General features: G+C 37.8%; 1 long non-coding RNA gene across 1 annotated transcript; it reads left to right on the top strand.

Moving 5' to 3' along the window:
- Positions 1–23,249: 23,249 nt before the first annotated feature.
- Positions 23,250–121,041, top strand: LOC103883191. Its single transcript, XR_002521157.2, has 3 exons — positions 23,250–24,929; positions 25,511–28,532; positions 120,412–121,041. It is a non-coding gene; the product is annotated as an uncharacterized LOC103883191 (long non-coding RNA).
- The last annotated feature ends 855 nt before the right edge of the window (positions 121,042–121,896 follow it).

Below are 121,896 nucleotides of genomic sequence, written 5' to 3' on the forward strand. Positions count from 1 at the left end.
GTGAGAAGTGAAGCCAGAATTAATTGTGGAAGAGTAAGGGTAGTGGAAGAATATGTATTTTTGATACTCCCTATGGGAAGTTTTCCAAATACTAAAACTTGGAAAAGCCATTGTTTTACTTTCATGAACAGAAATGCACCACAAAAAATTACACAGGAATTAGTCACACCTATTTAGATTTCAGTTATGTATCATGTCTTAGTCACACAAATTCCTGATCTAGGAGTGTTTGTGGAAAAATGTTTATGCCCCCCTCCCTCCTTCACCTCTCTTAGATGCCAAACTTCCTTTCAAATTCCCAGCTTCTCAATAACAGAGTGTCTTCCTAACTCTGGCTCAGCATCACTTTCCACACCTAGGACCCCATCACACATTCTTTACTCTTTTAACAGTATAATAAAAAACGGTTTATTTAAAGATAATTTACATGTTAATATCTCACACTAAATATGCACATCCATGTTTTAAATTTGTTTATTCTAAATGGAAGATTTTCTTGGGCAAATGTATATATATTCTTTCCTTCCGAAGGTTTCACATTTTTTATTGGCATGTATTGATTTTACTTTTTGCATTGACTGTTCCTCTACCATTACACTGTCTTTTACTCCTTAGCATTTTATAAAAAGTATTTCAATGGTTTCTGAGCTCTTACATTTAACAGTGGAGTAGAGGTTTTCTTTCCTAAAGGAGTGACCCATCCGGGCTGGGTGCGGTGGCTCACGCCTGTAATCCCAGCACTCTCGGAGGCCGAGGCGGGTGGATCACAAGGTCAGGAGATCGAGATCATCCTGGCTAACACGGTGAAACCTCGTCACTGCTATAAAATAGCTGGGCGTGGTGGCGGGCGCCTGTAGTCCCAGCTACTCGGGAGGCTGAGGCAGGAGAATGGCGTGAACCCGGGAGGCGGAGCTTGCGGTGAGCCGAGATGGCGCCACTGCACTCCAGCCTGGGCGACATAGCGAGACTCCGCCTCAAAAACAAAACAAACAAAAAAAGAGAAGTGACCCAATCCGTGAGGAAACATGGTGGTCAGAGTCCTGAAGCACAGCGCTCAGAACCACTTTCTTGCTGTTTTCTACCCTTCAAATACTGCACTCTCTCCCTATCATTAAATCTGCCTTTGTGGCATCACCAGCTCAGGCTTCATCAGCCCTATTTGGAAACAGAGTAGAATGAACTGACTGCCAAAAGCTCCTTCAGATCTATATTTGTAATACAGATTAACATCTGAAAAACATTTTGCCCAGCAAAGGCAAGCATCACAATATTATTGTGACATACTTTTTCTTAGGTGTTGAAGAAAAAAAGTTTTAAGATATCCAGAAAGATATTTATAAAAAGAATTTAATAAAATTTCAGAGAATACTAAAAAAAATTAGGTATAGTTAGAAATAAAAGTAAAAGAACAAAGATTTTACTGTGGCCTTTGGCCTCAACTAAAAAAAAATGAACTTGTCCTCTTTAAAATGCTCTTCACTTATGATATAGTCGTCATATAAAAGAAGAAAAAGTCTACAGGGAGATTCTGTAGGTTCAAATCACCGAACTCTATATTTAGAGACAAAAATAGAAGAACTCCAATGATTCCAACATGAACCAGAAGTACAATAGTTTTAGAATCACCCAAATTTCCTTTGATATTCAGCTACAAGGAGATCTGAAAGAATTTTCCAATCTTACTTATTTTGGAGCTGCAGCTGGATAATTATCCACATGTGGCAGGAACAGGAAGGCCTCATTTCCTCAACATTTTCCCACTCTGCTCTTTAAAGGGAGTGTGAAAAAATTTTTATAAAAGGATGGGGTTCCCTGGGTTTCCTAGTAGTTGAAATGAGTTAGTCTACACTAAAGTGTTACGCTTCTCCCCTCTGGGTAGAGTACCTGTTTCTGTTAACTCAGTTTTCTTTTTTTAATTTAAAGAAATTCTTGGCAATTACTTATCAAGTAAGCATATTAATAGGTAAAATGTAGTAGATTATTGCGAGACTCACCGTAGGTCCATTATTAGCTATTGAAAGACTCGAGGGAAAAAGCAACCTTAAATGGAAAAATTAATCGACAATGACCCTCTGTTTAGAAGTGGATTTCTACTTCAAAGTAGCATCACCTAACTTAGGATCATTTATGACTTGTTTTTCATTTTACTTCTTTGTGTTTTCAACTTTGCTAATGATGAATTTTTGATACTTGTGTGATAAAAAAGGAGGAAGAACAATAAAATAAAGCATTTGCCCAATCCATTTTCCTCATGAGTCAAGGAGGTCAGGAGCTAACCCAAGGGTCCTCAGTCCGTTCTTCAATACATCATTCTCTCTCATAGATATGTTTTTGCCATTTTCATCACCATCTAGATCAGTGTTTTCCAACAGAACTTTCTGTGATGATGGAGACATTCGGTATTTGTGCTGCCCAATAGTCTAACCACTAGTCACACGTGGTTATTGGCTATTGCGCATTCTACAATGTAGCTAATTTGACAGAGGAACTGAATTTTAAATGTATTAATTTTTAATTAATTAAGATTTGTATAGTCATGTATAGCTAGTGGCTTCCATACTGGGCAATGCAGACCTAGATTTATCCAAAACAAAAATCAGTCTCGAGTATCTAAAAAGTGTCGTACCACAATTTGTGATTACACAGAACAGCATTTGTTATTTACATATTTATTTAGACACTATAAGATACTAAGATTCTTACAGGATTTCATGGCTTTACTCTTAACTCCTCCTTAACCAATAGTGTCGCAGCACAATTCTAGTTTACCTTTGACAAGTAAGGGCTTTGATTTTACATGCCTCAGTATATTCATTTGCAAAATAAAGACTAAAATGAGTGCCTACTTCACAATGGTTTTATGAAAATTCAATGAGTGAACACATCAAATGCTGCAGAAAGTGTCTGGTTCATGGTAAGTACTATGTAAGTGTAACTAGTAAGTTCTATGTAAGTGTAATTAGTAAGTTCTATGTAAGTGTAACTAGTATTATTAAAACAAATAGGCATTTGAATTTATGAGTAGAGGCCCTTTAATCATTAGTATTATTTCTGGTAGATGCAGTGAGTTTTAAAAAATCATAACAGAGTCAGGGAGAGATAAGGGCTGAACATTGAGAAGTGGCTGAGGTCATGGGGAATGGACTAGGCTATGAATAGAATTCATGCTACTCCCAGAGGGCCAGTGGACATTGTTCCAGGACATATTTTGACATATTTGGCTAGTAGGATGGTTTGCATTTTTTGATGTTAAGGGAAGGGGGTCGGTGGTGATAGGAGAGAAACAGCAGTCTAAATTGCTAGTTGCCAATCAATTTTTTTAAAGTAAGTTTCATGAAGAAAGAGAACATACCGTGTATCATGTATCTCCAGCACCCTGTACATTGCTGATAATCTGCAAATATTCACTGGATGAATAAATAGAAAGGCTTTTAAAAGAAGCGGGACATTGTGGAGAGGGTGGCCTCGTGCATTGGTCTGAACATTGTACCAGATGACCTTTAAGGTCTTCCAACTCTAAGATTACATGATTTCATGTATAAACAACACTTGATGTTTTAGTTCCAGCCAAAATGTCTAGATATGAAACTAATGTAGTTTCCTAGGACTGAAAGCATTATTTGCTATAGCCACAGAAGAAGTAGTGTTTGATTTAAACAAAATTAACATAAACATGCTAGCTGACTTTAATATGGAATCATGTTTCAGGATCAAAATGCACCAACAGATTCTGGTGTTAGGCAGTTCAGTGTTTTGCTTTTCCTTATCTTTTGGAACTGTCTAAAAAAATACATTAGATGTTTCCAGTGATCTGAATCAGTTAACAGAAAATTGGTAATGGAAATTTACTTTGGGATACATTTCACGCTCTTTAATACATGCTTCCTTTATCCATTGCTCTCTGTGAGGAGACACCCAAGCCTCTCGCTTCCTCCGCTACCCTGTGGGACCAACACTTATTTGACAAAAATCTCTTCCACAGTATCTATCATGGCAGGTCTGAATTTAACATGGCTTATGTGGCCTTCCAGGGGCTGAGCTCTGCCAGTCCCTGTGACTTTGTGCATAGGCAGGGCTGTGCTGGGGCACCTTGTGTTTTCTGAATCAGAGTTCCATTCTGGTCCCACCTCTGCCACTACACCTGTCACAGTCCCTGTTCTCTTCATTGAGAGCCATGTATTCCCCTCTGCCTTATACCAACATGCCTGACAAATTCCATATCTTCCTGGAACACATCTTTAACCTCCCTTTGTTTTATTGCTCCCATCTACCAGATGTTTCATGGTATGACAACATTTATGACAGTGTCTGGTAGTTGTACATTTTTTTCCTGTATGGGACTGCAATTGTACTGCCAGGCTGTGAATAACTTAATCGGAGGGGACGTGACTTAGTTATGGAACTCAGATGGCCACTCCAGTGAGGATGTCATGAGGGTAGAGATTGGGTCTCTTCTGTTTACTGCTGTAAACCAAGAGCTTTAGAATAATATCTGACTCACTGCAGTTGTTATTAAATGAATCTATACATCCAATATCTCTCTAAGAGGGATTTACTGTTTGGTAAATTGACCAAGTGGTTCAGAAGTTCTAGGTTCAGTCCTAGATCTACTGGCAGTCAATTCTTGATCTTAAGAGTTAATCTGGCTATGAGTTTGTACTGAAATTCGCAAGTGGAAACATTGTATCATAGGCTTTACATAACATAATTATAAATAATTGATTGACAGACTCTTCAGAACTAGAAGGACTTTAGTAAAGGCTGCCTCTTATTGGGGGATTGACAATGTGCTGGACACTGTTCTAGGCACTTTACACTATTAATCCATTTTTAAAAATTCATTGTTACTAAGTCATAGTATTGTGATATAAACATTATTATCCCTATTTTACAGATGATGAAACCAAGGCACAAATCTAAATGACTCCCTAAGATCACACAGGTAGGGGGTATGGAACTGGAAGTTGGCCCAGGCTGTGTGATTCCAAAGTCCTTTCTCTTAATCTCCATCTTAGCTGTTCTTTTGTGTTATCTTTAGCCATTTTCTATGTCAACCACTTTACCTAGTGGAGATGCTTTCAGTTGTAAGTTACAGAAAACCCACTTCAAAACGGCTTCAACTGTATAGAAAATTTTTTGGCTCATGTAACCAAAATGTCCAAAAATGGATCAGACTCTAGGTAGAGGTTGAGCTGGGCTCTGGCTTGATTCCCTGTAATTCTCACAGCCCCCTCTTTCTCCAGATGTCAGCCTAATAGACATCTACAGAACTATATACCCAGTAGTGGGATTGCTGGGTTGAATGGTAATCCTGTTTTAAGTTCTCTGAGAAATCTCCAAATGCTTTCCACAGCGGCTAAACATATTTACATTCCCACCAGCAGTGTATAAGCATTCTCTTTTCTCCACAACCTTGGCAGCATCTGTTATTTTTTGACCTTTTAGTAATAGCCATTCTGACTGGTGTGAGATAGTATCTCATTGTGGTTTTGATTTGCATTTCCCTAATGATTGGTATATTGAGCATTTTTTAATATGCTTGTTGGCCATGTGTATGTCTTTTGAGAAGTGTCTGTTCTTCATTGCCTACTTGTTAATGGGGTTGTTAGGTTTTTGGTTGTTGACTTGAGTTCCTTATAGATTCTGGATATTAGACCTTTGTCAGATGCAATATTTTCTCCCATTTTCTAGGGTATCTGTTTACTCTGTTGATAATTTCTTTTGCTGTGCAGAAACTGTTTAGTTTAATTAGGGCCTAGTAGTCAATTTTTGTTTTCATTGCAATTACTTTTGAAGTCTTCGTCATGAAATCTTTGCCTGGGCCAATATGCAGAATGGTATTTCTAGGGTTTTTATAGTTTTAGGTTTTACATTTAAGGAGCCCTTTCCACATTGCTTGTTTTTGTCGCTTTTTTGAAGATCAGATGGTTGTATGTGTGAGGCTTTATTTCTGGGTTATCTAACCTGTTCCATTGGTCTATGTGTTTTTGAACCAGTACCATGCTGTTTTAGTTACTATATCCCTGTAGTATAGTTCGAAGTTTGGTAGTGTGATGCCTCCAGTTTTTTTCTTTTTGCTTAGGATTGCTTTGGCTATTCAGGCTCTTTTTTTGGTTCCAAATGAATATTAGAATGTTTCCTTCTAATTCCGTAAAGAATGTCATTGGTAGTTTAATAGGAATAGCATCGAATCTATAAATTGCTTTGGACATTTTAATGATTTTGATTCTTCCTATTCACAATAGCCACAAAAAGAATAAAATATCTAGAAATACAGCTAACAGGGAGGTTAAAGATCTCCACAACAAGATTAGAAAACATTACTGGCCAGGCACGATGGCTTGCGTCTGTAATCCCAACACTTTGGGAGGCCAAGGTGGGCAGATTGCCTGAGGTCAGGAGTTCGAAACCAGCCTGGCCAACATGGTGAAACCCCATCTCTACTGAAAAATACAAAAATTAGCAGGATGTAGTGGCACACGCCTGTAATCCCATCTACTCGGGAGGCTGAGACAGGAGAATTGCTTGAACCTGGGAGGTGGAGGTTGCAGTGAGCTGAGATCATGCCACTGCACTACAGCCTGGGCAACAGAGTGAGACTCCAAGTTAAAAAAAAATACCTTATTAAAAAAATCAGAGATGACAAAATTAATGGAAAACATTCCATGCTCATGAATAGAATTTCTTTCCTCAGAGTTTTTCTCCTAATTCTGCCCCTCTCTCCCTAACTGAGACTTCTTACTTCCTGCCAGCAGAGCAAATTTTATAAAACTCAAATTCAATTATATGCTATTTCTGCTTACATAACTTTAATAACTTCCTGATACCTATAGGAAAATATTCAAGATTCTCAGAATGTCTTAAAAATGCTTTCACAAGATGGTCTTGTCTTAACTTCCCAGCCACATCTTGGGACACTTCACACATACACTCCTGAATTTGCCATACTGAACTTCTTTCTCTGTGTGTTAAACAGGAGTTTTTGTTTTAATGCCATGCCTTTGTACATTCTGGCCCTCATTTCTGGGATATCCTCTTCTACTCTTCTCCAGCTACCTAAATCATATTCATGCCTTAAGAACCAGCTCACACATTACTCACTCTGTGGCTACTTCTGTAAAACTGTTAGGCAAAGTTATTAATACTTATCTTTACTATATTCCCATAAAATTTTATGTGACTCTATTTCTCTACTTAACACATTGACTTGTAATTTTTTACATGCCTCTCTCATGAAGAAAGAGATGCAATTTGTCTTTGTAATACCTCAGCCTAGGTACATGGTACCCAACGAATACTTTCTGAGTTATCATTTGTCAATGCACCAATCTGAAACAATATATTGACTACTGAGCATTTTCTTTTATTGTTTAAAAAAAAAGTTACTGAGTGATTTCTCTGGGCCAGGTACTGAGTTAGTATTTAGCCCCAAAATATGGCGTAGAGGCTTCACTGTATTTGAAATAATTCGGGTGATTTTTGGAAAGTCTGATGCTTATTTTGGCTTTGGTGACCTTCTATGGCCTATCAAAGTGAGAACTGTCATTGCCAGAAGTTGATTGTGTGCTATTATTTTTCTTCCTGTACATAGCAATTTCTTGATAAGGCAAATGTGATTTGATACCCTTCCAATATCACAACTAAGATGATGGCAGTCCAGTACTGAAATATTTGATATTGCCCTCTTTTCTCTCAGGTAATTTCATGCCTCTCATGCGGTTAAATATAACAAACAAACAAAACAAAGTGATGTTTTAAAAGTTCATTGAAGCACAAGCTTTGGGATCCTAACTTCTACTTCTAAATCCATTAAGGCATGCTGCCTTTGTTCATGAATATTCTTATTTTAAATATGCACAAAGCATGAACAACTTATGTCATTTCTCCATCATGAGAAGAATTCATTATTAACACCACAGTGAAAAATTGTCAGGTGGTATTTCAGAATTGATTCAATTATTTCTGGATGCTATGGAAGGTATTCATCTTCTCTCTAATTAATAATTTTAGAAGCAGAATTGGACCCTCTTTTTAAATTTCCAAGCAATACTTTGTTGCAAGTGGCTTTCTCACAAAGAAGCATTTTGATTTTTCCTTCTTTATAGTTACTTGTTCTTTGCCTCAAGGATGAATATATTTCATCAAAGCATAGAGAAATGCTATTCTTACCAAATGATTATTCCATCAAATAAAATTAGGACAACACATACTATGCATTTGGAGAAATTGTGTTTTTGAAACAACCCAAAGCTAGGTTAATGCTGGATAGTCATTTCACAAATAATGTAATATTGCTGTAAGCATTAGCAGGTCTAAGCAGGGTGGTCTGAATTTTGATGTTAAGAAGAGAGAATTTATTTTCAACATCGTCAGTGAATAATTTGAAGTCCAGTACATGTTGAGTTTTATGTTTCTTAGTTTTGAACATTAGAGAACTAGGGTGTGACATTTTGTGGTCTCTCTTTCAAGTCCCGAGGAATGTAGTTTTGCAGTACAAAGTGGAGAATGAGGCAATGAAAAACAGAATGCAACAGACATTATTGTTTTAATATGTCACTGCCAGCTGTCATTGGCCCTAGTGGGAGGCCTCAGATGGCAACTCTGTCTCTAAGGATTGGCTGGGGATCTTCATATTTCATCCATCATTTCATCACAGATCATCTCAGCCTCTCCTGGACTGTGACCAACTGGCTTACTCAAGGGACTGGCTTTGCTGTCCTGACATGATGGCAAGCTGTGGCACATCATGCAGACTGAAGTTCAGCCTGCCTCAGACTCACGATAAAGGCACATTTGGGACAGTCTCTCTCAGCCTCATTGCAGAGAGAAGAAATGTATGGCAAGATGGCATATGGAGTATTAATTTGTGCAAAATGCTAACTGATGTGAACTTACTGTTTTCCTGTTGAATTGCCACCCTCTCCCTCATGTGTACTGGGGAAGGGAGCCCCTGCTGCTGAGGAAGAGTCCACTGGTCAGAACAAGGAGCCGTATTCTTAGCTTCCTCAGTCAAAAGACATCTTGGTACGAGACGATAAAGATTTGATGTAGGCCCACTGCCAAAGAGAATAGGTGTGTCTTTCTACACTTGCTCTTTAGCAAAAGGCCAAGAAGCAGTAAGTTTCTCTTTTTGACTTTCATACTAGATAAAATGATTTCATAGGAATGAGGAGCTCAGAAAATAAGTAAGTTAGAAGCATTGTAGGGACCACGTGTTCTACCACTCCCTCACATTGGGAGTCTGGAGTGTGTGTGGATGTGTGTGTGTGTATGTAGGACATGATACAACTAACTTTAAGTGGCAATATGTGTCAGTCATCTCATGTCCTGCTACTCATCTAGAATCTTGGAAGTTAGGAGCCTCATATGACAGAGGGACAGTGGAATGGGAGAATCCACATCTGAGAGAAGTGGCAGTTTGGCCAAGAGGTCTTGGAACTGAGAAAGTAGTAAGCATAGAAGTGAGTGCACTGTGTCAGCTGTCGGTTAGGACTGGCACTGCTGCAATCCAGGTGGGTGGCAAAAGAGAACCCAGCCACTTCCAATTGCCCTGTGAGGGTATCATATGCTTCACACATGCCATCTAGCTCCACACGAGTCAAGTCACACCATTACAAAGGATGTTCGCATAGGACGGAGAGAGAGGGAGACTGAAAGACTACCTGCTCTACGACCACTGCAGAGTGGTGGTTCCTTAACAACCTCCCATTCTCTGCATCCCACGAGTGTGGGTTAGGGCTAAAACATGAGTGCATGTACCTTAAATGTGAATAAATGCAAAATTAGCCTTAACTAAAAGGAATCAGTGAATTGAATGGAGGAAAATGGAAATGGACTAAATTCAGAATTTTAAGATAGTGTGCAAAATGGGAGCTTGTGATAGATAATGCATTTGTTAGAAGAAGAAATAGTTTTACTTCAGCGTCTCTGAGAATTTTGTGGAGGATTGTGACTAAAACATGCACAATGCAGATGTGGAACAATAATCAGGAGAGAGCAAGATGGTAATTATGAGTGTGGATACAGTCATGCATTGCTTCACAGCGGGGGTACGTTCTGAGAAATGCATCATTAGGCGACTTTGTCATGCAAACATCATAGAGTGTACTTACACAAACCTAGATGTTATAGCCTACTACACATCTAGGCTATGTGGTATAGCCTAGTGCTGCTAGGCTACAAACCTGCACAGCATGTTACTGTGCTGAATAGTTTAGGCAACTATAACACAATAGTAAGTATTTGTGTCCTTAAACGTATCTAAATATAGACAAGGTAAAATAAAAACATGGTATAAAAGATAAAAAAGATACAATTATATGGAGCTATACTACTGTAGACTTTATAAACTATAGAATTAGGCTACACTAAAATTAATTTTTAAAATTTTCAATAATAAATTAACCTTAGCTTCATGTAACTTTTTTACTTCATAAATTTCTAAATTTTTAAAATTTGATTTTACTCTTTTGTAATAAGAGCCTAAAAAACACATCGTAAAGCCGTACAAAAATATTTTTTCTCTGTAAATCCTTATTCTATAAGCTTTTTACTATTTCTAAAAGTTTTAATTTTATTTTTACTTTTGAAACTTTTTGTTAAAGACACAAGCATACACATTAAGCTAGGCCCAGACACAGTCAGGATCATCAATCTGATTGTCTTCCTCCTCCACATCTTGTCCTATTGGAAGGTCTTCAGGGCCATAACATGCATGGAGTTGTCATTTTTTGTGATAACAATGCCTTCTGGAATATCTCCTAAAGGACCTGCCTGAGGCTATTTTACAGTTAACTTTTTTATATAAATAAGTAGAAGGAGTACATTCCAAAACAATGATTAAAAACCATAGTAAATACATAAGCCAGTAACATAGTAGTTTATTATCATTGTCAAGTATCGGTACCTATATAATTGCATGTGCTAGACTTTTATATGAATGGCAGCACAGTAGGTTTGTTTATACCAGCAGCACCACATCCATGTGAGTAATGGTTTGCACGATGACGTTACCACAGCTATGATGTTACTAGGCAATAGTAATTGTCTAGCTCTATTATGATCTTATGGCACCATCATCTTCTATGCTGTCTGTCATTGCCTGGAATGTTATTATGTGGAACATGATTGTAAATGTATATATACATATACATATATGTGCATACAAACATATACATGTATGGGAACACATGTATATATATTCAGAATAATCTGCTTTCGAATGCAAGAAGTTTTTGAAATTCATGAATTCATGTCAGAAATGTAGTCGTGATCTCATTATATTGAGGACATTTTTAAGGTGCATATTTGTAAAACTGTATTTAATATAGTTGAGCCAGTTATAAGCCACTAAAGCCCCTTTCCTTTCCCATGCTTTTGCTGAAATATGAGGTTTTTTTGTTTGTTTGTTTTTGCAGTGTTTTCTTCTCCATGATGCAGGTTGGTGAGCATATGTGTTGGGACCTGGTGAGACAGAGAGAGAGAGAGAAAGAAAGAGAGAGAGAGAGACAGACAGACAGAGAGAGAGAGAAAGAGACAGAGAGAAAAACAGAGAGAGAGAGAGAGAGAGAAAGACAGAGCGAGAGACACAGGGAGAGAGAGACACACACACACACACAGAGAAAAACAAAGAGAGAGAGAGAGAGAGAGAACCAGAGAGTCAGAGAGACATAGAGATAGAGAGGTCCCAGGAGCAGCAGAAGCCCTAAACCCCTAAAAGGAAGCCACTAACGGTCTCTGCTCTGCAGTTGCCCTGGTAGCATAGGCCACCCTTCCTCCATTATAACTGATCACAAACTCCTATAATAAAAGCCTGTAACCACAGCATTGCAAAATAGAGATTCTCAAACATACCAGGAATCACCAAACAACTGAGAAAAAACAAATTCAAGAAATAGAACTGATAGAGAACAGGATACTTAAAAAATACATGTCATTAATATCCCTGAAAACACTCAAGAGATACCCTATTAATAAAGTAAGACCAAGAAATTCTAAGAAAGAAAATATGTCAAAAAGTAAACATGTATAAGAGTCAAAGTACTTTTCAATCAAGAGTAACAAAATAAGCTGGGCACGGTGGCTCACGCCTGTAATCCCAGCACTTTGGGAGGCTGAGGCGGGCGAATCACCTGAGGTCAGGAGTTCGAGAGCAGCCTGGCCAATATGGCGAAACCCTGCCTCTACTAAAAATACAAAAATTAGCCAGGTATGGTGGCAAGCACCTGTAATCCCAGCTATCCAGGAGGCTGAGGCTGGAGAATTGCTTGAACCCGGGAAGTGGAGGTTGCAGTGAGCTGAGATCAAGCCACTGCACTCTAGCCTGGTGACAGAGCTAGACTCCATCTCAAAAAAAAAAAAAAAAAGAGTAACAAAATAAAGTGTAGCAATATTATCAGTTAAAATACAATCTAAGGAATATTTTAACTTAATGTAGAGTAATTATTGATAATAAAGCATAATCCACCAAAATAATGACGGTCATTAAACTTAAGTTTTAAATATGTAATGCAAAGATTGATAGAATACAAGAAACAGGTAACGACTACAATCAAATGTAAAGTATTACTATGCTTTTCAAAATTCAATTGTTTGAGTAAACAAAAATAAGAATTGCCATAAATTTTTTTAAATGAACAAGTTTGATTATGTATCTCTAAGAAAAAGAAAATATATATATTTTTCAAACTTTCCAAATTAAATTAACCATGTAGGAAATTTGAATTTGTAGCAAATTCTAAAGAATATGTCATATACGTTACACATATTTTTCTTTTTAAAATTTTTTTATCTGTCTTTGCAATCTGTTCTCATGGTTGTTTTTCTTTTTAAAAATACTTTTAACATAATACAATACATCTGAAAATTAACAATTAAAATATGACTAAAATATCTTTTTATGAAAACTTAAAAACACTTATTTAGAAAACTGTTGGCTAAAGAGTAAATAAAAATGAATAATAAATATCATAAGTGAACAATGAAAAAACAGCACATTGCAATGTGTGAAATGTGGTTAAAACTATAGGCAGAGGTAAAATTTTAGCCTTAAGTGCATTTGTTAGTAAAGAGAATATATTAGAGAATATATTAGTTAGTAAAGAGAATACATTCATACCAAATGCACAGGAGGAAGAGAAAAAAATTGAACTGTTAAGAATAAAAAGTAGGAGAAAGTGGAAACTTAGTAAATGTATAAACTGTTTTTGGTAAAATACAAAATCTTTGCGGATTGGTCAAGATAAAAAAGACAGTGCAAGTACATAGTATAATAATAGAAATAAGAGAATGAACACAACTCAAGGTAGAGGGAAGGTTTTAGAAAGAGAAAATAATAGCAAATACAACTTTGTACTGTTCTATCTGTAACTTATATGAACTGTGTAGGCAAAAATAAATAATTGAATTGAGTACATCTTATTGTTCAAATAATGTTTGCCTAGGGCTACTTGTGACCATCTTTCTGGACACCCGGAGGAATCTTCTTATTTGCAGTAGAAGAGAATAATCCTGCACCCAAAGAGAAGCAAAGCTAAGAGATATTGTTGAAATAGAGATGGCAGGAGAGAGAAATAGAGGAAGAGTGAGCCCTGGCCACAGCCACTCTGTTTGGTACTCCGGTATGGCTCACTTCTTGGAGTTGTATTAGAGAACACAAACTAAAGAACATAGCAAAAAATGGCTTCTGGAAACTCTCTCATGTTTGATGTCTAAAAGAATACCTTCATATAATAATACAATACAATGAAAGGTGTTAGGCTGCCATGTGACAAATGGCCAATATGTTCTTTCAAGGAAATAAGTGCATGTTGCCCATATCTGGTTTCCTACATTTATCTGTTTCTGAAACATCTCAGATTAGCCAAACACTCTGCAAATGTTCAAGAGAGTACTTATTTCTAGAACTGTACTTTTTTTCTTCAACTATTAAATTCCTTAAAGTAGGGAATTAATGCCTAGACACTGAAATAGAAAAGTGATTAACTTTAATGCAACCACACGTTGCTAAGGATGGAAATAGATTTAATTTGCATTGGGCTTTAACAAAGGAATTTTAGTCATAGTCTTCAACATTCTCTTTTTTTAAAACCATGACCCAGGAAAAATCTTCCCAAGGACTATATTTCATCATACAGAACAGAGAATGGTTAATGCTGGTGCCCGATAGTAATTTTCAAATCTATTTATAAATGAAACATGAATATGTGTATTGCTTTGCGGAGGGAGAAGAACAAGAACTTTTAAAAAACCTACATATAGTCTCTGTCTTAAATAGGTACCTTTTAGGCAGTAGTTTCTCATCACTGCTTGACTTAGAAATTTTATGAGAAATGTTGTATCCAGTTTCAACATAACACTGGAAAAAGATTTATTTGAAGTCCGATCCTTTGGTTTAGGTGCTGCCAGGAAAACAATTTAATATGAAAAGACTCTCCTTCATATGTCTGAAAAACAAGCACAAGAAAGAAGACCTAAAAAAATCAGATTGCATTAAAAATCATAAGGAAGTAACTCTAATTTGGGGGCAGGGGGCAGTTCCAACCAGGTTTCTTCTACATAGAATTTACACAGGAAAAAAAAATCACCATCATACTGATCTTATATGTAAAACTAAGGCTTCTATTCTCCCCCGTCATTTCACTAGTGACATGAGTTTGACTAATGGATTAAATATGAAAATCTCAAAAGGGAAAAAGTATCTAAAACTGAGTTTAAATCAAAATTAAACATCAAGTCCAACAGGTCCAGCTGGCCCTAGGGAGATGAGGCAGCAAGTGTAGGGGATTCAGCCATGAAGAGGGAACAGCATTGGAGATAGTCATGAGGATGGTTCATCCTAAATGAACCGTCTTTTTTACCTTTCTTTTTCTTTTATTCCTTTGGATGATTCTTTCTTTTTCTGAGGGCTCCACTCTTAAATATTTGTTCTTTGGGTCCCAAATATTTTTTTCTTATCTATGCCTTGGCTTCATTTACCGGGTCCAAATGTTGACACCTGCCATGTATGGCAACTTCATGCCACATTTTCAGTGTAATGTCCCATCTGTATTTATTTACTTTATAATAGAGTGTTGGCAATCTCCTGGAATGCTATTTTGAACTTATCTTTATGATTATACTCCTGAGATAACACACCTCACAGCTACACTGAGTCCATTAAAGTTCTGGTGACATTGGCTCTAAGCCCAGCTAGAAAAAAAAATATGCCTCGACTTCCAGTGAGTGGAATTTCTGAGTCACACATCCTCGCCCTAGTGTCATGTGCAGATGCATCCTCAGAAGATCTGAGCAATTCTGAATAGGTATTTCCATGTCTTAGTCAAGGATCTCCAAAATAATTAGCTAATTATTTAATTTATTCAAAACGTATTTTTTATCTTCATGTGGTGTCATAAAATTTTCATTCCAGGAGACCATGCTTGATATATTTATTACATAGTTTTCTAATGAAGACAAAAGGTCCAAAAGGGACTATGATCCAGGATTTTCATTTCTATTCCCTGAGGAGCCAGGTACTAACTCTTGATCATAATTTGAGAAAAGCAAGGTTATTCTTCTACCTACTTCTCACACACTGTTAGTGGAAATGTACAATGATATAACAACTTTGGAAAATAACTTGGCAGCTTGTAAATAGTTGAACATAGACTTGCTATATGATCTAGTCATTCTATTCCTAGATATAGCACGTGTTCAGACCAAAACTTATAGCTGCTTTGCTTGTAAAAGTCAAAAACTGGAAACAACCCAAATATCATCAACTGGTGGATGGTTAAAACACACTGTGACATCGTCCCACAATGAAATACTATACAACAATAAAAGTGAACCATTGATACATACTGCAACATGGATGAATCTTAAATGTTTAAGCTGAGTGAAAGAAGCCAGAGGGAAAAGAGTATATACTACATGATGTCATTTATATAAACATCTATGACATGAAAACTAATATGCAGTCTCAGAAAGCAGATTCGTAGATCCTTGGGAAGGGGTGGGGAGAGTGGGACAGAAAGATAACAAGGATAAAGGAAAACTTTTGGAAGTATAGAAATATTTATTATTTTGAGTAGGTAATGCTTTCACAGAGTAAACATGCCAAAAAATTCCAAACTTTGTACTTTAAATATGCATAATTTATTGTATATCAATAATATCTTAATAAAACTATAAAAAAACTTACTTGGTTCCCAATGAATGGTTACCTCAAAAATGCCATATTAAATTCCATAAATGAGAGTACAGACTTATTTTCTCTAGATGCAAACTTGCAATCCCTCAATTGATGTGGAAAGACAATATTTTTTGAGAATTTAGTCTTTGCTCACAATTTTTTTTTAAAAAGTGAAAGATTCTCTTAAAGTGCACTGACATTGGTACATTAGTCACTTTCACACAAAATTATAAGTAAAGGTGTTTTCCACATGGGTTTTGTGGGGAGGGAGGCAGGATGCGAGAATGTGTTCTCTGCTCTTTTTGTTTGTTTGTTTTTTCTCATTTTTCAAAAGCCAATTTGGACTGATTTGATATTTTCTTAAAGGACATCAGATTTTTGAAGTGGCTACGAATGTGGGTTTTAGGCCAGGCATGGTGGCTCATGCCCGTAATCCCAGCACTTTGGGAGGCCAAGGTGGATGGATCACCTGAGGTCAGGAATTCGAGACCAGCCTTGCTAACATGGCAAAACCCCGTCTCTACTAAAAATACAAAAATTAGCCAGGCATGGTGGCATGTATGACTGTAGTGCCAGTTACTTGGGAGACTGAGGCGGGAGAATCACTTGAGCCCAGGAGGTGGAGGTTGCAATGAGCCGAGATCTCACTGTTGCATTCCAGCCTGGGCGACAGAGCGAGACTCTGTCTCAAAAAAAAAAAGTGTTTGAGTTTTAGAGTTAGCCTCTTCTAGCTCAGATCCAGCTCTGCTCACTTTTGGTCAGTGAATTAATCTCTCTAAGCTTTAATTTCCCCATCTTAGAGATGGGGATAATAGAACAACATATCTCATAAAGTTGTCTTACTGACCAAATAAGAATGCAAATAATGCATAAGAAACCTTTAGCATAGTGCCAGGCATAACACACAAAATGTCAGCTATTATGCAAAAGCCTTGACAAGTTCCCACTGACTGTGGGGAAACCTAGAACTGAGCAGCCTGAAATGGTAGGGGGCAAAGAAGGAGGCTAGTGGAGACCACTATAAAATTATACTTTGGCACGTTTCCTTTGTTTGGAGAAATAATACTACACTGCTGATGTAAACCAGAGAAATAAACATGGAGGGAAGCGGCGATGCAAGAAATAATAAAGGGACTTAGCTAACACTCTGTGCAAATACATAAACAATCTGAGACAAAGACATTGGAAATACCATTCTCTGTGCCACCAGAGTACTACTTTCAGCTGAAATGCACTTTTTTGGGGGTGGTGGGAAGTGGTTTGTATTTTGATAATAGATGCAGTCGGTGGAGAGAAAAGGGGATGGATAAGGTAGTTAACTCCTGTCTAGTCCCCGGTTCTACTAACTGCCCACTCAGCAGCAGCCTGAGTAGGATCTTACAGAAAACAGAGCAGCCAGTTTCACGGGCCAGCGTGTAGCCAATGCCTGAACTATTTCTGCATTTATGTTGTTTCTTTCTACATCCTGTGCTTAGCTACCTTTGATTGCTTGATATGCTACCCACACACTCTTGAGTTAAACTTCTTGTATTAATACACAAGTGTTTTCTTCATGAAGCTGTTTCTCATGAAAACTTTAAAAGGTGAGGCTGAATTCCTTGCATTTCTTTTGTCTACGCCCTGATTTCTTTGGCACAGCAGCAGTTCTTAGGTTTTGGACATTAAAACATATGCTAATAATCATTGATTGAACGAATCTAGCACATATACCAAAAGGTGGCTGATTTCTCTGTGATGGAATGATGAACAAATATGGGAAATGTCTGCCACCTGTAATCCTCTTATGAAATATGTTCTGATGGTTATACTTACTGTCATCGTCATTGTCATCGATTGACAGTTATTCTCATTGTCATTGGGAAAGCTCAGTTGATAGCTTTTTTGGTTTGATTTTACAATTCTTCTTCACCCTACCCCCATTTCAAATTTACATTGTTTAATCATTAAGTTGATTTAGTTTGAGATTTTATTTTGGAAAATTTCATGACACCTCTCTAGATCCTTTGCTCTTTGGGTGTCATTTTGGGTAACATTATTTATTCCCTGCTGATGGTTCCTTTCTTATCTGCCTATGCCACAGTTGAATGTGAACAGTTTAGCTTTCTTGTTTGAACATGGAGATTATATTCTTTCCATGAGTACCTATAATGTGCCAGGCACTGGGGGAGTTATGTTAGCTTTTGAATTCTTTTTTCTTTGCAAATGTCTTTTTTATTTGCCCATATTCTTTCTGTGAGCTTGTCAGCTGCATCTGCTGTGGAGAACATTTTTTTTTTTTAACATGGTTATTTGTTGCCAGGGATAATAGGCATCCTAGTTGCACTCTGCCCAAATCTCTGGGAATGATCCATCAGGCAATCCTACTGATAAGCTGTAGAAATGGTTCGTGGAAAGAAACAGAAATGAATTGGGCAGTTAGAATCAGCTGGGGAATGTATTTTTAAAAATAGTTTTATTTGCCCTCACATGGCTTGTGGCTTGAGGCATATTAGCAGTTTTTGCTGAAAGCACACTGGAAGACAAAACAAGAACCAGAGTTTTTACTAGATATATTTGTAATTGCATATAGAATTTAATTTGTTCAGTTAATTTGTATGTAAACTAATTATGAACGTTGACTGTAGTAAAATATACTATTCCCATGCCCCATCATTTGGTAGACTAGAATGTAAACTTATTAGTAACATATAACAATAATCCTAAATTACACTACAGGGCAGCAATGTTTACAAGAGAAAGATGCGTTTTACACGTCCCCCTAAGGTCCCCTACAGGTATATGCAGGACCTGCAGAATATAATTCTACTCCTCAAAGAGAGATCCAAAAACCTAGGAGGAGAGCAGGGGGAGTAATCCAGGCATTGGTGCTACTCAGAGAATGACTATTACATGAGTAGATACATGTTTAACGTGATTAACACCTTCATTTGTATGTATATTATACTAACAGAGTCTCTTTCTCTTCAATCTATTTTACTGAAGATTAGGAGTGGGATTAGCATCAGGCAGATGAAAAACACAACCAAGTCCTGCCACATAATTAAGATACACAAAATATCTTTATTCAAGATGATGCAGAACAGCTCTCAAGTTTACAAAAAGTATTAGTTAAGTCACCATTTTAACTCTGCCATTTATTTAAGTACTCTATTTGTGAATAGATTTTACATAAAATGATGCATCCCATTTTTTAATGGCCAATTCTTTTTTTTTTTTTTTTTTTTTTTGAGACTGAGTCTCACTCTGTTGCCCAGGGTGGAGTGCAGTGGTGTGATCTCAGCTCACTGCAACCTCTGACTCCCAGGTTCAAGCAATTCTCCTACCTCAGCCTCCTGAGTAGCTGGGATTACAGGTGTGCACCACCACACCTGGATAATTCTTTTGTATTTTTAGTAGAGACAGGGTTTCACTATGTTGGCCAGGAGGTCTCGAACTCCTGACCTCAGGTGATCAGCCCGTCTCAGCCTCCCAAAGTACTGGGATTACAGGAATGAGCCACTGCACCTTGCCCAGCCAATTCTTTTAAGAGTGTTTTGTTGTTGTTGATTTAAAATTCAATAAAGATTAGATTAATTTGTTTCCTAAAATGAGCCATTGGAATTGTTTGCTCTGAACACAAACACATTACTTATTTCAAGTTAGCAGAACAAATATTTACAAATATTTTAAAGAAGGATTTCATGTTTTCCAAGCCTCTACCACATGAAAAAAAAAGCATCTCATTATTGTAAATATTGACAGTGTTTAAGTTGTTGGGTATATAGTAGGTAGTTCCTAAATCTGATGACTATATGGATGAATGAATAAAAAAGTAGAAAAACTAAGGACAGGACTAAATTGAAAAAGGATTTTCTTTCAGAGAAAGTATACTTCTACGGTGGATGTTAGCTATGCTGTTTGCACAAATGCTCTGAAAATGTTTTTCAGCTCAGGTGCTGTAGAAATAATGTTTTTCTTTCCATGACTGTGCCCCACCACATTTTTTAACTAAAATTATCTGAAGATCAATTGATCAACGTGTTAATTATGAGTAAAACAATGTGATAACTACAACTAACCTGCCTCCCCCAGGCCATATGCAATATCTGTCTACTTTTTCGATACCGTGGGAGATCTGTCTTTGGAAGTGGTCATTTCTACCTTTTTTTTTTTGAGACGGAATCTCTGTCGCCCAGGCTGGAGTGCAGTGGTGCGATCTCGGCTCACTGCAAGCTCCGCCTCCCGTGTTCACGCCGTTCTCCTGCCTCAGCCTCCTGAGTAGCTGGGACTACAGGTGCCCGCCACCTCGCCCGGCTAATTTTTTGTATTTTTTGGTAGAGACGAGGTTTCACCGTGTTAGCTAGGATAGTCTCAATCTCCTGACCTCGTGATCCACCCACTTGGGCCTCCCAAAATGCTGGCATTACAGGCGTGAACCACCGCGCCCGGCCTCTACCTTCTTTTAAACCTGCAAATTTTGCCCTGCCACCCTCATCCCGATCTGGCTCAGAGAATATGGAGAATATATGTGCTAGTGTCCCACTGTTCCAAGTGTAGCAGGTCCACACTTCTGCTCTCATTTCTACTCCCTCTTTGTGTTCTTAGCCCACCGCCCAACACTTAGTTCCTGATACAGCCCTGCAAAGCCCCAACTTCTGCCTCTTATCACATGAACCACCAGATCTGGGTATGGTATCTGTAGCTGGTTATTATAGGGGTGAGCCCTTCAGATGGAGGCGATGGTAAAAACAGTCCTGAATTGGAAATCAGAAGACTGGTTTGCCACTCACAAATTGTGAACCCTTGGATGGGTTATTCAGCTTCTGTGGCTTCTCTATCGTCTTCTGCAAAAATGAGATTTAATTAGAGATAGGTCTTAAACTCCATTCTGGATCTAACAGTCTCTGTTACATAAAATGATCCATTTCAAGATAGAGAGATATAACTGGAAACTTTTGATGCATGGACTGTGGAACGTTTACTTGTGTTCCTTTTGCATAAATATTATAAAAATTGTTCTTTGAAAAAACAATCTATTGTTAAATAGTACTGCATCCTTGCTTTTAGAAACATTTTTAAAAGACAAATTTGGAATTTTTAACCTTCCCTGGTATATTCCATGGTTTTCGATAAAGGGGTTTTAAGAACTTTGTATAATTAGCAAATCACTTCAAATGAATGAAAACTCACCTCAGTGTAAATGAGAAGCAATGAACGTTCTAACTTATTTTGTTTCAGACTGAAGTCTGAGCAATACATAAATAAGCAAGCAAAATAAAACCCATTGGAAAAATCACATCTGTCCACTATCATCACACATAAAGGCACATTGTGTGGTCCTGAGAAAGATTACACAGTATCCAGAGGAGGAAGTGCTTTCTCTCAAAGACAGGGAGAAATGAATAACTAGGGAAGCAAAGAGTTCTGTGAGAAAAATCAAAGACTGGGTGGGTAGAGTCGGAACTAGAGGAAGAATTTGGGCAAGAGGAAAACTCAAGGACAAATAGAGGGTTTAACTGTTCGGGCTTGTAGGCGCCATCTGAAATTGCAAAAGAAAGGAAAAATTGAGTCTGGGATATGATTAGGACAGTCATATTGTGCATATTTAACAAAATATAATGGAAGAATGAACATGATGACTTATTTTTTCATTCAGTTTCCCTATCTACAATTTAGCATTTAAATTCTAAATACACATATGTAACCTCTATGATAGCTGAGTTATACACAGCAGGATGGTTGCGCCATCTAAAGACAACAAACCATCTAAAGATAAAACTGCAGGCCCCAAAACACAGCATGCTCAAATTCTTTTTGTTTCTTCTACTTTTGTTTTAGCTTCTGGAGACACACGTGCAGGTTTGTTACACGGGTAAATTTCGTGTTGCTGAGGCTTGGTATACGAATGATCCTGTCACTCAAGTAGTGAGCATAGTACCTGAGAGGGAGCGTTACCAACCTCCAGCCCCCTCCCATCCTCCTTTCTCAAGCAGTCTCAAGTGTCTATTGTTCTCATCTTTGCGTCCATGTGTCTTTAATGTTTAGGTCTCACTTTTCAGTGAGAACATGTGGCATTTGGTTTTCTGTTCTTGTGTTCATTCACTTAGGATAAAATGGCCTCTGGCTCCATCCATGTTGCCACAAAGGACACGATTTCTTTCTTTCTGTGGCTGTCTAGTAGTCCATCGTGTATATGTACCACACTTTCTTTATCCAGTCCACCATTGATGGGCATCTTTGTTGATTCCTTGCCTTTGCTATTGTGAATAGTGCTGCAATGAACGTACGAGCATGCATCTTTTTGGTAGAATAATTTATTTTCCTTTGTGTATATACCCAGTAGTGGAATTGCTGGCTCTCAGTATCTCCCAGTAGTAGAATTGCTGGCTCTCAGTATCTCCCAGTAGTGGAATTGCTGGTTCTTGTTAAGTTTTTTAAGAACCCTTCACACTGCTTTTCCCAGTGGTTGAACTAATTTACATTCTTATCAGCAGTGTGTAAGTGTTGCCTTTTCTCTGCAACCTCACCAGCATCTGTTGTTTTTTGACTTTTTAGTAATACCCATTGTGACTGTCATGAGATGGTCTCTCATTGTGGTTTGGATTTGCACTTCTCTAATGATTAGTGATGATAAGCATCTTCTTCTCACATATTTGTTGGCTGCATGTATATCTTCTTTTGAGAAGTGACTGTTCATGTCATTTGCCCATTTTTTAATGTGGTTTTTTGTTTGTTGAATTGTTTGCATTCCTATAAAGCAAGAAAGATCTCCCTAACTTGAAAGTAAATAGTGGCCGGGCGCGGTGGCTCAAGCCTGTAATCCCAGCACTTTGGGAGGCCGAGGTGGGCGGATCACGAGGTCAGGAGATCGAGACCATCCTGGCTAACACAGTGAAACCCCGTCTCTACTAAAAATACAAAAACTTAGCCGGGCGAGGTGGCAGGCGCCTGTAGTCCCAGCTACTCGGGAGGCTGAGGCAGGAGAATGGCGTGAACCCGGGAGGTGGAGCTTGCAGTGAGCTGAGATCCGGCCACTGCACTCCAGCCTGGGTGACAGAGCGAAACCCCGGTCTAAAAAAAAAAAAAAAAAAAAAAGAAAGTAAATAGTGATACTAAAATTTGTAAGCCTAGTCAAATGTGGGCTATTCAACAGGTGTGCTGTCCTTCATAGGTAATTCTAAGAAAAAGGAAAGGAAATGGATAAATCTGGGTATGGGATTGCTTTTGTGGCAGACAGTGTTTATTGGCTTACCCAGTACTTAACCTCAACCTTTTCTTCCTTTTCAACCTCAGTTATAGAGGTTGAAAATGTAAAGTGCTTGCATTCCCGAGCCTCCTTTAGAACTAAAAAAGGCTGTGTGGCTAATGACAAGTAAGCGGACATCTGCTGGGATCTTTCCTCATCCTCTTCTATCTGCTCTAAGGAGGACATGGGCTCTACAGCTGTGTCAGCTGCCTTGTGACCTCGAGAAGAAGGACAAATGAATTAAACAACAGTCATCACATCACTGAGCTACTGAACCAATGTTACGAGCCACTTCAGATTTTTACTATGTAATAAAAAGAATTCTCCATTTTCTTAAACCTTTGTTAATGAGTTTTACTCTTATGGATGAAAACATCCTAATATACCTTCCAGAGAAGACAATTCTATTCTGCGCTTCCACATCGTGCCTAGTAGCACTCTGATTCCAAGCGAGATAAGACTTGTTTTGCTTCGGGCATCTTATCCTGCTTTTCATGAGCAAATACAGTCTCTTCCCAGGGCATCTTGGCAAATGGACACATGTGCTTGCCAAAGTGACTCTGCTATCCTGTGTGATGGGAGGAGGAGGGGTAAAGTTCGTTTTCAGAAATCTAAGTTCTCTGCCCTGAGAAGAGACAGACAGGGTCATAGAACTTGGCCTGTTCCGTCCTCTGTATCTCCCTTCTTCCTCTCCCTTTTCTGTAGGACAAGCAGAAAGACAAAGAGCTCAGTGTTTCTCTCTGCCTAAGGAAGCATGCTCTGTGTATGTGTGTGTGTGTGTGTGTGTGTGTGTGTGTCTGTGTGCATGCACACGTGTGTTTGGGGGTGGTGGAGGTGGTAGTCTCTATGCCTTCTCCACCTTCAGTAGAGATAAGACAGGCAGGGAGGGTGGAAGGGAGTCCAGCAACACAATCAAAAGGAAGGAAACTCTCACTTTAAGGTCAGCGGTAAAAAGCAGACTCCAAGCTTGCTACAAACAGCAGTAGTAAAGGAAAAGGCTTGGTGTAGAAATAAATACAGAGTGACTTAAATGCCATGAGGAGGGGGGCATAAAAAAATTCAAGAAAATGTCTACCGAGTAATAATTTTGGGTGGAAAAACAAGTAATGGTTACAGAAAAGGGAGAAGAAAGTGTGGAAAGATTATTCTGATGTGCTTACTTTCTCTTCTAGCCCTTAGATTATATATTATATTAGCCATGAAAGTAACAAGTCCTGGAAAAGAAACGTGTACATGATGGGTGTGTTAATTTCCTTCACTATAGTAACCTGTTTACTATCTATATTTAATTCACAACATCATGTTGTATGCCTTAAATATACATAATAACATTTATTTTTAAGAAAAGAAAGTACAGAGAGAAAAAAAGAATGGAATACACATGAATGCCGAACCACATTGGATATGTAGCTGTTCATGAAGATATTCCATGCAAGGCCTATCTAGTAGAGCCTCAAATCTATTTGAATAAAAATGGCACTCATTGAAGACATCTGCTTTCTGTAACATCTACACAAAGTCTTACTAGGGGTAAGAAAATCTTTGCCATAGTCTTTTGAAGTCTTAATAAAAATCATGAAAGTTGTGACAGAGACCATTGTTGCTATAGAACAAGCAGAGACATTTAGGTATCAAGACATTAATGATAAACAATATTAATATTATTATTCATTATAGTGTGACCTGGCACCTTATTCGTACTGAAACATGATGACATCAAATAATGCTAATATAGAACAATTAGTTTACTTCATTTAGCTCTCAAACACATTTAAGGTTAACTTTCTTAATCATGAAAGAAATCTCACTTCAATTGTAAATATCTAAGAGTCCCTAAGATCTGAATGGGAGATGAGAATTCCTCTGTTAATCATGAAAGTTTGAAACTAACTCATATCCTATAGAATGAAAACAATTCCTTATATGAATTTTGAGTTTCTTTCATAAAATTTATAGCGTGCTATTGGTATTTTGGAAAGTATTTACAAATTATTTGTGGACCATCAATTTTCTTTTTTGAGAAAATTAAGTGCATTAATATAACTGCTTATATCGGGAGTTAGAGTTGGGTACTCCTCATTTACATTTTGGTTCTCTGTCATCTTCACTAGGTCTTCTTGGCTCTTATTGACTGCTGATGAAGGAGAAGTTTACAAAGAAAACAAGTCAAAACCTGAAGAACTCTGCTACTGAGAGCAACACACATATTTTCCCAGAGTGCAAAGTTGAGAAGAAGAAGTACAAAGCTTTGTTAATATTCTGAACAGTACTGCTTAGTATGATCTAATTGATGGATTTTCCATGGACTCCCTAGAGACTGAAAAAGGTTTGACTGTCAGGAAACTTTTCTTGTGTTTATTCTTCAATATTCCTTTTCATACTTTCCAATCATCATTCCCTGTTAACATCCCTTGATGGGTCACCTTAAGTGATTCTTCGTTTGAATGGCATTTATAACGTTTTATATTTCCCTGTTAGTTTCTATCCTGACAAAGTACATATGTTCTTAATCTTCACTCATAACATTAATTAACTTTTCCAACATTTTAAAGCTCAGTTAACATTTCTTTACATATGCCTCTATCTTTAAAATATGAGATCTGAATGTACTGGTATCACTAAAATTATCTACAGAGTTCTAATATGATGGAAATTGTGCTACAAAAATTTGTTCTTACATAATTTGCTTCGACGGAATTCCTCCTGAACTAAATACTTAGTCTTTACATTCTTTAAAATAACTGAAATTTCCCAGAGGAAAGTCTGAATTGTTCATTTAACCTTGTGTGATGTGTGTTGTCTGTATCTAAAACAGCAAAGTGGACACACCCTGCACGCTTAACATTTTTGCCTTTTTTTTTCTGAGATCAAGTTTCGTTTTTGTCACCCAAAATGGAGTGCAGGGGTACAATCTCCAGTCACTGCAACCTCCGCCTCCTGGGTTCAAGTGATTCTCCCACCTTAACCTCCCAAGTGGCTGGGATTACAGGTGTGCACCACCACACCTAGCTAATTTTTTTTTTTTTTTTTTTTTTCAGTAGAGACGTGGTTTCACCATGTTGGTCAGGCTGGTTTTGAACTCCTGAACTCAGGTGATCCGCCCCGTCTAGGCCTCCCAAAGGAATTACAGGTGTGAGCCACAGCACCTGGCCAACTGTGACTCATTTTTAAAGTGGTTTGGCAATAATGCTATATATGTATAATGATTTTGAATAAAATATACAACTATACATGGCCTGTTATCTTATTTTAGACAGAATAATCTTAGTCTTGTACTTTCGTGTATTAGGTTGATAGCTATAAGATTTGGCAAGGAAAAAATAGGGTAAAATAGGACTCACTCATTTCAAGAAATAAAGAGTCAGTTTTCTTTGCAAGCATTTGCCCCCCTTCTCCTTAGCCCACCAATGTGGTAAATGAGTCTTCCAGCTATGAGGCTGTTTGTACCTCTGTCTGAGAGGAGACTTCTGGGGCTTGGGTTGCTGCTATTGACTTGGAGGGGCTTTGAAGGCCCCCTTGAAGATGTCACGCATGACCTCTGGACTGTTGGCATCTTTCAAGAATCCTTATGAGATACTAACTCATTTGGTTTATAATTGGTGAAAACAGATCATGTATTTTTAAACCAGATAATGCCTAAGTTATATTACTCTAGAATTCATAGAAAAAAACAAAGAAGCAGAGATCTTTAAAAAGACTGTAAAGTGGTATTAGTGAACTGTCTTGCTTCGTCTGGTAGTTCTACAGAATTAAGCTTTATTATCCTAAAAAAGAAATTATCACATCTCCAGGAAAAGCTTCTTTGGGGTCTAGGCATTTTGCGAAGCTAGGGAGTCCCTGTGTGAAATATCACTTGCCTATTTATTGAGTGTTTCCCTAAATGACTAGTGTCATCTCCCAGTGGTCATTAATATTCTTTTCCAAAGGTTCCATCTGTCAAAAATGGGGAAATGTGACCCAGTATAAAAAAGATGAGGTATTTTCATTGGTTCTTGTGGTCTACCCTGGCTTGCTGCTGCTCCCAAGGGGAGACAGAAGTTCTGTTCAACACAGTTGGAAAGTTTTCTGGACTCCAAGTGTCAAACCAGGAGTGGAGACGCAGCAGTTTTCAAAAGAAAACAAAACAAACAGCCGACACATCTATCTCCTTTTCTCTTCTAGTGCATATTCTATCATCTCCTCATTTAAGTTGCACTCTCTCACTTTTGTTTGAACTAAAGCTTGTGTTCATCTTGAGCCAATAAAAACTACAAAAAGGAAACATCTGTACTGTTAAGTAACTCATGTTACTATGATAGCCCAGCGAAGTAACAATCTAATTAAAGATCATATGGCCAACGTTTTAGCAGATAATCTTTTCAAGGCAGAATAAAATTTGTTACTATGTATAACTATTACATTTACATACATGAAATTAGATTTGTATCTAATTTATTTTTGTATTGCCTTATATTTTTTAGTATTTTAAATATGTGCTGTTAATATTCCATGACATTTGATCTTTGAAACAAATTGAAAGATAGGTATGTTACCTAGATGTAAAGACATATAAATAATTAGTAAAATAGCTGACACAAGAACCTCGCAAATTCCTTACAAAAGTTATCCATGTTAGAAAATGTGGTTAAATTCTAATGAAGCGAGTTATTTTGGAAATTTTCATTGACTTGCTGGTATGGGTTTTAAATAATGCAGAAGCTTTCTGGAAGGCAATTTCAAAAACTTTAAGTATTCTTACCCTTTGACCAGAAATTCTACTTCTAAAAATATATTCTAAGTAAATAATTTGATATTTGCAGAAAGACTTAGCTACAAAGAGGACCTCTGAAGCATTGCTCATGTATTATTTAGAGTAAATAACAATAGTACTAGCCTTTATATATAAAAAAAGTAATCCAGAAATTTTATGACTCAACATTCAGAAACATATGTTTTTTGCTCACACAAGTTCCAAAATGGATGTTCCTGATGAATGTGCATTCATGTAATTATTCAGAGACTCAAACTCCTTCCATTTAATGACTCCTCCATTTCTGCAGTCCCAGGAATCCTCTTCAAGAGAGCCTCTGTCTTTGGCTGACCTGCATGAGAAAGTATATGGAGGTCATATGGATGATGTTTCACGCTGAGCCTGTAAGTTACATAGATCCTTCTGCTCACATTTCACTGGCCAGATAATGCATGGCCACCCCACGGTATGGGAAGCTAGGACCTGTACTCCAGTTCTGTGCTTAGACAATAGAAGAGGGAGATTTTGAACATGTAATAGTCTTTCTTCAACTTATAATTGGAAATACATTTTAAAATAAATTGTCATATATTCATATAGTAGAATAAAAAACTTGATGGTAGTTATCAAAAATTTTTTACCATTTAATACAATGAAAAGATGTTATTGATGTATCGAGTGGAAAGTGTTACAAACAATGTTTTTGCACAAGTTTTATGGTTATTCACACAGCCATGTTATCATCTCAGCAATGTCATACTTCCTGCTTTCCCGAGTTTTCCTTCTTTTTCTTCTATGTGCTTAGCAAAGAAAGCATGATGGCCAGGCGCAGTGGCTCACGTCTGTAATCCCAGTATTTTGGGAGACTGAGGAGGGGAGGATCACGAGGTCAGGAGATTGAGACCATCCTGGCTACGGTGAAACTTCGTCCCTGCTAAAAATACAAAAAATTAGCCAGGCGTGGTGGCAGTCGCCTGTATTCCCAGCTACTCAGGAGGCTGAGTCAGGAGAATGGAATGAGGCGGAGCTTGCAGTGAGCCGAGATCGTGCCACTGCACTCCAGCCTGGGCGACAGAGCGAGACTCTGCCTCAAAAAAAAAAAAAAAAAAAAAAAAGAGAAAGCATGATATGTAGAAAGATTTCACACTAGGGAACCTGATAGATGTAGGTTTGAATATGGATATTTGTCATTTATTTGTCATTTATTAACTGAGTTAGCTGAGCCCAATTAATCTAACTTATATGAGGTTTATTTCTTTTATAAAAGATAAAAAAAAACTACTTCATAAGGTCATGTAACATACTTAACACATGTAATATACTTAACAAAGTGGCATATATAATGTATATTATATATATGTAATATGTGTATATGTGTAATACACTTAACAAAGTGTCTGGCATATATAATGTATTTTTAAAATCCTATAAATAATATAGTGATATCAATTGTTACTTTTATGATATTATGGTCAGGCTATTCCAAGTACATAGATAGCAATTTGTTAACAACGTATTCAAATGGACTACAGCCTTCACGGCTCTTTTCCTTAGCCTCCGATAGTTTAATGTATTTCTTCTGAATTTTTTTCTTAATATCCAGCATCTACTCACAAACCTTCCAAAATATATATCATGAGCTAGGAATATTTATTCCCATTTTTGAATAAATATTTAATTATAGTTTTAATAAATTAATTATAAATACGTTATAAATAAAGTAATTATAAATAAATAATAAATAATTTTAATAAATAAAATTAATTTTAATTTTAATAAATAAAAATTAAGTAAATAAATAACTATTTAATTTTAATTGTATTTGACAATAGGCAGTATTTTGTTCTTGTCTAAATACTGTCGAACTGCCCTCTCAAATTGAGGTGAAAGATTGAACATTTTGGCAGACACTATGGGTTGCCTACCACAGAGCCACTTTCTCCCTAGTTCTCAACACTGGCAAAATCTGCTTCTCACTTTGGAACCTGAAAATGTCAGACTCCGCCTATCCGAGTCCTTCTTGCTGCTGAAGCATAGGCATGTAATCCAATCCTGCCTGGTAGACCAGAGGAGAAATCTACTGAGGAAGTCTCGGAAACGTATTCACCTGCTAGTGAATTGACTATGTTCTCAGTTATCTAAGTTTCCCTGCATCTCAGCCCTTGGCAGTGTGACTTTATGATTCTTCCAATCTGGAGGTGGAGTCTATTTTCCTACTTCTTAAATTTAGGCCGATGTTGTAAAAATATAGCAGAAGTGATGGCACACCATTTCGAAGCGTAGGCCCAAGAAATCTTGACAGGTAGGCCTTCCAGAATGACAGAGTGAGGCGCATGGTAGACTCTTTTCCTAGCACAAAAGCACGTAACTGGGGGAAAATAAAAAACCAAACAGTTATTTAGAGTCTCTTGAAATTGTCCTAAGAGCCTACACCAAATGGAGAAACATTCATTCAAAAAATCTCCTAAATAAGGCTGGGCATGGTGGCTCATGCCTGTAATCCCAGCACTTTGGGAGGCTGAGGCAGGTGGATTACCCGAGGGCAGGAGTTCGAGACCAGCCTGGCCCACATGGCAAAACCCTGTCTCTACTAAAAATACAAAAAAAATTAGTTGGATGTGGTGGTGGGCGCCTGTAATTTCAGCTACTCAGGAGGCTGAAGCAGGAGAATTGATTGAACCTGGGAGGCTGAGGTTGCAGTGAGCCGAGATCGTGCCATTGCACTCCAGCCTGGGTGACAAGAGTGAAATTCCATCTCAAACAAACAAAACGTCTCCTAAATCAGTAAAATCAGGAAGAGTTAGTGGAATTGCTGCAGCCATTTTAAGACTGTGAGGGGAAATATTCGCAACACCCTGAAGAGGGAAGAATGGAAATATAGGGAAGAGATCCTTCATGGCATCACTGAATCATGGAATTTGCTAACTCTTGAACTGACTACTTACTGCTTTCTAGTTCTCGAAGAAAATATATTTCCTATTGTTTAGGTAATTTTAGTTTGGAATTTTATTGTCGCAAACTAATTGACATTCTGTGTCAATTGATTGATGATTCTGTGAATAGAACTGATCCATGGCAAAGTCATGTAGCACGTAAAGTTTGTATTTGGGTGTGTTCTTTCTGAAGTGCTGTCCTTTATTCATCAACGTAATTCCACCTATGTACACAGTGCTTTCCCCATCCAAATCCTGCTTTCCTGGTCTAGTAGTCCTTTGTGCACTCATCAATAATATTTATGACACATTCAGATTCAAGGTGTTGAATAACTAGTCTTTGCTAATTCAAACAGGAGTACTTGTCCTTAGCATGTTCATTTTAACTCTTGCCTCCTGGGCTCTACTAAAATGTGTAGTCAGGTATTTAAGCCAAACCTGGGGCTTATTAGGGTTGTTAGATAAGCCCTAAGGACACTAGAGTTCTTAGATAAAACACCAAATGCTGGTTTGTTTGCGGAGTTTGTTTTTAATTGACCTACGGTGTGTGCATGATAATTCTCTCTGCAGAAGACTCTTGAAGACATCACATAGCATATACCAAAGTGGACAATCTAAAAGAATCATCCAGTTGTCTGACTCCAAGATGAGTATGGCTTTCATTAGATGCAGATGTAGCTTGTATGTCAGCCACCTAGAGCCCACTTGGACTCTATCCTGGAGGAGAAGCCACTTCTAGGGAGCATTTTTAAATTATTGCCTTCAAATTTTATTACTTCAAAATGTATTATGTTTTACTGTGTTCTCTTTTTGGCAGGTGCAATTACCATCAAAAGAATATAGATGGCAATGGATGAATACATATTGGATAATTGTGTTTTTACCTTTAGTATTGGGAATTTATCAGTCTATTTTTGATATTTGAAATATAGATGAAAAGAAACTACATACACAAGATAAAACAGCTTGAAACAATGACATACTGGCTTTTCCTTTCTGGTAAATTTAGCTTTCCAAGGTGCTATTTTAGTTTGCTCCTTAATTAATAATCAAAAATAACAAATAAAGCTCATGATTACATGTAGTACCAAACCAGGCACTTGAAAGAAAATAGAGCCTCCTACAAATGCAATCAGGTAAGTTTGGAAATCCATTTCCACTTGTGTTCTTTTTGCGAGTTCTCACAGTTGGTCACTTTCCCTGATTTGAGCCCTTTGCAGTATTTAGTTGTGAATCTGCCTCTTGAAGACCTTGTTCTTGGCTGTTGGCCTTTCATTTAATAGCAGTGCGGCAGCTCTTTGTGGCTGGCCTCAGATTCAGGCGATGCTAAATCATATTTGCTCTTGTTTCCTGCTGCGGGAATTTGCTCTTCATGGGCTGTATTTCACTAATAAGAGTATGATGACAGCAAAGGCTTTGTGGGGCAATAGGAGCCAGAAATGTCACAAGCACCTCATGAAACAGAGTTAGGGGTGTGACACTTCACATACATCTATTTATAGGAAAAGAGATCATTTGCAAATTGAAAATGACTGGTGTTTGCCTGTGCACTACCATTCCTCTAGCCGTGTCTAGATGCCTGGCACACAGTCTAGAAAATATCCAAAAAATCAACGTGAAACTTCAGTCAGAAAAACTCAGGTTCAAGTCTTTTCTGCATAGAGATTGATAAGAAAAGGCAGGCTAAGGGATTGAGAAATCACTTTTGAGGGGAATGGAAGAGCTTTATTCAATAAAGAATTGTCTTTTATAGTTTTTCTCTGAGTCTTTGGAGAAATAACCCATGTATAGTGACAGCCTACTAATAAGGAGAACTCATGAACTGGTGCACAAAGAAGTTGCTTCATGTTAGCAGCTATTTTTACCTTTTGGATATTAGGCTTCTAACTCTGGAACATAAACTTGTATTTTTTCACCATAAAAAAAAAAAAAAGACTGAGGTTATTCTTTCACTTAACCAAAGTGAATCTGTGTGGCACAGAGAGGCTGGCCCTGGCCTGAACAAGCCACGGTTGTTTGGAACTTAGTCTTACCGTAAGAGTGTCAGTTTGCAAGGATGAAAGCCATTTATGTATGGCTAAGAAAGCATTTAGTGTCCCAGTATCTGGTCTTGCCATGGGAACATAGGAACAAATTGGAAGAAAGGAGCAAGTTCCTGGCTATTCTTTGCATGGGGAGGAGCAGGCTTCATTAAAGCCAAAGCATAAAGTCTTGCTTCACATAATTTCATCTGTAGATGTATTCCTTATACCTTTATACAAACTGAAAATTTTGACCTCAATAATTATTAATATATTTAGAGAACAATGCTAAACTGAAGGCATTTTTAGACTAAACACAGCAGGCAAATATGAGGTAATAAACCTTGGATAAAATGAAGGTTTTTAAGTCAACAGTAACAAAAACGAGGTTGCCAGTGAGTGCTAGATGGCTAGATGTATAAAAATGCAAACAAAATAACAGGATATAGGGAAATGGAAGTTTGCTTTCAAACCAAGCAGAGTGCACACAGGATTTTGAAATGTCTCCTCTGGAACTATATTGAGTAGCCAAATGGTACAGGTTTGTATCATGAGAGGAGCTCTGTCCTCTTCAATGTAGGCACCTTTGTTCACATCTTCCCAAATGTGAGGTAAACCTTGAAGATGACTGGCAAAAGTTTGCTGAAAGAATGGTTTCATTGGAAAATTGTTGCACCATTCTTTAATAAGAAAAAAGAACCACTGGTTATGGCGCTAAACCAATGATCTTTTTTGTTTGTTTGTTTCTTTTTTCTTATCTATGAGAAACCATCAGCTCTTTTTAGAGAAGCAGTCTACAGTATTATAATCTTTAATCAGGTGCTTTGATCTGCTATTGAGAGGACTGTCCATGAGGTTTTTGTGAAAATTATATTACTTAGGAGAGATCAACATTTGTGGCAATTTGGAGGACATCCTCCTATTCTTTAGGGCTGATCTCACAGCAAACTATAGAACCATCAGACATTTTGAAGGAATTAAAGCCATTTGAAAGCAATACAATGTGAATTTGGGGAACACAGTGTATTTAGCAACATTGGGAATTTTATAGCTCCAGGAAAAAAAAAAAAGGAAAATATAATTAGAGAGTTTCATTTTGTTTAACATAAAGAAAAAAAATGTTTCTGCTTGTAGTTAATTATTTATTTCCTTCACAGCATATGGCTTCAGGCAATCAAAGAGATTATTTGTAACAATGTCCATGGCTTACTAGTTTATCTCATTAAAGTGTCATGTTAATGAGCCCGAGTTTCAGATTCATCTCTAAGTGAGCCAATAAATTTACTCTTGGAACCAAAAACTCTATCTCATTCAGCCAGCCACCTTGTAACAATGTTCCTTCAGACTAGTTGAGTACGGGTGAATGGATCAGTGCAAATTCATTCTCATGATTCCCTGGAAAATTCAGTGATATCCAAGGATGTGTCAAGAGTGGTTCCTTCATAAAGGAAGGACAGCTTTCTTGGAATAAATGTTGCAAAGCCCTTTAGTTGAGCACATGAACTCTTTAGACAAGCTATCTGAGTTTATAGCCTGTCTCCAGTCCTGTCATGTGACTCTTGGCAAACCCTTCTACCTTGACTTTGCCATTGAAACCGGCACTGCAATATTGTAACTGACACAGTGAAAGAGATATTACCTAACTAACTCCATCTTGCTCTTAACTTACAGGCTGTCTGTACTCATTCCTGGGCACAGGCTGAACTAACTTTGGGAGGAACTTAGTTTATAGTTTATAATTTTAAGAAAAGATGATAACAGGCCTTTCCCAAGGCAAATCCCCTTCTGGCCTGGGGACTAGACTGCCTATGTAGGACTAACGAATTAGCCACAAGATTAGAAATTATGGTTTAGGAGTCATGCAGCTGGAGGCTACAAGATTCTCACCCTCCCTGAACCGTTTCTGAGATCAGTGCTTGAGATATTTGGCAGAACTTGCACTTGATGGATCAGCTGGCACCACCCAGATCGATAAATTGGCTCATCTGATCTTGTGGCCCCCACTCAGGAACTGTCTCAGCACAAGAAGACAGCTTCCACTCCCTATGATTTCATTTCTGACCTGACCAATCAGCACTCCCGTCTCACTGGCTTCCCCCCACCCACCAAGTTGTCCCTAAAAACTCTGATGTTGGAATGCTCGGGAGACTGATTTGAGTAATAATAAAACTCTGGCCTCCCACACAGCTGGCTCTGCATGATTTACTCTTTCTCTATCACAATTCCCCTGTCTTGATAAATCGGCTCTGTCTAGGCAGTGGGAAAGGTGAACCCACTGAGCGGTTACACCATTTGAAAAGTAGGCCGGATAATAGGATGTAATTCATAGAGCAGTCGTGTGGGTTAACTAAGAAAACATATTTAAAGTTCTTAGTGTAGTGTCTGGCACTTTAATTACTACTCAATGTTACTACAGAAGGTCTCTTGCTTTAGAAAGCAACTTCTCAACCATCATGAAGGTTGTAGAACTCACAGAATCGTACACCATTTTCTCGTGACCCTGTTTGTTTGGGTTCAACACCAAGGGTGATTACTATGGATTCAACATGGGCAGTGTTCTCTGGCAGACCTGGAAATCCATTCTTTATGGAATGTACTAAGTTGGATATGACCTGCCACCAGCTAATTGCAATTTAAGTGAATGGAAATGGAAGCCCAGACTTCTATCCCACAGCTGGATGAGTCAGGGATTCCAACACAGCAAACTGCCTGTTTATAGAATAAATCATTGAAAGCTCTCTCTGTGTGGCATTTTTCAGTTTTACCTGAAGTCTGTTACTGATGCTTTGTAGTGCTTTGAGAGAGAGGGTGTGTATGTGAGGAATTTAACCATGAAAAATCTTATCTGAATCTTTTTCACAAGTATCCTGTGTCTTGACAATCTCAGGAATTTTATTGGCGGGTTGTCACAAGCCTTCTGTTGCAGAGATTGGAATGCACTACTGGATGAGGCAAACAGATGGTGTGGATCAGAGATTTTCCACTTTCCACTGAGAAATTTTAAAAGTTGGCGGAGGGGCAGAGGATTAGAATCACCAATGAAGGAGGGTAAACTTCCAGATTCCTTGTCAGTTAAAATTATTACCTGAAGCAAAGGTTGCTCTCCAAATGCTCGATTATGTTTTATTTAAATATTCAAATAGTTCTGCTCAGAATAAAAGTGCAAAATTGTATGGGATATAGAACAGGTGCAATTTTGTGATGTAGACTGTAGCATCCTTCTTAGAATACTCATTTTTCATCATTAGATACATTTCTAAATAGCTTGTCTCTGAGACATTATCATGTGTGAAAAATACAGAACTGAGATGTGGTATATTTAAGTATACTTGCAAACCCCTCTGAATAGTACTGTTAAAATGAAAAGGCTTGAAGCCCTAATACAGCTTCTGTCAAACCACTTGAGTACCACAAGTTAGAGGGCCTTTTCTTTTTCATTCTGTACCATAGAAACGGTCCATTTAGGGAAAAAGGAAAGTATACAAATTACACTTATTATTTTATTTAAAGTTCATTTTCTAGAAGTCCAGCATCACTATTCTTCAGAATAGTATTTTTCAGGGAACTTCTCTTTTGGCGAGTGGATGGCCATTGCTCAGGGCTAGGTTCAATGCTTTAAAAGATGAATACTTGATCAAGTAGGGGCTGATAAGGGTTGTATAGTGTGGTAGGGAAAATAATGGCCCTTTAAAGATGCCCATGTCCTAATTTCTGAAATCTGCTAGTATGTTACCTTCACAGCAAAAGGAACTTTGTTGATGTGATTTAGTTAAAGATTTTGAGATGGTGCAATTGCCCTGTGAATTAGGGTTCTCCAAGAAGTGGAACAAACTGTGTGTGTGTGTGTGTGTGTGTTGTGTGTGTGTGTATACATAGAGAGATACAGAGGAGAAGAGAGAGAGAGAGAGAGATTTATTTTAACAGTCTAGTTCAGGTGGTTGTGGAGGCTTGATAAATCCAAAATCTGATGGGGTAGGCCAGTGGGCTGGAGACTCAGGGAAGAGTTGCCATTCAAATCCAAAAGCATTCCTCTGGCAAAATTCCTTCTTCCTTGGGAGAGGTCAGCCTTTATTCTATTAAGGCTTTCAACTAATTTGATGGGGCTTACCCACATTATGGAGGCCAATCTGCCTTATTCAAAGTGCACCAGTTTAATTGTCAGTCTCTTTCAAGACACAGCTTCACAGAAACAGACAGAATAACGTTTGATTAAATATCTGGGCACTGGGGCCCAGTCGAGTTGATGGATAAAAGTAACTATCCTGGATCATCCAGACAAATCCAGTGTAATCACAATGATCCTTATAAATAAAAGAGGGAGGTGGGGGTGACAGAGTCAGTCAGAGAAGGAGAAGTGATGACCTACAGAAGCAGAGGTTGTAGTGATGCATTTTTGAAGACAGAAGGGGGATACTAGCCAAGGAATGTGGGCAGCCTCTATAGGCTGCAAAAAGCAAGAAAATGATTTCCCTTAGAACCTCCAAAAGAAACACAACCCAGCTGGCACCTTAAATTTAGCCCTATAAGACCTATTCTGGACATCTGTATTAGTCTGTTCTCATATTGCTATAAATAAATACTTGAGACTGGATAATTTACAAAGAAGGAGGTTTAATTGGCTCATGGTTCTGCAGGCTGACAGGAAGTGTGGTACTGACACCTGCTCAGCTTCTGGGAAAGCCTCAGGAAACGTACAATCATGGCGGAAGGCAAAGTAGGGGGCAGCACGTCACCTGGCAGGAACAGGAGCGAGTGAGAGACAGAGAGAGCAGGGAGGTGCGACACACCTTTAGACAACCAGATCTCCTGTGAACTCACGATATGAGAACAGCACCAAGGGGATGGTGCTAAATCACTCATGAGAAAACCACTCCCATGATCCAGTCAACTTCCAGCAGGCCCCGTCTCCAACACTGGGGATGAGAATTCCACCTGAGATTTGGCCAGGGACACAGATCCAAACCATATCAATATCTGACCTCTAGAACTGTAAGATCATAAATCTGTGTTGTTTTAAGGTGTTAAATTTGTAGTAATAGGAATCTAATACACGTAGAAACCAGTTCACAAACCACACTACTGAGAGTTCAGAGTTTTAGAACTCACTTGTTCTGGTGACTATAGAAGCATCCTGCATCCTGTATTTGCTGCCACTCCAACGGATATCAATGTTCCCGGACAACTGGGTCTATTCCCTCATCTCCAAGTGCATCCTCCAAGCCTTCCTGCCTCTCTGCACAAATGCTTTTACTGTTCCCTCCTTGTGAAATGACCTCTTGTTATTCTGTTCAGATTCCCTTCCAACCAGCAGGCTCACTTGTTTCTATAGGTGCACGATTGTCTCTTTGTTCTGTATTACAGTCACCTGGCTGAGAGAAGTCACCTATCTTGGTTTAGTTGTAGAAAACTACATACTACTGTAAGCAAATATTTTCAATGTAAATGAGTCCCAAATCTAGGTATGGCCCAGAGTTGAGACAAGAAAGTTCAATTTCAACGCAATAAACACTTGGTGAATAGCAACTATCTTCATGGCAGGGGGATTATTGAAAGAAGAATGAGGCTTGCTCCCAGGGAGCTCATAGCCTTGTGGGTATGACAGGTGAGGACATAATACAAGGCAGTATGATAAGGGCTACAAGTGACATAAGAATAGAGCTTTGGCATCAGAGGGATCTAATTATTGATGTCACATATGTACCGATATATGTTAATTTTATGTTATTATTTATTTCCTCATATTGATGAAAAACAATTTTTTTTTTTTTTTTTTGAGATGGAGTCTCACTCTGTCACCCAGGTCAGAGTGTAGTGGCGCGATCTCGGCTCACTGCAAGCTCCGCCTCCCGGGTTCATGCCATTCTCCTGCCTCAGCCTCCCGAGTAGCTGGGACTACAGGCGCCTGCCACCACGCTCGGCTAATTTTTTGTATTTTTAGTAGAGACGGAGTTTCACCATGTTAGCCAGGAAGGTCTCGATCCCTTGACCTTGTGATCCACCCACCCTGGCCTCCCAAAGTACTGTAATTACAGGCATGAGCCTCCATGCCCTGCTGATGAAAAATTATTTTTATCTGAAACAATGTGAAAATTAATATCTACTTCACAAATTGCTGTGAGGATTAAATGAAAAGACTGATGGGTGGATATCCTGATTAATTCAACAAATATATGCTGAGTGCCTACTACATGTTGAGCACTATTCAAAGTTCTGGGAAGAGGCCGGGCACGGTGGCTCACGCCTGTAATCCCAGCACTATGGGAGGCTGAGGCGGGCAGATCACCTGAGGTCAGGAGTTCGAGACCAGCCTGGCCAATATGGGGAAACCCCATCTCTACTAAAAATACAAAAAAAAAAAAAAAAAATTAGCTGGGTGTGGTGGTGGGCACCTGTAATCCCCACTACTTGGGAAACTGAGGTGGAAGAATTGCTTGAACCTGGGAGGTGAAGGTTGCATTGAACTGAGATCTCGCCACTGTACCCCAGCCCAGGTGCCTCAGAGTGAGGCTCGGTCTCAAAACAACAACAGCAGCAACAACAAAACAAAGTTCTGGGAATATATTTATGAATGAAACAAAGTCACAGTGTTTCTGCATCTTATATGGTAGCAGGAAGAGACATATGATATGCAAATAAATGAATAAATATAATATCAATCAATGAAAAATGCTATAAAGTAAAAAAAAAAGCAAGGTATAGGGTCACAAAACGACTGGGGGAGAGAGGAGAGAGGCAGAGAACAAGTTCCAACATCAGTGCAAAATTCCTGAAACCAAGGGCTCACTATAGAGATGTTAAATTCCCATCATTTTAGAAAAGAATTCCACTTTGTGGATTTCGCAAAATGGAATGGAGGAGGTAGTGGTTGGGTTTGAAGGTTGAGGAAGATTTCAGTAGGAAAGGAAAAAGGAATGGCAAGGAAAGGTCTTAAAACTAGAGAAGAAAAGGCACATAGACATGAAGATCCCCATGTATGTGTGTGTGTTATTTCTGAGAAAGTGCCTGATTGTTCACATTTGTCGGACCATATTTGGATTCTATTTTTGAGTAAGGGGTTGTTAATATCACTTAGAGTTTTGGCCTAAAGCTAGGAAGCATTCTCTCCAGTGAATGAGCAGATTTGCTCTGTATCTTTTTATACTTCAGCCAGCCTTGAATGTTTGGGCCAAACTGTTGACCCGGGAAACTGGACCACCAGGCAGGCTCTCAATAATCAAGTTTTATCTGTATTTCCTCTGTAACTTTCCTTCTCTCTCTTTCTTTTCTTCTTTTTTTTTTAATTGGCTGCTCTTCCAGTAGAACGAAGCTCTCCTTGATTGCCAGAGATATTTGCCTAGCTTGTTTTAATAAAATTAATTTGCTAGGTTAGAATTTCCAAGACAAACTCAGCTTGAGACAAAAAAAGGGGCGGGGAGGAAGGCGAGCAAGGAGGGAGGAGAGGGCAGGAGAGGGCAGGGATGCCTCTGGCTTGCCACAGGATGTGCAGACTCTCTCACCAAAGGAAAAGCAAACAAACAGGCCCACTGCCTGAATCGTGGGTGTAAACCACTGCTGTTTCAGACGGCAGGGAATTCCTAAACGCTGACTGGGGTGGCTAACCTACATGAGTGGGCTAAATAGCTAATCTGAATTTTCAGTTCTTTTACATTTTATTTTTTCTTTCAGATTTTTTTTGTTTGCTTCCTTAAGCACAAAGAGCAGATTTGTTGTCTTATCCCTGTCCTTCCCCTTCTCTGTGTAAATGTCACATTTCCACCGTTTAAACTTTCCCCTTTCAGGAGCAAGAAGCTGTCTTCCAGCTTTCTCCCTGATCAAACTTCTGTCTCCTTCTGCCCCCATTACATTTTTGAAAGAATTATCTATTCATATTTCCTCCATCACCTTATCGCTTATCATTTGCAATCCAGTTCTTCTAGCAATCTGGTTTCTGCTTTCATTAGTCAACTGAAATTGTTTTCTCCAAATGTCAAAGCTTTGCCAACTTGCTAATTTGGATTCCTTGCTCAGAGTTCCTTTCCTTTTTGACCTTTACATCATCTGAGACACCATCCATCTCTCTACCTCTAGGTGTATTATATTCCTTTGATTTTTAAAAATTTAGGTATGCATTTAGTAAAATTACTTGGTTTTTTTTTTCTCTTCCTCCAAAAGTAAACTTTTCTGGGAGATTTCGTTTTTGACCTTCTTATATATTCTCTCCTTTGGCCTTTTTTTTTTTTTCCTTAGTAGCTCAACTTTCTATAGAACTGTAGGTACAAATCTCCAACTACCTAGTGGATATTTCTGTCTGTGCTGTCTCATCAGTTCCTCATTTTAGCACATCAAGGGTGCAGTCCATCGTCTTCCTCTGATACTGTCAATCAGAGTATCTAAACAAAATCCCCACAATTAATGTATTTCTTTCAAGCAATATAGATGAAAAATGATAAATGAAAACAAGATATTCAGGGTGCTTCAATTGCTAGTGGTTTTCATTTTAACTGTTTCTCTGCTAATAGTTTAAAGAGAGTTTGGTCCACTGTTTTTTGTTTTTTGTTTTTTCCGAGACAGTCTCTCACTGTCTCCTGGGCTGGAGTGCAGTGGCACTATCTCGGCTCGCTGCAACCTCCACCTCCTGGGTTCAAGTGATTCTCCTGTCTCAGCCTCCCAAGTGTCTGGGATTACAGGAGCCCGCCACCATGCCTTGGTATTTTTTTTTTTTTTTTGTACTTTTTGTGGAGACGGGGTTTCACTATGCTGGCTAGGCTAGTTTTGAACTCCTGACCTCATGATCTGCGTGCCTTAGCCTCCCAAAGTGCTGGGATTACAGGCGTGAGCTACTGCATCCGGTCCAAATCCACTGTGCCCGGCCTGGTACACTTTTAAGAGTGAATTGGCACATTTTATAATTGAACATAAGAATTCAAGAGAGTTTGAAACATACCTCTAGCAGATCCTTTAGAAGAGCTAGTTTATTTTAACAGAGTTATCATTCTCTTATGAAACCTTACCATACTTCTTTACATGCTACATTTCCAAGTTCCAAGTTTTCTTAACCTGAAAAGTATTTTATTTTTTCTTTCACGTTCTTTTGTGAGTATCACAATTCTCTATCTGTCCTGGGACAATGATGTATTTCAATAATAAATATTAAAAGAAAATTCCCATTAGCTTTCCCATCTTACCATCCACCTGATACTCTATTGTACAAACACCAGGATTAGAAATTATTTTTCCTCCCAGGTCTCCAGCTGCTGCCCCGCCAGGCACTGAGTAAGGCTTGTGCAGCTCGTCACATTCAGAGTTTCCTGTCAATAGCAAAAAGGAAGCGGTGCTTTTGGATGAACCTTCATTGTCCGGGGCTGGAACAGTGATCACCATGCAGTGATAAGGGCCCTTTTTAATCTACAGGATCTGCATGAATCTAACTAACCTTGTTAGGGAGAAGAGGAAAGAAACGGCGGTCACAAATTGTGTTGGGAACACTCTTTCCTCAGCCTGTCATATCCCAGCAACCAAAAGAATCTAAAACACACTAAGAGTATTTTTTAAATAGTCAGAATGTTTATCTTGCCAGGGCTTTAGATCTTGCTGCTTTGCAAAATGAATATAAAATTACATCATGTCATCAATTACCAAAAAAAGAGTAAGGCATATACTCTTAATTTTTAATTAAAACTAGGGTTGTAACGTATCTTAGGCTGTGTTTGATTTATTCTTATTCTTTTATTTTGGAGTAACATATATTTGGCATCTTCCAAATATGAAGTCCATGCCATAGAGTTTCCTTCCATTTCACCTTTAGGTTGCCCTCACTCTTTCCATCTCATTTTTGTTTTCTTCCGGAGCTAACATCCAGAATATGCTCCTTGAATATTTGTTGAATAAATACTTGATACAATGAAAGACATATCATCAGCTTGTCTTTCCTTCACCACAAACTTGGTATAATTTTGATGCGTATTTTCTCCGTTGTTTTAAAATTTACTTTAAGTATATTAAACAAAAAGCATTATTCCCATTCTTCAGATGACAGAAGCCAAGTGAGTGTGTGTGTGTGTGTGTGTGTGTGTGTGTGTGTGTGTGTGTGTGTGTGTTGTGTCAGGGATCTGAGGAGGGACCTGGCTTGTTGATAACAAGCACATTAAGAAAGCCTCTGACTTTGGCTGTTGTTTCCACTGGCCTATGATCCTGCAATAGAATGAAAAGATCCCCATAGTTTAAACAACTTTCTTTGAAAGGAATATTAACTCAGTGATAAAGCTGAGAGAAAAATTGAAGGGAAGCTAAAAGATGATTCGAGTGTGTCTGCCTTGCCCAGAGGTTGATAGTAGCATAGCTTCAACATGCAATGGCATTCACATTGAATATGACATCTTGAGAAGTTACATCTAAAATGCTCCCTATCACAAAATTCTATTTAAAATAATAAAGGCTAAGATGGGTTCCAAAATTCAGGTGAAATAGAATTGAGAAATATTTTCTAGACAAATGTAGTAGGAAAGCAAACCAAACCAAAGCAAAACCCAAGCAAAAAAGTTTTATTTATTTCTTACAATCACATTTTTTTTGTTGTTTTTTTTTTAAGTCACTAAGTATTGGGATGGTTTATTAAACAGCAATAAACATTTGGTATGAGCTGCTTCCCATTCAAGGCCAATCCTTCCACTTGTGATCTGAATTAATTTCCTTTTCTCCTCTTGTAAGATTTTATGCCATTAATTGTTCTCTCTTATTTTATTTTATTTTACTTTAAGTTCTGGGATACATGTGCAGAATGTGCAGGTTTGTTTCATAGGCATACATGTGCCATGGTGGTTTACTTCACCTGTCCACCTGTCATCTAGGTTTTAAGCCTGGCATGCATTAGGTATTTATCCCAATACTCTCCCTGCCCTTGCCCCCCATCCCCATCAGGACCTGGCATGTGATGTTCCCCTCCCTGTGTCCCTATTGTTCAACTCCTACTTATGAGTGAGAACATGGGGCGTTTGGTTTTCTGTTCCTGTGTTAGTTTGCTGAGAATGATGGCTTACAACTTCATCCATGTCCCTGCAAAGGACATGAACTCATTCTTTTTTATGACTGCATAGTATTCCATGGTGTATATGTGCCACATTTTCTTTATTCAGTCTATAATTGATGGGCATTTGAGTTGGTTCCAAGTCTTTGCTATTGCGAATAGTGCTGTGATAAACATACGAGTGCATGTGTCTTTATAGTAAAATGATTTAGAAACCTTTGGGTATATATCCAGTAATGGGATTGTTGGACCAAGTGGTATTTCTGGTTCTAGATCCTTGAGGAATTGCCACACTGTCTTCCACAATGATTAAACTAATTTACACTCCCACCAACAGTGTAAAAGTGTTCCTATTTCTCACAGCCTTGCCCCAGCATCTGTTGTTTCCTGACTTTTTAATAATCGCCATTCTAACTGGTGATAATCACTATTTTTTAAAGTGAGAGAGAGAGGGTATTATTCTGTTGCCAGGCTGGAGTGCAATGGTGTGATCATGGCTCACTGACCTCCCGGGCTTAAGTGATCCTACCACCTCAGCCTCCCGAGTAGCTGGAAACATGGTGCAAGCCACCATGCCTGGCTTAATTTTTGTATTTTTGTAGGGAGGGGTTTCACCATGTTGCCTAGGCCTGCCTCAAACTCCTGAACTCAAGCAGTCTGCCCATCTCAGCCTTCCCAAGTGTTAGGATTACAGGTGTGAACCAATGTGCCTGGCTATGAAACATTTTTAACACTTTCCAGAGACAGTAGCGTGCAGATTTAAAAGATTTGGATTTAGGTAATCTGGGTTTGAGTCCCAGGTACAGTATCTTGAAATTTTATTTAATCTTTCTGAGCTAACATGGCGTCATTTTTACAATGTCAAAATGCAAATGAGCATTAATGCTCCATAATAAAGTCTCAAGTACTATGGAAGTAATGTCTAAAAGTAATACCTACAATTATTTATAATCAAATAATTTTTGCTATAATTATTAACGCAAATATATATATTCTTAGTTTCAGTCACTAAGTGCTAAACTTTTTTTGATTGATGAATGTCATGCCTTGTAAATTAATATACCATCAGCCATTCCTATTGACTATGTGTGGGAATAGTGCCTAGTTTCAAAAGAACACTTCTGTTATAGAAAAACCATAGAGATGTAGAATAGATATGGGGTATTATTTACTTCTGTCATTGGCTGAGCATTCTTCACTTGAATTTACACCATAAAATAGCGTATCACTTTATAGAATTTAATATGTGTGTGTGTGTGTGTGTGTGTGTGTGTATTTTACAGGTAAACTAAACAGACATATGTCCTTGTCAATGATGGAAATGACAATGTTTTACTTGTTTAAGCAAGATATATTTGATTCAACTCTCAGAATTTTCAGAAATACACATATGTAATCAATGTGGTGTTATAGCAGCATGACAGATTTCTTTAAAGCCAAAAACTTTCTTAAAATTGTTACAAATTATAAGTAGAACAGCATGTAAATCAGAATTTGCAGTATGCATTTGGAGAACATTCTGAATATGTTCTATAGCTGTGTCACGCTTCAGCGGCATGTATTTTCAGATTCATTTGAGCCTAAGAAATTCAAATGTTAAGATCGAATCCTTTAGTTGTACATGATTTTTTAAATGATGCTAACACAGTGCTATGCAAAATGACATAAAGTGGTAAGTATGACATCTGGGAGTGTATGTTTAAAAACTCTACCAGGTGCCTACGTATATTTCCAAATCCCTACTGGGGCTGTAGACACCTGGTTTAGTTTCAGATTATGTGCTCAGATCAGGAATGCTGGGTTATGTGTGTCTATTGGCCTCCCTCACCTCACAAGCCATCCTAGCCTTCCTAATAATCTCTCCCCATCTCTCCCCTTCCCCACTCCCTCACACATAGCATAGGACTATTATGTTATGCAACTCCGAAGAGTGACAATTACATTGCAGTCTATGTGAGTAAATGGTGCCCCCATGGAGTTACACAGCACTTAGCCTGTTGGCTATAGGCAGTGCCACTGTTCAACTGGCCAAAATACACATCTAAAAAAAATAGCAACTTAAAAGTCCAAACTGATGATGCAAATACTGTCTTTCTAACAAGTTCATGTTCATGTTTGGTAGAATATACCATTATTAACCCTTATCCACTACTCCCAGGTTGTTCAACCTACCTGCACCTCCAAGTGTAATTCTAGACAATTCCACTACTGACCACTTAATGTCTTAAACAACCACCTTATTATTTTGTGGTATAGCTGTGGAGGTCTATTTAATATAGACAGGTTTTTTTTTTAATTTTTTTAATTTTTTTTTAATTTCCTACTTCTCTTTGATTTTGGAATGGTGAGAAACATCCTACCTAAACTTCTAAATACAATCAAAAGAATTACCATTCTCTTTTTGGTTCAGCCAAGACCATGTTCTGTACTGACAATAGACCTGGGACTCATGGAAGGGTCTGAATAAACTCCGTGGCATCAATCTCAAAAGCTAAATGATATATGCTAACGTGTTTTAGTCTCTGTTAGTAGCCCAATTATCACTTATTATTTATGAGTTGCCTAAAATCTTCTTATATTGATGTTTATTTTTTAAAATGTACAACCAACATAAAAATAAATTCCATAACTTTGGATTCATTACAGAAAGCAGACTAATAATACAATCGTCTTGTAGGGTAAAAACTATAAAACTGATTCTCTGATTTTCCTTTTTGTTGTCCAGGCTAGAGTACAGTGGTGTAATCATGGCTCACTGCAGCCTCAAATTTCTGGGCTCAAGCAATCCTTTCTGCCTCAGCCTCCTGAGTAGCTGGGACTACAGGCTTGCATGCCACCACACCCCCCTATTTTTTCATTTTTATTTTAATTTTTGTAGAGACAGTTGTCTGGCTATGTTGCCATGGCTGATCTTGAACTTCTGGCCTCAAGTGATCCTCCTGCCTTGGCCTCCCAAAGTGCTGGGATTACAGGCAGGATTTATTGTACCTGGCCTGATTTTCATATTCTTACCATATAGTGAGACGTATCAGCAGAGTATTATTCTTCCAGTGGAAGCTGCCTATTTTTAGTGATGAACTATTTGAGGTCAGGGATTCTGCCTTACTTACCTGTTTCCTTAATGCCTAGCACTGTGTTTCGCATATAATAGCACTCGATTTCTGTTTATTGAAGTTCAGTATCTTTTTTTGAATCTATCCTAGCTCCGCTATGTCTTTGAGATAGAACAAGGAGAAGCACAAAAAGGTTTCAATTGTATTTGCTTATTTTTTTTCCGGGAGCATGTCAATTCTTTTTATTTTGTAGCCTATTAGATAATGATAAGCTGGCACTATTTTTATTTTTTGAGCTATAGAAGTAAATTTGGCTAAAGCATTAATTCAAGTACATATTAAAATTTAAATAGGATAATGTTGTGTTGCTACTGAGATTTTTTTTTTTTTTGAGACAGAGTTTTGCTCTTGCTGCCCAGGCTGGAGTGAGTGCAGTGGCGTGATCTTGGCTCACTGAAACTTCCGCCTTCCGATTTCAAGTGATTCTCTTGCCTCAGCCTCCCGAGTAGCTGGGATTACAGGCACCTGCCACCACGCCCAGCTAATTTTTTTATTTTTAGTAGAGATAATTTCACCATGTTGGCCAGGTTGTCTCAAACTCTTGACCTCGTGATCCACTCGCCTTGGCCTCCCAAAGTGCTCGGATTACAGTTGTGAGCCACTGTGCCAGGCCTACTGAGATATTTTTAATATTGTTATTTGAAATAGTTCACATTGTACATAGGCTTAAAAAATCTAATAGTTTCCACAGCAAGGAGCTAAGAAAAAAAAATCTAATAGTATAGTTATGTAAAAGTTACAACACAACAATGCTTATATTTGGATGGTACTTTAAAATTTCATGTCTATTTGGGAGACCAAGGTGGGGGGGATCACGAGGTCAGAAGTTCGAGACCAGCCTGGCCAACACAGTGAAACCCCATTGCAACTAAAAATATAAAAATTAGCTGGGCGTGGTGGCCGGCACCTGTAATCCCAGCTACTTGGGAAGCTGAGGCAGAAGAATCACTTGAACTCTGGAGGTGGAGTTTGCAGTGAGCCAAGATCACGCCACTGCACTCCAGCCTGGGTGACAGAGCAAGGCTCCATCTCAATTAAAAAAAAAAATCATGCCTGGTATCTCACTTTATCCAGACAGCAATCCAGTGGGATATGTTCTTTTATATCCCTTTAACATCAAAAGAAATTGAGATGTGGAGAAAGTAAGCCACTTGCTCCCGGTTACATAGCTGACAAGGTTACAAATCAGATTGTCTGCTTTCAAATTCAGTTCTCCTTCCTAGACTTGGGGAAGCCACTTATCTCCCTGCATCTCTATTTTGCATTTATTAAATAGAAATAATAATACCTACATTCTAGAGTTGTTATAGGAAATTAATATAATGAATGTTGAATTCTTGGCACTTGATAAATGATGGCTATGCTCTTAATTTGCCTATAAAGGGCATATCTAGTTCTGTTGATGTAATAATGCCAGCCAGTCAGTTGTACCCTTGTCAGCACTGAATTCTGATGACAGGTACCACACCATTGTCACCTGAAGAGTAAGAGCACTGGGATTGCCTTGGACACCTTTAAAGCTCCTCGGAGTGGGACAGCATGACACAGTGGACATGCAATAGATACGCATGGAATGAACAAAATAATACACTGCGCTGTGGTCCCTTTCATCATGCTGTCTTGTGTTCGGTTGATGACACAGTTTTGTCTTTATGAAACTTTTTCTATGTTTATGTTTTGTCTTCCCATGTACTTCGTAGGTGCTTACATCCATAAGATGTTAAACCTATTCCCTCAAGCACAAAAGATGCTCAACAAGTATTATCTGCTTGAGTGATTGTTAAGAGAATGTGGCAGTTGTGCATTTGCCTCTCTCACTTTGGACCATCCTTTAACAAGTTATGTTACCACTGTCACCTGAAGAGTAAGAGCACTGGGATTGCCTTGGATGCCTTTAAAGACCCTCAGAGAGTGAGACAGCATGACACAGTGGACATGCAATAGATATCCATGGAATGAACAAATAATACAATGCACCACCCTTTAGCAAGTTAGGTTACCTGGCATGTGGAAGTAGCTTTCAGCAGCCCACATTGCATTCATTCTACATTCATTCAGTGTGAGTGCTTTCATCACGGAATGTAGAAATGTTGGTCCGCGCCTCCACTGCATAGACACATCTTCCACTGGTCTGATTCTTGGGAAAGTACTTAATTAGCCCATTATTTTACTAATGGCCCATTATATTTCTAGCCTGCTGTGGACATGGCACTGACCAACATAAGGTCTGAGGATAATTCTAGATGGGAAAATGGAGATGTGAGTGGTGGCCTGAATGGCTGGACATTTAACTCTATTTTTTTCTGTAGAAACAGATAAGAGGAGTTTCTATACTCTATTTTTTGCCATAATTATGATTAATTACAAAACAGTCAATTTAAAAATTACTTGAATTAAAAAATTGTCTTTTCCATTAGAAAGACTAAGATCTTTTTAAAAAATAATTTCAGTCATTTATTCATAACTGCTGTCTAAAACTGGAAGAGATTGGCTGATATGGGAGCAGTGAGTCTCTTGTCAACAGAAGCACTCAGACACTTCAAGCATGGAATTCATAAATGAGATAAGGGCTATTTCTAGAGTCAAGCATCTGTGATTCTGTCCCCATGAGTCTAAGCATGGTCTCCTACTTTATGTTTCTGTGAAAAAATTGACCCCAAATCTTTCTTTAGGGTGTTATGGGAAATTGACCCCAAGAGAAAATCTTATGAGAATTAGAACACTGCTACTTACATTTTTAAAAAGCCTTGTCAAGATCAAGATGCTGGAGAATGAACAACTGCAATCTAGCTTAAGCCATACATGACTTTTCTTTTCTCTTTTTTTTTTTTCTCTTGGAGATGGAGTCTTGCTCTGTCGCCAGGCTGGAGTGCAGTGGCACGATCTTGGCTCACTGCAACCTTCGTTTCCCAGGTTCAAAGGATTCTCCTGCCTCAGTCTCCTGAGTGACTGGAACTACAGGTGTGTCCCACCATGCCCAGCTAATTTTTGCATTTTTAGTAGAGACGGGGTTTCACCATGTTAGCCAGGATGGTCTCGATCTCTTGACCTCGTGATCCGCCCGCCTCGGCCTCCCAAAGTGCTGGGACTATAGGCGTGAGCCACCATGCCTGGCCACATGGCTTTTCTTATTGGTGAAATGGGTGGTGCTAATTCTCAGAGATTTAATTTTAATTCATTGTGGCTGGGAGAGACAATTTTGTTTTTCAAAGCAAGGCCTTTGGAGTGTCTCACTTGTGTCTCTATTTGGCAAAATAATAGGATTAACGTTTACGTTTTTAAAGATGACAATTTGATGGATCTTGTGAATTAGAATCTCTGACTTTCACAACTATGACCCCTGCTATGAGTTTCAAAAACGTATCTGGAGCTAAAGCCAAGAACTTGCCTTGGATTCTGCATGTAGTTGTGTTAGTCATGCCTCAGGGCAACGTGTGTCACCCATTTAATACAGTGATGATCACAAGGAATAGTGTACGTTAAGGGGTGGGGAGTTGGGGGAGAGTCAGGGTTGCAGTGGTATTGGTGAAGTAGGGTAGTGATGTGAAGGAGTGGAGAACGTAGGTTAATTTACCAAATTCTTGTCCTTTAACACATTTATGAAATATATGAAACTGAAATGTCTGCTAATCTTTAAGAAAGCTTTCATGTGACTCCTCTTATGAAGAATTTTTAAAGGATCTGGGGCCTTTTAGCCTAACATTAGTCTCTGGGAGTGGCTGGCTGGTGTTTCTTAATGTCTGCTGAGCTGTCATTGGGCAGGGGAGTCACCAAAAAGAAGGTGAAAGGGAAATTTCATATTGAGTCCCTGTTTTGTGCCAGTACTTTTAGGCATTTTATTTCTGTTATTGGATTTTTTTTTTTTTTTTTTTTTTTTTTTTGTTTTGTTTTTTTTTTTTTTTTAGGGTGGAGTTCAGCGGCGCCATCTTGGCTTATTGCAACCTCTGCCTCCGGTGTTCAAGCCATTCTCGTGCCTCAGCCGCCTGAGTAGCTGGGACTACAGGCGCCCGCCACCACGCACAGCTAATGTTTTGTATTTTTAGTAGGGACGGGGTTTCACCATGTTAGCCATGATGGTCTTGATCTCCTGACCTTGTGGTTCACCCACCTCAGCCTCCCAAAGTGCTTGAATTAGAGCCCTGAGCCACCGCGACCGGCGGGTTTATTCTTTAAACCACCACATGACGGTATTATCACCCTATTTCTGCAGAAGAGAAACAGAGGCTCAGAAAAGTTAAGCAACATCTCTTTAAAGAAGCAGGAAAGCAAAGTGCTCGTAAGCACAGACTCTGGAGCTGAACTGCCTGGTGTTAAACTCTAGATCTGCCATGTATTAATTGACTTTGGGCAATTACTTAACCTCACTGTGCCTTGGTTTTCCTGACCGTAAAATAGAGAAAATGATAGGACACACTCTTAGGGTTGTTGTGAGGATTCATATCCTAAAATGTGTAATTAGAAGGGCAGCTAACACATATATTATAATGCAATTAATTTATACAGATGCAGTTGCTATATGCATATGGTATATGGTATAATATGGTATTTCATATATAGTGCAATACTATATATTCCTATGTATTAAATTTTGTAATTTATTCAAGAATTTAGAGAAAAGGAAATAAGGAGAAATAGAATTGCCTACAATTTTTGTGGATTTAGTAGGACATGAGATGGGACTTGGAGATGGGTAGAATTTTTATATAATAAGCATGCTTAATTTTTGTAAATAGAAAAATAAAAAAATAAAAAGATAAGTGAGCAGATTCAGAAAAAGACTTTCCATACTCAAGGAGCAATTTAAGCAAAGGCACTAAAAAATAATTAGTATGATGTATGTAGGAGATAGTGTGACAAACACTGACTGGCCAACCTAACACCCATTCCCACCCCTGTATTCCTTTCACTATAGAGGTTGGCAGGTTAGATACCCACATTCACAGCCCGTCTTGCAGACAGGGTGGTCGGTCGACTCAATTCTGACCACTGAGATAGGAGGAAGTATGAGGATTTTCTAAGGAAGCTTTTGTTTTCCTAATTGAAAGACATGACTGAAGTCACCTTTTCCTCTTTCTTACTTGAACCCAGAAATGATGCCTGGGACTGTGATAACCCTCTTGAAGACAAAAATATAAAAATCTAAAGTGGCCAAAGCAGAAAGACAGAAAGAGCCTGAGTTCTTGAGAGCATCACTGATGCTCTTAATGAACCACAGCCAGCTGGTTTTTACCTCTCACCTTACTGTGATGTGAAAAATATACCTCTCTGTTTGTTTCACTTATGTTACTAGGGTTTTCTGGTCCTTTAAGCTACCACATTCTACCTACTACAGACAGCTCCTTATACCTATGATTCCTATATTCTTTAGAGCTTTCTTTACTTCTTACTAGTCAATGAATACTCTAATCTCCTCTTACAGTTAATAATTATTCATGCGAAATGTTACCTGCTCAAATTACTATGTGATTTCTTTCTCCCGACTGGACTCAGAGTGATACCACCTAACTGGAGCAAGTCACTCAAATTGGCGAGTATATGTGAAAGAAAAAGAGTAAGGTGAAAGTTGTGATGATGGTCATGGTGGGAACATGAAGTTGAAAGCCAGGATGGATTTTTCGTTTTTAAGTTTTGTTTTTTTGGCTGACCTTCTCTCCTCTTCTTTTTCCTTTTCTCCTCCTCCTCTATCCCCTTCTCCTCTCCTCCTCATTCCCCGTCTCTCTTTCTCATTTCCTTCTTTCTTTCCCTAAATATTTATTAAGCTTTTCCTATGTGCTAGACACTGCTACATAGCATCGAGGAAATGGTCTGTATACATAAAATTACTTACTGAGTGCTACCACATCAAGAGAACTAACTGGATGGATTGTCTTAAATTTGGATGTTATGCTTTAGATGGGCTGACTTAATACATGGGCTACATCAGTGATTCTAGGAGAAGATCTTGGAGCTGTTCATTTCTCCTCCCAAGAAGCTACAACTGCCACTTAGGAAAAATACCCGAAACATATTTTTAACCTTGCAGAATAATCCTAAATCAAAAGTCACATGAGGATAGCCTCTAGAATGCAAGGGTTGATGATTCACCTCTTACATGGGTGATGCCATATAATAGTATAGATTCATTTATTTAATGATGGTGCTACAGGGTCAAATACACATGCTAAAAGTCAGATATACAAAAAAGAATTGTAATTTCTAATCTTCTGTAATTGTGGTAATATTACCCTCAAGCCCTGTTAGTGGTGGGTTGAGTGGGGAGTGGAGAAAGTGAGACAGGTAGACTTATTAATGTGTATTGTTTTTGTTTCTTCTATTTTAAAATAATCTTACTTGGGGTTAACACAGTCTCTTTTTGGTAAATGCTTACTCTTTTATGGTTTACCCATTTCTCTTTCACATAGTAGCATCCTATTTCAGGGGACCTATGTGTGTTTATGCCATGAAGGTTGGATCCCTGGTCCATGTGCTGTCCCTTGGGATAACAAATCTAGTTTTCAAGTTATCAAAATAGTAAAAATAATGCTGGGTAAAATTAATATTTAAAGTCGCTTGTTCACAAGAGCTCTGGAAAAGTACTAGTACATTATTCTGACAGTCTTGAGATTCTACATTGTGGCTGCTTCTTCATTTATAAGGCCCTGAATTATAACAAAAAAACTCCTGGTCTATGTTAATAACATTGGCAGAGACATCAAGATCACTGTATATATACATATTCGGGTTCACATGTCTCATTATCTTAAATACATTATTAAACCTAATTACTTTTACTTGCTAATCACCTTTGGAATAACAAAGAAAATGTTTAAATATTTTGTGACCTATAAGAAAATGTCAAGGCAACGCTCATAGCAGCATTTTGCTGATTTTTGGCATTGCTTAAGGCAATTAAGTGCAAAACACAATAGAAAACTAGAGTTTTTCAGTCTCTGTTTTTAAATTTGAGTCTATGGATGCCTCCAAAAATGAGACATTCCATTTATAAACTACCCAGTCTTATGGTGAGTGATGGGGAATGACCTCAACTTAAAGCATTGTAGAAGAAAATTTAGAAAATGTTGCCTAATTTCTTCAGTTATCTGCAAAAGCAAATAATTTTCTCAAAGGATCTTTTTCAATTAGAGAAAAGTCCCTCTGTGGTAGAATTTCCTCTTTTACTTTATATTTGAAAGTGAAATGTATATCATCCAGATTATCGTCAAATGTTTTAACTGTTTAAATATCAATCTAGACAAAAACCTATTTAGAAATATTTTTTTCTTACTCTCTAAATTTAAATGATGCCTTTTATAAACTAGAAGAAACTGCAAATGTCCTTTTGGAAAGAAAGGTGTTAAGTTAGCAGGTCTGAGACTTCAATTCTTCAAAAAGCCTACTTGCAAGATGGCTGATGTCTGAGAATTTGAATTTGGGAATGTTCTCACCAGTTCCCTTAGTGATAAAGTTGGTTTGCTGTGCCTAGACTGAAACACAGCGTGTTGTATGCCAAACACCTGCTTTCCTCCTGGGGGTCTGGAAGTTTGGTACATGGTAAGCAGGAGCTGTCTACATGACAAGCTCCGAATAAAAACCTTGGGTACTGATATGGTTAAACTTTGTGTCCCCACCCAAAGCTCATCTTCAATTGTAATCCCCATAATCCCCACGCGTCAAAGGAGAGACCAGGTGGACTTACTTGAATCATGGGGGAAGTTTCCCTCATGCTGCTCTCGCGATATTGAGTGAGTTCTCACGAGACCTGATGGTTTTATAAGGGGCTCTTCCCCACTTATCTGGGCGCTTCTCTGTCTTGCAACCTTGTGAAGAAGATGCGTGCCTCCCCTTGCCTTCCACCATGATTGTAAGTTTCCTGAGGCCTCACCAGCCATGTGGAACTGTGAGTTAATTAAACCTCTTTCCTTTATAAATTACCTAGTTTTGGGTATTTTCTTCACAGCAGTGCGAGAAAGAACAGATACAGGTACGGAGTCTCTAGTGGGACAGAAACATCACACAGGTGCTGCGTTTTTTTTGCTGTGGAAGAGGATGCTCAGTGTGACCTCTCATGGGAAGGGCTGAGCGTAGGGAGCCCGCATGTGGATTCCTCTGGACTTGCCTGTGCTATTTCCCTTATGCTGTGCCGTATATCTTCACTACATCGCCCTTATAAGTCTTAGCTGTGAGTACAACTACATGCTGGCTCCCATGGATCATTTTACGGACTCTCCAAGCAAGGGATGGTCTCAGGGACCCCAGTACACCCCTACAATATTTTACATTTTTTAAAAATGAAGCTTGACATAAAAATAGAAAAGTGCGAATGTGCCATTAGCTGTTGATTCATAGGATTTTTTTTTTTTTTTTTTTGCCACAAAGATAAAATTTTATCTCATTCTGATAATCAAATAGGTCAAAGTGTCTTTCTGCAGGGTTACATGGTAGCATTTTATAGTTACAAAAATATGACAGGACATCAAAACTACCTAGTTTCAACATAAATACTGAATAAAGAAAATGAACAGGCAAACTTTTAAAAGAAACTGTGTTGTGTGAATGGTACGAATTTTAATCCAAATAAGGTTCATACTGGCCCTTTATAACTATGCAGCCGAGAGGGAGGAAAAATGTAACTGGGCTGGTAAATGTGCAACAGCTGGCAAGCTTTTGTTGCCAGCTCTTATTTTAGATTACTCAGAGTCCTGGCTCTATGAAATGTAGTTCAGAATCTCAAAGAAATGTCAGAGGGGATTTTTGAAACTTCATTTCTTGTTCATTTTCTTGAGCTCATTAACTTAGTAAATGTGGAAGGAAGTGTGACTGAAAAGAACCTATGGTAGGTAGGATGATAAATAACAATTTGGAAAAGCAGATAGCTGTAACTTGTAATGAGTTTAAGCTGATGCCTTCATGTTGCCAGTTAAGCTATTGTGAAAATTTGCCATTGACTAATTGAATGCTGACTTATTTAGAAGGAAAACCTGAAAGCCAATTAAAAAAATCCAAAATGGTTATAGTCCCTGAGCTCTCTCAAAGTACCTATTTATAAGGATTTTGGGGCTTGGGATACATTTTAAAAATGTTAGTAACATTTCAAAATCCTATGGATTTTATTGTTATCTCATTGAAGGGAATAAGATGCAGTATAGATTTGGCTGTAATAGAAAATAGAAAAAATAAGATTCAGTTTGTATAATGTAAAGAGTTGTCCCAGACTGCTCTCCTAGGCCTCATGCCCGGTATCTCTATTCCATTCTGCATTGATATTATTGTGGCATCCTTTAATGGATTATGGATTAACAGTGCTCACCTAATATAACATAATTGAGTGTAAATGAGAAAGTTATTGTCATGTTTAGTTAAAGCATTTATATGGTTTTTTTGTGTGTTTTGAAGTGCTATGTCTAAGAACCTACTTTATTGCCCTTAGTGCACAAATAATCAATGAAAATGTCCCCACTGATTATTATGGACAGGAGGAGAGGCCTCATGGCTCTTTCATATTGCACCAGAGAAGGTACACTTTTATTTATGCAAAGTGAAGTTTCATGTTCAATAAATAGAGCAATAGAATATTTTTTCTGAATGTAAAAAGTTGCGTAATATAATTTCTACATGTTCCATTCCACTCATGCTATTTTTCCCTATTCACTTTTTAGTTCATGTAGCTAATTAAGATTTTCCATAAGTTGAAACCTCTGTTTTTCTGCTATTTTTTTCTTCCCTCATCTTCCAGTTAAAGTGTTTATGTAATTCAAGCTTTAATCACATGACTGGTTTCTAGACACTCATGAGAATATTAGTGTTCATATATATGTGTGTATGTATATAGGTGTGTGTCGATACATATATACACTTGTATATGTGTGTGTGTGTGTGTATATATATATACACACATTACTTGGAAGATGAAGACCACCAGATATAATCACTCTTCTGCTTTCTCTCATTCTTTCAGATATAATCACTCTTCTGCTTTCTCCCATTCTCTCATTCTCTTCAGAAGGCTCAGAAGAGGAAGTTGATCTAACCATTTATGATCAATGATTTTCCCACTGGTGCAGAAGATTCCACACATTTCCCCCTAACTAATGAGAGATCTCACTTTTGTTTTTGTGCTGTGTGGTTAATTTTATGTGTCAATTTGACTGGGCTAAGGAATGCTCAGATAGCTGGTAAAACACTGTTTCTGAGTGTGTCTGTAAGCGTGTTTTGGGACGAGATGAGCATTTGAACTGGTAGACTGAGTGAGGAAAATTGTCCTCCCTAATGTTGGTGAGTACAATCTCATCCTTTCAGGGCCTGAACAGAACAAAAGGCAGAGGAAGGAGAAATTCGCCTGTTTTTCTTTTGCCTCACTGCTGTGCTGAAACATGTCATCTCATCTTATCCTACCCTCAGATTGAGATCTACACCATTGGCTCCTCTGGTTCTCAGGCCTTTGAACTTAGACTGGATTATACCTCTGGCTTTCTTTGTTCTCCAGTTTACAGATGGCAGACTGTGAACTTTTCAGCCTCCATAATTATATGAGAGTAAATCTATATATAAATCATAAATCTTTCTCTTCATCTATATCTATACTTCCCCTCCCCTCCCTCCCCTCCCCTTCCCTCCCCTTCCCTCCCTTCCCCTCCTTACCTCTTTCCTTCCTTTCTCTGGATAATCCTGACTAATATACATGCCTTCCCAACATTAAAATTCTTTTCTTCTTCCCTGAATACTTCACCTTTAAGCTTTTATCTCCCTGATCTCTACCTAAATCTGATAGTATGCTTTTCTCCAGTGGTTGACAGCGGAATTTTGTGATTACATTTGATTAAAGATTGTATTGTATTGAAACAATAGAATGTCAACTTCCTGGCTACTTTGAGAAGCACCACAATGTGGAACTCTTAGCCACTACTCTTATTTGTGAGTGTTTAGTAATTTACCCACTGTCATGCTAAACCCCTGTTAACTCCAGGAGGGATGGCACCATGTCTGAGAGGTCAAATAAAAGACCTAGACGCAGCAATTGAGACATAGCGTTTACTGAGGACTTACATACAGGGTTAACCTGTATGTAAGTCCCCTTAATCCCCCTTAATATGGGGGATTAAGGTCCTTGTTTTGGGTTAAATGGAGGTTGCTAGGTGGAGGGTGCTTAGTGGAAATGCTATATAACCTGCATGTTTTTTACAAATGGTAGCAATTCTCCTGTCCAGTCTGCCACCACTGAAACACCCCTGTATGTAAGATAGAGGAGTCTAGGAAACCGTATGAGAAAGATAGAGGAGTCTAGGTTCCTGGCTTTGGCAATGGGTAGGCTGTTGTATCATTCACCAAGCAGGGAACACAGGAAGAACTGCAGCCTTGGAGAGGGAAGTAATGAGTTCAATATTGGATATGTAAAAGTTGACTTGCCAGTATTACATACAGAGTGAGCTATGCATCAGTGGTTTAATGTATGAGTTTGCAGCTCAGAAGAGAGATCTAGGCTTGAGATAAATATTCAGAAATTGTCAACATGGAGAGTTATTCAAAGCTGAGGTGCAGGAATAACTTTTCTTGGGTGAGTTTGTAGGAGACATGTGGAGAGGGCCTCTGCTGGGCATGGAGGATCCCCACATTGAAGGACAGGCAGAGAAGGAGGATGCAACAACAGCAGAGCGACAGAACCAGAGGATCAAGGGTATGAGGGGAGCATGGTAAGCGTGGAATCAGAACCAAGGGTTTAGATGAAATTATCAACAGTGACAAGCACAGCAGAAAGCTCAAGTAAGAAAGGGACTCAGAAGAGACTCTTGGACTTGGCCCCATTGCCATTGTTAGTAACTGTGGCAAGAACAGCTTCTGTGGGCATTAGGCCCATAGCCTGGGGAAAGACTCTATCCCAGCATAATGGCCTGTGAGGATGGCTTCCTTGCTTTTATGATGGCCCCACTGTAGTGAGCACTTAGGGGAACATTGGAAATAGCTAGGCAGCTTAAGTCCACTCTATTAGCTTCCTAGGACTGCCATAACAAACCACCTCAAACACAGTGGCTTAAAACAACACAAATTTATTCTCACAGTTCTGGAAGCTGGAAGTCTAAACTCAAGGTGTTGGCAGGACCATGCTCCCTCTCAATGCTCTAGGGAAAAAAATGCTTCCTTGACTCTTCTGGCTTCTGTTGATTAGTGGCAATCCTTGGCATTCTTTGGCTGGTAGCTGCATCACTCCAATCTCTGCCTCTATTTTTCATGGCCTTCCTCCCTGTATGTCTCTCTGTGCCCTCTCTTCTTCTCATAAAGACATCAGTCATTGAATTTGAGCCTGTCCTAGTTCAATATAACCTTAACTAATTATATTTGCAAAGACCCTATTTACAAATAAGGATACATTCTGAGGTTCTGGGTGGATGTGAATTTTGAGGTCAGAACACTATTGTATACACTACAGCCACCAAACAAGCATCTCTAATAAATATTGCAGTGGATTATGAGGTAGGTGGTTCATAGATCACACTTCAGGAAACACTGAACCCACACAGACTGCTTTTAATGTAAAGATGGGAGTAGAGTTCAGTTAGGTGGGCAGAGGGGTCACCTGAAAGCTTCAATCCAAGCACAACTGATCCTAACATCCAGGCATCAGTAAAGGCATACTTTAATTGGATTTTAAACAGCATTAGCTCTTTAATCTCAAGAAAACTTAAATGAAGACAGATTCCAACCTGATTTAGAGTTCAACATTGTTGCCAGAATTGAAAGCTGATAGCAACAAAACAGACCTTCATTGTCCTGAGCCCTGAGAAGGCATCTAGGCTATCGTGCAAAGGATCCAACATATACAACTCCTTTAATAAGAAACTGAATGGAGAGGTCATTAGAAAATTAAACTAAAAACACTGAGGTTGCTCCTTCCATCTCAGTTTTGGCAGGAATCTCTGGTAATCAGGGAAATACATTTTTATTGAAAAATTTGTCATATTTGTAAGATACATTATTATATGCCAAAATATCTCAGATAAGGCACTAATATTACAGAAAAAGAAAAAATCTGTTTTTATTAAATTTTACTGTTAATGTGCAAAAAGTCATTTAATAGAAAACATGATATCAAAGAACGAAGTGCTATGGGTGTCTATTCAGAAACTGAGTTATTAAGAAAACAGAAAGGTTATCTACAAAAGAAGAATGAAAATAGATTGGTTAAAAGATAGCTCCTAATGTAACTGAGATAATGTTTTATAGTATTATGACAATTTTATTTGGAAAGCATTTATGGCGAGTTTATGGAGATTCTCATGATAAATTGATAATTCATAGAGAACAAACATTTTTATTATTGCAAACACCTTATCACAGAAATCACTTTTTTGAACCACATACAGCTGTGTAAAATTTTTATTAATCATAAACATAAAAAGATAGGTTAGATACCCTTTTGAGCTCTCTCCTAGATGTAGGATCTTATGATATTTATAAAAACAATTATTTTTTGCCACTCTAGAACAGAGATAGCATGGTATTAGCACATAATACTAAAGAAGAAAAGAAAGGCAAAGCAGGAGGAAGGATGGAGAAGGGAGGCACTAGAGGCTGTGCTGTTATTTGTGTCTCATCCTTGGCCACGTGCTATTACACTAGTGAGAATGTGAAGGCTGAAGTCAAGGACCAGGAAGCCTTCCTTTGCCAGTAGGCACAAGGCTGAAGATAGTTGTGACCTTGGTAACCACAGAATCAAAAAGGTGTCCCTGTTTTGGGCCTGAAGAGCAGCTATTTGTTAACCCTGCATTCATAGCAGCAAAGGATTCACATTGTTTTGCTCGTAGTCTTGTATTATCTAACCCAGTATGAGGTTTAAAATTAGCACATCCAGAAAAAAAATACAATCAAAAGTACTAATTAATGTTTTTATTAAATGAAAACTTAAAAAAAGAACAAACTACCCAGGAAAATACAAAATCATCAAGCTACTCTCATACTTGCTGGTTTTTGTACCTAATAAATATAGGAGGCAATTCCCAATAAATAATACGACAGAATGGAACAGTCTTAAGGGCATAATGAAAACTCATAATTTAGATATCTACTTTATGTCTTATTGATACATTTCTTCATGTAATACATATATACATATATATTTGTTTTTCCAAACAGGGTCTCACTGTTGCCCAGGCTGGAGTCCAGTGACAAAATCACAGCTCACTGCAGCCTCAACTTCCTAGGCTCAAGTGATCCTCCCACCTCAGCCTCCTGAGTAGCTGGAACCACAGGCACAAGCCACTGTGCCTAGCTAATTTTTCAGTTTTTTGTAGAGACAGGGTCTCACTATGTTGCCCAGGCTGGTCTTGAACTCCTGGCCTCAAGCAATCCTCCTGCCTCGGCCTCCCAAAGTGCTAGGATTACACGTGTGAGCCACCGCACCTGGCCCCATATATTTTTACTATGTTACATAAGACTTTTAAAAGAAAATTTCTACTTCTTGCCACCTTCAGAAGATTTCACGTTTAAATTTTGCAAAATGCATGAAAGTAAATAACTCAACTGTCTTAAATTATATTAAAAATTATTTACATGACGTGCTTGAATTCAGACTAATGAGGGCATGATACCTCTTTACAGCACTTTCTCCTGGCATCCTAGGGTGCCAAATAATTAATTCTGTGTGTAGTTATTTATTGAATATCTGTATTCCCTGTTCACTCCATGATGACTAAGAGATGCATCCCTGGTACGTAGCATTGTACATAGTGAGTTCTCAGTAAATATTCAATAAATGAATGAAAACAAGGAAAAGGAAGAGGAAGTGTGGTGAGGGAGTAAGTTTAACATTCCTTGAGCATGCACTATGTCATACATCATCACACCTTGAGCACAATTCAGCTTTTAAACTAAATAAAAATAGGTAAAATGTAGTAATTGAATATATTTGCTCTTAAAATAGGAAAGAACTACAATAAAGCTAATAAGGAAATAATTTATTTGATTGGTTTAAATTTGTATGACTTTGTGCATTTATAGATGGTAATAACCACCGTTTCCAGTTTCTGTATTTGATACTTTGACATCTCACTGACACTGGAGAGACTGCCCTTCCCAGGGCTAGGTAAATCCTAGAGACAGCAAATGACTAGCCTGCGAGTGAGAATGTCTTTCATATGCAAACCAACTAATCCAGAGTCAGTCCCCACTACCTCCTTTAGTAGTCTCTCATACTCTGAGCCACTAATCTACCCACCCTATCACCCAAAGCCAGGTACCAGACAATGAAGGACACCCCAGACCTCACTGAAATTTTTCAAACGAACCAATGCTAAGCCTATTATCCTGCCCTCCTATTCCTTCTCGTAAAACCCCCAAAAGCTCTTGCCCACATCTCCCCCTCATTCCTTCTGCCTCCTGACTGACCCTGGTGCTTCCTTGTTTGGCCACCTGTGGCTTGGCAGCTGCCTCCATTTGGGAACTGTGAGTAACAGATGATATTTTTAATGGCAATTATTTCCTGATTTGTGGTTCTCACATATCTGAATTAAAACCTACACTGCAAAACGTAGATTCACTGTAAAAATTATCTTAAGTATTAAAAACAGAAACAATAAGCAGGTCAAAATATAATCTCTGTTAATTGATACATTTGTCTTATTTCTAAATAATTGCAATGAAAAGTACCTTTTTAATCTGTTTCACTTAAGATTTTTATATACAATCATTTTAAATAATTTTTTGCCAAGTTTTATCCTTCTAGCTAATATAATTTACTGACAAGATAAAGCAGATTAATTTACACTGTTATAGCAATGGAGATTTCAGAAATAGACTAATATTTAAATGATAGACACAAAGCATACTTGATTCTGTAACTGCATTTTTGTATACAAGATCAAATAATATTCTAAATCCAGCTTCAATGGTATTCAAAACAGGCAGAATGAATGAAGCTCCAAATGGATTTTGTTACATAAGCCCACCATCCCTCATTTACAATTCCAGAATTCAAACAAGTTATGAAAACCAACTTTTCATAGGTTTGTGACAAACTCATTTGGTGGCAAAACCTACTCTGAATTGATGAGGTCTTTGTGTTGTTATTTATTTTTCTTGAGAGTGAATTCATATTTCTGCCATAAGGATATTAATGTGTTTTACTTTCAGATGCTGACCCAGGCCATGACAGAAACATTAAATAATGTATAATTTACAGACTGTTACATTTTAAAATTCATCAAAAATTTTGAATTTTGAAAGATAGCTGTCCCCGAGTTTCAGAAGAGGAATTATGGACCTAATTCTCTGTGTGTGTGTGTGTGTGTGTGTGTGTGTGTGTGTTGCTTATTTAAATGTTTTAGTGGTAGGGGCACAGAATGTTACCCTTTCTTTATTAATATTTAATTTTATTTACTAAATTAAATTTACCAAATTAATTAAATTTTAATTTTAAAGGTATTCAATTTTAAATTGACTCCTATATTTAATTTTTTTAAAAATTAATTTGAAGGAGTACAATAAAGACACTGGACCAACAAGGCAGTTCTTGATGATTTTCGACAAAAAGGGGTACAATGAGGGATATATTCATGTGATTACAGAAATAACTTGACATATTCTGACTCTTGCCAGTGCTCAAGTCCTTCTCATTAGTATCGCTGTCAGTGGTGAAAGACATTTTTAGCTTTTTAACATCAATAGAAGCTCCTGAAAAAAAGTAGCTCAGCTTTTGGTATGCCATTGTGTTGTAGCAGAGTATAGTGCTATTTGCAGGATTTAATAAAATGCCACTGCAGCGTAGATGCCATCCTCCGTCAAGCACCAGATATCTCTGTCTGAACATGACAGATCCTTGAATAGAATGGCTGCAAGCACTGAATACATTGTACTCATCCATAAAATCACATTAGTAAGATAAATAAAGTGCTTTCTTTCCCATAAATGTATACCATTTGCCTGCGGTGATGTGGTATTTAAAGCTTAGGTTAGAATTGACAGTGGTGAAGTTCTAGCTGGTATTTTCAAATGCTCATCTCCAGGAAGTGCCAACAGCAAAGATAGGATCTATTGGGTCTTTTCAAGGAAGGAAGATGACAATGTGGTTTTAAGCAACGATGCAAGAGGAAAAGGTTACAGGCAAAACAAAACTAAAACAACTTCACTTCCATTTTCATTCTGTTAAGCTATATTATAAGAGAAGTTTTCATGTTGTTACTGATGGTTTCCCTAATTTTGCAGCTGAGCCCTGTTTTCCTTTGCAGCCTGGCTGACACAAATCATTGAGAATCTCTGTATAATAAATCATTTGAAAAATATATAGACGCAATGAGCCAAGAAAGATATCTAGCAGTTAATCAAAGATGACCTAATGTTTTCTACCTATTGTCTATAAAATGAAACATATTTCTCAATTTAATCACCAAACAATGTCAATATAGAGGGAGAAGTTTTGAACTTTGCAACAAGGAGGTATTTAGGATTAGTTTAAAAGAAAAACTAGTAGACAGAGTTTAGGGGCCTAATTTCTTGTTTGGATTCTTTAACATCACAGCTGGCATTCTAGTTGATTTATGCTCATTACTATTAATCCTAGATTACTCAAATATAAAATCTAGAAGGTTAGGCCATATGGATTCTAAGATCTCTTTTATTTTTAAAATTCTGTGATACCATTTTGTACTGTATGCTATGGCCACGTTATGTACCTAATAGTGTTAATACTTGGCCTTTAAACTGGATGATCTTGCCTCATAGCTTCATTCTTTATGCAATAATTATAAAGTTACTTGCTAATAGCTAATGTTTCATAAATAATGCTATTTAATACAGATGGCATACATGATCATCCCAATTCTTTACAACTTCTGAGAATGTGTGCCTAGCTTTCTGCCAGACTGAGTTAATTACCTAAAGAAAACCCAGAGAATACATTGCGAATAAAAAGAAACCATTATGATTTAAAAATGTAAAGTCCATAAATTTTATACATTATTTCATAAACGATTACGGTGGTCTAAAAAAGTCTTTGGTAGTTGTCCATTTGTCATCCAGCCCATGTGTCTTAGGAAATTCTCTGAAATCAATCCTGTGAAACATGAATAGGCATTGCAATCTGTGTTAGAGTCTAATGCATCGTGCAAGACATTACTATACAAAGACTAGGTGAAGCAAAGGCTGAAAACTGTCAACACTACACACCTGGTTATATCTTTCCCAGTTTTAGATAATAGATTTCATTGTTTTATTGTTAATTCATGCTCCTAAATGACAACTGCTTATTCACCAAACCCTCCGCATCCTATTTTCTTCCCAGTTCTTAAATGACACTTGTTAATGTGCTTGAAGCTGTTTTAAGTGTTGTTTCATGTCTATTTATTCATTTAATTTTCATACCACCTTTTGAGGTAGGACTATAATTACCCCCATTTTATATCTAAGAAAACTCAAAACAGAAATGTCTGAAGTCACTTGTACTGGAACACACAGCTAGAAAGTTTTTGAACTGTGATTCCTGTCTAGGGTGCCTGGAGGACAATGTAAACTTAACCTACATGCTGCACTGCTGTGATAAAGAAGAGCTGCTTAGATCGATTTCTATCTGGTTTGCAGAGTGTCATGTATGAGTGTAGAGCTGTCCTAGTTTTCCTACACATACCATATCTTCTGAGGTAGATTATCTTAGACTTCTGATAGTTTTAAAAATAAAAATTGTGGTAAAATGGAATCATGGAATTTAAGTTTAAAGTCTTTAAGTCCTACAATATGATTTTGTTAGATGTGTTAGTAAGCAAATGCAACATAAATTAAAAGAAGCATTGGCTTCCTAGTCACACCAAAGACATTGTCTCCAATAAATAAATAGTGAAACTAAACATTCCTGCTATTGTATCCCAATATGAACTTCAACTCATTTTAAAATATTATTCAGTGTTATTGCATTTCAGGGCCGTTGTAAAGCAATAGGTATGACAAAGCATATAAACATCATAGTGAAACACAGCAAGACTTTCAGCCTTTTCTACATGTTACTTGACAAGATTATGGAAAAAGTATTTCTCAGAGTTTTCTGAATCCATTTGTTGCTCTAAGCAGAAATCTCTCTTTCGAGTCCGTGTGTTAGTTCTAAGAAGTGTGAACCTCCACAAGATACTGGCCAATGGTAAGCAAGTCAGACAATCTAGAATTCCTTTTTTACTCGAGTTCATTTACAAAGGCCATGTCAAGTACTTAGTGGAAAACAATGATAGGTATATTACCACTGGAAAGAAGTACCATTACATTTCATGTAAATGTGTTTTCAGATGGCTAGTTGACATGCTTTTAAAAACCGGGAAAGTCACAAAGGCGTGTTATCAATATGAATATTTGTTTTGTTGCCCAAATTTGAGTGGGAACTCCCGCGAGGAGCATCTTCCCATGTGTCACATGGTGGTTTGTGGAAATCAATTAAGATGACTGTTAGCTAATTTTCCAAGTGAATTCCCTCTTCTTTCTCTATGTATGACATAATTTTAATGTAATATACATGTTGAGGCATAGTAGGGGGTAGTTTGAAAGAATAAATTTTTGCCCATAAAGAAGTAAAATATTGTACATATGTGGATATGGAAAATAGAGATTTGAGTTTTTATTATTTAATACTCTAAGCCACAGCTCAACACTTCTTACAAAGAAAAACAAACTGTCATCTCTACCAGGTTTCCCAGATAATCCCATTCTGAAGAGCAGACTTGGAAACCTCTAATGCTTAGAATAGTACATTGTTATTTTCTTGACTATTTCTCAAAAAGTATGCAAATTCTAACTTTTGGGTTGTGTTACTCCCTCAGTTACACAAAACATATAACTGATCTTTGGTAAAAACCAGAAACATTCACGGTGTTTCTTTAGCCCTTAGCCACCTAGCATGTGTGAACTGTAAAAATAAAGTTCTCTATTTTTGTGAGTGTTATGTGAAAATACTTTACTGATGATGTTATATGCCACCCAAAATTATACCAAGTTGGGTTTTGAGAGAGTTATAATTACTAGTAATACTACAATTACTACTACTATTGATGATAGTAGGAAAAATTGTAACTACCATAGTATTTTTGCAAGTATAGAATATAGTATTCTGGCCAAAGTTTTATTTAGGGTATAAATTTATATACTCAGTGCTTAGCATTAAGGCTTCCCAGATTTAAGAGCATGGAACTGTTTAAACTTCTTTGTTGATCCAAGTAAAAAAAGCACAGTATTTTTTCTTTGATATGTATGTGTATAATATCTATAAATGAACAAAACTTACAAGGTTATAGAAATAAGCTCAGAAACAAAAGTCTGTTATAATCAAAGATAGCCAATGCTTCTTGGGCATCCTGCTACCTTCCCTCCCATGCTCATGGCAGACATTATTTGTTGACTATAGCCAGAGGCAGCTTCAGATCTCTCTCCAAACAGTGCTCTAGGAAGCCACAGTCAGCTAGCAATGGCAAAGGGACCAAACCAGTTTATTATGAATGGATCAATATAGATAGAACATGACATCTTCTCATCTAGACATCTCTCATTGTATCTGCATCTATAACCAAAAAGGTTCTACTCTGTACAAATTAAGTTGAAGGAAATGAACCCTTAGCTTATAAGAAAGAAAATGGAGAACAAGATCATCTCAGAGCTGTTCATCTGAATGTTTCTATATCCTTTCGGACCTATGGAAGCAGAGAGAACATGTCCCTATATGAAGCAATTAGTTTTGGAAAAGGAAGTTAGCAAGGATTCCACCATCAGGAATTCCCTCCCACAGGAAATGTGGCCTTGGAGGCTGATGGATGACCTGCTCAAAGGAAGTTGGCTGCAGTGTTTCCATGTCAGGGAAGCAAACCCTGACCTAGAGGGTGCTCTTCTGTGGAAGACTCAGGCTGGCTAAGAATAGAAATGGGCTGTGTGACAGTGAAGCTGAAAATGATTTCCTCTTGTCTTTATTTTTTCAGTTTTAAAAATACTTTTTTTGTGTGTAATTTATATATTTATGTACTTCACTGGTGGTCTTTTGGCAAGCAATGAAAATGGCTATTAAATTTGAGAATTCTTTTTTCGTATGTATGTGAGAGGAGTAGGAAAACCTACTAGAAAAGGAATATAGTACTTGACCTATACAAAAAAAAAAAAAAAAATCCAAACGAAACAAGCATCTGTATTAGTCTGTTCTCACAATGGTATAAAGAAATGCCTGAGACTGGGTAATTTATAAAGAAGAGGGGTTTAATTGGCTCACGGTTCTGCAGTCTGTACAGGAAACATGGCTAGAGCGGCTTCAGGAAACTTACAATCATGGTGAAAGGTGAAGAGGAAGGAGGCACGTCTTATGTGGCCAGAGCAGGAGGGAGAGAGTGAAAGGGGAGATGCTCTACACTTTTAAACAACCAGATCTCATGAGAACTCACTAGTATGCTAACAGCCAGGAGGGAAACTGCCCCCATGATCCAATCACCTCCCACCAAGCCCCTCTTACATTGGAGATTACAGTTTGACATGAGATTTGGGTGGGGACACAAATCCAAACCATATCACAAACCCTATGTCAAAATAGAAAGACTGTAAGTTTCCCAAACAAGAGTTACATGTTTTCCCGAGGGGTCCCAGTGGTACACTCAATGTTCTTAGCCTTATGTAAGCTCTCAAAGGATGGGTGTTTGTTGGTCCATCTTAAAACATTTCAGAATTGAAGTTCTACTAAAATCCCATCAATGTATTAGGGAAATATATAAGGTTTTCCTATCATGAAAATCAGGATAAAAAATGATTAGAATTTAAGAGGTCATGTTAACAGCATAATAAGGTGGTCAGATATAAAAGTCAATATACACAAATTAGTACTTTTTTTTTTTTTTTTTTTTGAGACAGAGACTTGCTCTGTCACCCAGGCTGGAGTGCAGTGGCACAATCCCAGCTCACTGCAAGCTCCGCCTCCCGGGTTCACGCCATTCTCCTGCCTCAGCTTCCCGAGTAGCTGGGACTACAGGCACCGACCACTACATCCGGCTAATTTTTTGTATTTTTAGTAGAGATGGGGTTTCACCGTGTTAGCCAGGATGGTCTTGATCTCCTGACCTCGTGATCCGCCCCCCTCAGACTCCCAAAGTGCTGGGATTACAGGCATGAGCCACTGCACCTGGCCAAATTAGTACCTTTTAAACATTAGCAATAATGACTTAAGAGAACATAATGATAAAAGAAATCTCATTCACAATAGCAACATAACACATTTTATACTTGGGAAGAAATAGAAAATGTGCAGGACTTTTATAAAAGGGTATTTAAAAACCTATATAAATGAAGTTCTATTTCATATTTTTCAATGGGAAGAGTCCACATTGTAAAGATGTTGACAAGCTGGTTCTCACATATGAAAAGAATACCAGTGATTAGCAAATTAACTTTTAATAAAAAATAACAATGGGATATGACCTACTAATAATGAGAATATAGTATAAAAGCAGTGTATTTAGGCATAGGGATGAACAAACACATTAAGAGAAAAAAATAGAACAGAAACCCAGACATGTACAAGAATATTGTTCATAGCAAAGGTAGCATCTCAACTCAATAAAATTATTAAAGACTTCTCAATAACTTGCATTGTGACAATTGGCTAACCTAGGAAAAAATTAAACTCAGTTCATAACATAAGCAAAAATATTCAGAGAGATTAAAGAAAGTAACTGTTAAATTATAAAAGTATTTGAAGAAAATGTTTTTTAAATTTATAATTCTGGGGATAGAGAAAGCTTTCCTAAGCAATACACGAAACTCATAAGTCATATAAGAAAGTATAACTTTGAGCCCCATAAAAATGAAAAAATAAAGTTCTGTTTGATAATCATAAAAATGAAGTTAATAAGCTACAGACTAGGAGAAATATTTATAACATATGTAAAATATAATATATAGAGTGCTTGTGTATGAAGAAAAATACAAATAACTGAGTAGAAGGTATAAAGAGGATACAAAGATTCATCTACAGAGGAAATTCCAAAGCATAGATAAAATAGATGATATTTACCAGAACGTAAAGTAAGCCTACTCTTTGATCTTGTGATATACTCTAGGAATCTGTTCTGCAGAAATACTCATAGGCACTAAGACATATTTACAAGCATATTTGCTATCTATAATAGGTATTATAATAGCAAATAAGTAGAAACAAACTATATCATTAACAAAATTTGATGTAACCATATTACAGAATATTCCATTATTATAAAGAAAGAACTAGATCTTTACATGTTAAATTTAAAAGTTTTTTGAGACCGAAATATATTTTATTTTATTATGATTTTTTGAGATGGAGTCTTGCTGTGTCACCCAGGCTGTGTGTAGCACAGTGGTGCAATCTCGGCTCACTGCAAACTCCACCTCCTGGGTTCAAGTGATTCTCCTGGTTCAGCCTCCCAAGTAGCTGGAATTACAGGTGCCTGCCACCACACCTGGATAATTTTTGTATTTTTACTAGAGATGGGGTTTTGCCATGTTGGCCAGGCTGGTCTCAAACTCCTGACCTCAGGTGATCCACCTGTCTTGGCCTCCCAAAGTGCTGGGATTTACAGGCGTGAGCCACTGTGCACAGCCTTAAGACCCAAATAAAAACAGATTGTCACAGCATAGCAGAATCATATGTAATACATTACATATGTGTCTCACATATGTATAAATACACTGTACTCATTTATTTTTTACCTCATTGCTTTTGGGTATTTTTTCTTAAGCACCTTTTCCTTTCAATAAAAGTTGTGTAGATTTAGGCAGGGCGTGGTGGCTTACGCCTGTAATCCCAGCATTTTGGGAGGACGAGGCGGGCGAATCATGAGGTCAGTAGATCGAGACTATTCTGGCTAACATGGTGAAGCCCCGTCTCTACTAAAAATACAAAACAACAACAACAACAAAATTATCTGGGCGTGGTGGTGGGCGCCTGTAGTCCCAGTTACTCCGGAGGCTGAGGCAGGAGAATGGCGTGAACCCCAGAGGTGGAGCTTGCAGTGAGCAGAGATCATGCCACTGCACTCCAGCCTGGGCGACAAAGCAAGACTCTGTCTCAAAAAAAAAAAAAAAAAAAAAAAAAAATGTAGATTTAATGTGTACATTAATGTGTACAGTATGCTCTTTTGATATAACTCTCCATAGTGAAATAATTACAGAAAAGCAAATTAATATATTCTTCCCCTAACATAGTTGCTACTTTTTGTAACGATGTGTGTATGGCAAAAGCACCTGATATTTACTTTCTTTAGTTATGCAGGATGAATTAGTCTAGCGATCTAATGGATTGACTCTTTTACTGTGTGAGAGCATAGTCATGTGGTTCTTATTGTTTAACTAAAATAATTTTTTGTTGTTAAATCAAAGAGGAATATTCAGGAAAGGTCAGGTCTGGTGGCTCAAGCTCTTCCTCACATGATAGAGAACTGCTTTGAGGAGACTGTGGGAATCACATGTCTGTTGCTAACTTGAGTTCAGTCTTCTCTATACTTATGTATTCTCTTGACCTCAGGCTGTGCTGTCAATTTTTTCTCTTCTGAGGGTTTTTTTGAAATGAACATAAAAGGAAATCCTTTAAGACTATTCAGATCCTTGCTATGCAAAAATTGCGTTGTTGAAAGAGGTCTTAGACATGATCTAACGCAATTCCCAAACTTTATGTGGAATTCTGATTTCTGAGATGGCCAGGACACTTTATTTTTATTTTTATTTTCAAGACAGGGTCTTGCTCTGTTGCCCAGGCTGGAATGTGTGGAGTGATCACAGCTCACTGAAGCCTGGACGTCCCGGGCTCAAGCGATCCTTCCACTTCAGCTTCCCGAGAAGCTGGGACAACAGGCATGTGCCAGCATGCCTGGCTAATTTTTTGTAGAAATAGTGTTTTGTCATGTTACCCAGTCTGGTCTCAAACTCCTGGGCACAAGCAATCTCCCTGCCTCAGCCTCCCAAAGTTCTGGGATTGCAAGCATGAGCCACTGTGCCTGATCAACCAGGACAGCTTAATGGGAATTTCATATTTCTCATGCTTGAGTCATATCCCCTTACCCAGAAACTGGGAAAACATCCCCACTGAAAACCCAAATAGGTGGTACTACTTTCCCAATTTTTACGTCAACAAACCAAGGTAATTTCATTCAAAGGAATTAGAGTTAATATTATGTATTTTTCAGCAAATTGATTCTGTGATGCCATTTGATGACCTACAAAAAATATGTCCCAGTGTTTCTTCAGTGTTCTATATTAGGGCCCTTTTACACACAAACTCTGCGGTATTCCTTTCCACCAGCTCTGCCTAGCACTAGCCTGGTTACTTCATTTCCATTTGTCAAATCACTATTCGGGGGTAGTTGGTCATGTCAGTGTGTTTAAGCCATGTCACATTATTTTGTTAGTCAGGTCCTATGTGTCCCAAGAGTCCTTGAAGAAACTCGCTGGTCTCTTTAGATCCTAGCAAGGAAAGACTAGAAATGCCTCCTTCTAATTTGGTGATTGTATTTCTTATAGAACAGACTGCTTTGGCAATAAGGTGCCAAATACTGCTACTCAGAGCTTATCTGATTTGCATGCAGCTAAACTACCTCTGTGTACCCAGCTGCATGTCCCTATAGAAAAACCACCTTACTACCTTTAGAACTTCACTGTCCATTGTCCTATTCTGGAATAGACAGTAGCTCTGACTATAAGTTAAAATGGGCTACATTAAACACTGGCGGGCTCTTGCATTTCTCTCATTTGGTCCTTCACTGACAAATTCACATAGTGCAAAGGTCATGGGCAAGCTATAACTCTTCTCTGGAGCGCCAAGCTGGCTGCCCCTAGGGAACTTATGTTCCACTCTCCTAACTGGTCTGATTAAAGCACAGACCACTTGAGAGACAAGGAGGTTGGAAGAGTATCGATGCTCAGGTCTCCAATCACCCACATATTTGTATGAGAGCCTTGGACTCCTGGACCCAAAGCCACTGTAATTACTTTATAACTTAAAAATCATGGTTTTCAGTTTTAAAAATTCACGTAGAAATGGAAGTCACTGTGCTGGAAACGCGTCTTTCCTTTCTGAGTTCTGTAATGTTATGTTATCTTCATATGTTTACAACAGAAGGAAATGGTCCTCCTGGCTGCCAGTGAGTGAGGTAGCAGAGTAGAGCTGCTTTCTAAAATCAGAGCTAATATTCAGCACCAGCTTCTATGGTCTTGTGTTTTGATGTGCTGACTATTGGGCCTACAGAAATACACCTTCTGTTTATGCTTCCAAGTGTTCCTTTTATCTCTAGATAAAAGTGTACAGGGGAAGTTGCCAAAATTAGTCCACCTTTTGGGCTCAGGCCATAGTTAAACTTAGATCAGTTTACAGATCAAAGAGTTCCATTCTGATCCAAATAGCTGCAGGCCAGCAGCATGGCTGGTGGCAGTATGAAGTGGCTGAACACCTTCTGATTTGGAATATCTGAGCAATACTTTCTGGGCTGCAAGGCACAAAAAGAGGCAGGATGCATGTCTGCTTTTGAAACGACTGTCTACCTTCCAGGATTTGACAGAGGAGCACTTGTTTAGACTTTGGTGTATAATCCAGTGGGAAGCTCCCAGATAGTCCTAAAGGCTGCCGCAGGGGGTCTCTATGAAGGCGGGTACTCTCCTCTCCTCAATACACACAGAGTTAATTTTGTTCACAGTCCTTCCATGCTTCCTTTAGGTAAAGCCAGACTGTCGAGGTTTCTTCTTTGCCAGGTGGTAGCAACTCCCCACCCAACTCTGTTTTTCATTTTGCATTTCGGTTCTGATTTTTAGAGTCTTAGACTGCTGTCCCTGGGGAGAGTAGGAGCAGACAGAAGATTTTTGGGCTCTGTGAATCAATAGGGTCACCAAATTATTTACTATCCAAACCAGCACACTTTTGTCAGTGAAAGAGGCACTGTTGGTAATTAAATCTGGACTAGAGTCAACTGAGACTCTCCTGGCAAACTGCGATGTATGGCCATCCTCTGCGTAGAGAATTGGGTGACTTCTGGCTCTAGAGACGCAAATCGAATGCTTCTTTTCCTGTGCATGATTGGGCATTTTTAGTCACTCCTCTAAATTATTATAGACTATCATTTTCTGCTCTTGATAGCAAATATAGCAATAAGAAAAAAAATTGGATAATAAATTTTCTTATGACTCAAAACACAGCCCCCTTGTTAAATAATATTGCTTCAGAATAGATTTTCTTGCAAAGAAAATGTTCTGTACAAATTCTTTAAAGAAGTCTTTCAAGTGGATTTTTAAAAAATGATGCCACCACCCACTACTTACAAAGAAAGTCTTGAAAGGGAGCGGCAACTCCTCAGGCCATTTCTAGCAAAGAGATGTACAATCAGTACCAGCAACACAAAAATGCTCCTGTAACTGCACCCAAACTATTTTTTGTGCCTAACAAATTTTTGTCTTCAAGCTGCAGTTGTATGGCTGTGTTTCCTTTCTGTTTGTTTTACCACTTCCCTTCGAAATATTTTGCATCATCCTGGAGATTTTCCCAAGTTGTGGTCTGCTCGCTGGGGGGCCGAGCTCCTCTGATTTGCTGCATGAGGCTGTGTTGCCATGGCAGGGGTTGTTTACCATAGATGAACACTTGACAGGATGGGCACCTCCCACAGCCATTCCAACCTCCTTTCCTCCTCTTCTCCACTCGCTTAGATATTCTGAGACAGCAGCCCAGATATGGCTTTCTCTAATCGTAAACTACATTCCCGGAGCGTGAACTTGACTTTGCTATGCTTTCGAGATAGGGAAATGTTTGGCTCTGTTTATTCCTCTTAAACTGGGCAGTGTCCTCTTGACTTTTATGACTAATCCACTTGTCATGGCTGGAATCTCCTAACAATTCTTTCCCTCAGGTAAATCACATCACTCAGACTTGTGAAGCAAAAATGCCACTGAGGCCAAAGGGTGACCTTTTGGTGGTCGCAGCCCATTCACCTGACAGGTCTCTGTTGCCCAGGAGGATTTTTTTTTTCTCCAATAAAAGGAAAGCTTAGTCAGAACCTGACAAGTCTTGCTCCCTCACATTCCTGCAGAGGAACCAGCCTGGGGAGAGATAAGAGCCATGGGTTGACACCCTGATTATGCTTACCTTTTTATTTGTTAAATGTGGAAATTGACTTCATCCAATTAATAAGAGCAGGAAACAGTTTTTGTTTTGTCTTTGTAGGAAAACATGAAGTAACGGTTTTATCTCAATTTGTCAGGCATTGCCCAAGAGACTACAGTCATGTGGGCCGGTGGCCAAAAAATTGCTCTAAGGCCCAAGTATTAACACCCAGATATAAAAAGAATGCTAATTGGTTTTCCAGCTGAAAAATAATAAGGGATTTGCTGCCAAAAATGCTGTATGGCCTGGAAACCCCAAGTTTATACAATAGGGCCTGATTGCAATCTGGGGGCTCCATTTGTCCTCCTATGAAGAGCTAAACAAAGGGAGGTGTTTCGCTCCTCTGCCTTTGTAGAAAGCTCCGCTCCAGATCTCAGCCTGGTGGAACACCAGGCTTCCCACAGTCTTCCTGCCAAATCCCCAAGTTTTTTCCTGGCTGCCATTCAGGAAAGTACAGCTTCGTCTGTAGGATGGAAAGTTAAAAAGGCCTTGCTTGGATACGCTGAAATATATACAAACACTGCCTGACGTATGGAGTAGGCTGCTGCCGCTGGCATCCTAGCAGAAAGAATGTGAAACTTTTAAAAGTCATTTTGGGTAAGTGATTGAGATGTTAGCTGGAAGAAGAGACTTTTTTTGTTGTTGTTTATTTTTGAAAAAAGAAAATTCAGCATTCCCTTTGATCTTCAACAGTTATCTACCTTAGTTTTCTCATTGGTAAAATGTCAGCTAACCTCCAAGATCCCGTTCAGTTCAGGGGCTTGTCTCTAACTTGAGGACCGGGTGTAGCATATGTAGAAAATACTGGCTGTCTACTGAATATCTTTGAAAAGGTCCCTGGAAGTGAGTTGGGATGAAAGTCAAAGTCTGGAGCACTGGCATGGTAAATCCCAGGCTGGTACTCTGATGCATATTGGCGGGGTGCCATCCTGCCTGTGACTTCACACTACAACTCCAGGTCTATATCACTTATGGGAATGCACCTGAATTAAAATGATTGCATAATACTTACAACTCTGTTCTCTTTATTTCCAGTTGATGGTAAATATCATGGCAAAATTCATAGCATTTAATTAATCTTACCCATAATGTTTTTAAGTTGTAGTTAATACTAAAATACACTATCTTTTCACCAATCATGGTCATAGACTATTATCCTAGTCATGTATGTAATGATGCAACTAAGTTAAAGAGTTTTTTTTTTTTTTAAAAAAAGAATTACTTTGAAAAATGAAGTAAGACGTATTCTCAACAACCAACTTCTGCCAAAATATGCAAAGAATAAAACAGGCCATAAGAATCCATTGATGTGTACAAAATTATTTTTTGACAGAAACAGGCAAGTAACTATGTTTGTTGCTATCAATGCTTTTCTCTTGTTTATTACTTTCCATTATTATTAATGTGTTTGCCCTTAAAGTAGTGACGCAACATGGAATGTACGTAAGAGTTTAGGGGTGGGGAGCAGTGGCTCACACCCGTAATTCTAGCACTTTGGGAGGCCAAGGTGGGCAGATCACCTGAGGTCAGGAGTTTGAGACCAGCCTGGAAAACATGGTGAAACACTGTTTCTACTGAAAATACAAAAATTAGCTGGGCATGGTGTTGGGTGCCTGTAATCCCAGCTACTCAGGAGGCTGAGGCAGGAGAATTGCTTGAACCCGGGAGGCAGAGGCTGCAGTGAGCCGAGATCGCACCACTGCACTCCAATCTGGGCGACAAGAGCACACCTCTGTCTCAAAATAAAAATAAAAAATATAAAAGAGTTTAGGAAGCATTTCTTAAAACCTGCTGGGCCTCAAGACTTTTTACCTTTAGGAGACACTAAGAAGTAGAAGGAGCATGGAGCTAGTGTTGCTGACCTTTCATTAGGTTCACTCCACCAGGTTAAAATTAATTTTCTGGCGTCCCACATCCTTCTGTGTGGACTCCAGTCTCCTTGGGCACACTCCTGCCTCTGTGATTTTCTACTTACTCTTTCCTTCACCTGGAGTGAGGGAGCTCTCTTCTCTCCATCTCTCCATCTTTTGGGATTCAGTTCAATCCCCACATGATTTGTGAAGCCTCCTCAAACCACTCCAGTGCCCTTTGTTTCCCACTTCTCTGAACTCTCATTGCTCTTATCATTTTCAGAAACAAGGTAAACACATGGAAGATTCAAGTGAGAATTGAACTGGAACCCAGAAGGTAAAGATGATACCCTTTTTTCTTGCAAAGGGCAGAGACCCACTCAATTGTCTCAAACTAAGGAGAAGTTATTGTAAACCTACAAAGTCCAAGAAACGGGCCTTTCATAATGTAAACTGGAAACCTCTTGGAAGCCTAGGCAGCTCTCTCTGACTCTCAGGATCACACAGTACCCCTCCGACTCTTTCTTAGGCATGTCTACTTTCATTTTCTTCCCTTTTCTCTCTTCCAAATTTTTAATTTCTTCCAATTTCTTTGTCATTTCTGGTTTTATGCTTCAGCTCAACTTCCCCCAAATATCTGAATTAGACTTAGGATCTTTGTTCCAAATTTAAAGGGATTGGATCATCTTGTGCTGCGTATCCAGCCTTCTGTTCAATCAGTGTTGTTGGCAGGGCAGGGCAGTGTGGTACAAACAGCTGCCTAAACCACTCCTACTGCAGCCTGTAGATGGAGGAGTAGACAGCTACTCCAGAAGATATCCACAGCCTACAGAGTTGTATTATTCACTTTAGGCAAATTTCTTAAGGGCAAGGAATAGATTTCTGTTTGCTTACTCCTATTACTGTGTTTGGCACAGGTCTGTTCAGCTGTCCCAGTGATTCTCAACCCTGGTTGCACATTAGAATCAATTTTAGGTGCATTTCGGTGTCTACTCCTCTCCTTGTCACCACCATAAGGAGTGCTGATTTCATTGTTTTGGGGATATGGCCCAGACATCAAACATCAAGAGCTGGGTTTTCCAGATAGCAGCCTTGTTCCTACTGAGGACAGGGCTACAGAAAGCGTTACTGCTGTGGGTGGAGAAGTGACTACCTTTGTAGCGGGAAACATGGTGGAAATTGAAGAGCTGTTAAAGAGGTTAAAATTCTTGCTTGGCCTTTGTAGTAGGGTAACTATATATTACATTCATGCTGTTTTAGATAGACTGGATACCAGTAATATTGGTAACTTTAGAAAGAGATAATAAAATTTTTAACTTTTGCATTTTTTGCTTTTTTCGATACCCATAACTTGTTCAAATGTGATAGTCTGAATATTTCCCAAAGGCTTTTCCTTTATCACATAATCAATGAATACATCTTCAAAATGAAGAACTGTTCCTATATTCTTTGAAAATGTTGTTTCATAGGACTAGGAACATTTAAGACTTAACAACAAAGATGACAACACAGAGTGCTAACTGGATGATAATTGTTTTAGTTTTTCCAGTGGTAACTCTAAAATCAGCATTTGATAAATTTGAACTGTGTTGTTTGCCTCCAGAATTGCAAGGAGTTGATTTACTGCAGGCACTACATAGAGACACTCCTTCAGTGTATCCTTCACAAGGTCCTGGTGGTTGCCAAGGTTTGCCTTAGGTGTTAAAACCAACAGATGTGATTCACCAGTTGGAGAATTTCTTAAAGTGATTTCTGGAGTTTTTGAATATGGTCAGTGAAACCAAGGAGTTTCTATTGAGTTGGCTCAATTTTTGATTCTTGAAAGAAAAGCACTACCTTTTCTGACAAGTGCTTCTGCAGCCACCTTGGGACATTTGTTAACAACCTCTGCAAGTCAGTCCATCCCTTATGATCACTTTGGTCATGATTTTGGTACAGAATGTGAATCACGGACTTTTACATTCCCTACCCGAGTTTCTCTCTCTGAGGAGGACCTAGTTTGCCAAATTACCTGCAATTACTCCTATGGAAGGCCTGGTAGTAGTAACTTCTTTGACAAAGGGCCTTGAGAGAGAATACCATGGAAGATATCATCATAGATTTTCGATACAGCATACCCAGACTCAGTTTCCTTCTGGTGTTACAGCACAGACCAGTTGCAATACTAGTACCTCGTTATCACAGAGCATCTTGTCCTGGACTATTTGACTATGAGGATCTCTTAAATTTACCACCATGTGTCCAACCAACACTGGATGGTCAACAATATAAATTGTAATGCTAATTCTTAAGGATCCTTTGGGGATGGTGTCAATGGCTTATCCTTTCTCTAGCATAATATTGGCTTTGTTTGGGCAGAAGAAGTAGAGATACCACCACTGCAGGCTGACCAGGGGTTAGTGTATCTGCACTGACTGGAAGGTGCTCTGGAGTATGCAATCCTGTGCGGGAGATCCTGGTGACCATGTTGGCAAGAAAGCTGTGCTTGTTGGATGGGCACAACAGTTAAACAAGAGGATGGCTCCTTACTTGCTATGACCTCTGCAATCTTGCCCCATTTGGCAAAATTGATTATAGGAATTTTGCATATGTCAGATTTGATCCAAAATGAAATGACTAAAAGAAGATTCATTGATGATTTCATTGTGAAATCTGCTATAACATTATTCTGCTGCACATTATCAAAGAAGTGCCTTGTGTAGTAAAGTACAGAGATGGCACAACTTAGCACCATGTACATTTTGCTAGTTCTGTGTTGAAAATCTAAATCTGAAAAATTTGACCATTATTTATGAGAAGTCTATTTCTATTATCCCACAAGACTGTCAGGTGTGTTCATGAAGCAGCAACACAATAGCTGAATGAAAAATCTATTGTGGGATCTCCAAACGTTCAGAAGCATAGCAGGCTTTTTCTTTTTTTTTTTTTTTTTTTTTTTTTTTTGAGACGGAGTCTCGCTCTGTCGCCCAGGCTGGAGTGCAGTGGCTGGATCTCGGCTCACTGCAAGCTCTGCCTCCCGGGTTCACGCCATTCTCCTGCCTCAGCCTCCCAAGTAGCTGGGACTACAGGTGCCCGCCACCTCGCCCGGCTAGTTTTTTGTATTTTTTAGTAGAGATGGGGTTTCACCGTGTTAGCCAGGATGGTCTCGATCTCCTGACCTCGTGATCCACCCGTCTCGGCCTCCCAAAGTGCTGGGATTACAGGCTTGAGCCACCACGCCCGGCCAAGCAGGCTTTTTCTTTTACAAACTTTTGATTTTGTTGCCATGAGGCAACACGTAGTCTCATCATCATGTAAATCCTAGGGAGCAAACTTCCTGGCAGAAATCTTTCAGTGTGCCCCAAAACAGCACTTTAAATGTAGGGTCTACTTGGGTATTGGAGTGGAGGTTGCTTTCTAGAATTTCTTACTGTTATCCAGTTTAATTTTGAAGAGGAGCTCCTCATCATTTCCTCTCTCCCACACTCCATTCGCCTCCCTCTTTTGTTCTCTTCTTCAACAAATGTTGAGTTATCTCAAAACTGTATGATGAGCTTCTAGTGAAGATACAAGTATTAAATATGATCCTTACCCTCACAAAACTTTCTTCTTGTGGGGAGAGAGTATAGAAGAAACATATTGCAACCATGCTGGATGGCAGGAATTATATTTGGAGTGTTGTGGAAAACACAACTGGTCACCTAATCAATCCTGGATGGAGTGGGACAGTTGAATGAGAAGGTGTAGTGTTAGGGATGGTATCTGGAAGACATGATCCCGGGTGTTGTTGGGAAGGTGGAAGAGAGCCTGTTTAAAGATGTGGGGGTGGAAAATGGAGGTAGACAAATGCATAAAGTCAAAGGATTAGGCGTCATCAAGGGAGTGGCAAATAGTTCTGTGTTACTGAAAAGTAAATTAGATGGGTTGGGGAGGTTGGAGTACAAGAAGTGACTAGTGAAGTAGGCAGACTAAGTCAGGAATAATGTTGTATTTGTTTATGTTAAAGATTTTGGAATTTTGCTGAAGAAGTATGAAGACATTAAAGAATTTTAATGATCAAATTTTCCTGTTACCCAGATCATTCTAGTGATGTGTAGAGCATAGACTGGATGGCAAGTCTGGAGGTATAAAACCTATTAGAAGGCTATGGCAATCGTCCAAGGGAGTAATGATGAGGGTCTGATCTAAGGCAATGACAGTGTGATGGAGAGGAGAGGATGGGCTAGAGAGAATTTGAAAGGATATAATTGACAGGACTTGTGCTCAAATAGATTTGGTGAAAAAGAAAGTACAAACAGGCCTTTGTTGATGAGGTTTTTATTGCTGTAAAGACCATCTATTTCAACCATGTCTAAAGTCCCTGGAGATCCAACCAGAGGAATTCGAGCTGAACAACGTCAAAAACTCGTAACTCCACAGAACACATATCAAACACTCTGTGCTGTGTCACATGCTTGCGAAGGTCCATATTTTAGATTCTCCAAATTTTTTAAGTTTTCTCAGGGAATATCCTCTCTAAACAACTATTGGAGATACAACAATTAATTTTTCTAGCATAGAGCCCCAGGATTAGCCTCCATATACTTTTCCTTCTACAGTTAATTTGTTCTTTTTCCAACTCTATCATAAGCTTTAAATCCATGTCTTTTTAATAATTATTTCTATAACAAACACTCTTATCTAAAAAGTCATGGCAGCCATTATAATTTGACCTACTCATAAAACTGTTTCTTTTCAGCTGTTTTTGCTCTTCAATCAGTTAAAACTAATATTAATATATTAGGTTAGTTTCTACATTGTTGCATTACTGCTAGTGATTGTTTTTACATTCTGCAAGCACAGATGTCCACATGTAGTGGAGAAGGCCGCCCCTGAACTGTAGCTATTCTTTCGTGGAGTCTTGAAGGGTTTCCATACTCAGAGTGGGCAGTTAAGGGGAGCAAGCAGGGAAGCCAGACAGGAAAATTGTGATTGGCCAAAGGAATGTCTGTGGAGCAGTAAAGTCAGTTGCAAGTCTTACCTTTTGTACATTGAATGGTGACAGTGACTTTTTACTCTAACTCTAAAATCCACATTGTAGATGTCTAAAGAAATGGAATCTCAGCCTGAGGACTATGACGCCTTGCTCATTTACTGAGAAGTCAGATTTCGTACAACTTCAGTGTACACCTGAACATGGGTGTAAGACAAGAAAGAGTGCCACACACCAGAGTGGCTAGTGAGAAGCTCAGAGGCTGGGTCTAGGCCCTTATTCTAAAATTCACTGCCTTGAATCGAATGTATCTTACACATAACTCTTAGCCAGCTCAGTTATCTATTTTTCAACCCCCAAAAAGATTAGAAGTGAATTAGAGGTAGGCTTTCTGGCAGCAACAGACAGATTTGAGAACTGACAACTTAATAGCAAGGGAAAAACATTAGAATGGAAAGAAAGCTTGGAATTGTGCTCTGCATTATAGCATAATGGAAGACAAGATAGGTCAAGTTATGCACCACTGTTATCAAGGAAGATTAAATTATAACTTGTGTGTGTGTGTGTGTGTGTGTGTTTCTAAACACAGTTATCTGTGTTCCCCCAATCCCCAGGAAGATTGCCACCAAAATTTGTCAAATAGAGCTGAGGAATTTAAAGGTTTTCATTACTTGGAAAACTAGTAACTTAAGAAATGCTTTCTTCTCTTATAGTTTCTGACACTGTCTTGCAGATAAGTCACACACACACACAGACACACACAGACACACAGACACACACACAGACACACACACACACCTGAGTGTCTCTGTTGTATAAGTACTCTTAGAACTGCTCCTCCCACCCTCTAGTTACCACCTGACTCCCTCTCTCATTTGCTATCCTCATCCTTTTTTCTCCTTTCCTTTCTGTACACATCAGCACTCTGCCTTTCCTTAACTGTTGTAGTTGAGAACCGAACCATTTTCCAAATAGCCAAAAATGGTAAAGAAAATAATATTGTTCTTCCCATTTAATGCTTTTCCCATTTAGAAAAAATGTGCAGCTCTCTGCCAGCACTCATTTAATTTTACCTAAACACGCTCTTTGAGGCTGAAGGAAATCTGACTGATTTTCAATGTAAAAATAAAATATAAAAACTGTCCTTGGGATTATTTCAAAACAGAACTAACATCAGAATTGTCTGGATCATCAAAATTGTCTATTTCAGAAAAATCAGATTCATCAAATGAATCTTCGGCCAACAACTGTTCGAGAGCAATGTTAACATCATGCACAAGAATGCTATGTTGTCTAGGAGTTGACATTTTCGGCAATCAAGAATTACTATATTTTGTAAATGAGAATACCGCTACAGAATACTATAAACGGAATGATGCCTTTTGTTTCCAAAGTCGATATACGAGAGTGATGTGAAAGTAATAATAAAAGCAAGATATTTTGTGGCAAAGTTATCTCTAGGTAAATGCTATATTTGCAAGTGCTGCCAGCAAGTATCCTTAGGGCAAAAAAATGAGTTTTCAATGCTTTTCAGTATTTAATTGGCATGCAGTGAAGACAGTCAGCCCTCAGCCCTCTGTATCCAAAGATCTTTGACCTGTAGATTCAACCAATTGTGGATCAAAAATATTTGGAAAAAAGAATTTCTGGAAAGTTCCAAAAAGCAAAGGAGAAATTCTTCCAAATATTTATAACTTTTGCATAGAAGATTATATACTGAGAGAAAGTCAGGAGACCCAAATTTAAAATGTTATAATAATCAATAATAACTTGGTAAACTATATCAGAATGGATAAAGCTTCATTTAATATTCATCTATATTAAAAGACATCCCTCCCAAATTCTCATAAATCATATCAACCCACTTCTGTAGTCATTATTTCTACTACAACTATGATGGTTAAATTTTACGTTAAAAGTAATATATCAGTTTAGTCAGAATTCATAATTCTATAGAAACAAATGCTTTGACTTAAAGTTTCAAATATATTCTTAAAAATGACTTCATTGTCATGCAAGGGATTTTTGTATGTGTAACTCTTGTGTTGGAGATGACTGAAGCCAAAGGGATCACGATTAATTTATATGAGTATCACACTTTTATTGGGTTGAGTTTCCACTTAAAAGACTGGTCTGGCTGGATGTGGTGGCTCATACCTGTAATCCCAGCACTTTGGGAGGCCGAGGTGGGTGGATCACAAGGTCAGGAGATCGAGACTATCCTGGCTAACACGGTGAAACCCCATCTCTACTAAAAAAAAAAAAAAAAAATTAGCCAGATGTGGTGGCGGGCACTTGTAGTTCTGGCTACTAGGGAGGCTGAGGCAGGAGAATGGTGTGAACCTGGAAGGCGGAGCTTGCAGTGAGCCAAGATCGCACCACTGCACTCCAGCCTGGGTGACAGAGCAAGACTCCGTCTAAAAAAAAAAAAAAAGAAACTGGTCCACTGACCAAGGCTGACCTGGCTACATGCCCAATTATGTAGGCTGAGTGCCCAATTTGCCAGCAGCAGAGACTAACACTGAGCCCTCAATATGGCACCATTCCTCAGGGTGATCAGCAAGCTACCTGGTGGCAAGTTCATTACATTGAACTTCTTCCATCATGGAAAGGACAGACTTTTGTCCACACTGGAATAAACACTTACTCCGGATATAGATTTGCCTATCCTTCACGCAATGCTTCTGCCAAGACTACGCATCCGTGGACTCACAGAATGCCTCATCCACCATCATGGTATTCCACACAGTATTGCCTCTGACCAAGGCACTCACTGGATAGCTAGAGAAGTGCGGCAGTGGGCTCACGCTCATGGAATTCACTGGTCTTACCATGTTCCCCATCATCCTGAAGCAGTTGGATTGATAGAATGACAGAATGGCCTTTTGAAGTCACAGTTACAATGCCAGCCAGGTGACAATACTTTGCAGGCTTGGGGCAAAGTTCTCTAGAAGGCTGTGTATGCTCTGAATCAACCTCCAATATATGGTACTGTTTTTCTCACAACCAGGATTCATGGGTCAAGGAATCAAGAGATAGAAGTGGAAGATCACCCCTAGTGATCCACTAGCAAAATTTTTGCTTCCTGTTCCTGCAACATTACATTCTGCTGGCCTAGAGGTCTTAGCTCCAGAGGGAGGAATGCTGCCCCCAGGAGACACAACAACTACTCCATTAAACTGGAAGTTAAGATTGCCACCTGGACACTTTGGGCTCCTCCCACCTTTAAGTCAACAGGCTAAGAAGGAAGTTACAGTGTATTTTGGAAATCAGAGAATATTTTGGAAAATAATCAATGGTTTTGGTGATTGAGGTGGGTATGGAGATAAGGAAAATGGAGGAATCAAAGATAGCTCCAAAATTCCAAGCCAGAGAGGGAACTTAGAAAAATGAAAGTATTATTTAGCAAAATGGAGACATAAAACAAGGCAACCTTTATTATCTCTGTTTTATATATAATTAAAGTAAGGGAGGTAAAGGAAATCTGGTATTTCCAAGTATTCTCAATAAAAATGGATTATACAAGAATAAACAGGAAAAAAAAAAAAGACTGGGAAAAATGTCTTCATTAGTAGGTTCAGGAAGCTGCCATCAGCTTCCACATTTGGAGGTTGTACCCAGTGTATGAAACTATTGGAAGGAAGCCTTGTAAGAGAAAACTGTGGTTAGTCACTAGTTATTCTCGAGTGACGTGCTCAATGCCTTCTGAAAGCTGTATCCAGGTGGTTTTCTAACCCTAACCTAGGGTTTCTCAACCTCAGCACTATTGATATGTTGGGCTGAAAACCTCTATGTATTGTTGGGGGACTGCCTTGTGCATTCTGTGACGTTTAGCATTATAATATCCTTGGCCTCTACTCATAGATGTCAGCAGTAACTCTGAGTGTTAACAACCAGTAGTATCTCAAGACATTGCCAAATGCGCCTAGTGGTGAGCAGGGGTGGTGGTAAAGAGGTAATGGATAAATTAACCCCACTTGAAAAATTAGTGCCCTAATTATAACTCCAATCCATTGAATTAACATGCTATCATTGTTCTTGAGACATAATATCCCAGAAAAGTTTCTGCTATCCACTGAGATAACAAAAATGGGCATTGTTCTCCAATCCATTCTCTGAGTCATTCTACCTGACTGTAACTCCATTATCTGTAAAATATCCTGGTTGCATTGGGCCCAAGGTATTAGTTAAGCATTTTATGTCCCCTCCCAGAATTCACACTTCTCTTGTCTAATTTTCTTGTCTCTTTGTTGGTCTTAAGCCTTGCCATAAGTCTGCACCTAGTTAGTGTGCCCTTATGTATGTAGTGTGACCATGTAGCCCGATTTGTTCATATCGGTCCTAGGGTATGTCTGTTAGCTAGGCTAATAATTAATAATGGTACCCATTGTTAGCCTTAAATGTGTTCTGGTTTGGATAATAAATCATGGTCATCCTTTTATGCCACTCTGGAAATAAAAAGGATGTGTTCAACTTTGATGAAAAAGATGGTGAAATTAAGATTCAATTGAAAATGAAATATATAAGAATATGTGTTTACCTCTTTCCTCCCCCATTTCCCCATTCCATTAACCTGAAGAACAAACCCCTTAGGAGTGAAGGGTGCTTAAGAGTAGACCAGAAGTTTGAATTTGTTCCCAGAAGGCTGAAGCAGCTGAATGCTTTTTGGTAGATGATCTGGAGAGGTGCTGGCAACAGCCCATAACTTGCAGTAGAGAAGGTTGCCTCAGGACTGTTGCCCTTCTTTCTGACAGATCTTTGTAGAGTTTTTATATCTTTTTGGCAGCAGGTCTGCCGGTCAGAATTGGGAAGAGGATAATTAATTGAAGAACTATCTATGTAACAGCTAATTGAATTAAGTCTTGCCAAATGTGTAATTAATGTTAGCTTTTAACTCACTTCAACCGGTCCCTATCTAAATCAGAAGATTTATCCCTATAGAAATCCAACGATCTTCTCAAGGAGTACTATAACTTCTAATATAGGCCTTGGCATTCCAGAACGAAAATGCGAGATGAATGGGAAGCCAGTTTGTATCACTTTCTTCTCTATTCCTTCCTAAAGTGAAGACTGCCACATCCCATTGAGAGACAAAACTTCAGAAGAAACGCATGCCAGCTACATAATCCTTTACCAACCAATATGAATGGCTAAGCAAGGACCACTACTCATTAAAGGAAGTAAATAATGGAAATAGGATGATCAAAGTGAACAAGCAGAATAAATGGCTTGAAAGGAAACAGTATACATAAGGGAAATTTTAAAAAAAGGTTATCGGTGTCTTCAAAAAATTCTAACTAGATGATGCATCCTGAAGGTATATAAGCTTAGACTGCTGAGTACTTAGAGAACAAGCAAGAGTTCCTGGAAATAAAGAAATAGTTGCCCAAATTTAAAAAATTAAGTGAAGGGAAGATATAATAGAAGAAAAGAAATAATAGAAAGTAAAGACAATTAACTATCTCAGAATATACAGCAAAAAAGATTTAAAAGTTAAATATAAATAATCAATTCAGGACAGTGACCATCTATCCATTAGAAATTGAACAAGAGAATTCTGGGAAGATGGCGGAGTAGGAGGCACCAGAAATCTGTCTTTCCACCTAGACAACAATCAAATAGGCAAATTCTGTCTAACGTAACTCTTTTGGAACTATGGAGTCTATTAAAGGCTTGCAACTTTCAGGGAAGGCATGAACAGTGAATTGTGGTTAATTTCAGTCATTTTCAGCCCTTAACACAGTAGCAGCTACCAATCCCCCACATCTTCAACCCCATGACAGGCAACTATGCTTGTGTTCCTAGAGCAAACTGCACACAGCATGCAGGAGCCAGGGTTAGCAAAAAAGACTCTGCCCTCCAAATATTGGGGATATATGCTCTGATTGCTGCTGCTAATCACAGAGGTGCAAAGAGGCAGGCAGCCACCATTGCTGCACCTCCCTACATTATTGCAAACCCCTCCCCTTCAAGCTGAAATGACTTCTAGGGGATTTCATAACCTGGAGCTCTTTTTTCTACTCCATTTTTCTCTTTTTCCCATTTTTGGAGTCAAACGTTAAAGACTGGGGCATTCAAAAACAATTGTATATATAGATATATAGGGACAATTAGAAAGTGACTGTTCATGCCCAGAACAGGGACAAAGGCAGTCTACAACAAGAATATATGTATATGTGTGTGTGTGTACAGGTGCATATATACATATATATATGTGTGTATATATACGTGTGTGTGTGTATATATATATGTATATATCATCGTGATTGCTATCTTACCTCTCCCTAGTTTCTGTTTTCCTGCACATAAATTTCTTCCTTGCTATGTAAACCCTTAATTTTAGTCAGCCAAGGAGATGGATTTGAGACTGATCTTCAGTATGAATTTGTTTTCATGCTGCTAATAGAGACATACCCAAGACTGAATAATTTACAAGGAAAAAGAGTTTTAATGGACTCAAAGTTCTACCTGGCTGGGGAGACCTCACAATCATGGTGGAAGGTGAAGTGGGAACAAAGGCTCGTCTTACATGGCAGCAGGCAAGAGAGTGTATGCAGGAGAACTGCTCTTTATAAAACCATCAGATCTCATGAGACCTATTCACTGTCATGAGAACAGCACAGGAAACACCTGCCCCCATAATTCAGTTACCTCCCACTGGGTCCCAAACCATATCATCTCCCATCTCCCATTGGTCGCAGCACCTTATTGAAGCCTTCTTCCTTGGCAATACTAATTGTTTAAATTATTGGCTTTCTTTTACAGTGAGCAACAGGTCCTAGACTGAACCCCTGGTGTTTTAGTAACAAAAGCAGCAAGAGAAAAGCAACCTGCCATATACGAGGGCTACTCAATAAGATTATGAGCAAGTTTGTCATGAGAGAATTTGAAGGCCAAAGGCAGTGGCCCAAGATATTAAAAGTGCTAAAAGTAAAACAAAGAGTAAGAGTAAGTAAAATGAAAAGTAAAAAGTAAAAGTAAAAAAGGTCAACCTCGAGTCTTATATCTGGCAAAATTGTCCATCAAAAGTAAGGGAGAAATTAAGACATTCCCAGATAAAGAAAAGCTAAGGGAGTTAATTACAACTAGATATTCCCTGCAAGAAATACTCAAGGGAGTCCTGCAGGGTGAAATAAAAGGACACTAGAGAGTAATGTGAAGCCATGTGAAGGAATACATATCTCAATAAAGGTAAATTCATAGACAATTATAAAAGCTAATATTATTGTCACAATGGTCTATTACTTTTGTTTTCTACATGGTTTAAAAGACTAATACATTAAAAATAATTATTCTAAAAGCTGGTAATATTGTAATTTTGACTTACAAATCGACATTTCATTTTTTATATAACTTAAGAGACTAATACCATTTAAATAATTATTAATGTATTTTTGGATATCATGTATAAAGACATAATTTTGTGACATCAACAGTTGAAAGGAGTGAGAATGAAGTTGTTAAAGGAACAGAGATTTTGTATATTATTGAAGTTACTTTGGAACAAATTCAAATTAGAATGTTACAACTTTAGGAACTTAAATGTAATCCCCATGATAACCACAAAATGTAGCTATAGAAAACAAACAGAAAAAATGGGAAAGGAATTTAAATGTTGCACTACAAAAAAAAAAACACAAAAGAAGATAGTGATATAGGAAGTGAAGGATGAAAATGGTATAAGGCATATAGAAAACAAATAACAAAATGACAGAAGTATGTGCTTACTTAACAGTAATTGCTTTAAATGTAAATGGCATAAGCTCTCAAATCAAAAGACAGAGATTGGCAGAATGAATAAAATACATGATTCAAATATATGCTGTCTACAAAAGACTCACTTTAGATCCAAAGATACAAATAGATTGAAAGTGAAAGGATGGAAAAATATATTTCATGCAAATAGTAACCCACAGAGAGAAAGACTGGCTATGCTAATGTCAGACAAAATAGTCTTTAAGTTTAAAAAGTTTACAAGGGACAAAAGGACGTTATATATTAATGAAAGGTTTAATATAGCAAGAAGATAGATCAGTTATAAACATTTACTCACCTAATAACAGGCGATCAAAATATATAAAATAAAAACTGACAAAATTGAAAGGAGAAATATAGTAGCATGATAATAGTCAGAGATTTCAATACCTTGATTATGAGTGTGTTGTTTAATTTCCACAATTCTGTGGAATTTTCCAGTTTTATTTCTGTTATTGATTTCTAACTTCATGCTCTAGAGATCAGAGAAGACACTTAATCAGATATCTATCTTCTTAAGTCTATTGAGACTTAATTTGTAGCTAATATGTAGTGAGTGAATCCTGAAAAACATCCCAGATACAATTGAGAAGAATGTGTATGTTGTTGGGTAGAATGTTCTGTGTATGTCTATCTATTAGATCTAGTTGGTTTATTGGGCTATTTAAATCCTCTGTTTCCTTATTTTCTGTCTGGTTGTTCCACCCATTATTTTTTATTTTATTTTTTGGAGACAAAGTCTGACTCTGTTGCCCAACCTGGAATGCAGTGACATGATCTTGGCTCACTGCAGCCTCAGCCTCTTGGTCTCAAGCAATTCTTCCACCTCAGTCTCCCAAGTAGCTGGGACTAAAGGTGCATGCCACCATGCTCAGCTAATTTTGTTTATTTTTTGTAGAGTCAAGGTCTCAGTCTTTTGCCCAATCTGGTCTCAAAGTCCTGGCCTCAATCCTCCCTTCTTGGCCTCCCAAATTGTTGGCACCACAGGTGTGAGCTACCATGCCCAGCCTAGTTCTATTCATTTTTTAGAGGAAGAATCACAAGGGAAATTAGAAAATACTTATAGAGATCAATGAAAGTGAAAACACAACATACCAAAATTTAGGGGACACAGCAAAAGCAATCCTGAGGGAAAAATGTATAGTTATATATGCTTACACTATAAAATAAGAAAGATCTCAAATCAACAACCTAACTTTCCAACTTAAAGAACTAGAAAAAGAAGAATAAATTAAAGCCCAAACTAGTAGAAATAAGGAACTAATAGATTAGAGCAGAGATAAACAAAATAGAGAATAGAATACCAGTGGTGAAAATCAATGAAGTCAAATGTTAATCACTTAAAAAGATCAATAAAATGGACAAACATTTGGCTAGATGAACTAAGAAAAAAAGTAAGAAGACTTAAATTACCAAAATCAGAAGTGAAAGTGGGGACGTTAATACCAACTCTATAGAAATAAAAAGGATTATAAAAGTATTATGAACAATTATAGTACAAAAAATTGGATAACCTACATGAAATGAACAAGAAGAAGAAACCTACCAAGACTAAATGAAGAAATAGAAAATCTGAATAGAAACTCGTGAGGATATTAAATCAATATTCAAAATCCCCCCCCCACAAAAAAAAAAATATCTGGACCTGATGGCTTCACAGGCAAATTCTACCAAACATTTAAAGAAAAAAATAATAGCAATCTTTCCCAAACTTTTTTTATTGAAGAAAAAGAAACACTTCTTAATTAATTTTAGGAGGCTAGCATTTACCTGATATTAAAGTCAGACAAAGAGACTACAAGGAAAGAAAACTGCAGACCAATATCCATTGTAAATATTGATTAAAAAATCCTCAGCAAAAATGCTAGCAAACCAAAATCTGCAGCATACTGAAAGGATTATATACATAGCAACCAAGTGAAATGTATTCCTGGCATCTAAGGATGGTTCAACACATGAAAATCAATCGATGCATTATACCACATTAACAGAATGAAGAAAAAAACATATACTTATCCCGATTGATGTAGACAAAACATTTGATTAACTTCAATGCCCTTTTATAATAAACAAAAAACACTTAACAAATTAGGAATAGAAGAAAACTACCTCAGCATAATAAGAGCTATAATTTAAACAAAGCAATCATTATACTCAATGGTGCAAGGTTGAAAGCTTTTGCTCTGAGATCAGAACACAAGCATGTCCTTTCACCACTTCTATTCAATATAGTACTGGAAGTTCTAGCCAAAGCATTAGGTAAGAAGAGGAAATATTAAAGGCATCCAAGTTGGAAGGAAGAAGTAAATTTGTCTCTGTTTGCAGATGAGATGATCTTATATGTAGAAAACCCTAAAGATTAACCTCACATACAAGACTGTTAGAACATATAAATGAATTCGGTAAAGCAGCAGGATACAAAGTCAACATGCAAAAATTAGTTGCATTTCTATACATTAAAAATTAAGAATCTGAAAATGAAATTATGAAAACAACTTTATAATAGCATCAAAATTAATTTAAAACTTAGAAATTAACAAAGCACACAAAGACTTGTACAGTTATACAGTTTAAACTATAAAACTTTATATTATTTTTTAGTAGGGATGAGGTCTTGCTATGTTGCCCAGGCTGGTCTTGAACTCCTGAGCTCAAGCAATCCTCCTGCCTTGCTTTCCCAAAGTCCTGGGATTAGAGGTGTGAGCTCCACACCCAGCCTAAACTATAAAATGTTGCTGAAAGAAATTAAAGAATACATAAATACATGAAAACACATCCCATGTTCATGGATAGATTGCAAAACTTCATATTGTTAAGATGTCAATACAATCCTAAGTAATGTAAAAATTCAGTGCAATGTTTTTCAAAATTCCAATGATTTTTTCATAAACAGAAAAACTCATCCAAATATTCGAATGGAATCTGAAGGGACCTCAAATAGACAAAACAATCTTGAAGAAGAACAAAGCTGGAAAAATCACAGTTTTATATTTCAAAACTTACAACAAAGCTACAAAAATCAATACAGCATAGCACTGGCATAAAGACAGACATACGGGCTAATGGAATAGAATACAGAACCCAGAAATAAACCCTAACACATATGGTCAAGTGATTTTTGACAAGGTGCTAAGACCATTCAGTGTAGAAAGAACACTCTTTTCAACAATGGTGCTTAGAAAACTGGATATTCCCATGCAAAAGAATGAAGTTGGGCCCTTACCCAACACTATATACAAAAATTAACTCCAAGTGCACCAAAGACCTAAATGTAAGATCTAAACTAATAAAACTCTCAGAAGAAAACAAAGGGCAAAAGCTTTATGACATTGGACTTGGCAATGACTTCTTGGACTTGACACCAAAGGCACAGACAACAAAGGAAATAATAGACAAATTGACTTCAGGAAAATTAATTAATTTTATACATAAAAAGACACAGCAATGGAGTAAAAATGTGAACCACAGAATGGGAGGAAATATTCTCAAGTCATGTATCTGATAAGGGATTAATATCTAGACTATACATAAACTTCTGTAACTTACAACAAAAAATCAGACAACCTGATTCAAAAATGAGCAAAGTACTTGAATAGACATTTCTCCAAAGAAGATATCCAAATGGACAATAAGTACATGAACAGATGCTCAGCATCACTAATCATTAGGGAAGTGCAAATTAAAACTACCATGAGATAACACCTCACACTCATTAGAATGACAAATATCAACAAAACAAGATAGAAAATGACAAATATTGGTGAGGATGTGGAGAAACTGAAACCTTTGCACTATTAATGGGAATTTATATGATACAGACACTGTGGAAAACAGTATGGCAATTCCTAAAAAAATTAAAAATAGAATCATTATATGATTCAGCAATTCCATTTCTGAGTACATACCCAAAATAATTGATAGAGCCCTAAGAGATATTTGTACACTCATGTCCATAGCAGCATTGTCCACAGTAGCTAAACCATGGAAACAACTAAAGTATCCATCAGTGGATGTGTGGATAAGTAAATATGGTGTATACCTACAGTGGACTATTATGCAGCCTTAAAAAGAAGGAAATTCTGATTCGTGCTAAAACATGGATGAACTCTGAGGACATGCTAAGTGAAATAAGCCAATTACAAAAACACAAATGCTGCATGATTCCTTTTATGTGAAGTACTTAGAGTATTCAAAATCATAATCACAGAAAGTAGAATAGTTGTTTGTAGGGGTTTGGGGGAGGAGGAATGGGGAATGATTGCTTAATGGGTATAGAGTTTCAGTTTTACAAGATGAGAAGAGTTATGGAGATGGATGGTGGTTATGTGGATTAACATTATGAATGTATTTAATACCCCTGAATTGCATACTTAGAAGTGGTTAAGATAGTATTTATGTATGTGTATTTATCACCAATAAATGGAAAAAAAAGTTCTAGAAAGAATGAATAGGGAAAACAGAAGGATGAAAATGATCGAAGATGTAATAGGAGAAAATTATTCAGAGTTTTAAAAAAGACACAAATCTGCCATTTGAAAAAGTCCACAAAGTACTGAATGGGTGAAAAAAAGATCCACCAACTTATCCTAGTGAAATTTCAGAAACTTTTGAAGACTTATTTAAAGGGTATGGAGAGAAAGGTACTATTCATTTATAGAATGAATAACATTACTGAAATTTGACTTTGTAAACGCCGTTTGTTTCTCAGAAATAATCACCTATAGATGAGATTCTAAAGATTGATTAAACATATACAGGAACAAAATGCATATATGATCAGGGCCCCTGCATTAATCTGTAGGGCTGTGCACTGTTCAACTCCAGGAGGCACTGTTCTCAAAGGAGGCAGTAGTGCAGCGGCCCTGAGTGTAAAACAGTTCCACTGATGGGCTAGTGTTGGACAACATGCAGGGCCTAAATTGGAAATCGAAGTAGAGGCTTAGTATACTACTGAACAACTAATACAGGAACCTATACAAGAGCTAAAAGATTGTATGAGCGCAGCCAACAGACACATGAAAAAATGCTCATCATCACTGGCCATCAGAGAAATGCAAATCAAAACCACAATGAGATACCATCTCACACCAGTTAGAATGGCAATCATTAAAAAGTCAGGAAACAACAGGTGCTGGAGAGGATGTGGAGAAATACTTTTACACACTTGTGTAAAAGTGTAAAAAGAAACACTTTTACACTGTTGGTGGGATTGTAAACTAGTTCAACCATTATGGAAAACAGTATGGCGATTCCTCAAGGATCTAGAACTAGATGTACCATATGACCCAGCCATCCCATTACTGGGTATATACCCAAAGGATTATAAATCATGCTGCTATAAAGACACATGCACACGTATGTTTATTGCAGCACTATTCACAATAGCAAAGACTTGGAATCAACCCAAATGTCCATCAGTGACAGACTGGATTAAGAAAATGTGGCAAATATACACCATGGAATACTATGCAGCCATAAAAAAGGATGAGTTTGTGTCCTTTGTAGGGACATGGATGCAGCTGGAAACCATCATTCTTAGCAAACTATCACAAGAACAGAAAACCAAACACCACATGTTCTCACTCATAGGTGGGAACTGAACAATGAGATCACTTGGACTTGGGAAGGGGAACATCACACACCGGGGCCTATCATGGGGAGGGGGGAGTGAGGAGGGATTGCATTGGGAGTTATACCTGATGTAAATGACGAGTTGAGGGGTGCTGACGAGTTGATGGGTGCAGCACACCAACATGGCACAAGTATACATATGTAACAAACCTGCACATTATGCACATGTACCCTAGAACTTAAAGTATAATAATATAAATAAATAAATTTAAAAAAATAATAAAAGTGAAAGATTGTATGAGCGTGTATGTTAGCATTGTGTGTTCATACACATGTAAGATGAAAATCTAGAGAGAGAAGGAGGCGGAGGAGCAGTGTGTGTACTGAATATCTTGTATTGGGAGTGACAAGATACTATCGAAATTTGAGTCATCAAAAAATAGAAGTATAAATGTGTATCAGTCACAGTGGAGAGCAAAAAGGAAACCACCAGCACTGAAAACAGAAACTGGGAAATGGTATAAGTGACAGGGAGTAGGACAGGGAATGTAACTTTTAATATCATTTGAATTTTAAAAATATTTGTATGTATTATTTTGTAACAATAATAATAAAAGTAGATCATCTGTTGTGTTTTTTTTTTTTAACCACATCATTACTGTACAATTACTCGGTTGCCTGGTGACTTTCCAGAGGAGCATATGCAAATCACATGCAGAGCAAACAGACTTCACATCCCTTCAGGACTATTTATGCCTCATGCTTTCTTTGACTGTAAAAAAGTTGAGGCATAGGGTGCTATTTTGTATTCTAATTGTGTGGACAAATTGTCAGTGGACCACATTTCCCACAGGGTGTGGAACTCTGTTTTTCCCCCTTGGATATTGGTGAATGTATCTCAGATATAATCGACTAGTAACACTTCAAGATCTTTATTACATATTTATTCCTTAAATATAATACACATAGATTTTATTTGAGCCTCACAATAATTCTGTGACAATTCAGAGCAGGTATTACTATCTTCATTTTTTAGAAAAAGTTAAGCAAGGTTACGGTGTCTCAGGTCATTGAGAAAGGGAAAGAGCCAGCACCGTCTTCCTCTCCCTGCACCATATGGTTTCTTAAGGTGATGGAGATTAAGTAATATGAATGCATACAGGCAGCTTTTAAAAAATGTAAAAAACACATTACCAAAGAGGAAAAAGCAGTCACTACAAACAGGAAATCCTTGTAAATGCCTCAACTATAACCTTCCTCACCCTGAACTCTTGTTAAAATTGAACAATATGGTAGTTAAAAATGTGTCTCACAGAAAGGGCTTTTGAAGGGATCTGCAAAAGTAAAGAGCTTTCCTTAAAAATGTAGAGTTCCATGTAATTGCTGTGCTTGCCGGTGTCCTACGAAGCATCTTATGTTCTGAGTCCTATATTCCAAGTGCTTGCCTATGTCCTGTAAAGTGTATTCTGACTTAGAATAAAACAATGTAAAAAACAGCCTATGATTCATCTTTCCACTTGATTCTGACATTTATTCACCTTTTCTTCCTATGTGCAGAAGTGGAAATGGCAGTGTGTGTGACAATGAGGGGAAAGTGGGATGAATGGCAGGGGTTAGAATAGGAAATGTAACTTATTTTTAATGTCATTTGAATTTGCTTAATACATGCATATATGGAAGGGTTCATTAAACTATAGATAGGAAAGCATTGACCAAAGGGCTCTTTTCTAGAATGCTGTCTGATTCCTTTAAAGTTAAAATACTATTAGAGGACCATAAATTTAATCAGGAGTTTCTGGGTATATTCTGCTTTTCTTTTTCTATTAGAAATTCAAGCTCTTCCTTCACAACACAAAACCCTTGACTTAAACTGAACATAATAGTTTTTAAATAGTTCAGTGGCAGGACATTCCCTTTTCCTTGGCCCACCTGGCATCAGTGTGAATGTTTGGTGAACCTTGTCCAAATTCTGGCTCTTCCCATATTGATTCAGTTTCTATCTGCTAGAACAAGGTGACCTGCCAAGCTGTAGTGAACAAAATACGATGACTCACATACGTTTTTTTCTTCTATTTAAACAAGTACAAAGACCATTGATAAGAGTGATTTTTAGCAACCTCGTTATCAGCTTATAGTGAGGCCGTCCCTCTTCCTTCCTCCCCTTTCCACCCACCCCACAGTCATAAAACCCTCACCCAAGAGAAACAATTTATAAAGCTTTTAAAGACAACTTTCAGGTTTGAGTGTTAGTATTTAAAAGTGGAATTACTTTGAATTTGAGGCGCTTAGCCAAATTGTTACTAAAGTATACTCTTTTTCTTGGCAATTACCATTGTAGACAATGTAGAGTGTTTCTTTCATGTGTACCTAGTCATAAATGAATTCAAAAGTAATTTAACTTAAAGCTTTAACTAATTATTTTAATCCCAATAACATAAAGTGGTGTGTTTGGATCAGGAATCATCTTATACAACTGGCATTTAATAGGTATGACAAAATATATAATAAAGAAGTATGTAACTTTTGTTGCATCTACATTTATTAAATACAAATGAAAAATAATGAAGCTTATTTCTTCCATAGATCTCAGTGTCTTTGGAAAAGAATGGACAATCAATAACTGCTGTAATATAACAGCACGATTCTATTATTTTCAGAGCTCTATAGTGAGATTAATAGTACTATTTTAAAAAATCAGAATGTGACTTTATTAAATCCCAGAAGAATGTATGTTTAAGAAAAAGGGAGAAATAAATCACCAAATATCTTTTCTGTATTGAATATAGCAGTCTGAATGTCACAGTCTTTAAACCTATTTCTTCTTCCTTGAATTGCCGTATCTTGGTAATTTTGAAATACGAGTTAGAAACAATCAAGCTCGTACCTGATATCATTATTCCAGCTAATGTTTGTCCCAATGTATTTCTCAAAGACTTAAGAAAAATGCAAATTCTATTTGACTTACGCTTATAGCAGAGATGGCTAACAAGATAAAATTAATGCTATGTCTTTCTTAGTAGCTTTGCCTTGTGGCTGCCCAGCCAAAACCAACTTTTCTATACTTGCTAGCAGTTAGGAGAGGCCATGTGACTAGTTTCCACTAATAGAATGTGAGAGGTAGTGGAATCTGTCACTTCTGGACCAAGGTAATTAAACAGCTGGTGTGGTTTTTGCAGCCTTTCTCTTGCCTCTTCCATCAGTTGGATGTTGATGTCCATGGCAACCTCTAAAGCCATGTTTTGGAGAACACATCACAGCTATCAACTTGGGTCTCTATATGACTACATGAGACAGATGCATCCTGGCCCCAGAAGTAGACCATGAGCACCTGTGCTGGACTGTGCATGAGCAAGAAATAAAATTCCATTGTATTAAGCCATTGGAATGTTGAATTTATTTGTTAAAGTGCTAATGTTACCCCATTGTGCTATCCATTTTTGTGCTATCCATTTTTCTTATGCTCGTATAAAAAATTTATTGAAAGAAACCTTGTTAATCTCAACATTACCTGTTCATTGCAGAAAATGTTGACTATGTCTTATACTTACATAACAGCACAATTCTATTATTTTCTTATGAAGGTTTGAAATAATGAAATTATTATTTCAATGATAGAGGTTTGAAAATAAAATTAAAAGAAATCAAAATGACATTAACTGCCAATGTTTTATTACATTTATTTTTAAGCACTATGAAAAAATGTCAAGTTGTCAAGTTTCTAGTGTTTTATTCTTATAATTCTAGTTAGAATATAGTTTTATCTTTGTCACACATGAGCATGCCATTCTCTTTTCTTCTCTTAGTCTTCATTCTTCTCATATGTCACCATTCCCCCAAATCTTTTAGGATTACATTGTTCACATCTGACTCAGGAGAATAAACACATGAAATCACATTGAAGTCTTGTTGAAGTAGTCTACATGTTTGTTGATAAATAGAATTCCATGAAACATATCCTTTTAAAAGAGCTCGGCCCTTTAAAATATAGAATTTTCTTTTTTCTTAAGTCTTTGAGAAATACATTGGGACAAATATTAATTGGAATAATGATATCAGTTAGGTATGAGCTTGATTGCTTCTAACTCATATTTCAAAATTTCCAAGATATAGCAATTCAGGGAAGAAGAATTCAAGGAAGCTAGGCCTTCTACTGTCTTCAGATCTATCTCAAACAATTTAATTAGTACTGCTAAAAATATGGCCAATATTCTTGGCAATGCAGTTTACTTGTCAGTTTAACAACAGAGATTCCAAGTGATTAACAGTCAATAATATAGACCTTTTCATTCATTTCTTAATATCTAAGAGGGTTAGTGAAATATATTATTATTAATATTTTCTTCCTTTAGTATTTTCTCAGCAATACGTACTAATCAGATGATGCTGGAACCTCCCCTTGGGCAAAATTTTGAGCTATACAGAGCACGAACTTTCACAGTGATATCCATGTGTCTTTCACCTAGAAAGAGCTGGTTATAAGAAAATGCAAAGGATTTGAGACTTCACCCTGCTTGCGAATTAATAGCCTACCACTGTTTCACAGAGGCTGGTAAGAAGACATGAGGCTCCTGATTGAGAGACAAGGGACATTATCATGACATAGTAAGCAGCATGAACTTCATGTTTACATTGATTCTCACTTGCCTGGGTTCCCACAGGGTTGACATGGAAGAGACCCAGGTGGATGCTGCACATGTGGTGCAGCAAAGAAAAGATCAATGCTGCAGGTGAGGAATACCCCAATTACCCTGATTTAATCATTACATGTTGTATGCTTGTATCAGCATGTCATATGCATCCCCAAAATATGAACAACTATTATATATCCATAGTACTTAAAATAATAAAAAGCAGAATATACTAGACAATGAGCTTTACAAGTGTTTTGATACTTTCCTCAGGTTTTTCTTCTCTTTGAGCATATGGCTTGAGATAGTTGAGAACACGAGACACGCTAGCACCCATATTTCTTTTGTTCTCTTTTTAAACGTAAACTCTAGACCCATTTCATTTTTCTCTACTTATATATCAGAATAAGTTATAGAGGTAATAAGATCTGAGAGCAGATGGAGAAGACAAAATTTCGGGTGCAGGGACAGAAGTAGGAACCTTGGAAAGAGGAAAGGACCCAACTACATCTGTAATCTCTTCTTTGATACTGGCTTTTTAATATTTGCCTGTAAGCCACACACAAACGTGCCTGTGTGTGCGCGCGCACACGCACACCCACACACCATTTTGTCTGTTATCTTACTTATAGACTCAATTATGTTTATATCAAGAATTAAGTGTATTCTGGCTGAGCGCAGTGGCTCATGCCTTTAATCCCAGCACTTTAGGAGGCCACGGTGAGTGGATCACGTGAGGACAGGAGTATTGAGACCGGCCTGGACAACATGATGAAACACTGTCTCTACCAAAAATACAAAAATTGGCTTGGCGTGGTGGTAGGTGCCTGTAATCCCTGTTATTCAGGAGGCTAAGGTAGGAGAAGCAGTTAAACCCGGGAGACGAAGGTTGCAGTGAGCTGAGACTGCGCCACTGCACTCCAGCCTGGGTGACAAGAGTAAAACTCTTGTCTTAAAAAAAAACCAAAACAAACAAACCAAAAAAAGTAAGTGTATTCTTTATAGTCTGCATGTGCAACATATTTTATAACTTCCTTTATTTTATTTAGCAGACAATTTCAATTCTAGGTGAAGGCAGGGTAAACAACTTTTCCAAGTTAAGATAGTCTCTTGTGAGTAAATAACTTTCAGCAATTTGGAGCCCTATTTTGGCTGTGCCTCCTGCTAACATGGGCTGGTCCCTCCCTGGTGCTTCTTTCCAATGTGTAGGAGGAGGTTGCATCCATCCTCATGTGGCAGGAGTTGAGGGCACTCTCCCCCACTTTCTTGATGTTCTTTGCTACAGAGGGGTTGGTTTGGTCCCCAAAGGCGCTATACTGGTGTCCTCTGAGATGTGGCTGGTTATACCTAACCTTGTTGAATATTTCACTGGCATTAACTTCTACTGTATCACTTCTTGCTAGTTGCCTCAAGGAATAAGGTCCCTAGGCCGTGTAGCTTCCTTTTCCCAATCAGAGTCCCCTCTAGGTTTTGGTGGCCTCTCCACATTTCCCCACTGAGCCACACAGACATTTCTGGGTCTCTGGTATGCCTTGCATAGTCTATGGGAGGACTGGGGCACTCTCTTGGGTACATCATCAAATGCTTCCTTTGTAATCTCTACTCTACAGCTCTTTGGCCTGTTGACAGAGAAGCAGAGCATCAACCTCTCATTTAATCAATTTCAGCCTTCTATGGGCATTTTAAAGTATTTGTTCTGTCTCTTTGGCCGTGGCACAGGGATGGCAGTGTGGCTGCTCCAGATCAGGCATCTCATCAGTTTAACTGCTTCCTCTCTGAGACCTGTGCCTGCCTTCCATGACAAAATAATTTATTCTTCTTCCTTATTATTATTGGGCATATCCCTTTTGTCAAATCATTTGTTGTCTCTACACAGTATTTTCTAGTAAAACTCTAGGACAAAAGTCCATCAGCCCTAGATCTGTATATAAAAATTGGAGTTTAAGGGTAGAAAAAACTTATCTCTTTAAACAAAGTCTCATTTTTAAGAATCTTACTGGAGATTCAAACAAGTCTAATTTTGGAAATCAAAACCTGAACATGGACACCATTTTATCTTACATTGTTGTTTTAATGCTTAGCCTCCTTACAGTAATGGCCAAGCCTCCACTAGCTGAAGTAAGAGGGCATCATATACAAGGAAACGTGAGAAAGAAAAGTACACAACAATATATTTTAAAAAATATTCCTATCACAGAAATGGACTCCAACTAACTTAATCATGTGTGACATATTAGAAGTCTATTGGTGTTGGAAAATCAATGGAAGGCTGAGGGGTAAGTGTGGGGATGCACAGGAGCTTCCTGTGATCCTGAGTTTCCAGATGTGGAAAGTGCAGCAGTGTGGATAGCATGCTGCTTTTTAAGACTCAAAGGCCAGTCCGAGAGCATCAGTGGCTGAGCTTAGGTGTGGGCCTATCCTCTGCCTTCAGCAGCGATGAGGAGTCATGGCCTCTGTCAGCTTCAGCTTCCACATGGGTTGGAGGCATCTGGATTCCCCTGTCACCAACACAACAAATGATGGTGGGTTTTGGAGGTTGATTAACCTCCAAAAAAGAAATTGGGGTGCTATTAGAAAGTCATTCTTGGAAAGTCCTAAATGACGAATATATGCAACATCTAAATGAAAACAAAAAAGTGTGGGAAGGAAGGGCTCAGAAATAAAAGGTGGGATGTCCAAAAATGAGCTCCTTCTTTGCACTTCTGTCAAGGATAGGCCCAACCCTGTGGTTTGAGGCATGACCTTGGCCTTAGCACCCATACCATAATGCCTGTTTTTCCCTGCTTTTCTTGGCTCCATTGCTTTATTTTTCCCTGGAGGCTGTTTTCTTCCCTTCTCTGTGTAAATGGCCACTGCAACACCTGAGTTCACAGCTCTGCCATTCTATTAAAGTGCTGAATTAACCAGAGCCTCTTTATCCCAATTCTGAACTTCCAAGAGAGCATATCTGATTAGGCTGGTTTAGTATATCCACACCTACTGAGCTATGAACACAGGGGAATGGGTAGGTGCAAAGGGTTATATGGTATCAACACTATTTGGGAGATGCGAGGCTGGCAGTGGTTCTCAGAAAGGAGAGAATGGGGCATAGAGTGGGAAAACAGACTATAAGTCGTGGTGGCAGGCTATGATTATACCATAACATGTTTTACAAATCCCCTACTATTCAATATTCTTTCACCCTAATTTTTTCCTACTATAAGAAAATTGTGATTTTAAAAATCCTTTGATGCTAAATCACATTTTTCCCTTTAGGATTAATTCCTGGAAGAGGAATTGCTGGTGCAAATAATCATTACATTTTAGAACTTTTAATGTATGTTAGTTGTCTTCCAGAAGCCAAGGTATGCCATCTCCAGTACTTAAAAGTACTCATTTTCCTGCTTTCATCTGGGTATGTTAATTTGCTTATTAGACATATTAAAAATAGTTCATTGCTTTAATTTACTTGTATTTAATTCCAAATAAGATCCAACCTTTTTCATAAATATATTACCCACTGCACTTCTTCATGTCTTTCATGTATTCTACTTTCATTGTGTTACTCTTATTGATTTTAAAAGTTCTCTAGTTATAAAAGATAATCTTTTGTTGTATAGTATGTCTCAAATATCTCCCCAAGCTATTTGCCTTTTGAGAGTTTCTATCTAGATTTTTAAAACATAGCTGTGAAGTAGCTTTTTAGAAAACCTATGATTATATAATGTAACTAAGTCAGAATTTGGTCAGTGGGATATTCTTCTTTACAGAGTTATTGGATTTATTTGTTCTATGTGGAATATAGTGATCTTTTGTTCAATATTCTGCCTTTAGGAAATGGAGTGGCTGTTGACTAAAACCATCAGAAATGAAATACAGAATAAGGCTCACTTTATGCATAATGATGTTACTGATTTGTTGATAAACTTGGTCACATAAATCCAATATATAGCTGATCTGTGCTTTTTATTTTGCCATTTAGGGATAAGAGAAGAAGAAAACAAACCCAGTAATGCAGCATCAATTGTTAGAATATTGTCTGTGGGGCTCTGCTTTTACATCTCTTTTCAATTTTTCAAATAGATATTCATAGGTCAAGATTTTCTTGAGAGCTGACTAGAATTAACTTCTGTGTATTAGATTGAAATTGGCTCAGAAGTTAATGTGTAGCAGGAGGTATTATTTCTTCTTCCAAGAGATATTTGGCTGAGAGGCTGCCAATTTATGTGCTATGAAGTTTTTTGGAGAAGAAAATTAAATTATTTTATCTTTGGCTTTAAGGAATAAATATCCATCTCCAAACTTTCTAGCCCTATCTGAGAGATGCCATTGTATATATCTTTCTAAGCTTTATTTTTATCACTACCTGACAAATATTTCATTTTTGTTTTCATATATAAGGTTTACTTCTCTTTATTTTATAAATGTAATCAGCACAAACTAGATAAAGAAATATTATAAGGAATTAGCAGTTTAACTCTAATTGCTATCAAAAGTTCACAAAGGAAAAAATTCTAGATGTACATTGTCCAGTTTATAACTGCAGATGACTTGTTCACCAAAGGCTCTTCTAACACCTCAAAGACAACACATCCAAACTTAGAGCAGACATACACTAAGGTGACCCCCAGTGCATCCTCATTCTTGTTTAATTCTCTCTTCTTGAATGTAGGCAGAGCCCATGACTTGCTTCTAACCACTACAGTATGCAAAGGCAGGATTTCACTCTTTTGATGAGTTTATATTGTATGCCAAAGATGGTGGAATGTCACTGCCTTAAGTATACAAGACTCTCTTAGCACACTGCAACTAGAGATTCTCCCATTGACCTTGAAGAAGCAAATGGCCATGTTATGAACTGCCTATAGGGAGGCCCAGGCAGCAAGGACCTCCCTCTAGGACTTAAGATTTGCCTTTACCCACAACCAGTAAAAGGTTAAGACCCTCAATCGTACAACCACAAATACACAAATTCTCAAAAAACCCAAAAAACTTGGAAAAGTGGATCTTCCCCAGTCAAGCCTCCATGTGAGAATGCAGCTTCCAGATGAGGATGTAGAATGCAACCTTAATTACAGCTTGTGAGCTTCTGAGCAGAGAGCTCAGCTAAGCCATTCCCAGACTGCTGACCCACAGAAACTGTGAGAGAGTAAAGGCATATTGTTTTATATTGCTACGTTTGTGGTAATTTGCTATAGAGCACATAAAACAAATATGGAAGCCTAAACTCAGTTGTGTTTCCCAAGCTTCTTGTATTTTCTTTGTATCAGCACAACTATTTTTCTAGTGAAATTCCTCTTTGATTCCCAAAGTCAAGCAGCTACCAAATCCTGCTGATTTTATATCTAAACCATCTCTTGTGTGATTCCACTTATCATCAGTTCTTACCAAGACAACTGCAAATCTTTTCCCTCCTTGGGCCCTCATGGTGCCTTTATTCTGTGAAATGTTGGCAAATTACTCTCTCCAAAGCTGTGCTTTCCAAAACACCTTCTCTAGATACCAGTCCCATGAAATATTCAGTATACTGTAAGCTCCATGTGGGGAAGAAAGGCGGCCCCCTTTTGTCCACCATGTTATGCCTGATGTGAAGTAAATATGTACTTTAGAAAATAATGAGTACACAGATCAGAATGTTTCTGGAAGCAAATTGCATTATAAAAATAGAAGCCTGCTAATTTTTGCTTCAGGTTTTAAGAGGGAGTTTAATAAATTATTTTTCTATCACAAGAATTTTCAGAGCTAATCAGTCTCAGAACAGATGTGAACTATTAGTAGGATGACCATACATCACTTGTGGCTCCCCTTTCACTCAAAATCATGCAGGTTGAGAAGATAAATTTAAGGTGATGGGTGGTGGATGAGGTGCTGATGAAGGACACTAGATCAGATAACCAGGCAGTTTTCCAAACTCTAGCCTCTAGCATATGCTTCCCTTTTAAATATAAATGAATTGGGAGGAAATGCGTAGACTTGTGAGGCTGAAAATTCTTGATTTTTTTTGTTGTTAAACCATTATAGTTTGCCAAGTCCTTTCACCCTGATTGTAAATCTCAAAGGGAATTCAATCCCATGTGTTTCTGATTAGTTTACACTTGAATTATCCAAAAGTTTTGTAAGACCCATTTGAATTCCAAAAACCTTTGTGAACCTTTTTTTTTTTTTTTGGTGGTGGTGGTGGTGGTGCAGTTTGTTGGGAAGAGATTGTTGGAAGGATAGATAAAGAGTGAAAACAGGTTATTTTGAGTTAGGATCACAAGGAAACATCTCTAAAATGATAAAATATACAACATAATCAAAGTAATTCTTAAACATGAAATTTATGTGGTTCAAATCAATCTATAATGTGGCACAGTGTAATTGTCTCATTTTTGAAACTAATTTCTGCCTACAATACCCACATAGCTCATAAATATAGCATTTCTTTAATGCTAGATGCAAAATACTTTGTTTTATTTCCAGATTAAAATAGAAATTATTTTAATTGCTTGTTCATGTATCATTGAATATTAATGGAATCTCTTCTCATTAAAAGAGTCAGAGAATTTCCAAAAGGAGGGAGAGCAAAGAAACATTAAGCAATATGGAGATTATCAGTGTTATCACTCTCTGTCAAAAGGACTGAAAGGTTATATACCAAATCCCAATATGTGTAGTCATATCTTCTGCTGAATATATTTGAAAGTTAACGACTGTTTGTAAAAATAAAACTTTGTGGCATCATTACATTTTAAGAAGCATTGCAAATGTATTGCTCCATATAGAAATGCACACAGACTAATGTTAAGTCATGCTCCATGCTTCTTGTCCTATTTCTTGCTAAGTTTGAGTGTCTGGAATCCCTAGCTGAGTGCCAATGTGTCTGGAACTCACACAGAGGCTGCCCAACCTCACTGGCTCTGCCTATTACAGGCTGTATTTGGTCCTGATTTACTCTACTGGATTTGGTATCTGAGTATAATGATGGATTTCATGTAGAATGAGTACAGTAATTTAAAATTATGAGATGAAACTGCCTTACAAAACATTATTTCTTAACTTTCTGAAATTTGATGCCAGGACACATCCAGGATTTGAGCATACATCTGTCAGTTCTCAGCTCCCTCCCCTTCGTTCCAACCATCACCAACCGCACTCAACACTTCTTAGTTTGGAACAAAGAACCTCACTACCATCATGGTAGAATGAACTTGTAATGAAATTCATGCTTACCACATCCTATGACAGGCTAGGATTTTATAGAACATACTTGATTCCTTTGGAAAACATGTTTATTTCTGAGTTTCTAAGCAGATGCATTTCTGCATTTGAATAGCAGCTTGCCAAGAAGTTCTGAAATCTAGCCATTTTAATAAGAAAAACCAAAATAGTGGTACAAGTTCTTGACCATCTGTTACTGCTCTTACAGAGAAGATTGCTGCATTGGGTGGGAGGGAAGAGTACAACGAATCCTTAGGTACCAACCAGTTCTAAGACTCTATTATTCAAGCACCTCAGATTCATTGATTATTTCATGCAATTTATTGTGGTTTACTTTGGGACTAGCTATGCACAGCTATGCATATATTTGTGTTATCTGAGATGCCTAAGCTTCTCAAGGCTACTCTATCTTCACTAATATCTTTTCTACTTAATCCCTGATACTCAAAATATATTTAAAGGAGGTAGGAGGTGGGAGAGGAAATGCTTCCCATGTCACATTATAAACAAGGCCTAAAAGAACATTCCTTTAGGGAAAGAATACACAGCAGTTTTAATTTTCACTAAGGTGGAAATGACTGATATCAGAGCCTATTCAATTAGCAAATTTTGATAGCAGACACTAGACATCCCTATAGGTATAAGAAGGACAGTCCAGAGGGAAGGACAGCCAGATAAAATAGTAGGTGGAGAATGTTACCCTTTGCTTTAGAGTCAGCCTGTCTAGCTTTATAGGTGGTTTATACACCCCACAACTTTAGACTTCATAGTTAAGTACCCAGAGTATAGGAGAGTCCTCAAAAGTGGTTTGAATGAGGCTAGGTGTGGTGGCTCATGCCTGTAATCCCAGCACTTTGGGCAAGGCGGGAGGATCACCTAAGGTCGGGAGTTCAAGACCAGCCTGGCCAACATGGTGAAACCCCATCTCTACTAAAAATACAAAAATTAGCCAGGTGCGATGGTGGACTCCTGACGTCCCAGCTACCTAGGAGGCTGAGGCGGGAGAATTGCTTGAACCTGAGAGGCAGAGGTTGCAGTGAGCCAAGGTTGTGCCACTACACTCCAGCCTGGGCGACAGAGCGAGACTCCATCTCAAAAACAAAACAAACAAACAAAATAACAGAAGTGGTTTGAATGGTTTGTTTCTCTCTATAAGCCTTGGAAGTATTTTAATTAGGTGAAAAAGGGCAACAAATATATCAGTTTAGCTCTTAATTACATGCTGCAGAAAATGTAAAGAAGTACATGTGGTAATAGCCAGTTTGCAATACAGGTAACACAAAAGGAAAGGGAAAGCTAATCTTAAAACGAAGTCACCATCCTAATGAATTACCAAAAAGTGTGAAAAGTGCTTTTACATCAAATGAAAAAATTTAATCTTTATAAAATTTATTTTTTACAGCATTTATATTTATTGATCTCAGGTAGGCTATTGTTAGAACAAAATTAACAGTAAATACTGAACAATATGTCAGGCATGAGGCAAATTGATTTCTGTTCTTTACAACAAGCCACTATGACCCTATTAGGAAATGTTTTAAAGGAGTTTCTTAGCATTTTCAACAAAATATTTGTACTCCCTACTGAAAATAGCTTAATATGAAGTCCCAAAGGAATTCTGTCTGCCTCATAAAATTGCTTTCAGAGTTTTCAGTTTTTGGCTTCCTCCTTCCAAATGCACAGGGAATATATGGTGGAGTTTTGTCTAATTCTTTCAGTTGAAGAATTTTGCTACATTAAAATAATTTGCTAATTCATCATTTTCATGGTGAAATAGAAATTACTCACCCTGATTCCTAATATGATCCACATAACTTTGCTTTTCATACATAAAAACATAGGTATGAAAGGGAAGCATTCTCTTGCTTCCATCCATATGCTAGCCTGCTTAAGTAGTCGTGTACTATGTCTATGGAAAGCATGACCTCAAATTCTAGCTACACCACTTCCCCGCTGTGTACCGTTCAGCAAGTCATTTGCCCTCTGTAATGACTCAACTTCCTGGTCTGTAAAATAGAATCAGTGGCTACCACCAGAGAGAACTGCTGAGGGGAGTAAATGAGAGCATGAATGTAGATTGCAGCACAGCACCCATCATGCAGGATGCTTTCAATAACTGAGTGATTTTTTCTCTAGTATTAATTAATGCTTTTCTTGGATTTTGTTAACTACATCATATATTTCTAAAACCAATACTCTCTGTTTTTACTTATAAAACATAAATCTTCCATAAGTAAATAATTATAGACTGAATGTTAATTCATGACCAAGTGCAGGATATACTGAGGCCATTATCTGGTGAATGCAGGGTTTATAGATAGCCAGTCTCAATTATTTAGAACCTAAAGTGGACAGTAAGATAAATTTTAAACATTTCAAAAATAGAACTGGTTGTCACACAGTTTAATAAGCAAATTTGACCCCTAAAGTCTTTGAATAAATGCACAGATAGGGCTTATTGTACATTTAAGCTTTCATTTCTACATGTAGACAATTTTCTGAGATAAGCAAATATAAACAAAATGAACACTGTGGGAAAGTGTTTTGATATTTAAAACTCTTGTCAAACTAATTAATTCAAATATGTCATTCAGGCCATTATTAAAAAGTCAAAAAATAACAAATGCTGGCGAGGCTGCAGAGGAAAGGGACACTCATACACTGCTGGCTGGAATGTAAGTTAGTTCAGCCATTGTGGAAAGCAGTCTTGAGATTTCTTAAAGAACTCAAAGAATTACCACTTGACCCAGCAATCTCATTACTGGGTATACATCCAAAGGAATATAAATCATTCTACCGTAAAGAGACATGCACACATATGTTCACTGCAGCACTATTCACGATAGCAAAGACGTGGAATCAACCTAAATGTCCATCAACAGTAGACTGGATAAAGAAAATGTGGTACACATACACCATGAAATACTATACAGTCATAAAAAATAATGAGAACATGTCCTTTGCAGCAACATGGATGGAACTGGAGGCCATTATCATAAATGAATTAATGCAGAAACAGAAAACCAAACACCGCATGTTCTTACTTATAATTGGGAGTTAAAGATTGAGTGCACATGGATACAAAGAAGAGAACAATAGACACTGGGACCTTCTTGAGGATGGAGGGCTGGTGAAGGGTGAAGATTGAAAAACTACATGTCAGGTACTATGCTTTTACCTGGGTGACAAAATAATATGTACACCAAACTCCTGCAACATGCAATTTATTTACAGAACCAACCTGCACATGTACCCCTGAAACTAAAATAAAAGTTAAAAAAAGTCATTCATTAGGTATTAAATTCTGAAAGACAAAACCAAACAAGATGGAAAAAAATAGGAACCATCAATATTTCTGTCTCTACTGGGCCATTTCCATCATCATACAACATAGGACAATTACCTCCTGTCTTAAACATAAAAATGAATATATGAACCTTCTTTGTCTCTATGGTCTCCTCCAACAACCATGTTATTTCTCTGTTCCCTTTTAAGACTAAACTCTAGGCCTGTCTTGTCCTAACAACTGTACTAAAAGTTCTGTTACCAAGGTCCCTTAAAACCCCCACATTGCAAAATCCACTGGCATTCTTCATTCTTCATTTTTGACCCTGTTTATTACTTGGCCACTAGTCCACTACTCTATCTTATTTTTTGACCTCTAAACACTGGAATGCTGCAGGTCAGGCTTTATGTGCTCTCTCTACCTTTGTTCCCTAGGTATCTTTATTCAGGCCTCTGCTTTTTAAATATATCTATAGATGGATGAACCCAAATTATATCTCCAACACTGAGCAGTCTCATGAATTACAGATTTGTATATTAAACGGCTGCTTTCATATCTTCACCTAAATGAAATACAGGCATACTTTGGAGATGTCGCAAGTTCTGTTCCAGACTACCACAATAAAGTGATACATGTTTTCGATTTCCCAGTGCATATAAAAGTTATATGTTTATACTATACTGTAGTCTGTTCAGTGTAAAATAGCATTATGTAGTAAAAAACAATGGACATATCTTAGTGTAAAAATTGTTTATTAAAAAAAGTGTTTATTACTGAAAAATGCTAATGATCATCCGAATCTTCAGTGAGTCATATTCTTTTTGCTGGTAGAGGGACTTGCCTCAGTATTGATGGCAGCTAACCAGGGTGGGGGCTGCTGAAGGTTGGGTGACTGTGACAATTACTTAAAATAAGACAACACTGAAGTTTACTGTATCAATTGACTCTTCCTTTCACAAAGAATTTCTCTGTAGCATGTGATGCTGTGTGATAGCATTATACTCACAGTAGAACTTCTTTCAAAATTGGAGGAAATTGTCTCAAATCCTGCTGCTACTTTAACAACGAAGTTTATGCAATATTCTAAATCTTTTATTGTCATTTCAACACTGTTCATAGCATCTTCACCAGGAATAGATTTGATCTCAAGAAAACACTTTCTTTGCTCGTCCATAAGAAGAAATTCCCAATGTATTCAAGTTTTGTCATGAGATTGCAGCAATTCAGTCATATGTTCAGGCTCTGCTTTTAATTGTTGTTTCTTGCTGTTTCCACCACAGCTGCAGTTACTCCCTCCAATGAAGTCTTAAACCCCTCTAAGTTAGTTTTCCATGGGGATTGGAATCAACTTCTTCTAAATTCCCATTCATGTTAATATTTTTACCTCTTCCCATGAATCACAAATGTTCCTAGTGGCATCTGGAACGATTAATCCTTTCCAGAAGATTTTCTGTTTTCTTTCTCCAGATCCATCAGAGGAATCACTATGTATGACAACTATAGCCTTACAAAATGCATTTGTTAAATTAGACAACTTGAAAATAGAAATTACACCTTGATTTATGGGCTGCAGAATGGATATTGTGTTAGCAGGCATGAAAACAACATTCATCTCCTTGTACATTTCTATCAGAGCTCTTGGGTGGCCAGGTGCATTGTCAATGAGCATGACATGGTTTGACTCTGTGTCCCCACCCAAATCTCATTTCTAATTGTAATCCACATGTGTCTGGGGAATAGCCTGGTGGGAAGTGATTGAATCGTGGGGCCGATTTCTCCCTTGCTGTTCTTGTAATCGTGAGTGTGTTCTCAAAATATCTGGTTGTTTGAAAGTGTGTGGCATTTCCCCTTTAGTGCTCTCTGTCTCTCTGTCTCCTGCTCTGCCATGGTAAGATGTGTTTGCTTCCCCTTTACCTTCCGCCATGATTGTAAGTTTCCTGAAGCCTCTGAGCCATGCTTCCTGTTAATCCTGAAGAACTGTGAGTCAATTAAACCCCTTTTCTTCATAAATTACCCAGGGTCAGGTAGTTCTTCATAGCAGTGTGAAAAAGGACTAATACAGAGTAGTTATCTCTGAAAGGAATCTTTTTTCTGAGCAGTAGGTCTTAACAGTGAATGCAAAATATTCAGCAAACCATGCTGTAAACAGTTGTGCTGTTATTCAAGCGTTTTTCCATTTATAAAGCACAGGCAGCGTAGATTTAGCAAAATTCTTAAGGGCCCCAGGATTTTGGAATGGTCTCTAGCATTGGTTTCAACTTAAAGTCACCAGCTGTGTTAGTCCCTAACAAGAGAATCAGCCTGTCCTTTGAAGCTTCCAGGCATTGGCTTCTCCTCTGTAGCTACAATAGTCCTAAGTAACATCTTCCAATAGAAGGCTGTTTCATCTACATTCAAAATCGGGGTGGGTGTAGTTTTCTATGTATGTCCACTTATTCATTTAGTTAATCATGTTTTTAAAATCATCAATATCATGTTAATTTTATTTTATCAGCAGTTTCTTTAGCTATGAGGGGAATATACTAAAGGTGTAGGTACCTTCATCAATGAACGTAGCTAGATCTTCTGGATAATTTGCTGCAGCTTTTATATCAGCACTTGCTGTTTCACCTTTCACTTTTGTATTGTGGAGGTGGCTTCTTTCCTTAAACCTCATGAATCAACCTCTGCTAGCTTCCAACATTTCTTCTGCAGGTTCCTCACCTCTCTCAGCATTCATAGAATTGAAGAGTCAGGGTCTTCCTCTGGATTAGGATTTGGCTTAAGGATATGTTGTGGCTAATTTGATTTTCTATCCAAATCACAAAAACTTTCTCCATATCAGCAGTAGGCTATTTGACTTTCTTATCATTTGTGTGTTCACTGGAGTAGCACTTTTAATTTCCTTCAAGAACCTTTCCTTTGCATTCAAAACCTGGCTGTTGGGCATAAGAGGACTTCCTATTGTGGCTTTCAACATGCCTTCTTCACTAAGCTTCATCATTTCTATCTTTTGATTTAAAGTGACAGATGTGTGACTCTTCCTATCACTTAAATACTTAGAGGCCATTGTGGAATTATTAATTGGCCTAATTTCAATAGTGTTGTGTCTCAGGGAATAGGGAGGCCCCGGGCGGGGGAGAAAGACAAGGGAACAGCTTGCCAGTGGAGCAGTCAGAACACACTTAACATTTAACATTTAAGTTTGTCATTTGATATGGGCATGGTTAGTGGGACTGCTAAACAATTACAGTTACAATAATCAAAGATCACTGATCACAGATCTCCATAACAGAAACAATAATATGAAAAAGTTTGAAATATTGCCAGAATTACCAAAACATGACATAGAGACACGACGCAAGCACACGCTGTTAGAAAAATGGCACCGATACGCTTGCTCAATGCAGGGTTGCCACAGACTTTCAATTTGTAAAAATTGCAATATCTGTGAAGCACAATAAAGCAAAGCACACTGTAAACAAGTCCACCTGTATAGGAACTTCAAACCTACTTTGTCCATAATGGAACTCTTGGTTTCCTTAAAACTTTATCTTCCTAAGGATTTTTTCATCTCAGGAAATGGAATATGTTATTCTCATCACTTAGACAAAGAAACAAACAAAAGAAAAAACAAAACATCTTTGGAGAAATCACTCTTTTGACCTCATTGTATTTACTTTCTCTCATGTTCCATATTCAATTCACCAGTAAATCCTTTGGCTCTACCTTCTAAAATATCTAGAACTAATTACTTCTCTCCACCTTCACCCCTACCACTTGAGTCCATGCCACCATCTCTGACCTGATTTATGAAAACAGCCTTCTATTTGTCCTTCCTGAGTCTGCCTTACCCTTCTCTGGTTTATGTTTAGACAGTTGCCAGAAAGACCTATACAAAATGAAAGTGAGATTATGTTACCCTTCTACAAAAACTTCCCAAAGTTTCTTATCTCACCCTGAAAAGCCACATTCCTTATGATGTTGCTGGTCCTGTCTGACAGCATCACCAAATGTTAGGAATCCTACAGAGAAGAGGATAGATACATTTTCCCGGTTGAGTTAATAGAAACATAACGTGTTAATCTATAGTGATTTTACAGGAATAAAGTTATTTGTTACATTTTCCTACAGTCTTTCAACTGTCTACATCAACTGTAGCTATGCCTCCATTTTCATTCCTAATTTTGACTGCTTCTACCTTTTCTCTTCTTTAATCTCATCAAAATTTAATCAATTTTATTTATCTTCACAAAGAACCATCATTTGGCTCTTTTGATTCTATTATATATTTTTTCTATTAAAAATTTTACCCTGGTTTTCTGGTTTATTTCTTACTTTTTAGATGGTTGCTTAGCTTGAATTCTGAGCGTTTGTTTTTTTCTAGTATCACTGAAATGGAGACATATGTTATTTTAACCATGTCCTGTGAGTTTTTATGTATAATATGTTCGTTATTATTTGACTCTGAATATTTTGTAATATTATGATTTTATCTTTGGCTTATGGGTTATTTAGTTGTGATTTTCTTCCAAATATTGTGTTTTTTTCTAGTTATCTTTTTGTTTTGATTTTTAACTACATTTAATCATAGAGAATGTGACATGCATGACTTAGTTCTTTAAACTTTGTTGAGAGCTGCTTTTGGATCAAAATGTGGCCAATTTGATAAGATGTTTTCTGTATGTTTCAAAAGGTTTTGTAATTTACATGTGTGGATATAGTGTTCTATATATGTCCAATTATTCATTGAATCATGTTTTAAAAATCATCAATCATGTTAATTTTATTTTGTCAGCTGTTTCTTTAGCTATGAGAGGAATATACCAACATCCCTCACTATTATTTGCATTTATTTTTTCTTGTCTTTCTCTCAATTTTTGGTTTACATATTTTAAGGCTCTGTTGATAGGTACATACAGGTTTAGAACTGTTATATCTTCTTGAGTTATTAAATGTTTTAGCATCGTGTAGTGATCATTTTAATCTCCTAATGCTTTAGTTAGTAAATCTATTTAGAGTGATGCTATTAGAGTGATGCTAATACCTGCCAATTGCTTAGATTTTGATTCATGCATAGGATTTATTGAACCATTTTACTTCCAAATGTTCTAAATATTTAGATTTCAAACTTGTCTCTTATAAACTGCTTTGGACTTTTTGTCTTTTGTTCTTTGCGCCACGTGAAGCTAAAATATTGTAGATCAAATTCATCCTAATTAGCAAATGCCATAAAAATGAAAGTTGGCTGCAGAATTCCACGTACCTTCTGGATTTCTGCTAAAAATGCTTTATGATGCTGTCAGTTCAATAATTACTTTTAAGAATATATATTTACTCAGGATTATTAGCTGGTTTCAGCAGGAGGGTTGATCTAGATAATTTTCCATATTACAACAAATTAAAATGAAAAAATAGTAAAATTTTAATACATTAAATTTTATGATTTAGTTTTAAGATGTGGTAATTCATTTATGTTAAATAATTTTCTTATTATGGAGGACATTTTAAGTTTTCTTCATGCTTTAAGATACACTTTACATACAATAAATTTACCTCTTCTAATGTATAGTTCTGTTTTGTGTCCCTATAGAGTTTTACTTTTTTTCAGAATGTCATACAACTGGAATCAAGTAAAAGTATGCAATATTTTATTTTATTTTATTTATTTTTGAGGCAGAGTCTTACTCTGTCACCCAGGTTGGAGTGTAGTGGCACTGTCTCGGCTCACAGTAACCTCTACCTTGCAGGTTTAAGCGATTCTCCTGCCTCAGCCTCCCTAGTAGCTGGGATTACCGGTGCCCACTACCAGGCCCAGCTAATTTTGTATTTTTAGTAGAGATGGGGTTTCATCATGTTGGCCAGGCCAGTCTTGAACTGTTGACCTCAAGTGATCCACCTGCCTTGGCCTCCCAAAGTGCTGGGATTACAGGCTTGGGCCACTATGCCCAGCCAGTATGTAGTCTTTTAAATCTGGCTTTTTTTTTTTTTTTTTTTGCTTGGCATAATGCACTTGGCCATGTTTTGTGTATCAGTAGTTCATTCCTTTTTAATCCTGAATAGTATTCCATTGTATGGATGTACCATAATTTGGTTATCCATTCACCTTTGAAGAACATTTGTGTTGTTCCAGTGTTGGAAGATTACAAATAAAGCTGTATAAACTTTTCTATATCTGCTTTTATGTAAATACAACTTTCATCTTTGAAGTGGCAATGCTAGATTGTATTGTAAGTAAATACTTAACTTTTTAAGAAGCTGCTAAACTGTTTTTCTAAAGTGACAATACTATTTTGCATTTCCATTAGGAATGTATGAGAGTTTCGCTTTCTCTATATGATCATCAATATTGTCAGTTCTTTTGATTTTAGTAATTGTAATAGGCATGTAGTAGTATGTCATTAGGATTTTTCATTTGCTTCATAACTAATGAACTCAAGGGTCTTTACATGTAATTATTTGTTATATGAATATCTTCTTTGGTGAAGTGTCAACTCATGTATACCTATGTCACAAACCTGCACATTCTGCAAATGTATCCCAGATCTTTAAAGCAAAATTTTTAAAAAGTGACCAAACGAAAAGAAATTTTGTCCTTTTTGTATTACATTGTTGTTTTCTTAGTATTGAGTTTTGAAACATCCTTATATATCTTTGTTATAAGTTCTTTATCAGATAAAAGATTTGCAAGCATTTTCTCCTATTCTGTGGCTTATTTTTTCAAAAGGCACAATAATTTAATTTAGATTTCACTTTTAGGTATTGATCCATTTTGAGTAAATATTTGTATGTAAAGTATGCCTTAATGATTTCTCTTTCTTTTGTTCCTCCTTCCCTCCCTCCTTCCTTCCTTTCTCTCTTTTTCTCTCTTTGCATATTGTCTTAGTTTACTAGTGTTGCTGTGATAGAACACCCAAGACTGGATGATGTGTAAAGAACAGAAATCTATTTCTTACAGTTCTGGAGGCTGGGAAGTCCAAGATCAAGGTGTCTGCAGAATTAGTTGTCTGGTGAGGGCTGCCCTCTGATTCCAAGATTGTGCCTTGTTGCTGCATATGTGTCCTTATATGGTGGAAGGCAGGGGGCAAGAGGGTCAAATGCTGAGTGAAGCTCCTTTTATGAGAGCCTTAATCCCACTTATAAGGGGAGGAGCCCTCATTACCTAATCACCTCTTAGAAGACCCACCTTTTAATGTCATTACATTGGCCATTAAGTTTTAACACCTAGATTTTGAAGGGGACGTATTTCAACACCAATTGTTTCTGCACTGAATTACCCTTTCCCATTCAGTGTGATGCTAGCTATAATATTTTGGTTATTTGTTTTTTAAATGGATGCCTTTGTCAGGTTAAGGGAATTCCTATCTATTCCTAGATTACTGAGTGCTATTCATTCTATCGTGAATCTATATAGAATTTTGTCAATTATATTTTCTGCACCTATTGAGATGTTCATCTTTTTCTTATATGGTGAATTACATCAATTTACTTCCAAATGTTTGCCCTGCACTCTTATCATAAACCTCATTTATTCATGATGTATTATTCTTTCTATTGTTAAATTTCATTTGCTAGAATTTTCTCAAGGTTTTTTGTACCTATGTTTATGTGGGATATTTAATGTTGTGTAGTTATCTTTTCTTGTAACATCTAGATTTTGGGTTAAGGTAAGGCAGGTCTCCTAGATAAAGTGGGAAGTATTTCCTTGTCTTAAATTTTCTGGAAGAGTTTGTATATAATTGGTTTTATTTATTTCTTAAAGGTTTGGTACAATTTAACCATGAAAACTTTGGTGCCTGGAGTTTTATGTGTGGAGGTTTTTAACTATCATTTCAATTTCTTAAATAAATGTGCGGCTATTCTGGTACACTTTTTCCTCTACCTGGGATTCCCTTCACTCATTGCCTACCCCTCCATCCCCCTCAACAAGAGTCACTACTACAAGTGCTTTCAGATCAGCTCCTCTCTCACTTTCCCAAAGCTTTCCCTAACATGTACTGCTTTTTCAAGATTTCCTCCCTCATGCCCGCAATACCCTGTGTGTGACTACTATTGATTTTATAGCAGCATATAGAGAATATTAAACATTCTCTACATTAAAATTTTTTCTGTTTATGTGTTTTCTTTCCCAACAGACTATACAATTGAGGACAAGAGCTATGTCATTTTTATTATCATATCCTTGGTATCTATACAATAAAACATGGATTTACACATATTTACACATTGCATCTATTACACAAGCATGCAGTGAAGATATAGGTACATTAGATATGTATATACATACTTTAACATATACATGTAACTATGTACTTATGTACATATATGTATATAAGTAATTCACCTATATACATATATGTCAAAGTCATATGTGATAGTCATATATATGTAAAAGTCTGTTTTTGCCAGTTCTTTAAAACAAAAATCATCAGCATCATTAATTTATTGAAGCTGACTACCCTTTCTTAACCTTATGAGATTTTAAAAACGTTTGGAATATTTTTTTAAGCCCATGAAGTTTACTTTTGTGAGGAAAGCCAGGTTGAGGGCAATGGTATTTCTACATTTCCTGGGGCTTAACTGAAAGAATATAGAGAGAGGACTGGGTGCAGTGGCTTACACCTCTAATCCCAGCACTTTGGGAGGCCGAGGCAGGCGGATCACCTGAGGTTGGGAGTTCGAGACCAGCCTGACCAACATGGAGAAACCCCGTCTCTACTAAAAATACAAAATTAGTCGGGCATGGTGGCGCATGCCTGTAATCCTAGTTACTCGGGAGGCTGAGGCAGGAGAATTGCTTGAACCCGGGAGGTGGAGGTTTTGGTGAACCAAGATTGCACCATTGCACTCTAGCCTGGGCAACAAGAGTGAAACTCTGTCTCAAAAAAAAAAAGAAAAGAAAGAAAGAAAGAATATATAGAGAGGTATGTATCAAGCCTGTTATGACCACGGCCCATCTGTGCAGTCACACAAAAGTGTCTGGTTTTCTTCCACATTTCTATGTGTCTTCTTTAGCATTTTCCTTTCTAAAAAACAGGCTCTATAACTGGGCATACTTGAACCCCACGATTAGTCATGGATGTGGTGATTCATCAGGCTGGCTTCTAAGTACAAGCAGCCCTGGCCTTTCTAAGCCTTGACTGTTGGCAACTCTTTTTTCCCCGCTCTGAATCAGACGTGTATTTGTTTGAGTAATCAAGAAAGAACTGTCTGTCTTGTGACCTTAGAGGCTGGTGAAAGGGAGCAACTGAGTGTTTTTGGCACAGAAAGGTTAGTGAACAATGCAAATCTGTAGATCAGAGAGCACGCTGCTTGGCTGCTGACTCTGGGCAGACCTGAATGTCACAGAATGCTCTGATTGCCGGCAGGGTTTTTCACCCTCTGCCGAAGGCCATTTTAATATAAGCAGAATAGATTTCAGGTATTCCAGAAACCATTCTTAAACTCTCACTGTGTTCATTTTGTTAAATTCTGTACCTTCTATTAAGACTTGCAGTCTTTCTGAAATGAGCATTTTGAATCTGACTGTGATAAGAGCCAGTGAGAAACAGCTTTACACATGGATGCCACTGGGAAGAAAGCACACCAAATAACCCTGCTGAGGAATGAACGAATCAGCCTGATGCAAATTAGGTGAGGAAACTGGACCGCACAGAGGGGATGTTGAAACCATTTCAAAGATGAGTGAGAGGGATGATAGCCAGTGAGCGAGCCCAAGAACTTTGATGACAATGAAGGCGAAAGAATCTGGTGGAAGAAAAGGATTCACTTCTTATAATGAATTCACTCATCCCATTTGCCTGTTAATCAATGGGTGTTTTAAAGATGCCAGTTGGAGGAAGTCCAAGTGTTCAATTTTAAAAATGCCTATTAGATTAATTACAAGAAGGTCTCTCTCTCTCTTTCTTTCATCTCTCATCTTTTCTCTTGTTAGGGGTATGCAGGAGTTCATTAGAAGACCAGAGAGAGAGACAAGCCACAATTCAGGAAAACATCCCAGCGGACTCCTCTCTGCCTTATGTTTGACATTCTTGAAATCTGTGCTCTCTGTCTTGAAATCTTTGAACAATGCACAACAATCTTATGCTTGCCCAGGGAAACCTGTTCCATTAGATGAGGGAGCTGGTTACATACCTTCTTTGACTTGTGTTCCCAAGTGATCTTATTCCAGATATGACCTGGGGATACTTGTATGTGCCATTCTGATATTGTCCTAAAAGGAAATTATTTTGGAAGTAAAGTCACTGATAAAATCAACTCAGGAAAATGCACTCTGCAAATATGAGAATATGAGCGTTATTAAAAGCCATGCTATAAAAATACCAATGGTTATTTTTACTGAGAGTAGTGTTAAATAAAATTTATGGGAGACTATTGTTTTGGACTAAGCTCTTGCACTAGGCCCAACAGAACAGACCAAACCAGAATGGAATTACTAGTGCTAGGTCCCCAAACTGGACTTTAAAATCAGCCAGTTAAAAAGCAAACAAACAAACAAACAAAAAACGGAATCACAGCAATCAATTAAAAGGGGAACAATGAGATCACTTGGACTCGGGAAGGGGAACATCACACACGGGGGCCTAGCATGGGGAGGGGGGAGGGGGGAGGGATTGCACTGGGAGTTATACCTGATGTAAATGACGAGTTGATGGGTGCTGATGAGTTGATGGGTGCAGCACAGCAACATGGCACAAGTATACATATGTAACAAACCTGCACGTTATGCACATGTACCCTAGAACTTAAAGTATAATAATAATAAAAAGTAAATTAAAAATAAAATAAAATAAAATAAAATAAAATAAAAGGGGCCCAGTCAACCTGAGCCGACATAATAAGAAAGTCCCCCCGCTCTGCTTTATCTCTTTAAAGAAAGTAACTTTGAAACAACCAATCTGCTTTCTGTTCCTGTTTCTGCTTTCTTCAGGCTTTTCTGCCCATAAAGCCCACTGCCTCTGCTCAGCTTACCAGCGTGTTTTTCTGTTTCATCGACAGGATACTGTCTGATTAATGAATCGCTAATGAAAACCAATTAGATCATTAAACTAAATTTGTTGAAATTTTTACTTTTCAACAGTAGTTACACAAGAACAATAAAATATCCTTAAGAGGAAAATGAGAATATCTCATCTGAGACATGTGAGACAGACAGAAAAAGGTTTAAATAATTATATTCAAAAGCATTATATAAACGACAAATAACACATGAAAGTCGATTCTGAAAGGAACAGGAATTAACGTTATAAAGGGAGACAAACAAAAATCAGGTTTCTTTCCACATCTCAACATGGAGGATTTTCCTTTACCTCTGGCCTCCTATTTCTGTGTGCAGAAACTTGCTTCAACATGTCAGTCCCAGCTCTAGCTATCCTGATTCACTCCTCCCTAGAGGGAATGAGCTCACCAGGCCGACTCT

The sequence above is a fragment of the Papio anubis genome, chromosome 4 (assembly GCF_008728515.1).
Source record: "Papio anubis isolate 15944 chromosome 4, Panubis1.0, whole genome shotgun sequence".
NCBI classification, from domain to species: Eukaryota; Metazoa; Chordata; class Mammalia; order Primates; family Cercopithecidae; genus Papio; species Papio anubis.